At 41.6% G+C, this 141,630-nt stretch overlaps 9 protein-coding genes across 17 annotated transcripts in view; 5 read left to right on the forward strand and 4 right to left on the reverse strand.

Moving 5' to 3' along the window:
* The first annotated feature begins 4,375 nt into the window (after positions 1–4,375).
* On the forward strand, positions 4,376–21,385 carry mfsd2a (major facilitator superfamily domain containing 2A). Its single transcript, XM_023344790.1, has 14 exons — positions 4,376–4,636; positions 8,238–8,363; positions 8,938–9,062; positions 13,055–13,178; positions 14,765–14,843; positions 14,952–15,094; positions 15,252–15,339; positions 15,664–15,782; positions 16,272–16,355; positions 17,732–17,815; positions 17,916–18,028; positions 18,141–18,284; positions 19,393–19,569; positions 19,906–21,385. Exons 1-14 carry the CDS (start codon positions 4,547–4,549, stop codon positions 19,955–19,957), a joined length of 1,548 nt encoding a protein of 515 aa, XP_023200558.1. The 5' UTR covers positions 4,376–4,546; the 3' UTR covers positions 19,958–21,385.
* A 1,257-nt stretch (positions 21,386–22,642) lies between these two features.
* On the forward strand, positions 22,643–23,692 carry LOC102236447 (SOSS complex subunit C-like). The gene has a single exon (XM_005812530.2). The coding sequence runs from the start codon at positions 22,868–22,870 to the stop codon at positions 23,177–23,179; it is 312 nt and encodes a 103-aa protein (XP_005812587.1). The 5' UTR covers positions 22,643–22,867; the 3' UTR covers positions 23,180–23,692.
* Positions 23,693–24,694: 1,002 nt separating this feature from the next.
* Positions 24,695–31,888, forward strand: yars (tyrosyl-tRNA synthetase). Its single transcript, XM_005812525.3, has 14 exons — positions 24,695–24,823; positions 25,205–25,290; positions 25,367–25,513; positions 26,273–26,448; positions 26,540–26,669; positions 27,471–27,551; positions 27,643–27,735; positions 27,811–27,946; positions 28,036–28,121; positions 29,828–29,963; positions 30,044–30,153; positions 30,236–30,429; positions 31,003–31,144; positions 31,233–31,888. Exons 1-14 carry the CDS (start codon positions 24,748–24,750, stop codon positions 31,341–31,343), a joined length of 1,704 nt encoding a protein of 567 aa, XP_005812582.3. The 5' UTR covers positions 24,695–24,747; the 3' UTR covers positions 31,344–31,888.
* A 1,657-nt stretch (positions 31,889–33,545) lies between these two features.
* On the reverse strand, positions 33,546–76,518 carry kiaa1522 (KIAA1522 ortholog). Of its 7 annotated transcripts, none has more exons than XM_023344780.1 (10): positions 76,358–76,518; positions 75,500–75,895; positions 42,274–42,432; positions 42,128–42,171; positions 41,874–42,009; positions 40,585–40,692; positions 40,332–40,489; positions 40,077–40,241; positions 36,638–39,941; positions 33,546–35,675 (listed from the first exon to the last, which is right to left on the reverse strand). In XM_023344780.1, the coding sequence occupies exons 2-10, from the start codon at positions 75,729–75,731 to the stop codon at positions 35,635–35,637; spliced, it is 4,347 nt and encodes a 1,448-aa protein (XP_023200548.1). In that variant the 5' UTR covers positions 75,732–75,895; positions 76,358–76,518; the 3' UTR covers positions 33,546–35,634. The 7 variants fall into 7 exon arrangements, with proteins under 7 accessions (XP_023200548.1, XP_023200552.1, XP_023200547.1 ...); XM_023344784.1 differs by having other exon boundaries at positions 40,332–40,393; positions 42,274–42,435; XM_023344779.1 differs by having other exon boundaries at positions 42,274–42,435.
* An 8,981-nt stretch (positions 76,519–85,499) lies between these two features.
* sync (syncoilin, intermediate filament protein) lies at positions 85,500–94,973 on the forward strand. Of its 3 annotated transcripts, XM_023344788.1 has the most exons (9): positions 85,500–86,936; positions 88,168–88,277; positions 90,127–90,272; positions 91,403–91,521; positions 92,134–93,667; positions 93,760–93,974; positions 94,247–94,454; positions 94,550–94,674; positions 94,747–94,973. In XM_023344788.1, exons 5-9 carry the CDS (start codon positions 92,198–92,200, stop codon positions 94,793–94,795), a joined length of 2,067 nt encoding a protein of 688 aa, XP_023200556.1. In that variant the 5' UTR covers positions 85,500–86,936; positions 88,168–88,277; positions 90,127–90,272; positions 91,403–91,521; positions 92,134–92,197; the 3' UTR covers positions 94,796–94,973. The 3 variants fall into 3 exon arrangements, with proteins under 3 accessions (XP_023200556.1, XP_023200555.1, XP_023200557.1); XM_023344787.1 differs by lacking the exon at positions 91,403–91,521; XM_023344789.1 differs by lacking the exons at positions 85,500–86,936; positions 88,168–88,277; positions 90,127–90,272; positions 91,403–91,521 and having other exon boundaries at positions 92,205–92,297; positions 92,419–93,667.
* A 6,504-nt stretch (positions 94,974–101,477) lies between these two features.
* tert (telomerase reverse transcriptase) lies at positions 101,478–113,907 on the forward strand. Its single transcript, XM_023345252.1, has 16 exons — positions 101,478–101,732; positions 104,407–105,688; positions 105,994–106,183; positions 106,272–106,425; positions 106,492–106,659; positions 106,772–106,933; positions 107,858–107,959; positions 108,053–108,138; positions 108,216–108,332; positions 108,417–108,488; positions 108,587–108,775; positions 109,575–109,701; positions 110,421–110,482; positions 110,791–110,915; positions 110,999–111,136; positions 113,007–113,907. The coding sequence occupies exons 1-16, from the start codon at positions 101,517–101,519 to the stop codon at positions 113,108–113,110; spliced, it is 3,294 nt and encodes a 1,097-aa protein (XP_023201020.1). The 5' UTR covers positions 101,478–101,516; the 3' UTR covers positions 113,111–113,907.
* On the reverse strand, positions 113,706–122,246 carry LOC102235437 (sodium-dependent neutral amino acid transporter B(0)AT3-like). Its single transcript, XM_005812526.3, has 12 exons — positions 121,893–122,246; positions 121,254–121,394; positions 120,037–120,174; positions 119,391–119,572; positions 118,082–118,192; positions 117,870–117,982; positions 117,588–117,716; positions 117,337–117,493; positions 116,986–117,190; positions 116,747–116,906; positions 115,346–115,508; positions 113,706–114,240 (listed from the first exon to the last, which is right to left on the reverse strand). The coding sequence occupies exons 1-12, from the start codon at positions 122,032–122,034 to the stop codon at positions 114,022–114,024; spliced, it is 1,860 nt and encodes a 619-aa protein (XP_005812583.1). The 5' UTR covers positions 122,035–122,246; the 3' UTR covers positions 113,706–114,021.
* An 8,731-nt stretch (positions 122,247–130,977) lies between these two features.
* On the reverse strand, positions 130,978–138,258 carry LOC102235686 (sodium-dependent neutral amino acid transporter B(0)AT1-like). Its single transcript, XM_023344522.1, has 12 exons — positions 137,998–138,258; positions 135,583–135,723; positions 135,366–135,503; positions 135,095–135,276; positions 134,721–134,831; positions 134,092–134,204; positions 133,862–133,990; positions 133,609–133,765; positions 132,384–132,588; positions 132,149–132,308; positions 131,871–132,033; positions 130,978–131,378 (listed from the first exon to the last, which is right to left on the reverse strand). The coding sequence occupies exons 1-12, from the start codon at positions 138,194–138,196 to the stop codon at positions 131,238–131,240; spliced, it is 1,839 nt and encodes a 612-aa protein (XP_023200290.1). The 5' UTR covers positions 138,197–138,258; the 3' UTR covers positions 130,978–131,237.
* A 3,095-nt stretch (positions 138,259–141,353) lies between these two features.
* Positions 141,354–141,630, reverse strand: part of LOC102235935 (sodium-dependent neutral amino acid transporter B(0)AT1-like) — a 9,000-nt gene continuing 8,723 nt past the window's right edge. Inside the window, exon 12 of the mRNA XM_005812528.3 lies at positions 141,354–141,630. This exon is cut by the window's right edge and continues 661 nt beyond it. The gene's annotated coding sequence lies outside the window, so the exon portion shown is untranslated.

Here is a 141,630-nt window from a genome sequence, read left to right on the forward strand (position 1 = left end):
GCGATTTTCCTCTGGGACTCACTGGCTTAAATATAATGACAGTCTCATGGAACACGTACAGTACAGACCAAAAGTTTACACACACCTTTTAATTCAATGAGTTTCCTTTATTTTCATGACTATTGACATTGTAGATTCACACTGAAGGCATCAAAACTATGAATAACACATGTGGAAATATGCACTAAACAAAAAAGTGTAAAACAACTGAAAATACCCCTTATATTCTAGTTTCTTCAAAGTAGCAACCTTTTGCTGTGATTACTGCTTTGCACACACTCTGCATTTTCTTGATGAGCTCCAAGAGGTCGTCACCTGAAATGGTTTTCACTTCATAGGTGTGCCCTGTCAGGTTAATAAGTGGGATTTCTTGCCTTATAAATAGTCATGAAAATAAAGAAAACCCATTAGAAAGGCGTGTCCAAACTTTTGGTCTGTACTGTATAACTTAACAAAAGGATTTGACCTTTTCCCGTCTTTTGTATTCCCGACCTTTACTTCATGGGAAAATTCGGAGCCCCTCCGCTCCTCTTTCATGGTCCTATGTCTTCTCTATCTGTCCCCCTCCCTTCTAACTTTCCACCCCACCTGCAGCTCTGTGTACCCCGCTGCTGCGCTGACGCACACGGCGTCCAGCCCCCCCACCGCGCCATAACGCACGCTGTGTTTGGCAACAGACAGCTCCCCGGTCACGAGGCCCCGTGCCCCCGCGTGCATTATAAACATATATTCACTCATACGGAGCTGAGATCTAGACAGCTGCCGAACAGGTTTGGTATGGCACAAAGTGTACCCACGTGTTCGTCTTTTATTGTGGCCCCGATTGTCCCCTGAGTAAAACGAGTCTCTCTCTCTCTTTGCACTCGTTGGCCCATCTAGACAAGTAAAATCTGTGCCATCATGTGTTCCAAGTCAGGCTCAGAATCGCAACTGTCCCTTCTGGGATTCACGTCTTTTTGCTCTCTGTGTCCCCCTTTCTTTTTTTTTTTTCCGTCAGCGCAGTTCGAAAAGAACCAGGAGAAGTGTGTAAGGTGATCCATGGGAAAGTACAGTGATGGTTCTGGATTAGATCCCCGAGCACAACCTCTGCGTTGTTGCAATAAAAAGAGAAGGGACGCTGATTTGTGCTTGATGTGGAAGGGGTGTCCTTTTGGGTATTGCAAGAGGACAGGAGTTGAATGTTTGCCCTTTGACTTGGACGCTCGGGGTTACCGATGCTCACATGACTGCGGGCGGCGATACATGCCACGTGACACCGTGTTTTTTATCTGAAATTAGCTAAAAGCAGTTACACTTTTGTTGTTTCTTTTGGTTGCACAGATAATGATGTGAGATTGATTTAAGCAACAAGTCCTCCTGCTTTTAAATCCTCTCTTTCGTCATGGGAGCAGACAACTAGAAGATGTACAGGATTGAAAGTACTGCACTTCCGTTACAAAATGTGCGCAAAACTTTGTCAATGTTTTGCACAAAAACAAACAAACAAACAAACACAAAAACATTTTCGCAATTGCGGCGTTTCCATTAAATAAGAAACGAAATTAAAATCACACGTGAATAAGTTTGTCACGGGATATGTCAATAAAAAAAAAACCCCATGACATTCCAGTTACATCCTGTCGTCTTCTTCTTCGCTGTTTCCCCCAGCGGTAACATCCTGTTGTTGATCATGTGACTCGTGTGAAGCGGGAAAACAAGTGTTTTCCTGACAGTTTTGCCAAATAAACCGAGTTCGAAAAACTTTTTTTCTACTCGAAAGTAGAATTTTTTCAAAACTGCGGTGATTCCATTAAGCAAATTTATTTTTGAAAAGTCAAAATTGCGCAATTACATGTCCGATAGAAGCGCAGGTACAAACACATGACAGCCTTCAGAAGTCATCTAATTTAGCTGCTAAGCATCTCCTCGGGTTGCAATCTCGTTATGAATCCAGTCGTTCGGTTGAAGACTTCAAAACGTTTTGGAAAAAAAAAAAGAGGTGCTGCCAACTCAGTAATTTTAGAACGTTGCCACATCTTGGAGGAAATAATTCACCGAATGGTTCACACCACAGACGTTTCACAACGGGCCGCTTCATGTGCAGAGCTAAATACGGCAAAGAGTCTGTGGCAAGGTTTACAGAGAACTTTTGCAAGAACTAAAAGTCAAAGTTGGACACCTAAATAAAAAAAAGAAAGGTGTTTCTACAAGAAATTACTCAGCGAATATCTACAACTTTTTTTTTTTTTTTTTAGATTTTTATAGGTAAAAAAATATTTTTTTTAAAATACAGGAAACCACATTTCACTTTGCACCACTTCATGTCGATCCGTCACATATTACAGAAATGAAGAGACTTGCGGTAAAGTCCAGTCCCCTCCTGCTGCGCTGGCTGAATTTACCTGCCAAACTTGAATGGCTTTATCTAATCTGCAGGGCGTGTTTACTCACATCGATTTATCTGCCACAGATTCACACTGGCCGGGTGCAAGCGGCCTGAACTTGACTGCACGGTTGGCGAGGTCAGGGTTCAACAGTCGGAGATTGAAGTGACACAGATTGGAAATGCTCTTTAAAGGCCTGCAAGCAAACATAGGAATCGGAGATAAAGCTGCGCCGCTGCATGCGCGGCGTGCGAGGTTTTGTTTGCCCGATGAGCTGCTGTGTTTGTGCAGGTCACCGCAAGCAAACATGCGACTGTCTATATGTTTTCAACCCAGCAACGGTTCGTCCTGCAAACACACACAGACCTGTACAGGCATGACGCTGTAGGTTTTTAGGAATGTGTGCTCAGCTAAACCGAGAGGGCAGAAAATACTTCCCCCCAGTGCAAAACTGTGGCCCCAAAACAAATCGACGGGCAGTTAGAGGATAGTCTCCAGACAGGGGGCCTCCACCACGTTTGATGAATCATGTGGGCGTTTCGGTCGGTCCGCCCGGCTGTCGGTGCAACTTTTGGCTTTACTGATGGTCAGAACAGACGGAGGCGGTCACTTCCAGCGGACCCCTGTGTACTTTTTACGGGTGGCCGTCGAGAAAAGACGCAAACAGGCAGACAGACGCACAGATTTGGTCTAAGCTTGTTTTTAAAAGGACACAACATCACTGGGGTTCCTTGAGAAAATCGTCAAAAGTGGAGGCCCGATGTGGGAGTTAAAAGGTGATGTGCTTTGATGTTGCTGACATCACTCGAGGATGTAAAAGCAAAAAAACCCAAATAAACAAAAGAGGCATCTTAAGGTCAATTTCTACCCACATTTTCAATCCCCATGTTGCAGATTTCTCCCTTTTTGTTTCTGTTATGATTTTGGAACCTCGTGTGAACTGTTCCATTCCCCCCTGCGTACCAACTCTCACATACCGGATGTTTCTGGTGAGTTGTTGAGATAAAAATGTGTGGAAAATGACCCACCCCCCCCCCCCCTCAAAAAAGCCATTTTACAATCACATCAGTGCACTTGTTCTGCGCGAAGAAGGAGCGTGAGCTATAGTCGAAGCACAGTTGAAGAATTTGAACATTTCTCTGGTTTTAAAATGTGAAAAGTTCTGTTTTTATTAGAAATAACAGGCTGCAATATTACAAAATGATATGTATGCCATTTTACGCCTGGAAAAGTCGCGCATAAACCAAAACTGCAAATGTGCAAAACACGAAATTTGTTTCTTGAAGACTGGATTCTTCTATTTTTTTGTTCACGCAATTAAACTATATTTTGTTTTAGTAAAGTGCTCAGTAGAGGATCCTTTAAATTTATAGAGGTGCGTGCTAATTGCGATCTGAACAGTTGTGACTGGCTGATGACATTGTGTATGATATACAGTATATGCAACCAGCAGATTTTTCTTTACTAAACAAAAGCTTATTGTCTTTAGACAAAAATCTGTTTGTTTCTGCGTAGGCTAACATAAACCCAGCGAATTCTTTAGACTTTACATGTCCGAGTAAGGAAAAACAGTGACACACTGTACATCTTTTTTTTTTTTTTTTACCACCACATCAAAAACCAGGGGGGGGAAAAAGACTTCAAGCAAACTGGGACTGATCTCAACATGAAAACTCAATCCAAACCTAAGACTATAGAGAATGTTTTTGCTTTCAATTTCCCATAATTGTGTCAAAGCAGTAGAAATAATAATAATAACAATGTTTTTATTTGATTTAAAAAAAAAAAAATCAAACTGAAAATGACAAACTAGGATAATAGAAGATCATTTTACGCATGCATGGTTTACGCAACATTTTGTTTACACTTCTCGATAGAAGAGTTCCTGGAGAAATGAGTAAGTACTCGCCTTATCACCTTGTTGCAGGAGTCTCCGACTGAGTGGGCGGGGCTAGATGTGGGGTGAATAGCGCGTTTCAAACCCGGGGGGCGGGGAGAGAGAGGGAGCGCTCTAACATTACTACCGTACCTTCACCCTCCTCAGTTTGCAAACATTTTGTCGTAGAGGGAGGATACTACAGGCACGGTGGCTCAGACCTTTTTGATTTTTATTTTGGGCCAAGTTCAACGAAGCTACCTGCTGTTTTCATCTCCCCCCTCCCTTCCCCCGTTTTTGTTTTGCGATGGCCAAAGGAGAAGGAGCTGAACAATACTCCAATGCCAGTTTATTAAACAAGTCGGTCAGCTCGGATTCTATCAAGCTCTCAAGAAAGGTAAGAGGAAAAAAAAAATTACCAATCTTGCTTTATATTATTTATATTATTTCGCATTAAAGCGGAATGAGGCACGTTTTCAGGAGTGAGAGTTGAAAGCCGGATTGAATGGAGCACACACCCGGCAAGCTGACGTTTCAAAGGAGTGAATCACTTACGTTAGCCGAGAAGGGGCGCGCGACGCTCACTTTGATCTCTTTTCTACATTGTTTTAGCGAAATATGGCTCACTATTACCCCAGAACTGCATAAAATGAATGAAATTAAAGATATAAGAGGTGTATGGAAGCAAACCTTATCAATTCAATTTTAAAAAGCCCACGCGTGCCTCCCGCCCTGTCTTCTTTTTCTCTCGTCAGCGTGTCTTAATATTTAAAATATGCTAATCTCGTTTAAAGGAATCACGCGCAAATGAAGCTTTAATTTTTTTTTTTTTTTTACATTTGCACGTTATGTCTTTTTTCCCCCTCTGCTCTCAAATAAGCCGTCAAAACTAAATGTAAACCTCGAAAATGTTCACACATTCCGTGTTATTTCATACATTTCACAGCCATCTTAGCAGTTAATTTGTCACGTGCATCAAAATGTGTCGGTAAGAAAATAACATTTTAATTTCAGTAAAATTACCCAGCTGAAAATATGATAAAAATCGGTCGTCGAGCAACATATATGAAGCACTTTATGTTCAGTTCAGGAATAACGCGACAATAATTTTGAATTACTGTGCGAAAATAGGATGAAACTTTGCCTTAGGCTCCAACTCTACTGCCATAGGGGGATAGAAGGGTGTGACTAAAGTCTGTATGGGCTTGTCTGTCTACTTTGCAACATAACCTCAACAACTAATTGAAATTCCATAGTAACCTTGGGGAAAATATTCATATCTTCCATCGCCCTGAACGCAACAGGAAGCGTCCGTCAAGGTGACGTGTCAGAAACAGCTGAGCCAGTCAAAAGTCCCCGACCTTCTCTATCTGTACTCAAACAAAACCGAGAGGCTGGAAATCACAACTAACCTAATTCATAGCGACTTTGTTTGGAAAGCCCCCCTCCTCTTTTCTCCACGTAATTCCTCTTATCAGAGCACAGTAGTAGCATGTAGCAGCAGCACTGATTTGTGTGCTGTTTACAGCCAGTGAGCTGATATCGAGGCTCTGGAAGTAGTGTTATAAAGCTTCTCGTTGTGTCACCCCTTCATCACATTACTCAGTTGATAACTTGTGTATTTCAGATCAAACTAGAACTTGTGAAACGTCAGCTTGTGTTTTACTGCGTCCCAGGAACATCCCAGAGTGCATAAAGAAGATAATAAAGATGGAGGATATATGTTCTGGTGCTTCCGTGGGGAATAATCTTGTAATTCTTCTTCTGTTCAACTTAAAACTGCGGGTTTATAAGGTGGTCAACAGCTGGTATTTACGTCTGCTGTGTGTTCCATTTGTTAAAAGAAAAATATCAGAACTTGTCAAAATCAGAATTGGCATGTCTAAAAAAAACCCAGATATCGGTATCGGCTAGGAAAAACCTGATTGTTGAATGATTGAATAATGTGATGCATATTCCTTTATGCATTGGCTTAGAATTTATCTAGATATAAAACAATTACATCCCTGTTCAATCACCCTGTATGCATCAAAGCAGCTGACGTTTAATCTGATTTGAATAAAAAAAACAAACTTGTCATCGGAAAAATTGTCAGATGCCGATCTCTGGGTGATCGGTTCATTTTTTTTTGTTTGTTTTTTATTTTCATGTATTTGTTTATTCTCCCTCATTGCAACAATGTTGCCATATTAACTAGTGTGGCAGCAAAGCTAAGCGAGGACACCTGAATGAGCACCAGACGTGACACGTGGAGGAACAGGAAGGTGCACAATTCTTTTGCATTCAGATCAAACAGGGTGTGGCCCAATTGAGCAAGGTGAAGGACAGAAAATCAAGTTTTGCTTCTGCCACGGTGAATAAAATCTCACTTGTTGTCGCAGGGATCGCTTTTGTTGAGAAAGAGGGCATTCGAGGCCTAAACAAAGCGCAGTTGAGTGCATCAACAAGGGAGAAGCCCATTTACTCGCTTCGAGACGCAGCGTTGTCATGCTATGTATTGTTTTTATGCCAAGTATTTCGTCCACACTAGTGACACATGTGGAACAAGGAGTGGTGGAAATATACCTGTGTGGTTTAGGAAACATTTTCATACATAGATGCTATCACGCGGGTTCATTTCGACTGGCCCCAGCGGCGGCTTTGTTGATCCCGGCGCTCCAATTGGTCAGGAATAGGGTGTGCTCTCACCTCGCTTACTGTGGTCAAACTGGCAGCGCTGCCCTTCTCCCCGCTTTGGGCTTTTAAGTCAGTCCAGACTGCTGCCAAGGTCCTGATGCCCTGGCAGCTCCTGACATGACCGACAACAGCGACGTTGTCGTGCCCCGGCCGACAACAGTCGCCTCGGTTTGTGTGCTGTCATGAGACAGAGTGTTTACAATCCTGTCTGTTGAAGTATCAATTACGTCGACGGTGGAGAAAATGAAGAAGAATTGGCGCTTGTTGGGGAATCCAAGCTCGGTTGTTTCCTCGCGGCCGGCTGCTCCGTGCTTACTGTTTGTTCTGGCCAGCGGGAACTCTCTTGTTCTTCTAGGACTCCGCGGTGATTAAAGATTTGGGCCAAATTTCTTATGAGACTCTTGCAAACATGTTTCTCCGTCCCAATTCTGAGCGGTGAGAGAGTGGCGACGCTGACGAGTTAAGGAGTTTAGAAAGAAACGGGGGGGAAGCTCAGAAAATGACTCCAGAGGTTTGGGCGTGCTGAAGCTGGACGTTTAAACGAAACCTGGAAGGTTCCTTGAATGTTCATCTTTCATTGACTTTATAAATGAACCTCCATTGACATCATGATACATTTATTTAAGATGCAGCGGTCGGTTGACGGATCAGAGTAGACCAATTATCAAATTGCAAGGGGTGCACCGATAAATCGTCTGTTCGATAAATCGGCCCAGATTTCCTTAGTTTTGGGAGATCGACAATCAGCCAAAATGTACGAGAGAAAGCGATAAGATTGATTTTTCTCATGAAAAATTGTGATCGGTGCAAATACTGGTCAAACCTGAGTTTCTGACATTTTTGGTCTATAGTTGAATCAACTAGCAGCTTGTCAAGCTTTTGATTTAAAATTTTATCATTTTTGCTTTTTTCGGTAATTTAGTAACTTTTCCATTCACGTGCCATAAAAGGAACAAAAACAAACGCACAACGCCGGAAAAAAAGACAAAACTAGTATAGAAATGGATAAACAATATTTACATTTCTGTTAATGGCAGACCAAAAAATAGTAGAAGTAGAAACACCTTCACATTGTTATGCATAAGGAACCATCGAAATCAAAGCAGCAGAATCGTTCCTGTATATTTTTCACAGCTTTAATTTTCTGCTGGATTCAAAACTACCACCTATAAGTCAAAGAATTACAGAGAAAATACTGGAGCCGCTCTTCCCAACTTGTTGCTGCACACAAAGACTCAAATACTTTTTCACAAAAAGTGTTTACTGGGTTAATCAAGCTTCTCTTTTTTTGTTTGTTTGTTTGTTTGTTTTTCCCTCCCCAGCATGAGCAGAGGACCAGGTTGTCGGTCTGCAACAAGATCTGCTATGCAATCGGCGGCGCGCCCTACCAGATTACAGGATGTGCTCTGGGCTTCTTCCTGCAGCTCTACCTACTCGACGTAGCTCAGGTAAGTGACCTAAAACCTCACAGTTTAAAAAGAAAGTCTGTTCGTAATACGACGGGGATTGTAACTAGACGAAAAAGTTTCTAACCTGCTGACATTATTGGCTTTGTGATTAGGCTCTACTGTATCTGAAAGGATTAATGTGTGGGGTGCTTGTTCTATAAATATTTTGGAGGTGGGGAACAAAGCCAGACCAATGAGGAGGGTCTTAGTTTAATGGGCTCTTTCACTCTTTCACTAATCTGATGGCTCGGGCCACAATAAGCCCCCGTTGAGCCCGAGGCGTTGCTGGGTTTTGTCTTTGTCGGCCGTCCAAGGCGGCTCGTTACGGGGGCCCCTTTGGGTGACACGGCGTGGCGCAGATCGTACAGTCAGGAGTCGAAAGGCCTCCTTCTCCTGCTAACTGTTGCCTTATAAAATTTACAGTTATATATATATATATATTTTTTTTTTTTACTGTTTTACTGCTGCTGTTCAACTTTACAGGAGCAGTTTGAGATGTTTTCATCTGACCTGGAACCTTTACAGTACCTGTAAAACATCTACAGTGAAAGTGCTGACAGTTTCTTCCTTGCAGTTGGATCCCTTCTACGCCTCAATCATCCTGTTCGTCGGCCGAGCGTGGGACGCCGTGACGGACCCCACGGTGGGCTTCCTGGTCTCCCGGAGCCCGTGGACTCGTTTCGGACGGATGATGCCCTGGTACGCCTGTTTTTGTTTTTTATACGACACTATGCTTCTCCTGCTGAGACTTTTCGATAGACCTCTGTGGAAGTTGGGACCCTGCCAAATGCGACCCCCTCCTGATGAGGCCCGGTTACATAACTTCACTTGTTATCACATATTTGGTACTGAAGCAGCTTACTGGAGTGGTGGGGCGGCCCAGTAAGTGAATGGAAGATTTCCAGCCAGACTGGACACGTGTCATTGTTTGGGGGCGGGGCTTGAAGTGCCTGAGTCATCGTTAGGAGAGAGGCTACTATGAGGCATAATCTGCCTCTTCCTCATTGCACTGCTTTGCACATTTGTCTTCTCTTTCCTCCTGCTCTATTTTCTCTTTCAATTTATCCAGTGGAGTGATTAACATTTGACTGGAAGAGTCCAGAATAGATTTCGGGAGGTATGAACAACAAACAAAGCAGTTTGGTGTTGAGCCTAAACAAATCGAGCTTCTGCAGAAGTGTTCTCTCGCACTCTTCCAACTGCAAGATCCTTTGCATGATTCTGCCAAATATAACTCCTATGCAGGAACGTGGATAGATGGACACCAGCTACTTTACCTACCTGTATTCATCTGGACAAAAAAATGTGCCCTTCTGAAATTGTTTTTTTTATATATAGATCATTATTATTATTTGTAGCCCAGGTCATCGTGTCTATATTTAAAAACCTACCTTATTTATTGCCCAGCATTTTTTGTAATTTTTGTATTTCTTACCTACCATTTTTCTTCTAGAAAAAAGTGCCCTTTTGAAATAGTTTTTTTTTTTTTTTAGTATTATTAAAAATGTTTTTGGGTGAACTTTATTAAACATCTGCATCAGACAGAATATTGGTAGAAGTACATGATGTTTAAGCTGTGACTTTATAAATTTCATACCACTAAGACAGTCCTCTTTTGTTTGTTTTTTTTCTCCATATGAGCTCCTGCCACCCTCCCAAAAAATATCTGTGCACGCCCCTGCTCCCACCTGATACAGACCTTGCCCTTCTTTTTCTTTCTCTCCTACAAAGTACACAATGTACTTTTCAGAAAGTATCCCTACTGACACACTCCTACTCTAAAGTGTTATCTGACAACATTAATACGTCATGACACCAGTTGGTACCCTTTGTTTCTCACGTTTTGTCTCGTTACAAACTTTGAAACTTTGTTTTTTTTCTGGTGATAAACTATGAAATGTGTAAATAGTATCACACTGAGTCATACGGCATGAGTCTGTTTCAAATTCGGTTGATTTTTTTTTTGTGTGTGTGTATTATAGAAGTCCAAAAGTGTCTCCTGCAAACGTTGGCCTTCATATCTGGTGGCCATATTTGACACACTGGGGGGAAAGGGGTGCAGGGTGTCAGCGAAGGGTCTGATTATAGAAGAGCTGGTCAGTTCCCTGTCAGCACATGGCAGTGTGATTGTTAGGGGGATGGAAACGAGCCAGCTGAGGAAAAGATTAAAAAAGGAAACGTCTCTGTGGTCCCAACTGAACATCTTCAAACGAGCTCTAAAGGGAGATGCATTATTCTCCCTCAGGTGTTCAATACACAAGAGCGTGTGCTTTCATTCAGTAATGACAAAAAGAGATTAAGTGGAGGTTTCCTGCCTGAGCTACAAGGATCAATTCATTCATAAAACATTTAAATCGCATCTAAACTTCCAGCTGCGCTTCACTTTTTATGGAATAAAACAAACCGTCCTCATGATTAGCTGAACCGTAAAGCACGTTTTAAAACCAGGTCACTCAGGATGCTGACGTGACGAGGCGAGACGCGTTTCCTCCACTTTTTATTTCGTCATTGGGGGGCAAAGAGAAGGAGGAGGAGGTGGGTGGGGAAATGTTCTGTGAGTGGGTGGAGGAGGAATGGTCGGCATGTTGGGTCACATTATCCCCCGGTAGTACAGATGAGCGAAGCACGCGAGACACGGGAGGAAGCGGGCTCCATTGTGAAGGCTGTGAGGGAGGCGGGGGGCGGAATGGAGGCAGCTTCTCATTGGTCTAGCTGAGAACACACCACCTGTCTGGGCCAATCGCGTAGCAGCTCACAGACCTGTGGAATTTTTCTTTTTTCTTTTTTTTTTTAAAGATTGGTTGAGGAATCCAGAAGGTTACTCCAGTTCAGATTTCAGAATGAGGCTCTCTGTTGCAGCAGGGTTACAAGTGAGCAAGTTTTAAAATAAATAAAATGTTGTGGAAGGTCAATAAGTGGCTTTTCTGCCTCACCACTGAGGCATTTATGAGCACTTTTAACATTTCTAAAATGTCTTTAAAGCATTAAGTCAACAAGCCGCCGCTTGAGAACCAGAATGTTTGGCCAATTATTGCTACAGTGACACACCCTAAACCAATAATATGAACCTGAATTAAAACAAGTTCAGGCAGTTCTGTGTGGCCAGGTTCTTTTTTTTAGAAAGCTGTCACTTGTTGAGTGGTCTGTCAGTTAAAGTGGCGTTTCCCCCCAATCAGCAAAGCTAATAATATGCTTCCAGCCGCGGCATCAGGTTAGCGCTAATATAGGCTAAGCTGTCGGCTCCGTTCTGCAGGGTCACTGGGTGTGCAAGTGTTGAAAAGTCTGGTATCTGTTGGTAAGATACAAGACAATGTCATTAATACAGTAGTGTTTTCTGCTGAGGACAAAAAAACAAAACTAGACATCAAGCTTGATCCTGTGTGAGATGCATTTATCTTTGATGCCGCAGTGACTTGCCTGTCTCTTCTCACTAGGTTCCAGTTAATGACATCACACAATAAGTAGAGCATAATAAACAAACCCCACCTCTCCCCCCCACTGTGCCTCAGAGCTACATTAGATATAATGAGAGGCAGGATTTGTTTGGATCCTCGCCAGCGACTCCGTGGAAGGAATCGGGGCGTGTCGCTTTGTTTATATACATTAATGACTGATCGTCTTGATATGCACATGACTTCACATCTTGCTTTGGTATTCCCGTCGATATTTTAGACAATCGGAACGACGAGTTCATTTCCTTCTCTGTTACATTCCAGAGAGTGCAAGTGTCGAGAGTGCTGGTTGGCCCACTTTTTTTTCTTTAAACGAGATTTCCTGGATCTTTTTTTTTTCCTGGAAAGAAAGATCCAGGAAATCTTCCGTACAACATGTTGTGTAGCCGCATTCTTCTTTTTTTAACCAAATGTAACCCTGAGATCAGGCCATACCCGAAGGTCACACCACCAGAGACGGACCAGTCGGAGCTTACCAGCTGATGTCCAATCTCTGGTGGTTCTTCCAGTTCAGATTTTACATGAACCTTCTGTAATAGCAGATTTTTTTTCGGGCTTTTTTCCCCCTGCTTGTTTGTTGATGTTTACATAAGTAGCAGAGGTGACGTCACACTGTGTGAGAGAGCACATATCGCAAAACAATATTTTAAATAATAATAAAAGGGTCTGTATCGTCTTTTTCAATGATTGGCCTTGATTAGGGCCTCTAACATCACCATGCATAACTATCGGCGCTGTTGGCACAAATCCATTTTTATTTATTTTTTTAAATCAGATATACTGAAATTCAGCGACGTGTAAAACTCAAAACGCTACCATTTATGTTCACAGTAAGACACTGTCAACTCCCACACAATATTCAAAAAATGTTTAGTGACAGAGAGTGGAGTTATAATTTAAGAGAAGGAAATAAAAAATAAAAAAAAGAGATGTATCAGAACAACCAACAAGAGTGTCTGTATATCAGTGTGTGCGGTAGATCTATGGAAGTGATTAAACTATGAGCTCAAACAAAGTACGAATAGAAGCCAGCTTAAAAAAAAGCTGCACAAAAAGGAAATCACAAGATCTTTGCTTTTCTGCCTGCTCCTTTTCAATTAAAGTGTGTAAAATTCAAGACTATTTAACTTAGTTTTCTGTTCTTACTTTTTATCATCTGTTCGAAATGAATAAATGTGTTTTTCTGCTTCGTCTCATCTTCAGTCTCTGATGTTGTTCTCTCTTTTCGTCCATCTGCAGGATCTTACTGTCCACGCCTTTTGCCGTAATGTCTTATTTCCTCATATGGTACGTCCCCCCCTTTGAACACGGCAAAGTCATCTGGTACATTTTCTTCTACTGCATCTTCCAGACCCTGCAGACAGTAAGTATCAAACCCAGATCAGAGTCCTAAACTTTGTGTGTTTTGAATGTCTTTGTTTATTCTTTTTCTACACTACTTACATGGTCAGAATTACAGACCCTGACCCCAAATATATATGCACACAAACCCCCACTAAAGTATCTGTCAATCTGTCATCACCCCATTGTATTAGGAGGGCATGTTGTTATTTCAGTACAATGACTTTGGAACATATTATGCTTGTGTGTGCGTTTGACTTCATGTCAAAGCTTGGTAAGGCCTCAGGCATTTCTAAGCGAGCAGGATGAGCAGCCCGCTTCCTGTTCCGTAAAGCAGACGTAGAAGACAGGTGTGGCTCAACACGGAGAGGGGCGGGGCTGCAGATTTAGAAGGAAGGAGGAAGGAATTGAGCAATCTACACTCACCTTTTTCTCTCTCCAAATGGAGCAGGAAATGTTCCGTCAATGACCTCGACATTCCAGACGTTTCGTGTCTGGAACGTTTTCCAAGTTTCAACCCTCGTCATTTGAGGGATAGTGTGTCGGCGCATCCTTAAAAAGTCAGTAGTGTATCTAAGGGTAAAGCCTTAAAATGTCTTAAATTCAGTTTTAAAAAGTAAGTTGGCCTTAAATGTATTAATCACGGGTCTTAATATTTGTCATTCTTGTATATTACATGAAGCAGGTTTTTTTGTTGTTGTTGTTTCTTCTGTCAGGCAAAAGTTTGAGTCGTGACCAAACAGCTCGAGGTGGTTGAGGCTAACGCTAACCAGCTGCTAAAAACTTTGCTAACTAAGTCTTTTTGTATGTCTCTCATGGTTAAGTGAAAAAAGGCTTGTCACTAATGGGGTTAGAGAACATTGCAAAATATGCAATTTCTTCTGCAAATTTCTGTCATAATATAGGTCTTAAATTTCACTAGCTGCATTTCCAATGACCATATTACTGCGCAAATTGGAAGTACGAAAATAAATTTCCTTATGGAAACACAGCAGTTTTGGGAAAACAACAACAACAACAAAAAAACTAGCTTTTTTTGATTAAAAACATTTTGCGCTAAGATGAGGTAGTTTTTCGGTTGTATCAAAAAAGTTGAATCACTTTTTTCGCACCTTTGATCAACAGCCAGATGTTACTACTGGTGGAAAATGCAAAGAAGACAGCAGGAAGTGGTAGGAGGAAGATGCCGAGGCGTATTTTTATTTTGACGACTTAACACATCAACAGACTTTTTCACGTATGAGTCTAATTGCTCTTCTTATGTGATTGGAAACGCCGCAATTGCGACATTGTGCGTTTTCGACGTTGGCGTAACATCGACGAAGACTTGTGCACATTTGTAACGGAAACGCAGCTACTCTTAATGGTATAAAAAAAGTCTAATATTTGAATTGATGAAACCTGCAGAAACCCTGAAGGGTTCTAATAACACCTGATTAGTGTTGTTAGAAGGCAACACTAAAGAAGCTGGTAAATAATTTGCTCAGCTCATATTGTAGCCCCCTCCTCAAATTTTGTCCAAAATTTTGTTTCAAAGAAAGTTGAAGTATACTTCTTCTTTTTTTTGAGTCATAAACATTTAATTGATCTTTTTTTTTCTCCCCCCAGTGCTTCCATGTGCCATACTCTGCCCTCACCATGTTCATCACCTCCGAGCAGAAGGAGAGGGACTCCGCTACGGCGTACAGTAAGTCCGACCTCATCACGCGGGAAACGTTTTATTCAACTCTTAAAAAAAACAAAGCAGATTTTCCGTCTGGTGGTCTGACTTGATGCGTTCTGCTGGTCCCATCAGGGATGACGGTGGAGGTTCTGGGCACCGTCCTCGGCACGGCCATCCAGGGTCAGATCGTGGGCAATGCTCACGCCCCCTGCCTGTCCTCCAACTCCTCCATTCCCCCGAGCCACAACATCTCCGACCATTCCCTGCAGCACACGGTAAACAAATACTCTTTACACTTTTTTTTTTTTTTTCTTACGTTTTTTTTTTTAATTTTTTTAATCTTTAACAGAAGGCAAAGTGAAATTTGGGTTGGAAATGACGAATATCCGCAAACATTTTTCTTTATTTCCTCTTCTTCTCTTGCTGGTGCAGAGGAACGCGTACATGATCGCGTCCGCCGTCATCTGCTCCATGTACATCCTGTGCGCCGTCGTCCTGTTCTGCGGCGTGAGGGAACACGGTGAGCGCCGACTCCGTTCACATCAGCTCTCGCTCGGTCACATCAGCTGATTGGCCAATAGGAAGCCTCGAATGTGGCCTGACTCTGTGGGCTGACTCGCACGTGAGAACAAGGGCTCAGCCAGCTGTGGTTTTAAACTGAAAGCCTTGTGAGGCGTAAAGAGCCTCACAAAGCGGGTTTGTCCAGTAAGTGATGAGCTTTGAAGACGGCTTGATGTGGGGGAAAAATGCGTGAAGAATCAGAGAGAGGGTGATTTCTGACGTAGGCATCAGATTTAATTAGTAATGTTTTACTGAATGCTGTTTTACTTTGTGTGTTTTTCAGAGGCTGTGGGGATCAAATCGAAGCCGATGCCCTTTCTACAGGGCATCAAGATGGTGATGGGGTACGGGCCGTACGCCAAGCTGGTCATGGGCTTCCTCTTCACCTCTCTGGCTTTCATGGTGCGTACCGACCCACGTGAAAAACCCAGGGGGTGTAACAAATCATTTCAGAACCTTTTCCACCTCGTCACGTCGCACACAAAAGTAAAAGTCTCCACGCCCGAATGTGGGAATCGATTTGGATCAGGTTGCTGTCACGCTGCAACTTGATTCCTCTTGGTGTAAGAGAAATGTTAGAAATGTTCTCAAGTTTACTACAGCCAGCTGTACATCGCAATTGCCCAAAGTATAATGCTGCCAACACCATGCTTCATGATGTGAGGTTATAGTTGTACTTTTTGGAGTTATAAAACGGTAAATATGGCTCTGAGGAAAAAAGTTCTCGAATGAGTCGACTTGTTGGCATTTTAATACAAGGGGTTTAAACTTTTCATATTATTCTATTACAAACATATTTGGATTTATTCATCATGCTACACGCTATCACAGACACAAGTGTGTTTTTTATAAAAACATGACTTAGCGAGCATTGTTTCTTTTTTTTTTCAGCTCCTGGAGGGAAACTTCGCTCTCTTCTGCAGCGCCACGTTGGGATTCAGGAAGGACTTCCACAACATCCTGCTGGTCATCATGGTGAGCGCTCGCACGCCTTCACACGGACAGGTGGCGTTTTCAGTCGGGACGGACCCCGCGACGGGTCCGTTTCTCGCGGAACAAAAAGCTCTCCCTGCCCGAGGCGAGGACATAAATCGTGTCCGGTACAAGGCCGGCTCTGTGGTCGGACATAAAACAGTTTCTCCTGGCGGGACCTTTCTGTAACTCAAGGCGCCTTTGCCTCTGAATGCCGCGCCGTTCCCACAGACGGTCAGGGAGCCACATTCTTCTCTCGCCTTTGTTCCCCCAGTTTGATATAAACCTGAGAATCGAGTCGGCGGATCCCGACCTTTTAATTTGACATCACAAGCGGCGGGGCCAAACGAGTCCAGGTCAGCGAGGGCGAAAAGATTACTTTAAGCTTTTACTTTATGGAAAGGATTACAAAGCCACTTTAATGTAAGTACATTACATTTAGTGAAGCGATATAAAAAAAACAAAAAAAGAAACTAACCCCACATGAAATTTTCTATAATCAGCACTAAGACGTCCTAATCCCTACCTTCTGTCATTTTAGTGAAAATGTCTGACTAATCCGACGGGATTACAGAGTCGGGATGTTCATGTCTTGGAAAAAATATTCACATCATTCTGGTTGTGATATGACCAGACATTTAAAAAAAAACAAAAAAACAACTCATACTTATTGCCAATTCTTCACTGCAACATTCAGAGTTACTCAAATTGGACGTAGATCTTCTATTCAAAGTTTCACAATGGATTTTCTATAGCACTGGTGTCCAAACTGAGGGCCGAGGGCCGTTTGTGGCCCTTGGAGTCGGTTTATTTGTCTGCAAATTTGACCCACCAGCAAATGGAGTCGATGCCGATAAACACTTCCGTTGATAATTTTTTATATGCATTTTTTTGAGATGAGCTATTCTTGAATGAGTTTCATGACGATAGACTTGTTTAAAATACCAAAAAAATGAAGGCTTTACTATCAAATTATTTAGCATTTTTAATTGGGGGCTTTTTGGATTCCTCTCCAGGAGATTCCACTGTGATTTTCAGCATTTAAAAAAAAAAAAAAGTTTTAATTTAGCTTGAATTGACTTGGGTCGGCTAAGTGTTTTTGATTCCTCTGGAAGAAGCAGATAAAACCCCCAAAAACATGGTGGAAAACTACTCCTGCACAATGACCTATTTTTTTTTTCCTGCTCACTCATGAAGATGTCCAGCTGGGTCAGGAAGCGGCTCATATTTGCTTTCGTTGGAGCCTTATTATATTGGGCGTTTCTGGTAAAATAGCTGCAGGGACACAACTGAAGGCCATCAGTTGGAATGTTGAGCTCTTATTTGCAAATATATTGATGTTTTTCTTTCTTTCATTCTTTCTTTTCCTCCCTGTGCAGGTCTCCGCTACGCTGGCCATCCCGTTCTGGCAGTGGTTCCTGACTCGCTTCGGGAAGAAAACGGCAGCTTACGTCGGATCCTTGGTAAAGCTGCGCTTCCTCTCCAGATCTGGTGTTGCTAGTAAAATTTTGGAATTCTGATTAACCCTGTGATTATTTATTTTTTTCCCCTTCTTCCTCACAGTCTGCCGTTCCCTTCATGATCATGGTGGTGTGCGTACCGAGAAACCTCATCATCACCTACTTCGTGTCTTTTGCCTCCGGCGTGGCGGTGGCTGCAGCCTTCCTGCTGCCCTGGTAAAACCTCCCAACGCTAACCCCTGATCTGGATTTTATTTATTTATTTTTTTTATTCTGGCACTTTGCGGGCAGCTTTTACAAACCGAGTTTTTGTTCTCCTCCTCCTCAGGTCCATGCTGCCCGACGTCGTCGACGATTTCCAGGTCCAGAACCCGGACTCCACGGGACACGAAGCCATCTTTTATTCCTTCTACGTTTTCTTCACTAAGTTCGCCTCTGGCATCTCGCTAGGCGTTTCCACGCTGAGTTTAGAGTAAGAGCTCACACTCAAAAAAATTTAATAACAACTGCACATTCTAAACTATTCTGGACCAGGCACAGGCTTGGATTTACAAAATGCAAACTAAAATATACGGAGTCACTTTTGGGACATTTTTTTCCCCCCCATGTTTTCTTTTTTTTTTTTCCCAACTTGAACCAAACAGTCTAACTCGAAACAGCATGACATAAATGCTTTTAAAACGTCACGGTTCTCCTGCAGTCCTAAAAATAATGGAATATGATTAGATTATTTCTTAATGTGGAAAATTGGAAACTGGAGAACTTCTTTTCGAATGTCTAAAAATGAAACTTAGTCTGACTTGCTTAAGGATATATAGGTTTTTAAGTTGATTTTTACAGTTTGCTGCGTTGAAAAATATGTTTTCTGTGTGTGAAGTGAAGGTGTGATTTAAAGGATTTGGATTAAAGTCCATCCAGATTTTATAAATATTATTACAGAGTACAAGTAGTGGTGCACCGATTGGAGTTTTCTGGCCGATCACCCAACACAGATATTCTTTTTTTTTTTTTTTTCTGGTCTAAAAAGTTGGCAAAAGTGAAGGTGATGATTGTTAACCAGACATGGTTTATGTTCAGACTTTGGAGGTGGATAAGATCAGTTTTTATTTTTATTTTTTTTTTAGTATCCCAAGATGAAGGAAATCTGGGCCGATTCGTCTGTGCACCTCTAATTTTGACGCATCTAAATTTGTCCAGATGCCAAAAAGAGCGAAATATGCCTTTGCGTCCCTGACGATTAAAAAGCACCTCAGTCATTGTCGTTTCTTGATTTGTGGCAATAAAAATAGAGTGAAATCAGGTAATTTTTCAGAAAATGTACAGAAAACACACAGAGTTTTAAAAAAATCCAGAAAATTGAATGTGGGAAAACGATGGCATGGTGAAAGCATAGCGACTCTGCCAGGCCTTCAAGGGAGATGCATCGGTTTCTAATCAAAAGTCTAAATCCAGTCAGATCAGCCAAATCCCAAAGAGCAGCTAACTTTCTGCTCTTCACTTCTCTGATTCAGTTGATTCGCTGCGAAGGTTTGTTTCCGATGCATAACTGTTTTTTTTTTTTTCTTTTTATCTGTTTTTAGCTTTGCTGGATACATCACCAGAGGTTGCTCCCAGCCTAAGGAAGTGGACCTGACCTTGAAGCTGTTGGTTTCGGCCGCCCCCGTCGTCCTCATCTTCATCGGCCTGGGAATCCTGTACACGTACCCCATCACCGAGGAGAGGAGGCAGGGCAACCGCAAGATCCTACAAGAGCTGAGGTAAGATGTCTTGGACAGTTGCCATGGAAACTGTTCTCTTTTTTTTTATCTAAAGATACTAAATAATTTTCCAAGGATGAACAATACGACGACTCTAACACCGTTGTCTGCTGATATTAGTTTTTTTATTATTAACATATCGATATTGGTCTGGTAAATTTTTTTTTATCATGTTGTCGTCTGTTTTTTTGGGGTTTTTTTCCCCTAAAAAGTGTCGAAACTGTATTAAAATATTGGTAGATATCGACGTCAGCCCAAATGTTCACATCAGTGCGTCCCTAAAACGTGTCATCATTTCAACACGTTTGAACGACAACAATTCTCCTCCCGCTGCAGGGACGAGGCGGACTCGGAGTCGGACTCCACGGAGGTGACGGAAATGATCTAACGCGTCTTCTGGAAGCAACGTCCGGACCAATCTGTTGGCCGGCTGACATTTTGCACTGGGCGGGACCAACGGACCAGGACCCGGACCTGTCTGTGCCCGTAGGATCGCACAGAAACCGCATCGTCCGACCAACGCTGCTGCTGCTGCTGCTGCTGCTGCTGCTGCGGATCCAAGTACAAACCGTATGAGCCGCGCTGGCCTTTCCCAAAACATCCCGCTCCTCCATTTTAATTATTTTTTTTTATATCCGCGATGTTTTCCTGGTGTGACTTTCGACGCCTCGCCAAAAGCCTTACCTTTTTGTACGACATGCTACTATCGAGTACAAAGTGTGAAACTTTTTTTTCCTTTTAAAGGTCGGTCTCTAAATGAAATTGCACAAAAAAAAAGTAAAAAAAGGAGGGCGGGAGGGGCGAACTTTGCATTAATGGTGCTTTTGTACGTGCGACACTGAACAGTAACGACCTTTAGCACTGCGCTGGAAATAACGTCACAGTGGACTTTCAAACATCGGAAGAAGCTGCCATTTTGTCATTTTGTGGGGTTTTTTTGCCTGAATTTCACTCATATTGCAGATGCAAAATTTGAAAAAAACAAAAAAAACAAACACAAACCGACGACGAGTGCCAATCGCTCACTGAATATCTCATCGTAGTTTACAAAAACGGATCAAACGTTCGCGTCGCGTGAGCGCAGCGAGTGTGCGCACAAAGAAAAACTGCACAGTTTCTCCGGTCAACAGTTTGTTTTGTTTTTTAATTTATAACAGCTGCTGATGACCGCGCCATTTCTTAACGCTTTAATTCCTGGAAGCCTGGAGCGAAACCTCGACGACAGCTAGCACATATGTTTAAATATTAATTTAAATATTTATTAATGTGATTTTCACAGTCCTCCTCCTCGCAGCATTTAAAACCTATTTAAGGTTCTGTACAGTCGTGCTAACCGAAGCTGCAGAGGTTTTTGTTCAGTTTTTTTATTTTTTTATGTGACCCGTGCATCTTTCAGTGGATGCTGCCATTACTACAATCTTGCAGTAAATACAAAGTTTGTACGCTCCTGTTAAAAGAGCTGTAAAGGAAAAAAGAAAGACAGAAAATATGCCGGAAAAGATTATGAAACGATTCACCTTTACATCGTAAATTCCTGCCGTTACAACAGGAGTGTGTGGACTTTTTTTTTTCTATTACTACTCTTACCTCTTCTACAACACTGTATGTATTAAAAAAAAAGGGAACACACACAGTTTTGATTGGAAAAATGAGTGTAAAGACAGAGCAGTGAGTGTTTCTTTTTTTCCTTGAATCCTTAAATATTGTTTATTGAAACAACCAGGACACTTTGTGATCACCTCAGTTCTCCAAAAGTGGAAGAAAAAAAAAAAACTCGAGGACTGTCATGTTTCATATCTACCGATATGGAAATGTGTATATGTCGTGTCATATGTTATACATACTGTTACATCTTGAACGTGACAACCAAGTTGCCATAGTGATTTTTAAAATTTTTTTTTAAAATGCATTAACCTCTTCCTTCATCTCTTCCGAACGATACTGTACGTGCCATCGTCACTCACTGAAATTGTAGTTATTGTACATCCTGTAAATGTTTGGTTCTGCGTAGTGTTTTGGCAAAATGTGTGCGCTTCGGTCCAACATTGGGGACCAAAGCGCACGGGCGCTTTAGTCCCCAATGTTGGCCTCGGCGACGCCGCCTCCTGTTCATGTGTAAATATTGTACCTAAACATGTAAATAGATCTATTTGTTTGCAAGTGAATGGATTTCTGTACACTGTACTGTAGTTATTTAAGGAAAAAAAAGAATACTGTGATGGAAGAAAATAATAAAACATGATAAAGTGGAATGAAAATGACTACTTTCCCCCCCCCCAATTCATGCAAAATACACTCCATGTAACGCAAGCGTTGCATATTGCATGTGCAATTTTTCACATTGCACATGTAATATGATTTTCTAACACATTTTTAATATTAATAGGAACAAATGCTTAATGTAGTACTGTGATGAATCTGTATAATATGTAGGTTTCACTTACACCTACACATTAGGTATTATGTGCAGGTATAAGATAATGGCGGACTCTTCTTTTATGGGTTAGGGTAATTTACTGTAAACCGATTACAGTAAATTACAGAGAGAATTTACTGTAATAGGTTCAATTTTTGATCAAACTTATTTAGAATCGGCTGGGCTTAATATTCATAAAATATTAGCAGTAAATCCGGTTAAAAGATTTTTTTTTTACGTTAATGAAACCTTGAAATCCTACATTAAAGGGTTGAACTTGATTAATATTTTCAATATTACAAACCGACGACGTCTTCAAGCTAGCGCATACTGCCACCTAGTGTTGGCGCGGTATAAAACATTCAGAACATTGGCAAAAAGAAAATTAAAAAATGATGTTTAGCTAAATTGTGCTAACCTGTTACACTTTTCAAAATGGTAAACACAAATGTGCGCCACACTTTTTAGAGGTTTATCGCAAATAGAAAAATCCGCAACATTTTCCATCTGCTTATTATCCCCTACTTTGCATTGATCTGACATAAAATCTCATACTACACTGTGGCATGTTGTTTGTAATGTCACTAAATATATAATAAAATAAAATAATAAAAATGCGTCAAACAGATAGTAAAAACAGACATAGTTTAAAGCTGTTTTTCAACAATATTGACGATGCGTTTTATTTTATTGTGAAAACCAGCCCTCAAACCGGAAGCGCTTCCGTTCTTGTAATTAACCAACAAAAGGCTATAAAATTTATTTACAAATTTTAACCCACAAAGCGGAAGGTATCCCATCAAAACATATACCCCGAATAAGGACACCTAAAGGCAACTTAATCCTCTCCAGCTCCGTTCGTTGGTTTGTTATTAAGCCGTAATGGCCGCCAACCCTCCCGGACAGGGCTTCCAGAACAAAACCCGAGTGGCCATCCTGGCGGAACTGGACAAGGAGAAGCGGCGGCTGATGCAGGGCCAGTCCATGAACAGCCCCGGAGCCAACATCCCGCTCTCGGGCCGGGGCAGCCTGAAGGAGGCGAGGGACAGCGCGGAGCAGCAGCACATCGCCGCCCAGCAGAAGGCCGCCCTGCAGCACGCTCACGTCCACTCCTCCGGCTTCTTCATCACCCAGGACTCCTCGTTCGGGAACCTCATCCTCCCGGTGCTTCCCCGCCTGGAGCCCGACCTCTGACTGAGCAGTACGGCTGATCCTGGTGCTCCGACTTGAACTCACTAAAAAGCGGAGCTTGTTGGCTGTGAACTGAAGAGTGGCACCATGGTGTTTTCTTGGTCACTTTTTTTTTTTTTAAATTATGAGATAGAAACGTAAGAAAGTTATTTCTGGTTCAAAATGTCGTTCATAAGCTTAAAGTATGAAACCTTCAGCTAAAGAGTTACATATCTATGTCATGTTTACTTTCTGTTTTCATTGCAAGTAGAAGACTAGCAGTACATTTTGTGAGTAAGCTACTGGACCACAGCTTGCTGTCAGAACAGTGTTTACAGTTTACGGCCAGAGTTATGGCTCTCTGCCAGGGTGCCCTTCAGTCAGAGGGCGTACGAACACTTGAAGGAGAAAAAGTGGTCCAACAGATGAATCTCTAAAGACTATTGTTTTTTTTGTCCGTTCTAGTTCATGTAGATTAGATGCCCTCCACCTGCCTTATGTTGTGCAGTGTATGCACTATAAGGAAAAAAATGGCTACAATATTTTTTTTTCCTTTTTTAGTCAACATCTATCTACCCATCTGTCTGTAACACAGCCGTTTGTTCTGTTTCATACTATGTAACATACATTAGTCAGTACTACTCTCTGTATGTCATGTTTATGTTTTGTTCGTTGCATTACAGGTTTTCATCGTTGTAATTTTCATTCAAGTGTGTTTAATTATCCATTTCTTTATTTCTGCCTTTGTACAGTGTACAGAAATGCGACGTGCAGCTAAAAGATGTGTTTATTTCCCTAAAATTAAATTTTTTTTTTCCCCCCCTCTGTTTTGAAAGCAGCGTGTACGTTCTAAGATCTGAACGTCAACGTTCTGGACTTTAAGCTGCCACCTCTAAAGTGTATAAAGGATTTTTCTAAGTCAACAAAAATATGAATTATTTTTTTTCTGTAATTGATTCATTGTGATTTTAAAGATATTTTCCCTCACTTTTTAAGTCTCGAGTTGCAGGCAGTTAGGTTGAGGCTGAGCCAAGGTTTTGGGATCAGAGGATGGGGTTTCTGAATATTAAGTCATATTTTTGAGGTACAAGACAGGACAATAGTTTTTAAATATTTGTTCAGGCCAGCAAAAAAAAATTGCAGACCCCACACATTCTGATCACAAACCATTTAAACTTTTACCATCAGGTTGACTCTATTATGGAGGGATATTTGCAAAAGAAAAAATCAGTCGCCACAGAAGCTGTTTCTTGTCCCATACTGTCTCTTTGATGAACACAATCACCAAAGTAGGCTTTTTTTTTTTTTTTTTTTTTTTGCACTGTCACATCAACACTTCTTTCTTAAATCTATAAAACAAACTAGAAAATTTGGCAAATATATCTACACACCGTTTCTTTATGCCTACTTTATTTAACCTAAAGTTTATATATTTATACTTTTAAGTATGCACGCTGTGAGCGCTTGAAAACCGACGTCGAAAATGTCTGGTTTTTCCCATTTCATCTTGGCCAATAAAGTTATTCTTATTTTGATTCTCTGCTCTCGATTGCTTTCCCCTGGAGCGGATCCCAGAGCCGAGGCTGCCGCTGATGCAACCTGCTGACAGGTCCACTCGGGCGGCGGTTTCTCTTCTCCGAGACTCGTTTTGTGAGCACCAGTTCACAGGTGAGCGGTCAGCTTTCAGGATTGTATCTTAAAAGCAAACTAACACGGATGTATGGCAAGTGAAGCTAACGTTAGCTGAACAGATAGCATCGTCCGGGGCCACCGCCTCGGTAACTTTAGCTGCACATGGTTTTGTTGCTAACTAGATGAAGTCTTAGCTTCCTAATTCATTCATTCACTATTTCACCGACTTGTATTAAACGTGAAAGTTGGAGCTCGCTGATTTATTGAAGCTAATAAAAATGAAATATGAAATAAAAACGAGTGCTTCCGTGAATATGTAGGAGGTCGAGGTTTGTTTAAGGCGCGCGTCATCGTTCCCAGTGTTCCCAGTGCTGTTACTACGCAGTAGTGATAACTCTTGACCATATGAACCGACAGCTTCTTGTGTCACGAGGCCCCCCGGCATCATGGCGGGTCAGCTCGGTCCGGAGGAGAAGTTCAACCTCATCACCAGGAACCTGCAGGTGAGCAACAACCTCACGCGAAGCCTCCCTTCACGCCAGCCGGTGTCGTGATGCCTCTGCTCGGGTCGCGTTGCAGGAGGTCCTCGGTGAGGAGAAGCTGAAGCAGGTTCTCCAGGAGAGGGAGCTGAAGGTGTACTGGGGCACGGCGACCACCGGCAAGCCGCACGTGGCTTACTTTGTTCCCATGTCGAAGATAGCCGACTTCCTGCGGGCCGGCTGCGAGGTGGGGGCAAACCAAAACTTTCACATTCATTTCAGCATCAACTTTATGCACTCGTTGTTTTGTGTTTTACGTCAGGCCTGTCACGACGACGGCTTTTGCGTCATGATAAACATTTCCAAGAAGTAGTGATGCCGGAGCACACTCTCAAAAGATCCATTTAAAATCTAGAGAACATTTAACACTGGCACCGGAAGACGTTTTGAAATATCCAAAATAAATAAACAAATAAAGTGAATTATGAAGAAATTGTCCTTCAAACAAAAAAAGGGGGGGCTTAGTTGAAACCGAAGCGCCGAACTGAAGACTTCTGTCATCCGGTTTGTGGTAGAAAAAGAGAAAAACGATAAATCAAATGGAAACTATTGAGCTCATCTTGATTTATCATGCAACTGATTTATTTCTTACTGCGACAGGCCTATTGAACAGTGAAACAAACTGAAAGTGAAATTGAGAGTTTTAGTTACACCGTCAACAACGTGGCTTTGTTGTTCCCCACAACATCTCCTGATAAGTGAAGCGAGGCAAAAAGATATATATATATATATTTTTTTCTGGATTAACTTCAGTCATTTTATCTCACATTATCTTCAAAAGTACCAAATTTGTCCCATCAGTTGTAACACCTGCCAGGTTGTGCCATTAGAATCCCAGTTAAGCCATTAATCACATGATACATTGAAATGAGCTCAATATAACTTCCATACCGGACGACTAATATTTTTCTCATGTTCACGTTCTGCCGTCTCTTCCGATCCTCAGGTCACGATCCTGTTCGCAGACTTGCACGCTTACCTTGACAACATGAAGGCTCCCTGGGAGCTGCTGGAGCTCCGGGTGAAGTACTACGAGCAGGTGATCAAGGCCATGCTGGAGAGCATCGGCGTTCCTCTGGAGAAGCTGCGCTTCATCAAGGGCACCGATTTCCAGCTGGGCCGGTCAGTTTGACCCAGCAGTGGCATGCCCTCCGCCCAAACTAGCGCTTAGCCTCGTAGCTGAACTTTGTTTCTGTCCTGTGACGTCGGATAGAGAGTACACCCTGGACGTGTACCGCCTGTCCTCCATGGTGACCGAGCACGACGCCAAGAAGGCTGGAGCTGAAGTGGTGAAGCAGGTGGAGCATCCTCTGCTGAGTGGGCTTCTCTATCCTGGACTGCAGGTAATAGCGAAGCGCGACTATCACGATTCAGATAATTAGTGGCGTGAGGGTCGATTGTTGTAAAAGTATTCCGAGCCTTTTCATTTTTGTTCACATGTAGTCCTGTTTCCTCCACAAACTTCAGTTTGTTTCGTCTGGACTTAGTGTGAACAAAATGACAGATGCACCCGATCCGATATTAATATCTTTATCGATCCCGATATTTAAAAACATTTTGGATCGGGTATCTGCGATGATCTAGTCAATCTCATTGCATTCTTTGCGCTCTGAGTGCGTTATCATTTATCTTAATATTTAGAATTCCTAATTGCACTTTCTGAACCATTTGAAAGAATTTTGACTACCGTATTTTTCGAACTATAAGCCGCCACTTTTTTTTTTTTTTTTTTTTTAGCAGATCGGTATCGGAAATGAATAATATAGAATTAACGCTTGGTTCTCAAAAATGGTGGCAAAGAAAATAGTAAGAAGAGTGGAATGCTTTTGTATTCGGCCCCCTTCTTACACCATCTCTATGGTCAAACATGGTGGTGGCAGCACCATGCTGTGGGGGGGGATTTTTACAAATTTTTCTCAGCAGAGAAAATGATGACAATAAAGATGAAAGACAAAATTGGATAAAGTTTCAAGGGTCTGAATACATTTACAAGGCGGGTCGTTCCCATCGGCCCCCATCCTCTGATACAGTTTCTGTATCAGATCGGTATCGGCCGATGCCAAACCTCAGATATTGGCATCGGTACCAATATCTGAGTATTAGCGTCTTTGAGTATTTAGTTAAACTGTTGACAATTTTCTAAGGCTTTAGACGAGGAGTACCTGAAAGTTGACGCCCAGTTCGGAGGAGTTGACCAGAGGAAGATCTTCACTCTGGCTGAGAAGGTAAAACTCAGCTCAACTAGGATGGAATGAATTTATACAAGATGTTAGAATATGTCCAAAAAAGCTCCAATTTTGCTCCTTTTTTCCCCAGTACCTTCCCTCTCTTGGTTATGCAAAACGATCACATCTGATGAACCCAATGGTTCCAGGACTGACGGGGGCTAAAATGAGCTCCTCAGAGGAAGTAAGGCTCTATTCAAACACTCTGTTGAAACGTTTCCTGCCGGCCTTTACGCTGATATCCGACACGTGCGCGTAGGAGTCCAAGATCGACCTGCTGGACTCCAAAGAAGACGTGAAGAAGAAGCTGAAGAAGGCTTTCTGCGAGCCGGGAAACATCCACAACAACGGCGTCCTCTCTTTTGTTAAATACGTCCTCTTTCCTCTCCAAGGAGGTTCGAAAGCTGATTAATTTCTTTCTCTTTTTTGTTTTCAGTGTTGTTGTGAACGTCGTCTTCACAGCCCGACTTGATTTGCTTTTCAGAATTCTCCATCAAGCGGGATCCAAAATGGGGCGGAGACAAAGTTTACGCGGACTTTGAAGAGGTGGAGAAGGATTTTGAAGGCGAGGTAAAGCTACATTTATCTGATCCCGTCTGCTAGTAAGCAGCGGTCTGGAAATCCTGGAAAAGGCTTGAATTTCAATGAGGTGTTTTCAAGGTCTGGGGAGTGCTTGACATTCAAACTACAAGTTCAAACAGGTTTTTTTTTTTAAAGTCTAAATTTGGAAATTGTTATTTACAGTTGAGAAAAAAAATCTTATTGTCTGAAGTTTAATCAGACCAATCACCAAAATGATTTTATGTTAGACAACATGTTGTATTTTAGTTGACCTTGTCCCACCTGATTGAGGTCGTTCCCATCGGCCCCCATCCTCTTCAAATAATAAAACGGCGTCAGTCGTTGGCGCTTTGTTTGAAGGATATTAATAAACGTTACCAGAGGTCACGGAAGGTCGACCAGCCTTTCGCTTTTATGCTTTTGTTTTGAAGCTTAAAGGTCAAAAGGTCAACCCCCGCCTTACCCAAATTAAACAAAATCAGCGTCTTGTCAACTCTGCTATGTTTGTGCAGCAGAAGTTCTGGTTTGTGCCGCTTTCATTTGAAATATTTTAATAAAAGTCTTTCCAGAGGTGAAACCGGCCCCTCCACATTTACAAAATCAAACAAAACTCTGTGACTTCTGCTACGTTTGTGCAGCAAAAAAAATGTACGTTTGTGCTGTGTTTGCTTCGAAGGTATTACTGGAAGTTATTTTGGCCTGCGCTTTTACGAGGATTTTTTTTTGGCGTGGTTTCTCTTTCCCGAAACAGACAGATGTTACGTCTGCCGCGCTTCTGAGCGCCGCTCTCCTTCTGGGTGTAGGAGGGGAATGTCTTCCAGCTCCATTTGTTTAAACCGCAGGATGAGTTGAGTTTAATTCTGCGCAGCGGCAGAGCCGCGTCTGCATTGGTTGTGCAGCGCGCTGTGCATGTTACCGGCTAATTAACTTCTGCACCTTTATTTATTTCCTCAAGATAAACTCCCGGCTCCTCTGTTTACACTATAAAAGGATTAACACAGCGTTGCATTCTCTTTAGTTTTCTCTGTTCTGTATGTAATGGAGACTGGAATGAAACGCGCCGTTTCAACCAAAGGCTTCTACCAAATGCACTTCCTAATCCAGACGCTCCAAAGCGTCCGGTCCATAACCCTTCAACACGCCGTCAGCTCCCGGTCAGAAAGACGCATTTAGTTCAGTGTCCATGAGATGATATTCAAAAAAGATTTTTTTATTGATTGATTTTAGTTGGCTCTGCGATGAAATCTTTGCGTAAAGCCTATAATGTCTGCCCATGTGCACCAATCAGGGGTGTTCATTGTAACCTGTCAAATGACCGACGGGCTTCAAATTTTTCCGTCGTTTAAAAAAAAATCCCCGGTCAAATACAGAAAATATTCCGTTAACGCAGACATCTGGCGGGGAGTGTGGTTGACCTCTGGAACCATTTTTTAACGTCTTTAAAATGACGGCAGGACAAATGAACGCGTTTGCTGCAGAAACGTTTGATTTGACAAAAGATGGGTGGGCCAACTTCACTCATGTCCTCGGCCCTGCTGTAGAACATTATCACAAGACATTATTAATAACAGTAGTAAATGTAATAGTGAATTGAAACTTCTGTAGTTCATTTGTACAGTTTTTATTTGCAAAGTTTGAAAACTTGCCTGGGAAGACCCTGAATTTTCCTGTGGGTAAATTGTACGAGCCCCGATTAACGCTTTCCTCATTTTCAGATGATCCATCCCGGAGACTTGAAGGCCTCGGTGGAAGTCGCCCTGAATCAGCTCCTGGAGCCAATCAGGAAGAAGTTTCAGTCTCCAGAGCTCCGCAAGCTCACCAACTCCGCTTATCCCGATCCGTCCAAGACAAGTCAGCGTTTTAACCGCGACAAAAACAGTCCCATGCGAACGCTTCACGCTAAAACCTTGTTTTATCCGGTTGATTCACAGAAGCAGGAGGAAAAGGCGCTAAGACAGCCGGAGGCGGCGGAGGGGACGACGACGAGCTGGCGCCCTCCAGACTGGACATCAGGGTGGGGAAAATCGTCAGCGTGGAGAAGGTTAGTGGCTTGGATCGTCGCCGCATGCCGTGAAACGAGCCTCGGTTTGCAGCTGTGACGTTGTAACGCGCGCAACCCGCAGCATCCGGACGCCGACTCGCTGTACCTGGAGAAGATCGACGTGGGGGAGCCGGAGCCCAGGACCGTGGTGAGCGGGCTGGTGGCCTACGTTTCCCAGGAGGACCTGCAGGACAGAGCCGTGTTGGTGCTGTGCAACCTGAAGCCGCAGAAGATGCGAGGGATCGAGTCTCAAGCCATGCTGTTGTGCGCCTCCATGTAAGCGAGTCAACTAAAACTGACAGGGCAGGCTAAAAACGCCGTCATGTCCAGGGCTAAAGGAGTTCTGGCCTTTAGTTGTAGTTTTTTTTTTTCTTTTGTGACTTTTTGTCCAATTCAGTTTGTTTTAAGTTAGTTTTTGGAGTGAGTTTGCCAGTTTTTATTAGTTATTGTTTACTTTTTATTAGTTACAGTAGGAGTTTTAGTTTTTTCAGATTTTGATCTTTTTGAATTCTGCACCCAAAAATGAACCAAAGCATTGTATTGCTATTATGCACACATGGATTGGGTGTCAACAGAAGATACCATTCTCATAAAATGGATTCAGTTATTGTTGGAAAACTAAGTTCTGTCAGCATTTTTGCGGACCAAGTGCCACCAGGAGAATTATGTGCCGTAATTTTCCCACAGTTGACGTAAACTGCTTGTGTTGAGTAAAAAATAATGAGTTTCTCATCAGTTTGAAAGGCTAATACATAGATTCTTAATAAACATTAAAACGAAGGGTCGCACGTCTGTAATTCCAGCATGTTTTTGTTTACATCACAACTCCACGGTTTCTCTTGCTTCCAGAGAAGGTGAGCCCAGGAGGGTGGAGCCCCTGGACCCTCCAGAGGGTTCTTCGCCGGGGGATCGGGTCTTCGTGGAGGGCTACGAGTCGGGGAAAGCAGATGAAAAATTGAACCCGAAGAAGAAGGTGTGGGAGAGACTGCAGGTGTGTTCGAGCCCCGTTACTGGTTCAACGTTCGGACACACTGCCCCCTCTCAGAGCACACTGGCTAACGTGGCGTGTCATCCCACAGGCGGACCTGAAGATCTCAGACGAGTGTGTGGCTCAGTGGAAAGACAGAAAGCTGCTGACCAAACTGGGACAGGTCACATGTAAGACGCTAAAAGGAGGCAACATCAGCTAAGTACTCAAACGGACTCCCGTCGATCGCCAACGCTGCTCCACACATCTCCATGACAACACCATGAAGCTTCATCTGGATGGTTTTGGAAGGGTGAAGGGATATTTCTGTCTAAATAGACCAATTGTTTTATCTTGACTGAGGAAAAAGTATGAAGTCATTTGCTATGACCAACTATAACTAATCAAAGTTTGTTACTTAGGCACTTATTGTACTTGTACAACAAATATTTGACTGAGTGGAGGTATGGGATGGTGATCAGTTTGCTCCTTTCTAGGTCTAAGTAATGATATCTCAGGTTTCTGAAGGGGAACTCAACGTTTTGGGTGTTTTTCTGAGTTAAAAGTGTCAAGACAGAGGTCAGTCTGCCAAATCTGATTAAAAGAGATGCTTTCAAACTTTCTATACACCTCGTATGTAAAATCCATATACCTCTAGACGGTTGTACTTTTGGGTAATGCACAAAAATCTCTGTCTGATTGTCTGATTAATGCATCATCCGTAAAATGAAATAAACACTGGCAGAGTCAGAGAGCTGCTGGCAATAACTGTCTTAATGTGACTGATTGAAGGTCTCAGCTTGTTGATGTTAACCCACAAACTAGAGATCATCAAATCCAGGCCTCAAGGACCGGGTGTCCTGCAGGTCTTAGATGTGGCTCCGCTTCACTACACCTGAGTCTTATAATCAGGTCATTAGCAGGATACTGGAGAAGTTGACTGCACTGAGGCGGTAATTCAGCTACGTGACTGAGGTGTGTCGAACCAGGGACGCATCTAAAAGCCGCAGGACACCGAATGTCGAGGCCCGGATTTGAGGCCTCCTGCCAAAGACTTTCTGTGAGGTTCATGTCGGGGTATTTGCTGGTCAGTCGAACAGGCGTTGGAACCTTTAGCAGTTGCTGCCAATTCTGCGGGGAAGTGAAAGCGTCTTCATAAAGCTTGAAAGCAAAAAGGAAACATTAAGATCTCTAAAATGACAATGCAGATGTGCCGCCATGATTTTGGACTTAATAAAACAGCAGACGCCATGGCTCCCTAAATCATCACTGCTTGTGGAAACCTGACAGCAGTGTGTATTCTGTGCCTCTTCAGCCTTCTAGTATCTTTTAGTGTTCTCTTCAGAGATGCACCTGTTAGGACACAAATTGACTGGAGTCTCCAAATATTTGTTTTTCTTTCTGACCACTTTGATCAAGTTAACAACTACTATTGTTTCAGGTACCAAACTGGTCTAAAGAAGACCGCAGGATATCCGTTCATCCTTAAAACAAATGTAAAGCCTTAAATTGATGTATCTAAAATTAAGGTTTAAAATGTTTTAAATTCATTTTTAAAAAGCAAGTTGGTTTTTAATATGCCAATCACAAGTTTTAACTTTTGTCTTTACAGGACTGTTTAATCTCACATTATTCTTTGTATTGTTTTTTCTAGCGGTCCTTTTCTGTCAGGCAAAAGCTTGAGTCAGTGTCGCAAAAAGTGGGCATGCACTGTATGCAGCGCATAGGGGCGCTGCACTGGAGAGGGCGCCAAAACGGGACATTTTGTTTCTATTAGGAATATTCTGTATTTAACAGTTGTTTGTGAATGTATGAAATGATCAATAACAGAGGAACGGCACTGATTAGGGGCCCTCCGCTCCTTCACCTCCCCTCCCACACAGGTTGATTGGGCATGTGCCCCTTCGAGAACGAACTCAGGCTCGTTTTTTTCTTTATTTTAAATTTTAATCGTCTTATATAGGGCACTTGACAAGGTAAAGATGGAGCAGTAGGAAGAAAAAGCTATCAGTGGTACAATAAAACAGAAAATGGAGGAGGGAGGGGAATAGAGATGTTGGAGGGACGAAGAAAAGCTTTTCAAAATGTCCAAACTTTTGGTCTGTACTGTATATATGTGTATATAACAGCTATTAGGCTACTGCTAACTAGCTACCATCTAGCAAGCTTTTTTTGCGTCAAGTGAAAATTTATCACCAGTTGACTGGGCGAATCTGTGGAGAGATGCATCTTAAATTACATTCATAATGGTCTTAAAAGTCTTATATTTGAGTTGGTAAAATCTGCACAAACCCTAGACTAAAACATATTTACCTGTCGTCATAGATGTTTGATGGAGAGAACTTCATGCAAAAAGCATCTGATTCATTTCACTTCCACACATTAGTGAGGGAGCGTATTTTTGAAACAATGAACAAAAGAAACATTTGACACAAGTAGAATTTATTAATAGAAGTAATAACTGTACATGATTCTTTATAATCACCAAAATGGAGATTTTTTTTAAAACACCCTTTATAAAGAGTCAAGAATTGACTTTATATGATTCCCCTGGGGAAGGGGTTTTTGTGCAAACAGTGATGAGCTTAATTCTCCATTCTAAAAGCCTAAGTCAAAGTTTTAGGAACAAAATCTTTTAATAAAAATACCGAACCAGCTCCAGTGTATCAAATTCCCAAGGTAAGTCACCAGATTTGTTACTTCAAAAGTGGTTTTTATTTAATATTTGGTAGGAAAAGGTGACTACCAGTGATGCTAGTGGAAAAAAAAATCAAGTTGTTTTGCTGCTTTATGCAGTGCTGTAAAAAAAAGTATTTGCACCTGTACCAAATTCTTTTGTTTTAAATTGTTGTTTGTCATGCTTACATGTCTAAGCTAATCAGAAATACATCAACAAAGACAACCAAAGTAAAAAAAAAAAAGCTGAAAAACCTTAAAAAGCAAGAAATCACGCCTCAATGAAAATAAATTGATCAACATCAGTCTGAAAGAGGGTAACAGATCTCTAAGAATTTGGGTATTTCAGTGAACCACAGTGAGAACCATCATTTTGACAAGTGAAGTCAAAATGGAACTCAAGAGCATCTAAATCCCTGCAGGCCTCACTTGCTTCAGTGAAGGTCAGTGTTCAAAAGTCAAAAAATAATTGACAGGGCATAAAAATGCATTGATGGGACAGCTTCAAGACCAAAACCCAATCCTGACCGAAAATCCTCCAAAAAAGCTGATATCTGTCTTATATCTGCCGAAATTTGTTAATGATCCCCAAGACTTCCAGGAAAATGTCCTGTGGACTGCTCAGACAGAGAACATCATAATGACAGATGGTGGTAGAGTGGTGGCCTAGAGCTTTTTTACTGCTATATGATATCAAAATGTTTTGCCATAATTGATGGAACTACAAATTTGCTCTCTCCCAGAAAATTCTGATGGAGAATAGAATATATAGAGGATAAGGATCCAACACAAACGGGATTGTCCGCTACTGAATCTCTGTGGAACCGAAGGAAAGTCTTTGGAGTGGCAAGACCAAGATTTGAATCCAATTGAGAAGCTGAGGCATGACCTTAAACCTTAAACAGGCGAATCATACTCAGAAAGCATCTAATACGGGTGGATTAGAACCATTTTGCAATAAAAAGTAGGCCAAAACTTCTCGCATTTGTTGCTGCCGAGGGTCTCAAAACTACTGATTTGGTTTAGGGGCCAACTACTTTTTCACACAGGGCCAAGTTGGCGAGGATAGCTTCTCCTTTATTAAAGAATCCCTTTCTGGAAACTCTGTTTTGTATTTAGTTGGGTTGTCTTTGATAACATTTCTTCAATGATCTGACATGTGCTTCTGTTGGCAGATACTGTATTTAAAGATTTTTGTTGCCTGTTAACAAATTATCACCTGCAGCTTTACAAAAGTCATTTTGTCCTAAACAACAAAACATCCCATAGGATTAATCGTCTTCCCTTTTCTCTTTAATACTTTTACACACAGTGAAAAGCAGGACTAAAACTACGTTGAGTAATTTCTGTACAAGCGTAACCAAGGAGACAATGTTTCATCCTGTCCTTGGTTGGAGACTCTTGTCAGCCCCAGTGAGAATCATTACTATGCATTGCTTTTTACTGCAGCATGGGGTTAAAATGTACAATAAACCCCTTTCTCCAACTTTTCTTCTGAGGATGCACTACCTCGTTCAACCTCTGGGAGGCGATCTTACACAAACCAAGCTGAGATTTCATGTTATGTGCATCAGTCCACCCTGAGGGGTCCTTAGATTAGATTATGTAGAAAAATACTTTAGAATAAAGCTTTCTTTAGAAGTCAAGGGTTTTAACACAATCTTTTCTTTTTTGCATAAATATGTAGGAAGGCCATTACAGGCTAAGGCTTTTGGATAGAACACAACAAGACTGAGTTTATTGTCTCTTAGTAATGTCAATAAATGTTGTGAGTCATCCTTTCACTTGCTTGCCATCTTGTTTTCTTCCTCCTGCGAGTCTGGTCACAGATTACTCGTTCAAAACAACGTTTCAATCGTGTCCGCCGTCACTCTTGTAGCTGTAGGCAGGAGATGAGAGGAGGATATGCGCCATTAGTATAATACAGTTACCGGAACACACCTAATGAATATTCCATCCCAATCTTATTGAATTATTGAAACATGATCATGAGCTTCAGGTTATGGCTGATTAAAGCACGTGCTTGACTAGAAGAAAGCTGCAGGTGAGCCAGCAGTATCTGTACTGTATGCGCACAGACCACAATATAGCTTGTTAGTGAAGTTTCTGACCTGCGGGTATGTTGAGCACGCAGCAATCCTCTTTAAAGGTAAGCTTAAAACTGCTTTGTGGCTCAAAATCAGGATGTTGCAAGAATTAGCATTGTGCTTTCTCATGATAAGAATGCTTTGGTAATTCAAGGATTAATGGAAGCACCGACTCAGGTGTCCACGAGGTTACGGACTGAGCAGCAACATGCAAATGCTTGTAACTTTCACCAAAGTCGCTTTAAGCTCTTCACCCTGCCATAAACCACAGACCGCTCTTTATAGTTCAATTGGTCAGTCACGCCACAAGGTGTGCTTTGTTTGCGTTTGGAGCAAACACGGTTCTGGGATTACAGAACCAAAGGGGTGTTATACAACTCTGTGAGATTCACCTGAGTAACAATGTAAGATGTATAAGAATTTTGTCAGTTCATGATGATTAATTTAGGATTATTCCTGAAGACTCAGTTGGTAACTCAGCTCTGTCTGTAGTCCAAAACTTGGCTGCTGTGTTTGCATTTTATCTCATCTTGCCTCAATTTTGAGGTACCCCAGACAGCCCATAACAGTTATGGGTCTTTGACAACCTCCTGAGATGGATCAGAGGAGTAAGCTTGTAAAATTCACTTCAACCCTCCCCTTTCCATGTTGGAACCACTCTATTGATTGCCAGGCATAAAGAGCAGATGTGGATTGTAGATTCAAAGAATGATCCGAAAGGTGCCAAAGACAATGACAAAGTCAATCCACTTACTTGTTGTAGTTGGTGCCACAGGTTGTGCAGTTCCAGGATCTTTGCTTCCCTCAACCCTGAGCTCCATCTTTGCTGAACAGCTATGGGAGCTCAGCAAGGGACTTGTACTTCCAGGAGTTGGCTTCTTGGCTATCGGCGGAGGAATTCTGTCAGTCTTGACTCTGCCGTTTGAGAGAACACCAGCCTTTGATTGGTCAGAGACCTGCCTGAGCTCTGCTGCTAAGCTTTGCTTCAGACTTGCCTGAGCCTCTGAGGAGGAGGCAGCTACAGGCTCGATGACCACCTTTTTTGTGCTTCTAGAGAAGATAAAGCTAGCTGTAGATGCTGGGGATTTAAGAATATCGCATCCTTCAAGAAGCTTTAGAGAGTGTCCCCCTTGTTCACCAATGGAACTGTAAGTAGGGGATTTAACACCCAGTCTGTGGGGAAGACAGTCTCTGGAAGACATGGCTGCAGTTTTCATTCGGATGGCCTCCTGCAGACGGAGGGAAGGAGAACTCATTGTCACAGTGCACGATTTTACTGTTTGAGGAGGAGATTTTACTGACAAAGACTTCCGAATGGGCTTTGGAGGAGTGTCTTGAGGTCCTTGGCTTGAGACGGAACAATTCTCCTGAGCTGGAGTTGCCTGATGTGCTGTGTCTTCAGATGGAGCTTGCACCTGATCTTCAGTCATGCTGACCGTTCTAAGGCGAACCATCTGCAGCAGCGAGGGGGTTACGAGTGGTATGTTTGCGTCCTCTTTAGGAATTGGTGCACTTTTGTGGCGAGAAAGTAGCTCCTTGCTCCTGGCGTCTCTGTATGTGCCACTGGGTTGCCTTCTGAAATTAACTCCAGGGGTTACATTTTCCATTGGTGGAGGAGGTGCTTTTGGCACTGAAGTTGGAGCTGAAAGCTCAGGACTTACTGGAAGAGTAGAAGGAGACTGCTCTTCAAGTTTTAGGGAGTTTCGCCTAAGATAACTGCTGGAAGGAGACACTTCCCGGGCCGGCATTGGGATCTCTACTCTGGCAATAGGTGGTGAAGGAGGCAAGGGTGGAACTATGTCTGTAGCGCATGAAGTATCTTGGGAAGAAGTCTCAAGAGCAGTGTCAGCTTTTGAAATCTGTTCAACATCAGCGGATTTCTTGTCAGCTGAAAGTGAAACTGGAGCGACTGGGGTTAATTCTGTCATCTCTGTTACATCATCTCTTATGGATGGTGGAGGAGGTGGAGGGAAATCTACTTCATCTCCTCCATCAAAGACAGGTTCCCCTTCTAATGGAGGAGGCGGAGGTGGCCAACAGGAATCTACAACATGTGACATGTCATGTTCCTTCTCAGACTCATGTGGCATTGGAGACACCAATGAAGCAGCAGGTTTCCTTATCGGAGGAGGTGTAGGCTGGTAAGCTGGAGGAGGCGTAAGTGGTGGTGAGAGCTTACTCATTTTGGGGACCTCAACTGTAAGTGTCTGCATAGGCTGAACTTCACTCTTTTCCATGTTGTTCTTATCAGCGGGAACTGTTGCAGCATTTTGGGATGGCGTTGTATGGTCCTCAAGAGACAAGTGAACTTCTTTTGCAGCAGTGGAGCTCAATGTCCTTTCTTGTGTCTCTAATGGATGCCTTATTTCATCTCTGAACGGTATTTTTGTTGGTTTCTTCATGACAGGAGGTGGCTGTTTCTTTGGAGTTGTCTCTTGACTTTCTGGCTTCTTTACAACATTGATTTTACTCTCTACTCTGCTGTTAAAATCTGTGTGATCCTCATTTTTATGCATTTGTTCTTTATCTGAAGATTCTCTAATCTTTAATTCACTTTTGCCATATTCAGGATCTTTTGTCACAGTGTTTTCTGTATGTACAGACATTTCCAAAACAAGATTCTCCTGAGTTGTCTGGTTTTCGACTGTAACTTCACTGTCTTTTCTGGGCTCTCTTTGAGTTTCTACTTGTTTTCCTTTCAGTGGAGTTTTGATGACATTAGGAGCTCCACACAGGAGCTCAACAGTCCGTCTGCTGTGGGCCCATGTCTCCGGAGGCGGTGGGCGAGGGGCTTTCACTTTAGGAGGAGAAGGGATGTTTAACAGTTCTTGTACGTCTGCTCTTAAAGATGAGAGCTTGCCACTCGGAGTAACTTCATTTGTTGGTGAGGAATCCTGCGGAGACAGAATTGTGCTGCATGTGGTAACATCGGCATTTGCAGGCTCAGATGTACCTGATGACAGGGAGGTGAGTGAGGAGGAGGGAGAAGCTGCTGAGGATGAGGCACGGGATGCGGATCTCTCTGGTTTGATGGGTTTCTTTTTCAGTTTGTCTGGAGAATTTGGGGAGATTTCTTTCGGGGAAAGTGTTGGAGTTCCACTCTGGCTAGAATAGCCACTGGAAGGAGACATTGTCCGCTCAAATTTCCCTACATCTGGTGCTGTTTTCTGTAGAGAGGAAGGGTCGGATTCTTGTTGTGATGCTGTCGCTTCTTCAGCCTGGTTAGGGGAATCCTGCAAAGGGGTTAGAAATGTGGAGGACGAGTTTGTTGAGCTTGGCCCAGTAGAGTTTGACAAAGGTTCTGGGCTCAAATTGGCATTTGTAGCAACCAATTTAACTTCATCCTCTGTTACTGTATTTTCTGATGAACTTTTTACTTCTCCTGAGTTTCTAGGATCTTCCAGCTCCACCACAATCATGGTCTCACTTTTTACCTTTTTGCCATGCAGAGAGTTAGTTCTTTGTGGAGGTGCTGGAGGATGTTTGGTCTTGGTAACCGAAAGACTATGTATGCAATTCCGTTTGTTCTTTACTTGATCGCCAGCAGTCAATGACTGTGTTGCTTCATGCCCAGACTCTGCTTCTGTTGTGTTTACTTCTGTTTTGTTCAGGCTGCTAATTGCATTAGCTGGGATACAGAAACTTGTGAGATCTTGGCCGTTACCAGACTCCTGTGTCTGGCTTTCTTGTACATTAAACCCCCCTCTATTAGAAGATGAAACTGAGGAGTCTGAAATAATAGTCTTAGAGGATTGAGACTCACTCCAGTTTGAACCTGAGGCTGACCAGGGCATTAGTGCAGAGTCATAGTTAGAGCTATTTGTTTGGGAACCGTCACCATCTGATCTTCTTGACAACAGAGGACTAACTGCTGATTCCTCAGATGTCAGGCTGCTTTTGCTGACAGCGCAAGCACTGTTGCCATGATTGACACTGCTGCCTCGAGTTCGACTGTTGCTGCGGTCAATCTCAATTACTTCAACTGCAGCCGGTAAAACAGCATTAGGGATGATCGTAGACAAGTAAGTGGCCTGAGGAGAGATGGACATCACCGGACCCTACAAGGAATCAGAAGCAAGTGCTTTACATCCTAATAAAGTGATTGGTCAAATTACAATGAGGAACTGCAGTGTCTCATGTTAGAAAATGAAACGTGTGTAAATCCTCAACTCAAACCCTGATGGTATTCTTACCTGAGGCTCTTGGAGGAAGTGCAACATTGATGGAGAGAGTGAAAAGGATGTTGTCATTCCAGGAAATGCCAGGGACTTGGGTCTGACTGTAGGACAGAGATGGGTCTGCTCATCTTGGTACCCTCCCTGAAGGTGCTTCCTCACCACCTGCTCATCCCTAAAGACCTGCTCCGGCATTAACAGAAGACCACGTTAAGGCGGAAAAAAACAGAAGCAGACGTTTTAATTTAGAACTCAATCTTTGGATCTTCTTACCTCCAGTTCTGAAAGGTGTACCCTTGCTCCCTCTTTTTTTGCTAACGGAGTCCCTCCGTCCACTGTAGGAATGATAACAACACTTGACTGGCTGTCACCATTGTGATTTTCATGATTAGTCGAAACAAGCGGCTGAAAGGTGGAACTTCTGTTCAGAGCTGTAAACAATGTGAGCCACTGTTAATGGCACATTAACTCATAAAGTCACACTAAACACTTTTCTGTTTCATAAGGAATATGGATGGGAACGTACCAAGTTCTTTCTGGACCTGGTTGGGAATGCCCATGATGGTGGTCCTCCTGTTCCTCTTTCTGCTTCTATCGAATCTTTTTACTGGATTCAAAGGCTTGAATGTGGAGCCTGATGGAAAGATGAAAGCGTTTTACTCACCAAGATGGGCCATAAATTCGGTTAGACTTGAGGTGATATTTAGCAGCTTACCCTTCCAAAAGAAAATAACTTGAGCAAACCTGTGCGTGTACACTTACAAGTTTACCATCTTGGTTTAGCATGCTAACATAACACTTTTTAATTAGTGCTGGATAACTGATAATTGTTAAAGTAATTTATTCTTCAGGCCACAATTCTCACTAAATAACATACTTAACCAGATGACACTGTAAATAATCATAAAAATAGCGTTAATGAAACTGAACAATAAAAAACCTACCCCAAATTTGTAAAATCATACAAGCATTTTAGCAAAAGCACAAACTATTGACCAAGCGAATATTTTAGGTTTTCAAAATACTCATAAAGGGCTTCTGAACTGCTACACAGATGTCTGGCTGAAATTCGGTTGAATATGATGAAAAAAATGCTGATCAAATTCTGAATGCTACAGAATGAAATGGTGTATTTCAGTGGCGTGCGGTGTTTGTTTCATTTTGGTCTCATTCAGCAAACCTCTTAGTGTTTTTTAGTGTTTTTCCTACATAGATGATAAAGCTAGTATCAAAGTGATAAAAAGTTGAACAATATAAATACTTACAGGGCACTGTCTCTGAAGATTTATATTTTCCACAGGAGACCATATTGTTGTTTTCACTAAAAACTCAACAAGGCACATTGAGTAAATTCTTTCCTTGAGGTTAAAAAAAACCAAAACAACCTTGATCTGTACGATCAGTATCATATATGATCAGAATACCAATTGCTCTCACTGCGTGGGCACATCCAGCCTCTGTCTCTCTTAGTCTCAGTAGTACTGACAGGCAGACTCAGCCTTCCAGCGGTGATGTGTAGAGAACGCCACAGAGCTGTCTCACATGCTTCCAGGAGTAAAAAACCCTCCTTATCTCTGCATATGAGTGTCAAGTTCTTCAAACCATAACTGCAGAGGCATCGAGCATTGAAGAATGAGTCATGCACTTTTAGTAAGTTTTCCCGGCTATGACTCTTGTTAAAGCAGTGACCTCAGGAATAAACTCAGACCCGCTCCTCTGCTGACATAATTAGCTCCTGTAACTTTAAGATGCAGAAAATATTGATGCAAAGCACCAATAAACACACACACACACACACACACACGCAATGTTTACCTTGGTGAGTAATCCCAGGCCGATTCAACACAGCAGAAGTTGCTGCGGCATCACTGTTAGCGTTGGGTCTCGACCCCAGAGAGCCGCCTCTGTCCTTGGAGCTGATATCTTGCTCCGGGCAGAGGGTATCTGTAGACTGGAGGGGTAAAAACACACACACACACACACACACACACATTTATAAGTTAGAAGGAATTCTTAGAATCTCCAGGAAGTGAATGCTGTATTATCTACAAAGCTATTTGGCGACTTACGATGATGCTTTCATCGTCCGCAAAGTTTACTCCGTTCTTGTCCTCTGCGCGAAACAAATCAACAACAGAAGATAGTCTCAAAGCTGCTGATTTTATTACATCTTTCACATCTGTAGTTTTATAAATGATGCCTTTGAGTGTCGTACCTTCCTGTTGTAGTATCTTGAGCCCCTCCTGAGCTTCGGTGTGTAAGTCTTCCAGGTACTGAGGCCTGCTGCCCTCGATGAACACATTCTCCTGGTAGTGCTGGGAGGCCGTGTAGTGAACCGTCAACCGCTTCTGGTCGTCATTCCCCTTCGGGCCAGCTGCTTGAGGGGGAAACAAAAGAAAGGAAATGTCAGATTCTAAAAAGGGTGTGGCAATAAATGAGTCGTATATCAATCGTGCTGATGAAAATTGATACAGTATGGAACCTTATAGAATTGTTTTAAATACATGTTCTGTTTGTTTACACTGTTAGTCACATCATTGAAACAGAATCTCTGGACCGTTTGAATAGAAAAAGTTGCATTTGATTTAAAAATAGTTTCGGAATGGAATCGTGACCCTAAAAATCGGAATTGAATCGGATCACTAGACGCTGAAAGACTTGCATCTCTACCTAGAGGTGACCATTTCAAATGGGGAACGTTTTTTAAAAGCAGTATTTGTGTTTGTGGGGCTCCGATTGCTGCTTCGCCATGCAGTCACAGCCGTACAGTTACCTTAAAAAAAAAGTAAATTGTTCTTATCGTCACTTTTATCTTTATCACGATAGCATAAAATATCGCGATAAAACTTCATGTCCATATCGCCCACCCCTAGCATACACTACCCCTGCTGTTTCACCTTTCAGCCAAAATCACACACAATCATCTTTTAAACCGTTATGGTGTTGTTTTCAAGTTACTGCCTCCACGCAGCCAGCAGGTGTCTGTGGACTCACACATCTTCCCCGCACTGAATCCTGCACTCCACCTGCCGCGGCGGCTTGTTTACTTGCACCTTTGACGCTCAGGAATTCGGAGGACAGATGTCCCGACCTGGCCGAGGCTTTTAGCTGAACAGCCACGACCTGGCTAATCTCCTGCTGCGTTTTAATGCCTCGCTGCTAGTCCCCGCGGGATAAGATAATCTGGCCCGTCCGCCTGTTAAGATGCTACGCGACCCACAGCGGCGGGACCTCCTGTGTGTGGGAAATGGATCGAGTTCTTCCTGAAGCACCGGCAAACACGACGCGGACGAAACCAAAGCCGAACTTGCCTGACTTTCTCGACCTGATGGAGAATGTGGCCAGATTTTGTGCCAAACCCAGATAGTTTTAACTTGACTAACAGTGTTTGGATTTGCAGGAGGGAAAGAAGAATATAAACGTAGTTTTGGGTTGTTGGGTTTGTAGGAGGCAAACCCGCTCTGGCTTCATTTGCCATTTTGTACCAAAACGTACAGGACATTATGTAGAAATTAGTCCGACTTTATATTTGTTTTCAAATTAGCAGATTTATGCTAATTAGGAGAGGGACATTGCACATTAATTAACAACTCTAACCCAAGAATAATTTTCATAAACTTGTCCCTCAGCAGGTTGATTGAAACAAAACACATAAATTAGTCAAGATATATTTGAAGAACCCATGCAGGTGTGCGCACAAGTCATCAACGTAATTACAGACTTAGCCCAGAATGGCAGCATAAGTGACGACATAGAACATAATTGACTTATGACCAGCATTGCACATATAGAACATATTCTTGCCATTTTGTTACCATTTAGTCCGTTCTGAACCGCATAAACTAAGCATCTGCCACTGCATTATTATTAAATATGGAAGTGGTCACGACAAAAACCAGGAACAAGTCTCAAAGGAGGCGTTCTGAGTTATTTACAGATTCTAAAAGTTTTATAATACAGTAATACCAAACACACAGAAGAGGGAAAAAAAGATATTGCCATTTGATTGTTGGCAATCTGGAAGCAAAATTAGTGAGAATACAGTCAAAAAAATGTTTTAAATGTCCCTATAGGCTGTTCATTTACATCACTGTGCAACAATAATGAATTACGATCCATAATCAAAATAAAGTACCACTTTTCTACTGGTAGATCAACACACTAAGAAAAGTGTCTAGAAAATCATTTAAAATCATCTGCTGTAGCAAAACGGATCAGTAGAGGATGATTCTTGTTTCATACGCGAGAGTCGGGAACAAAACCACCCAAAACACGAAAGAGATGAATTAACCAGGCATGATGGCACAAGAATTTTTACATGTTAAAAAGGAAAGAAAAAAACCCCGAAACGTTTTATTTGTAGAAATGTTTTACAGGGTTGAAAATCCTGCAGAAGATATTTGAAAAATGTGGGGAAATGTTTAGAGCTTTTTGTGGAAACACATGGAAAAGTAGACGAGGAAAATTATTTTGTTTTTGCTGCGCTTCAAGTATTTTCTCTCACTCTTACATCCTCTGTTTTGAGAAGATAAACATGACTCCTCCATTCTCGATGGCCACTGTCCCAAATGTTGAGTTATACTCACTGCAAATATGGTCAATTTTAGGCGAGAAACCAGCTTTTGACTTGTGAAGACCAACATACGTGTTCATGTTCTCTTGTTTTTCCCCAATCTGAGAACCAAAACGTAAATGACTCAAGATGTTGTGGATTTGACTAATGACATGTTTGTAGACGCCTTGATTCGCTGAAGTAAAGGATAAACTTACTTCAGACTGCTCAGGTGCATCGTTAGCGACGCTACAGTGTTCTACTGGCACCTTTGTTATAAATATGTGTATATGTTGAGACTCCCCCCACACCCGTCCCCTTTAATTATTTTTTTCACAAAGTCGGTCTGTGTGTGTGTGTGTGTTCTGTTTTGTCCTCTGTTTGGGGGTTTCCGTTTCCATACATAAATGCAGCAGAAAAGAGCCTAATTGCGTCTCAAGTTGCGAGATTGAGAGGAAGCTAAGTGAAGCGGAGTGGCTAAAAGCTGAGCTAAACAAGGCTCAACGTGAGGTGTCCTCTTTCCCTCCTTTGTCACTTTTCAACACCGACTCTCAGTTGCACCTGATTAGGTAACGCCGTGCATTCACTCTGCATGCGTGTGTGTGTGTGTGTGTGTGTGTGCACACTCTTGCATTCACCAGAACCATCTGAACCGTTCATGTAAGGAGGTGGGAAATCTCGGACTTGGTTGTATAGAATAGTAGAAAACAATACAACTGCAGTCATTTTAGGGCTAATAATGAATAATAATAATAATAATAATAATGTTAAGACGCTCATCGTAGACTCTGCCAGACTCCTGCAGAAGGTTGAGGGATTTTTTTTTTTTGTGGTTGATTAAGATGATCAATGAAAAAGTCAGTAAAGCTCCTTTATCTCATTAAAGAAGACCCCCACAGCCAGCCTGGGGGGGATTAAGACGGTCGCCGGCGAACTGTAACGGTCTTCAGATCCCTACGACATCTCCAACTCCACAAGTCATCCCGAGCCCGAGCCTCGAAACGACCTCCCGTCCGAGTCGGCACTCACCCTTCTTCTTGAAGAGCGACAGCAGAGAGCGGACGCTCTTCCTCAAGTAGACCACCATGCCTGCTCTACATGGCACGCGCTAAAGTCCAAACGTGGCGGTAAATCTGGCGAGCGCAGGAAGTTCTCGAATTCAACTCGCTTCCAGGGTGGAGATGCTCCGGCCCGTTCGGATTCTAGGAAAATGACGAGGACGAGACGGAGATGCAGACTGCAGCTTGGCTCCTGTTTGCCGTAGCGACTCGTGCAGAGTGTTTTTGAGAGAGAGACAAGTGCACAATGAGATCAGCTCCCAGCCAAAGCTGCCCGTCCCAGCTGCCTTATCCTCTGGGTCTGATACCCTCCGCCCCTCCCCTCTCTGATGGTTCCCTTTGAATCTCTCTCTCTCTATTGTCAAGTGACACCCCTTCCCCGCCGCCCCGCTCCTCTCCATCCCCTCTTGCTTTAAACGACTGTCAAACTTTGGCTTTAGGGATTCAGCCGCCCCCACTTTCCCCCAATCTAGACACACGCGTGTGTGGGGTTGTGTGTGTTTACCACTAACACTCTCCGCCTCTCAGTTTAACCCATCTCATACGGATGGATTTGAAGACATTTTAGAGCCTAGAAGTACAAAAATATGTCTCCCCCCCCAAACAATGTGTATTTTGTGTGTCATTTCTTAACTTTTAGAGTGTTTGCGTGATCTAGATTTATCCCACAACAACTCCTGTAATTAAGAGACATGAAGTCTTGTTTGTTCCTGATGGAGGCCTTGAGCGAAGTGCATCTGTCTGACTGTCTCATTATGCAAGGGGCTACAGGGGCTTCCTGTTCAAGGCAGAGGTTGTGTCCTCACAGTCAAGAGCCGAACAACTCTTAACTATAATACCAAATGTTTTCTCCTCTTCTCCATCCCTCTCTTTCTCCTCTCCTTTAGTTTTCTGCCGGTCTGACATCCTTCCTTCCTCCTGTCTAACCCTACACGGAGCCGCATCGCAGACACAGCTGCAGGAGATGCGGCGCCTGGCCACGTGAACCACAACTCCTTTTAACTTTTTCCGCTTTTCTGGTCGCATTAGAACCACCAACTTTACTGGTTTATTTGGTTAGGATTTGACGCGAGAGGCCAACACAAAGTCGCGCGTTCGGACGCATTCATTAAAGGAGAATATTACTGAGAAGCACAGTTATCTGAGGAACTAAGTGAAACACATTAAATGGATTTATGACACGCAGATGGATGTTTCATTGCCCCTATTTCTGTTCATTACGATGATTTCCCACCGACAGTTAATGAAAACGCGGCATTTGAAATTCGAATGTTACCTCAATCTGTTTCTCACAACAGAAATGTGGACTTAATGAAAAATGTTTTTAGTGTGGTCAACTTTTTATCTGTAAAAAAAAAGAAGAAAAACTTAGTTTTCCTTCGACTTCACAGTAATGCACAACATAGTTAGTACGCAAGAAATTCTGACACAACATACTGAAGTTTGTGATTCTAATGTAGACTAAGTGGAAAAAAAGTTCAAGGAGTTCAAATCCTATTGCAAGGAAGTGATTCAAGATGTCGACTTTATTTAGAAATCAGTTATTAACGTCACCAAAATCCTGTGCAGCATTCACAAATCAAATTAAACAGGTCAGGTAGATTACAATATCAAGCCTTATGTAAATGCCAAAGCATAAAAATGAGTATCAAGAAGTGGTTGGAAGTGCTCCAGACTAATCTGTCTAATGTTGAAGGGCAGATGCCCTCTGCTGCACAGATGCAGATTTTCCACAAAACAAACTCTTAATTCTCAGGAATGTTTCTGCGCTGGAGGAGCCGCCCTTTTGATCCACTTGCTCTCTGATTGGATAAGAGTCGCTCCAGCTGGCCGCCGGCACCAGCTGGAGGACAAGGATCTTGGTCCGTTCACCAGACTCCAGGCGTTGGGACGTGTTGGGGATGCTAAGCTTCCCTCCTGGCCCCGGGGTCCGGCGACGGACCGGCAGACCCCGAACGAAAGCTGGTGGGATTGGGGAGGGTTTGGTCTCCAGGTGGATCCTGAGCCTCAGAGCTTTTCCAGCGGATTGACTCCATCACTAGCTACTACCTCATTCTCCTCCTTACTCACACTCCTTCACACCTGATTTGATTCTCTCTCTCTCTCTCTTTTTTTGGCAAAACCAAATCCCCTTCCTCACTCTGTTGCTTTTTGCGGAAGTTTCTTTGGGCAGGATTTCTGGTCCAATCGTGGCTACCCCCCTGTTGTTTACCAAGACCCTTTGTATCAATATTCATAAGAGGGCCAACTGAGACGCCATCTGCTCCTGGGGGAAGAGGGCAGAGAGAGGGGAGCCGCGTGCATGCCTTTGATTCACCGCACAAACCCACCATTCCCTTGCGCGAGCCACCAGCACGTGGCCGCAGAGCGAGGCTTCCTATTGGCCAGATTTGGAGATCGCAGTCCAGCTGTAAAAAAAAAAGAAAGGCTCACACCTTCCCAGCACTGTTAAATCGGCCAAGTGTGGAAGTTATTTTCAATCTTTCCTGTAAAGCAAGAACAAAAAGGAAAAGCTGTAAATCACTTGTTTTTCTTGGCCGATGGCGCTGTTAGGAGGAAACACCTAAAATGCACAAACTCGGTTTAAAACCCCATGAACGCTTAATTACAGAAACGTTTAAAGAAAATGACAAGCACCAGACGCGGGTTTCTGCTTTTATTGATTTCCGTCTTGCGTTGAAAACTCCAGCCAGGTATTTCTGTCGCTTTAAGCTGCTTTATGGCACGTTTTGTAGAGAAGAAGGTCCTGAACCCGGGGGTCTTTCTCAACAGTACATGTGGCCCGCATGGCAAATTCAGTGCAGATTTTCAATCATTTTTTTTTTTTACTGCTCTCACTCTAGTATATGTCACATCTTTCGACCACAACAAGAGATCTTTGCACTTTTGCCCAAGTCTTTGAATCTCTCATTACATCGACCAAACTCTGAAAATACCGACTCTTATGACTTTTAATTAACAGTTTGAGTACAGCGAGGCAGCCCAGTTTCCAACGCAATTATGTGGTTCAAGTAAAGTGTTAAATAAGCAGAGCCCATATCAAATGGAGTGATTGCTTCAGCGTGTTATTTTATTTTCTTTTTTTTTCCTGAAGCGAGCGGCACCAGGAGGCTTCATTTCACTCTCATTTCAAAGAAACGCCACGTGAAAGCCACATAAGTAACTCTTTGAGTTTTTAATGGGCCGAACCGAACAATCGAGGATAGAAGTCGTTTTGCGATCCCCGCGACCGTAGCGCATAGAAACAGTTGGCATGGCAACTGAGAAAACAATAAATAGGGCAGGCCTTTAAAAGCAGCAGCATTAATAATTAACAGTTAACAGCTGAGCTTTTTTTCCCCCTTCTTTCTATTAATCTCTAGAAAATGAGTCTTCCGGCGCCGCCAGAGCAGAAGGTACCAGTTAAAACACAAACCTCTCCTTCGACGAGGCTTCGTAGTTTCTACGGAGTGCTAAATCAGCCCGGACCTGCGCTTAAACCGCCGGTATGAGACTGCAAAAGCAGCAGGACATTTGATGAAGCTGTTTGCTGTGGATTCACATGACCAGTTTGTATTGATGATGAACAGAGAGCTGCCAAATGTGAAACATGACTCCCAGAGGGCTGACGTTGACGCGCACACACACCCACCCACCCACCCACCCACACACACACACACACACACACACAGCTCTGGAAAATGTAATTCCTTGACCACACCGGGTGTGTTAGTTCACGTCATGTCCTCGACTCACCCTCGAGTTTGCTGCTCTTGAGACAAAGACAGGGTGGACTAAAACGGGGGTTCACGCAAACGCTGCCTTTGTGATTGAGAGAATCAAGGTATCAGTCAGCAAAGTTTATCGTGGACAAACAGAGCGCTCTCACTTCATGCCCCCGCCGGAGGTCCAATCAGGTTCGAGGTCAGTCTGAGGCGAGTAGTTACAATCTAATGATAATGAGATTTTAGCTTAAAACTGGTCAACAAACGTGTTCGTAGACTGGAATGCTTTGTGGGATCGGTGGACACATTGACACCGTTTCAGTTCTCATCGGATTTGGACTTTGTTGGATTCCAACATGGACGCCCTGTGTTTCACAGAGGCCACCAGTTTTTAGTGGTGGACACATCGGTCCCGTTGGGTCCCCCTGGTTCTCTGCACAAAATGCCCCTAAAGAGTTTGGAAAACCAGGGTTTGGTTAAAACTTATAACTTTTAGCAGAATGCTAAAAGGACGTGGTCTCCTGGAACATTTTTAAAAGACCTCTCCATAGCCTGGAGACAGAGACTTCTGTCCTGCTTTAGTTGTTGTTGTATCCAACTGGTTTTGTTGAAAATGCTTGATATGTTTGTGTATTTCGGTATAATGTAACAATGCCGCACCTCTCCTCAATGTGGCTAAGTCATATAGCGCTACTTAGTTCCTGTTTTAGTTCAAGTTCAAACTTGAACATCTGCATCTCTTATACTGAAGAAATGAAGCAGTTTTATAATTCAAAGGTTTGAACTTACTGACAACAGTCAGACACTGTTTGTCTGGTAGCATTTTGGCTAGCATAACGAAGCACTGAAAGACAAGATGCAAAGGATTTGTCATTGCTGTCAGAATACCACGAATGGCTAACTATAATGATGTTGAAGTTGGTATCAGTTTCAAAGGTCCCATTTACACTGAAAAAGTTGCTTGCTTTACTGATTTTATCATCAGTTGTGCTACTACAGTTAGCATACTGTATCGATAGGTTTTTCTTTCATTTTTAATCATATGTTTTAGCTTCCTGTGAATGGAAAATTGGCTTAATTTAAACAGCGTTTTTCTTGTTATACATTACACCAGAACGAATTACACCCAATTGCACTCAAATTCATAAACCAGCATTTTCAAAGCTTTGAATCCAAACCAAACCAGAAAATGCATATACAACGTGCGGTCTAGTGCAACATGGACTGAATAATTTAGCTCTTTGTTCCTGAAACAAAGGTTTCTGTGAGGTAATGTTTAAGGCCTTTACATGATTTATGAAAGTATTCTGCTAAAATATCTTGTTCTGTAGATGCCATCATTGGATATCATCTCTACCCACGAGTTTGGATTTTGTTGATGGAAGCATATTGTGTTTATGTGTTAAATATTTGGAAAAGAATACACGCAAGAATAAACTTTTACATAAAGTTTCAACTTATTTGACAAACTATAATTTTTTTCTGAAACAAGATCAGTTCCCCAAATAACTCCGCTGTCTAATTACATAAAGAAATATACATAAAACCACTTTCTGCATAGCTATGGTCAGTTCAAATTGAGTAAATATAAAACCTGACAGTCAAAGAATCTGACCCGTCTATCCGAGCCTCGTTTCTGTTCAGTACTGTTGATTTCAAATCTTTCCTCCTGAAGCTGTCTGCGCCCCACCCAGTGGAAATGAGAGCTTCAGGTGGTTTGCGCGTAGCGACAGTCAGTGTAGGCTGTGATTTGTGCGCCGTCCTCCAGGTTCCCTTTACCTTCCTCGCCTTGTTTCGATTCCGCTCCTCGGCCTCTCTATGGCCCCTTAGCGCAAGTTTTGTGTGTTTTATTCTTCCTCTTTGGCTGTTAACTCAGTGATGAATTGGCTCAATCTAACAACTCAGAGTTCTTTTGGAGCGCGCCTCCCCCTGTTTTACAGGCAGCGTTTCCATCGCTGCGTTCTGCCTGGAGAGGAGAGGAGCGCTGAGTTTAGCTCGCCTTCTCTTTGGTTAATATTAAACCTCTCGGAGTAAGAGACCTCGTAACTCAGCTCCACAACAGCCACTGAATACAAATCAGGGGTGCAGCCATGAACGGAGTAATAACGCCGGTGGTTATGTGTGTGTTTATTGCTGGTCACATTTTAACCCCGTCTTCCTTCGTTCTGGCAGCTTCAGAATAAAATAAGGCGGCCAGACGAGACTGTGGACCACTGGTCACAGTTGGGTTACTCTGAAACGTAATGACGAATTAATCAAACAGAGAGGATTGAGGAGACAAAATGTAAACCTAAAACTGGTTCTCAAACATGTTTTCTTAACTTGACAACAGGAAAAAGCCAAATTAAAGAGGGACAGAAGTGCAGGTTACAGCTTTTGTCCAGTATTTCTACTGAGGTTCTAAGTTTATTCCTTAACCAAGTTCTAAATTCAACTTGAAATACCAGAAAGCCTAGTTCGTTGTTGTGTTGAATGACTTTGGAAGCCATGGCTAATTAGTGATATAGTTCCATGCAAAACTATTCATATCCTTACACTCTGGTGTCTGGTGTGTTTAGTAGGGTAACTTTTATCTAAGCCACTTCCTGGTAGCTCTGGCTGTTGGGTCATTGTCCTATTGGAAGGATGATCCTCCCACCACCATGTCTGAATGTAGGGGTGTGTGATCTATACACCCCCCTACATTCGAAGTGTTTTGTGTGCCGGTTCTCTTACTCTCAGCTTCCCAGAGTATCTACTTCCTCATGTTTTCAGTAGCCGTGTTTCCATTACAAATGTGCGCAAATCTTTGTCACTGTTCTGCTAATGTCAATAAAACACAATTTCTCAATTGCGGTGTTTCAATTACGTAAGAAATGCGATTTAATAAGTCATAATAAATCATTAGAAGTCATGGGAGTGATGGATGTTACTAGAAACATGAGATATATTTAGACTTGAGCCCAGCACCTGTTATCCATCAGGAGACGTCGACGTCTTATTCAGGCGTTGGAATGACAAAAACCCCTTAAACTTTGGAGCGGTTACGTGTGCTGCGTTTTGTGGAAATTGCTGTATGCGACTTTACAGAAGAGCTACGGATTCGGGACAAGGACAAACCATCATCCTCCCGCTACTTCCTGTCATCTTCTTCTACGTTTTCGCCAGTGGTAACGCCCGGTTGTTGGTCTTGTGACTAGTGGGACGCGAAAAAGTGTTTCCGTTGCAGTTTTGCGAAACGCTATAAAAGCACAAAAACTTGAGGTTTTTTTAAAAACTCTTAATTAGTTGTCATCCTTATCAGCCAGTTTAAGTGGACAGCCATGCCTGCATGGGTTTACTGATGTGTCACACTGCCTCCATTTTTACGTAACAAAATCAGCAGAGCTCCTAGAGACGCCAAAAGCTGGGAATAAAACAACAGCTTTAAACATTAAACTGTTCTTGGGTCTCCAAGATGCCGTTTGTTCACGACTGTTTTCCGAAAAACCTCTGAAGGTCTTTAAAGATGGAGATGAAATTACACATCGACTTCTTATAGCATTTGGTTTCCCTGGAATCTGCTTAACTAGATTAAAACGAGGCTTTTCTGACTTTTCATTTCTAAGTATTATTGCAAACTGTGTCTCCTTTTCACTCCAGTTATGTGCTGCTTTACATTGGCCAATCAGATAAAATCCTCGTAAAAATCAATCGGCACTTTTTATGGACAAGTCCAGCTTGGATTCTGTGGCGACAAACCTCGTTTTGTTGGAATGTCTGAGTTTTACTCGGTGGGGAGGAAACGACCAGAATTTCTTTCTGAAATCATTATTCCGACTCATAAACAGATTTGGTCATAGAGATGCAATAAAACTAAACAAGACGGGGTGAAGCTAGTTGTAATGCATCTTTAGGAATATTAAAAGTATTGCCGTTACTGAGACCCAAGACCTCAGAAATTAAGTGCAAATAAATTTAGCTAGCTTTGTTTCATGCAGAGCTGCTTCTAAGCAGAAGAAATAAATAATTTGGAGTCTTTCATCCTGACCTGAATCAATCTGAATCCCAAACTGAGGTGACTGATTGCACCTCAGGTTCCCCCTGTGAGGGTGCAAAGCCGCGGAGCTAAACTTAGCTCCAGCTGCGCATAAAAATAGTGTCACTCTTTTTAAAAATTTTTTTTTAATTATTCCTCTCTGGCTCTGCTCGTCATTTTCTGTCTCTACCTCTGGCGGGTTTGAAAATTGTGGGGATTTTTCCAGGGAAACGTAAGCCGCTCCTATCACTTTTAGTCATTTCAACTAAAACGCTTTTTGAGAGCAAAACTGAAAGCTCTGCAAACATAGTTACACACAACGATGAGTCAGAGCAAAGGCACAGTTCAGCCTGTGTTCGAGGCGGCCGTCCACAGACCCGAAAACAAGATAATAAATCTGTTTGCTTGCTAAGTGGTGGGTGGGAGTGAGTGCAGGAGTCCGCAGGGTGACCCCTGGAAAATTAGAGAATATTAGTGACGCAATATTGTCCAGAAAACCCCACCCTGACAGAAGACAGACAGCAGATTGTCCACTGGTGACGCCGGGACTGAAGCCAATCGATGCAAAATTTGAAAAAACTCAATTCTAGGCAGAAATCATGGAATATAACGCTTCTCAGATTATTTGAGATGCAACAGCCTTTCCAATAATACGTCTGATTCCTCATGTGGAACTAACATCTTCTCAAATGCATCAGTGTCCATAGTCCTATGATTTGGCTAGAAGTCAAAGCCATTTTAAATGTACTTCAAAAGAGGAAACGGCAATATTTATTTATCGCCAGTAATGGCATTAGGTTTGTAAAAACCGACACTAGCAGTTAGCATAGTAGCAAAAACTAACGGAAAGTTAGCATATCAACAAAAACCAACAGAAAAAGTTAGCATACTAGCAAAGAGCAACTGGAAACGTTAGCATACTAGTACCAAGTACCAGAAAATGTTAACATGATAGCAAAAAGTAACAGATAAAGATAGCTTGTTAGCAAAAAGTAACAGATAAGGATAGCTTGTTAGCAAAAAGTAACAGATAAGGATAGCTTGTTAGCAAAAAGTAACAGATAAGGATAGCTTGTTAGCAAAAAGTAACAGATAGGGATAGCTTGTTAGCAAAAGGCAACAGATAGGGATAGCTTGTTAGCAAAAAGTAACAGATAAGGATAGCTTGTTAGCAAAAAGTAACAGATAGGGATAACTTTTTAGCAAAAAGTAACAGATAAGGATAGCATGTTAGCAAAAAGCTACATACATATTTGGAATAGTATCAGAGACCAGATGTTTAGCATATTAAGGAAACCCAAAATAAATAGTTAGCATATGAGCAAATATTTAGTTTTTTATCCTTTTTAAATGAACAAAATAAAATAAAAAGTAATTGAAATAGATTGTAGCTTGAAAATAGAAGTAGTGAGCATATTACATAAAAGTAACAGACATTTGAAATATGTCAACACAGTAACAAATATGTATGTATATATATATATTTTTTTTTTTTGTGTGCAAAAACTACAATAGCTCGTTTTCAAAACCTAACAAATAGTTAGCTTGTTAGCAAAAAGTAACCAAAATTGTTCATAATCAAACAATTGAAACTTCAGACACAGACAACCATAAACGAATGTTTAATAATATAAATTGTATTACAGTTAAATTTAGCAAAGTATGAACTTTGCTAAGCTATTTCAAATGATGTCAGAAAACTGTAAGGCTATTAATAAATAAATCAACTGGTACCTGGAAAAAAGCTCCGGTAGTGGAAACATGTGTTAGGATAAAGTGAACTAAATAATAAGCCTATTAGCAAAAAGTTAACAAATATTTAGTTTTGTCTAATAGTTACTAAATCCCTACTTGTGCCTGTAAACACCAAGGTAAAATTGAAAGTTTTGTTGTAGCTCATCTCTTTTCTTTAAGGAAAACAGACATTATCCACAACCTTCGTTTTAAATGACATACTCTCATGCACAAGGCTTCAGGTCCCTCGTGGGAAAGTCCAACATTTTACCAGTGATGACCTTTAAATTTAGACACACTGTTGCTAATCCCACACTACTCTCACTTTGTTGCGAACACGTTTAGTGCGAGCTCAAGCTGGGAAACCGAGGTTGTCAAACTGCCTGACTGACCTAATCCGTGAAAGGTTTTTCATCTGCTCTGAAGAAAAGATATATCTTATCAGGCTGAAAGCTTTAAATAATAATAATGATTCCACTTCTGTTTTCAGGACAACTAAAAAAAACAAAAACAACAACATTCAACTGCTTTATAAACGGTTCAAATAATGTATCCAAAATCTTGTTTCTCTAGATGAAAAACCAAAAAACCTCTTGTTATGATAAATCCTCTGAAATATTTTCATGTCAGATTTAGGAAAATGTGCTCATGGCTGCAGCTCCTCGTATTCCCAGCCTTCTTAACCTTTTTCTAAATTGCAATAATGACTCAAAGTCCAAATGTCAAAATCTCCAGCAGCTTATTCTTGAACGAAGGAAATGTCAGCTTTTGAACCCAGCTTTCTCTATTAAAACAAAATGAATCAAGTCAATTTTGTAGCTATTAAATAAACAACTTAGCCAAGAGATTGTTGGCAAAAATCTCGCTTATATTCCAATTAGTTTTTTTGCTGACAAACCAGAGGAAATCTAAACCTGAGAACTGTGAGAAAGAAAAATGTGAGCATATTTAGGAGAAACAAAGAGGCCAAGTTTAAACTCCAGACCAAAAACCATCTGCTGTGGGGTGGAAGTGACGAGCCTGACTGTTGTGTGTCGTCTGAATCACGGCAGACACATTAGACCTGAACAGATTGAGTCTGTTCCCAATGTTTTCACATGGCAACACATGCAAGTGTCGCCGTAGCGATAGAGACGCCGTCAATACGCGTGTGTCTGCGAGAGACAGAAGAACAAGTTTTCCTGTGTTGGACCGAGTGGCCAGCAGACGCGCCAAACTGCGAGACTTCACTAATGCTGCTGGAAACAAATTCTTCCTCTTCGCGCTTCGCCCCCTGAAATCCCAACACGCACGGCACACAGAGTAAGTCTCCCTCCTGTAAACAAATCTGAGGGATTTCGATGGAATCGGTCTGTAAATCCATGTGCAAAGGAGTAAATCAGGCGTACAACAAACAAGCCAGGGTTGGCACAGACTAAAATAAGTCAAAACCTTACAATATCTTTCGAGCCCGAGGTTTCTTGGCATCAGGAAAATGATATGAAAAAATATTTGCTCCGGATTTTGCTGGCAAACGCCATCAAATATTAGGTGCCAAAAAGTTAGCGGAGTTTATATATAATTAAACACGCTATAAACGTTACATAACTTCCACATATGCATCTTCAGTCATTTGCATGTCTGTTTGCAGAGGGTTGTAATGAAAGATATAAAATAATTGGAGGTTTTGTAACGGGTAAGATCTGCTTGCTACATTTTTTATCCAGTAGCAATATTTGACAGAATAGGCAATTTATTTATTTCAAGCAAATTAAATTGACTCGGTAAATGCGAAGACATTTACATGAACTTAAGTTGTCATGTCGGATGTAGAATTATTTAAGTCTTTTATTTTTAGCACTCATCTTTTTCGGGGAAAAATGTTTCATCATAATTATGAAACAGGAAACCTTTGCTCCAGGTTTGAGTCCATATTTTCCATAACAAAAAATATTGAAGTAGTTATGCATCTTTCAGGGCTTCCACATTTATACACTCAAGCTAACAGGCCACACTCGGGGCCAGACGTTATTTGCATACTTTATGTTGTGCTTTTCTTACAACAGCCGGGCAGAACATGCTAAGTCACTCACTGGACAATGTAACGTCATAAAAGGCAGTTAATGCAGCTGAAGATGATAAAGTGTATTTAAGCCAAACTGCATCAAATTCTGTTTAACCTCAAAGCCAGAGTGATGACCACTAACTGCATGGGGCTTGTTTTTGTGTGCACTGTGTTTCAAAGCTTGGTATTCAAATTACATTACATGGTAATACAGGAAGCCAGAGGCTGAGGCCTATTACACAGCAATCCTTAGTTCTTCTGTTCAGAAGAGTGAGCTCACTCCACTGTAACATGTTTACAATCTGAGCAGCAACATGGAGTCCAGAGATAAAAGTGAACGGTCGCCGCTTTTCTGGAGTCTTCCACATAGCATGTTGAAAATATTCCTGTGCAGACGCACGTCTTCAACCATTTATCAAGATTTTAGCAAACTTCAAAGTTATCTTTACATGTTAAATGACTTTTTGAAGCTAAGTAGTTTCAGTTTTGTTTTCTCTGATTACTGTAAATATGTCACATCAGTGATTTTGTAGTCAGAGCAGTGGAAGGCTAACAGCTACCGAGCTAACAGGTACTCTGCTAACAGCTAAACAGACGTGACGGCTCTAAGCTGATGTTAGTCATTTATAACAATTAAAACAAAAACATTTTATCTCCTTGGGACATGACACTGATTCAACAGATGTTAAATGCTTGCATCTTCACAGGAGGCAAACTACTGTCATGTTTCCAAGCTAAGTCAAGCTAGTTGATGCTGCTGGTTGCACTCCAAGTCCACCTTAGTGTAACATGGTGCATGTTATTCCATATTTTCAGAGTGAATTCTCTTTTATTTTATTTTATTTTTTTTGCTGATTGTCATGGTCCAAACGACAAATGAAAAACTAGATTTTATGTAAAAAAGATAAATACAGATGGTTTAATTCGTAGCTAACATGCTAGGTTTGAGTGAAAAGAGGATTGAGATGACGATAATAACAAATAATTTCAAGGATTCCCCCCCCCCCTATTATAATTGCAAATAATCTGCACAGTTTAATTGGAAAATAAACAATTTTGCAACAATGATATTGCAATTTATATATATACAGCATGGCACTAAATATATCCATCCACTGAAGCAGGGGAAAAAAAAAACACTGATTAAGAAATGAGTTCAGGGTCTAAATGTCAGCATAACCCTTCATGGGATCAATTGACAGCTGTGTCAATGCATGTCTACAACTATTTCAGTCTAGAGTTTTGGAAACAAAGGTTAAGTGATACATATAGGTAATGTTCTGCTGGGAAACCTTAACTCCAGCCACTCACAGGAATGCTACTTTCACACCTACGTCCTAAACCTAAACATTGCACCTAAGCTACATCTCTCCTACAAAACCGTATTCCCTGAGAAGCTTTATTATTCTACAGTAAGCTACAGCACACTGCAGGGAATTATTTTTCACTGACAAGTTTGAAAGTTTGATTTAGGACAGGCTCTAGGCATGCGAGGGAATGAATGAACAAGCGTAATCCCATGCGGAACTTGATGGCTTTTACACCAGCGATTGGTGGGTCCTTACAGAGAAAGTCAATCCTCTAGGCTTGTACATTAAAACTCCTGAACATTTAATTAAAAAGAAAATCCTGTCAAATTTCTTCCATTTCTCACAACAAGATTATTCTGCCACTGAAGACACATTTAAGCCCAAACTTATTTTTATTCCCACATTATTAAAGTTTTCAACAGGTTTCTTCTTCTTGCAAGTAATATTAAGATTCTGGAGTTCCAGCTTGAATGTGATGTAAAATCTGTGGTAGGAGCTAAAGATTAGGGTGATGGCAGGAATGCCTTCCAACCACAAACACTTGGAGCTCATCACTAATGCTAAATCCCTACAATACCAGTGGAAACAGGCAAACAGATGGATAGCAACTATGCAAAGAGTGTTACTGTTGTAATTCCAACAAAAAGTGTTTGATTGATTAAGAAAGTTATCAACGATTTTTTCCAGTCACCATTTTGAAATAAGATGTAAATACAAACAGAAATACACATACTACTCCGTTTACAATGTTGTATATTTTCTCTCGTTTCTAATGATAAATACTTTTTTGGTTAAATGAGAAAAAAATGTAAATTTGAATCTACAAAACTGACCACAGCAAAAACCTCGGCAAAAGTTATATTCCAACACATTTTGAGGGATTTCTTTCAAAGTTCTTTCAGATTTATTATTATCTACTGACGACTCGCCGGACTAGAGGCTTGCCCCACCTGTGCTCTCTCAACTCAGCCATGACCTGTGCTGAGCAATTTTGCAATTCAAAGGCAGCCGGAGGACTTGACTCCATCGTTACGCCTCCGTCTTTCAGCCACCGCATCAAATTATTGTTATAAGCACCTGATGGTGCCGTCTGAATGACATCGATAGTTACATATCTTACATCACCTGAAGACACACGACTAACGCCGCCTGGTGTAACATCCGTTAGAGAATATAAATCTGGTATATGCCATCTGGTGGAGTCACCTGATGTGACATTGAGAACAGAATATCAACCCAAATTGTACTTTACCCAAAATGTCAGCAACATACAAAACGATGACGGTCAGTAGGAAAGACCTTTGAGATGCTTCTGTAGATCCAAGTCCATAAGAGTTAAATGAGGAGCAAGAGCTCAACTCAGCTTATTAGTGCTGGGGGACAAGATCGTGGGAGGACAAGGCAGAAGAGATGAAAAGTCATCCTCTCCTTATTTTACTGTGTGTTGCCTAAGCTGCTCTGCGGGGAGTCCCTGACTTTGACAGTGACACACATTGAATGGGATCTTCAAAGGGAGGACCACGAAGGGAGCGGAGAGCGTCTTAGCCACGCTCGCAGATATCAAAAGGCTCGGGCGAGCTTTCCCCAGCAAGGAAAACGAAAATGTGGGACATCACGCCTTCCGTACAAGGCAGCTGAAATTAAAATGGCGGGGACGTCAACAGGCGGCTTTATTCCCGAATTAGACAGAAGACTATACGCTGTCTCTTCTCGTCTCCCCGCGCCGTTGTAATCTCTGCTCTTGTTTCCATCGTCCCTCCCTAATTCTGTCAACAGCTTCCTTTTGAATGAGCGCAAGTCTTCGTGCGCTCGCATCCAAATATCTCACCTTTCAAACGCTGGGAGATAAGCCCGTTAGGCAGCGATCGAAGGTCAAGGAGATAGCGTCACTGAGCGAGGCAAGAGGAGGGGAGTGGAAAGGGAGTGAAAAGCCACAGAAGGGATGGTATTTCAAGGATATCCAGTGATAATTCAGCATTGCAGTAGTACTGTTTTATTAGACAGCTTGTTGGAAGTCTTATCTTTGCAAAGAGAAATCATCTCTCTTTTTCTCAGAGAAAAAGGTGGATGGGAAATTGAGTTGAAACAGCTGCATTGTGGGGTCACAAAAAGATGTCAGTCCAGACTGGAAGTAACACTTATGGCATGTCAGATGTTTTCCATTTAAACTTTGAAAGATGAAGATTCCTTTAGTTTTGGGACTCATGTTGCCAAAAACGCTGAAACACAACATGCAGAAGAATCTATATAGAAGATTTGGAGCAATGGGCTGGAGTTAATGGGGAGGGTTATGACTAGGATGAGTCCTAAAGTCTCTAATCTTGTCTAGAATTTTTGCAAAGGAGTTGAAACTGACTCAATAACAGTCCAGGAAATAAATGTTTGAGTTAACCTTTCTATACAACAAAGAGACGATATACCATCAACTAATCCATGTTCAGAGGCTTCAGTCCTTCAGTTTCCATTACCAACAAAATTGAGAAAGCTACGCTTCCGTATGCATCCACTCCACATGTTTCTGTGTAAACTGTAAGTGAAAGAGGAAGTGAACAGAGTGCAACAAGTGGTGATAATCACACACATATCCACAGACATTAACCTGTTATTGTGTTTCTGGGCCCAAGGACACATTGTCTGACTTGCAGAAAGAACCATACATGTGCTTTCCGGGTTTGCCTGGTGATGTCCATATTAGTTTTGTGTAGAGAGTAGCTGATCCATTGCCTTTCTACAATCAACTGGTTTGGGTGCCTGTCCTGCTAGTAGAAATTTTGCACATTTGAAATGTGAATGTTGAGAAAATTTTGCACAAATTCTCACTAATTTGTTACACGTTGGCCTTTTAAAAGGTGTTAAAATTCAGATTTTGGTTTGTAGTGGGTTCGCCTGTTGAGTTTCGGACATTCGTCAGCTGCTTGAAGGTTGCCCTTTCCGTTCCAATATGAGCCAGTCATTTAAATCCACATCGGCTGTGGGCATCAAGGGCAGGAAGAGTTCATGCAAACTGCCAAATATATTATCAGCTAGCAGAGTGCGAATTCAGTAGACCTCACGTATGTCCAGTTAGTAATCTTAACTGTGGAACGCTCTTCAGTCTTGCAATCTTGCTGATAGGTGGTGACTTTGCAGGGTAAGGCTTCACTCACAGTGGGGAAGGAGTGGAAGGTTAAAAGTCAACTGAAATCAGAACAACGTGTTGGGCTTTTGCTTTGTGTTCTGTGAAACCTCGATTAAATAACCTCTTTCTTGAGGACTCGTCATAATAGTAGCCTCCGGAATACGGCAATACTCCAAACACTACAATATGCAGCACATATTGAGAGGACAACAGCATTTCTACATGAGACACATCTATGTCGTTAGGTGTGCTGTTTGAAGGATGCAGTAAAAACATGCCAAACCCCTGACAGCCCCAAATAAAACGACCAACGTCCACCTCCTACAAACTGAGAAGCGAGAAATGGAAATCTACTTCTGAGAAACTGGTTACGTCAGCAGAACCTGAGTGCAAAAACAATTCACATCCGCTGAGCATTATCTCACAATCTCTGCATGCCTGTCAATGTGCGATTGTGTTGAACCAGTTCCTCAGGTGGTGTTTTTTTTTTTTTGTCGCTTCGGGAACAATTAACAGAGAGACAAGGATCAGTTTTCCATAGCAGGTACGGCATTCCACACAGTCAGGGGAAAAAAAGATTCCCATTATTTGCGCTGAGATCGAGTCCAGCAGACTGTGTTAGCACCAGGAAGGAAGAGGATGTGGTCGGACTCGGCCTGCAAAATGCTTGACTAGTTATTTGTCAGCAAGAAGTCCAAACCAGTGGACCAAAACACAGGGAAAGAAGAGGGAGGGGAAACAATCCACTTTTGCTAACACACACATTCTTTTGTACGCCTGTGCAATAAGCAGGGACGCTTGAAGCTGACTAAGATAGAGTCAGCATGGGAATGAAGTCACCAAAAAGAGCTTACAGCAGGTCTTCACATGACCACACAAACACCAACAGACACAACAAACTACATAAGATGACTTCACTCTTATCTTTTTTTGTTTTTTTGAAAAGCTGTTTTGTAGATGACTAACTCCTCCTTCCTTCCTGCTGTCCTCCTACCTGGACTCTGTCTGTCCACATGTCCCGGCAGACGAAAGCTTGCAGCTTTTTGCCGCTTGGGACTCGGGGTCACCGACGGAGAGCCCTCTTCGGTCAACGTGCTCTTCTTCTTCTTCTTCGTCTGGATGCTGTTCCCCATACTGGGGCCGTTCCTAAAGTGCGTCTACAGCATCTTGACTCCTTGGTAACTTTACGTCCGCGTTCACCAGCTTGAGTGGACGTCGGCAAGGCATTCCTCAATCCCGCCGGTCAAACCATTCCTGACGATCCCACCCTTCCAAACACACCGGGTTGTTGAGTGTTTGAGCTACAGACCTACTGACATCATTCCTACAAGAGCTCTTATTAAACATGCGGATCCAGAAAAGAAAGCAGAGGAAAAACACACACACACCCACACACACAAGCGCATTCAAATCAGTCGAGCGTCTCGAAGCTGACACCCAGCTGCTCGTGTGCATCCAGCCGCTGACGGAATGGCAACATCCAATGCTGAGACGCACAAGTGTGTTGCACGCATGTGTGTGTTGTATATGTGTGTGTGTGTGTGTGCCACTCCCACTCCTCCTCAGCCTCTCTGCGCTCTCAAACCGCGCCATCACACATCTGAGCACTCTCTCACGCTGAGCTCCATCGTACGGATCATTCAATAATTCACACGCTCCTCTTCCTCCCACCATCCCGGCGTCAGAGGCGATCGGTTGTTTGTGCTGCCAAACATTGCAAGCGCAGCCGGCAGGTCATGTCCACATAACTTGGAGGAACCCAGATTCCTCTGTGTGTGTGTCTCTCTCTCTCTGACACACACACACACACAGAACAGGGAAGGTGAACCGGTGGGAAGAGAGCGGCACATCAAACGTGCTTGTCCGACGGAAACGTGAAACCCATAAACAGCCACGACGTGCTTAATAATGCGCTGTGATTTTTCTGAACGCACACATGCAGACTCTGGTTGAGGAGACGCAGGCCAGAGAGCCAGTCCCACCGATCAAAGCTGGCTTTGAGATGAGAGCATTCCGACTACGTTTGGAGAAAATACAGACCCGGAGCCAGATGGTCTACACGAAAAAGATAATGGGGAATTTTGGAACCTGAGGTTGTTTTTTTGTTTCTTTAAAGAGACCCACCATCACATCAGTGTCTTTTCTTTTTTAAAGCTGAACTCCTTCGGTGGCTTTCAGAAACGTTCAACCCGTTTGGACCTTCTCGCATTTGTCAAGTTGGGACTGTGGATGGAAGTCCCAACTTGACCAAAATTAGCATTTTTGCTAAATCCGACATATTTACGACAACAATGTGCGTTTATTGATGTGCACAATATGTCCCATTTAAGTAAAACCAATCTTGTTAGCAACCGCTTTATATAAAATGGATTTTGTGGAATTTTCCGCCGTATACCAACGCAACATAGTCGATGTTGGTAAACAGAAAAGGCAATTAGGTGTGATTTTTGGCAGATAAAAAAGAAAACCTGGAAGCGGTTTTGTTTGTGTCTAATTGCCAGAGATGGGAAATAAATTCAGGAGCAGTTTGTCGTTACGACAAAAAAGCTTTCAGGTTATGTAAAACTCGCTGCGACTTAAGTTTCTTGTTAAAATTAGATGAATTTGATATCTATTCTCATTACAAATAAAAGTAACTTATGTCTTGTTAGTGTTAACAAGACATAAGCACACGCTTCTCTGAGATTATGACTTTTTAAAAAGGCATAAATCTCCTCCCTCGGATTCTGCTTCTTCTCGCCTGCTTTCTTGCAGACGACACACAAAAATCCCAAGAGGCGTTGCTGGTTTTAATGCTGCTCCCTTTCTTATTTAAAAGAGAAGATATTTTGGTTTTAATGAGATATAAATGTTTTAAGTCGTTTTTTCAAAAAAAATCTCATTAAATTGAGAATTTCTCATCTTGACGGGTTTTACATCGCGTTATGACGGAAGCATCTTCTCATTTGAACGAGATGCTGCTCCTGAATTTATTTCAAGGCTTTTGAAATTAAGCACTTCGGGGAGCAGGACATGTGTCTAACGGTACTAAAGTCCAGCCAGAACGTCTCGATTGGATTTAAGCGTAAACTTTGGCTGGGTGCTCTGTCCATCTGTCCATACTTGAAACCAGGTTTTTAATAGGATTGTTCAAACATCTAAGAACAGGAATAAAGGTACTTTACTTTGAAGGGGAAGCATTATGTGTTTTCAGAGCACAATCAAGAAACTATTTTACCTTTAGTTGTGATAAATAAAAGAAATTTCACTTTGTAATTTAATGCCTTGAAATTGGGTCTCTGTCTCTTTAAGGAAACCATGCTCTTTCCAGTACAGCAGTGGTTCCCAAAGATTTTCTGGAACCCCCCTTTGGATTACAATAAAATCCCCCCCAAAAAAGAAAAAAAAAAATCAACTGGGCACACACATCGTTCAACCAGACATAAACCTGTACACATATTTTGTTTTCAAACTCCACTGAAGTTTATTTCACACTTCAGGTTGCAACAAAACAACCTGTTACAGTGAAACACAGTTGTGTAACTGTTTTTTTTCCCCATTCATCCATACCGCTTCCCAATGGCACTGCACCCCCCCCTAGGGGGCGCGCCCCACACTTTAGGAACCACTGCAATACAGGAAGTGGTTACAACTTTGCTCCTCTGTTAACTGTTTAACGACGTTTTACCAGTGCTGCAGCACATGCAGCAGTTCCACCAGGTGGTTGCTAATTGCTGCTGGCTAGTCTGAAGGAGCTGATTGGGGGAGTCGCAGGGGCGGGCCGCTCTGTGAGGCGAAAGCTTGGAAACTGCGGCTGTGAGGAGGAGCTGTGTCTTCAAGGCAGAGCTAGATCCACAGAGGTGTTTCACACAGCTGAGTGGTTGCCGCAGGAGACTTCAGGATTTCTCAAACACGCATGAAAGAATCAAGGCAAAACCCCAGGCATGTTTTTGATGAATAATAATATTCTAACATGATGTAGATCTCAATGTTACATAATACTGACCCTCTAAGTTACTTTGGAGTTTGTGATATTCAGACAATCCAGTGAACAAGATGTAGTTGAACACACCAACAAAAAAAAAGCAAAAAAACGTCAAAAGGTGCAATGGTTAAGAGGCTCCGCAAATGCAAATATAGCAGTTCCTGTAATTCGCAGATATTTTTTTTTGACACTCGCAGCCGGTGCAGCCATTCAGTCGCCATGACCTTCATTCTGGAGCTTCTGAATCGACACCATTCACCCAGAATCACGTCGGAGAGCGAAGATGACACGCGCGCCGTTCCGGACGGAAGTCGCAGCTTCTGACCTCCATGTGTAACGCGAGATTTCTCCCAGGAGCCGGAGGCAGGGAGAGAAAATGAAGCCGCGCGCTCATCAGAGTGGACGCCATGTTCATGTTTTTTCTCCCAGACGTCTCTGATGTGCTGAGAACAACAAGAGGAGATGAAATTGAGAAGTAAAGCGGATTCGCAGTGATGGCGGACCGCGTTGTTCACTGAAAAACTGATGTGTCAGATTCACATTTAAAAATAAAAAAAACCTCACACAGTTTGCACTGCAAACTGAATATAAACACCATGAATGCAAGTGTATTAAAAAAAACCCAAACATCTATATCTTGTAAATTATGCTAAGCAGAAAGCTAAATAGGTTTGAATAAATTAAGTAAATTTTACGTTTTGTTACATGTACTTAATAAAAAAAGTAAAATGAATAAATTTTTCTTCACAAAAGGTAGATTACATGAAAAAGTTGAGTAGCTTCACATTTTTGTGACTTAAATTTACTTATTTGCGTTCACAGATCGGTGAATCTTACTCACTTTGAAATAAATCCTACCAGATGATACAACTACGATAAATCACTTTCCAAGCACACCAGAATATTTAAGTAAAAATGAGAAGGAACTACTTAATATATTTAATTACCATTAAAAGTTTGTTTAGTCAGTGTGGGGCAAGAATACATTTCCAGTGCCTTGTTTTTTTCTGGTATCGATTGTTAATCCGAGAAGCGGGAAGAGTTTTTCTGACGGTGAAACATGGCTGCTTAGAGAGAAAGAGGGGGATGTATCTGTGCAGGACGTTACTCAGCGTTGGTGTTGGGCTGTAAAGTGATCTGCTATCATGCGGCCTCTTAATGCAGAACCGCGCCCAGTACATTTGTGATGGTAGAGAACCGCCTCAGAGAGAGAGAGAGAGAGAGAGCACTCAGACACCCCGAGCTGCAAAGCGCCATGCAAAACATGCCCCAGATCCATTTCAATGGGAAAACCATCAAAGTCTGTGACACATGTCACCATTAGACAGGTGCAAGAAACTCGCAGGTGAACAACAGTGTGTGTGTGTGTGTGTGTGTGTGGGTGTGTGTGTGTGTGTGTGCGTGTGTGTGTGTGTGTGTGTGTGTGTGTGTGTGTGTGCGTGTGTGTGTGTGTGGACACATTAAAGGACTCCGGTGTGGAGACAGGTTGCTGTCAGGGAAAGTGGTTGTCAGGGTTACCGTTAGAAGCGTGAAAAGTCGTGAATGCTTCCCTCTGTTTCTGCGCCTTTCCAACACGGTCGACGTAAACGGCGCGGGAAGACTTGTTGAAAGAAAAAGCAAGCATCTTTCTATCCGTCATTCTGCTGCCTTTGCTAACGTTTGACCTTGATTCATGTCTTTACGGACGAGTTCTGAAAGCCAACAAGTCAACTCAGTACTCCCATCTAGTGGCAAAGCGCCGCCATCGCCATTGCAGTTCAGGTTGCTGTTGAACCAGAAGAGGAGTGGAATATGTTTGATTCATGAACAGATTACAAGAAATATGTGGACTGTACATTCTCTTCATGCAAGAACCACAACTTTGAATGTATCTTAGTTTATGATGTTATGTAATGGAGGATAACAGCAAACATGTTTTGCTCTGGTTAACCTTTTGAACGACCATTCCTCACATTACTTAAGTGGATGCATACAGTACTTGGCAACAAAAAGTATTTATCTTTTGTTGACTGGTGATATTGTTTTTTTTTCTTTTCCTCCCAGTACAAAATAATTTATTGCTTATTTATTTTATTTCTTTCCAGATTACAAAATATTCTTGCCTTCCTCTAAAACCAAATAAATATAAAAAGCTGACAGTAGTGGGAGAACTCCCATTGTGTTGCATTCATAAGTAAAACTGCTTCCGATGCAGAATCCTGAACGTTTTTGCATGGATGAAAAATAGCTTACACATTTCCCTTTGGTATCTCGTAGGAAAGAAAGTTTCAAGGAAAGTTATTGCGTTTTTCTTTACGTTTCAGGTGGATTCCTGACTTCTAGTCCTCCGAAGCAGCAGTGCAAACCTCAGCGTTGCGTCTGGACTTACTGCCTAAGCTGGGCTCGAACATGAAGATGTGAATATAAGGTATCACTTAATCCCCTCGACACGCTGCGGCACAAACAGGCGACTGGCGCCGGTGTTGACGAAGACGTCGGTCTAATCTCAACACAGAGCATTTTCAGTGAACCTCAAAGGGGATGAAACCCAAAAGGCTAATCATCTCCAGCAGCAGAGAGAATCATCCGCCCAGTCAAAGCTTCTGCAAAGCGTGCCTTTTTTGCACACCCTCTAAGGCAGGGGTCTCAAACTCCAGTCCTCGAGGGCCGCAGTCCTGCAACTTTTAGATGTGCCTCTGCTGCACCACACCTGAACAGAATAATTAGGTCATTAGCAAGGCTCTGGAGAACTGATCTACACAAGGAGGAGGTAATTAAGCCATTTCATTCCAGTGTTTTGTACCTGTGGCACATCTAAAGACTGTAGGTCTGCGGCCCTGGAGGACTGGAGTTTGAGACCCCTGCTCTAAGGTGTGCGCTTCAAACACACACGCACTACCACCGCGAGCCCAGCAGGGGGCAACGGGAGGCGCCCAGGTACATCACCACTGCTAAATTTACTGCCAATTGTCGATGTTGCGACAATTCCCGTAAGGCGCCCTGAGCCGCATGAGATAAACATCAGAGTTCGCGCGTTTGTGAAGACACAAGAGACCCAGAGACGCAGACGATTAAGCAGCACTTCTTTGAGTTCGAACATGCAGAAATCATCAGAGGATTGACGATTACTTTGCTAAAGACGGATTGAATTCCCAGGTTGTTCTGTCATTGTGTCGCCTACCCTTTCCACACAGAGAGACTCAGTGGGAAGGAATAAGCAGAGTTCAACAGGTGTATTTGTTAATCCGTGTTACATAAGAGCCTCCCCCCCACACACACACACACTCGGACTGTCCTGAGGGGAAATTAACTGTGTATCTCAGTTTAAACAGAGACCCACTCCCTCAGTCCAGGCTGATGTGTTCCAGCTGCTCTTCCACCACTTCAAACATCCTGCATGTCCAATGAAACAAAACATTATCACTAACCCTATAAAGAAAAAGCTGCAGGAATTTGGTGAACTGCCCATGATGTCTATTTGGTTTGCATCTGGGGTTCTGTTTGGTAAAAGTGGACAAAGATCGGTTTAAATGTGCTTTTATGAAACAGGCTTATCTGCAGTGAATTAAAAAGTAGGGCTAACAAAAAGTAGGAGACAAACATGGTCAAAATATTTCAAGGAGATGAAGTACGCTGTTGTCATTAGGATGACTTAGTGTGATAAAGCAGGTGTTAGCTATTTAATTGGACGGCCTTGAAACCATATGTCTGAGACTCTTATTTTGAAGTGTGAAAGGAAGTAGTTCTCGAGTTGCCATGTTTTGTTGACAAATTTGACATCTTGGCATTCTGAGTGGAAAATGCAAAAGAATGAAACGAAGAGAGAATCCCGACTCGGAAAGTCTAAAGTCTCCAAGTTTATTTTTCAATATGGCTGCCGAGAATATAAAGTGTAAACTGTTTATCAACTCTTCTGACAGTATGTCTTTCATGAAATCAATCACATGTGCTTTCAGTGGTTAAATTCATAAAACTGGGAGAAATGGCTACACATTTACAGTCTTGAATTGGTAGTAGTAACTAGTACCACAACTAGCTGGCTAACTGTTAGCTGCTAGCAATGCTAAGGCCTATAATCTGGAGTTTCCTTTTGGCGCTAAACTAAAAGGCTACTTCACAGTTCTTTATGGCTATGGAGCCTATTCAATCAACACAATATTTAGCCTCTGACAATTTGATTACCCACAAATTATTTTAAAAAAATTTAAATAAATAAAATGTAAAAAAGTGCCGTCATAGAAACTACAGTGATGCTACGAGACGTTTTAGAATGTTTTGCCCAGCACTGATTTAGCCCGGCTAAGGCATCTGCATTTTTATGTGGTTTATAATGATGGCACCACCTACTGGTATGGAGTAAATATTACATAACATTTTCAATGAGTCCCACAGACAAATTTAATTGAAAAAAAAATATTGGTTCTATCTAGACTTCATAAAAGTGTGGTAACCAATAGTGAATTTGTAGAACTTTCGGCTAAATGTGAACCGGATTTAAGAACTAAAAAAAACAAACAAATTTTAGGACAGATTCTCCAAAGCTGAATAAATAAAGACAAACTTTCAACCATATCTTCAAAAGATATGATTGAAAGTTTGTACATGCAGACTCTTTCTTTAAAAGCCATTGCCACAGTAAATGTGATCAGAGTTTGAAACGTGTATTTTATTTGCGAAAGCACATTCCAAAAAAAAAAAAAAAAAATCATTGTTTTTTTTAATGCCGCTAGGCCACTGTTAGAAGTAGACAACCATCAAAATGGCTCTAACCATTTTTCAGTATGTTTTGACATTTGCCGTGCCACACCCTGATGAGGGCGTGTTTTAGATTTACTCCAATCCAATACACAACCTTCACCGTCTTGGCCTTTAAGGACGATGAATGTCTCGGTTTTTATTGTTGCCTTGCTGTATTCCTGCCACAGTAACGCGTTGCTGGGAGACATTTACCTAAGAGCTGCACCTTCAGGTCTGCGGTGATGGATGAGGGTCGGCGGTATCTGCTTACCCAGGTAAAATTACCTCTCTCATTGGCTTGCCGCTGTGTGTGTGTGTGTGTGTGTGTGTGTGGTGAATGATGGTTGCACAGGGACATCATGGCGGGGTTGCATTAAACTTGTATACGCCGGCACACTTTCGGTCGCTGCCCTTAGCCTGCCAAACTGTATTAAAGCCGCTCTGAGTTGTGGCCTGTAATAGAACTAAAAGCTATATACAACGTTGTCTGCGTAATGAGACGTTGGCAGCTCCGTTGCTCCGCCAGGCCCTGTAATCTGCATTACAGTTTGTAAATCTACACACCCCGGCCGTGTTTTGTGATGTGGCAGCCACACACATGCACGTAAGGAAAACCCAAGCAAAAAGGAATGGCATGCATTACCAGCACGGTTTTACAAGGCCTGCGTCTGTGACACACAGAGCAGAGCCCTACGCGTGCAGGAGACCATGTCTGAGCACACGGACGCGCACGCGGGAATGGGAAAGTGACATCAGGATCCGAACAGCGCCATGCGTCACGTAGCAGACAGTCGCAGCGCTTTCTGTGAAAGGCCTTATGCTCGGAGAGGTGATGTAATGAATGCGGGCGCCGCCCTGAAGCCCCGGCAATATGCGGCTGACACACAAACACAGATACACCCGCTGATACAAGGGTTGCACCCGTCCACGCGGGGACATCCGCGCTCGCGCCCGTAGCTGTCAACGTGAAGTGCAGAACAAAACACTTTCAGGTGCAAATTGTTTAAAAAAAAAAAAAAAGTAATAAGTTTGATGAAAACGTGAAGACTGCGAGACTTGTAGGCGTGTGTGTGTGTGTGTGTGTGTGTTTGCTCTGGGAAGTTTCTCTAATTAAAAAAGCATTGAGAGAGTGCTTCCCTAAGAGTCCTCTTTAGGCTGAATAGGGCTTTGTGATTCGTTGTAATCTCTCCCCTGCATCGCATAACTCTGGGCCCAATCTGGCATCCCGGCCGCCGTGCATGCGCGCGCGCGCACACACACGCACGCTGACGCGTTCTGCCGCACGGCTCAGAGGAATTCAGCACGTAAAAACAGACCGGACAAACTGAACAGGACCTTCGCCGTCTAACTGATGGATCAAAGCCGGACTGCAGAGCGGGCGCATCTGAGGCAGACGCGAATCAAGACGTCCAGCGTTGACAGGAGGAGCAGCAAGTTGGCTTCACTGAGATTCAGGGAGAAACGAATGTCTGATCCGATTTGAAAAAGTAGAAAATCAGCAACACAAACACAATTAAGTTGACCATTTTAGTTAGTTCATGTAACAACATGGCAAGAAAAATCTAATGTCCTGCAAACATATTGGACACTCAAAAGGGAGCCTGAAAGAGTTCAAATCTCTAAAGTACAAACTTCACCAGAGTGCACACTTACGCAAACTCTAAGACATTCTGGTGAAAGGGAACATGTCACTGCGGCATTGTTGATGGCTGCTACCACACTGTACATGTGTCCAATTTTCCAAAACGCCAGTTGGGACTGAGCCACTTTTTGCCATCTCTATGTGTTTTGTGAAGAGGTCAATCTACTGAGGCGAAGGAAAAGTCAGCCAACCTCTTTAATATCCCTGTCTTGCTAAGAAATGTAGCAACCACCCTGCATCAGAAGTAGGGGTACACCATCCCTCCTTAATTTCGGGTGATCGGCAATCGGCCGATACTGAAATGTGAAGGTGATCTAATCCATTGATCTTATCTATTTCCACAAAGGTCTGAACATTAGCCACTGTCCTCTTATTGCTCTGCCATAAGAGAAGACTGACTGGCCACAAGTTCTGTGGGCTTTATTTTTGAAAAATCACATCTGTGTGGCGTATTGCTGTCTCCCCTTGTGATTATGAATGGTCAAAAGCAGCTCGGAGTCTGGACGTCTTTGTAGTGATAATGTACAGCTTGCATGAGGAGGCCATTCTAAAAGGCTCACACACCGATGACCTGACATTCCTGGGTTTCGTTTTCTGCTGGAGAGCAGAATTCAGAGTTTGACCAATTATGGCAAGTCACCCAGATCCTGAAGAGTAAAGGCAACCTGACACTATACTATCACCATGTCTAAACGCTAGCATGGTGGGGGTTTTTTTATTTACTCAAATGCTGTTTGTTTTAGACCAGCTGCAATTGCAAAAAAGTTCTCCCTCCGTCTCATCAGTCCATGTAATTTTTTCCTAAAAGTCTTAGGAAACACGTTGTGTTCTTTTTGGCTAGAGGGAGTTTTGGCCTCAGAAGTTTCCCTTGGATACTTTGGGTTAGAAGTTACTTTTGGTCGCCGACGTACTCTTGGAGTAACTTCGGAAGGATTTCCACACCCGGGAATGTTCTCCACTGTTACAGTTTTCACCATTTATGTGTTTTGGCTCTTACTGTGGGCTCGTTAGAGTCCCCAACTCTTGGAAATGACTTGGTAACTTTTACCAGACCAGTAGATAGATGTCAATAACTTTGCTCCTCATCTGTTCTTGTATCGAATGGCGTGTCTCTGTATGACATTGTTTAGCCTACGTTATGTTGTCGGTGAAGTTCTATTAAAGCAATTTCTTGAATTTGCAAGTCAAATATTAAACCATTTCAGCACTGATTCTTTTATTACAAACAAAAACAGACACGAGAGTCAGAGAGTCTGACGTTCTCCAAAATGCAGTGCTATTTTCCGTGTGCCATTTTCACTGCAGTCAAGAGTTGCTTTTGTTCTCGCTGGAATCCAACCCTCAGAAGACCTCCAGGTCTGCAGCGTTGTAGACCACAGGCTCGTAAACTAAACCAGAAAAACGTGTTTAATTGCCTTATTTTCTGATTCGCCAAGTGTGGGGTAGTGACATTGGTATGGGTAGATAGGTCGCCTAAAACCACAAAGAAGAGGAAGCGATACAGATCGGTCCTCTATGTACAAGCTCAGCTAAGTTGGACAGGAAAGCAGTGAACGAATTCTGGGGTTCATTGAGTTGAACCAAGTATTTTAATGCAATGTTTCTTCACCTAAATCTAAAAATGACTTCAGGGAACAAGCTGGAAGTCCTACATACAATTTGTCCTATTTGACTTTGGCCTCTTCAGTCTGTTGCCTGTCATGCCTCTTGACGTGTTCTCAGGCTCACGCTGGAAAAATCCCTGACACAAAATGCCAAAAAAACATGGTTCCCACACATTTTCAGCATCAGCCTTTGACCTCTGCTAAGGATTTATTAGCACTATTAAGTTATTAAACTATTAACTAGTTCAACTTTGGCTTCTAAAGGAGACGCTGTCTGTTATCCATCCAGAAGGTTGAGGATACTGATGAATCACGGAAGCCCGTCGTTTTGGTTGGACAAGTCAATAAAAGTCCTGAATTCATGACAATGACACAAACACACACACACACACACACACACAGGCACACAGGCACACGCAGAACGACAAGAGAGAAAGGGAATACTACAGGGATGGAACAAAAACAGGAAATGGCGAGTGTGGGTAATCTCTTTGCTGCCGAAAAAGCAAACGCACCAGTAAACAGAAAAAAGGGGATTAGACCCCTGAGTCGCATCAGTGAGTCACTGGCCAAAATACAGATGTGTAGACTGATGTCTTGACCAAGAATAAATCCCTCTTTACATTTTACCAACACATTCCTCAGATATAAATCATCACCGAGAGGGCTGCGATTAAAAGAAAAGCCACAACAAAGTTGCCAGAGAAACGAGAAAGACTTAAAATAGCTGATCTACAAAAGAAAAAAAGTAACTGCTACAGGAACATCAATGACGAGCTGCGACAGACCATCAGTGAATGGAGAAAACCTCCACAGGCGTACTTCCTGTCAGCCAGTAACAGTGATAAGATTCAAACGTAACAGTTCCCTTTGTGTCTAACCATTTAAGAAAGAGATAAATTGTGTGTGTGTGTTTTTAAGCAAAATCTTTTTGTGAATTGTGAAACTTTCACTAACATAAAAAAAGACAAAACAAACAGGTGTAATCGTGGATGTGCCCAAAAAAAGCACATTTTCTCCATCTTATTTATCTCACCGAAGCCTATACACCTATATACTTCATAAGAGTCACTTACTAAAGTTATTATAATAATAATCAATGGAAATGAGGGAAAAAGTAAAAGTATGTCATTACCTAACAGATTATTTATGAAATGAGAGTAGAAACAGACAAAATGACAAAGTTTCGGTCTGGAATAAAAGTGTAAAATGGCAAAAGGGGCCTTAAAAAATAAATATACAGGCATCTTTCAATAAATTTGACATGCGTTCTGATGCAGCTGTCTGACTTGAAGTACCTTAGTAAGCATTTAATGATGCTAAATGTTATGCTTTCATGAGCTCTAAGTGGAAAATCGACATAATTTACAGATCTAATGGCCTGACAACATCAGTCTACATAATTAACCTATAATCTATACAACAATGCGTTTCAATAGGTGAACTGACGTACTGAAACAGATTAACTTTTGGTATTGATTGACCTGTAGAGAAGTATCATAAGACCAAACACGATGACCTTGAAAATAATTTTTTTCCCCCTCTTGGAATCATTTATGTGCAAGTGTTTCCCTCCATCCATCCGTTATCTTACACCCTTAACCCTAGTGGGGTTGGGAGGGGTGCTGGTGCCCATCTCCAGTGGTTAACAGGTGAGAGGAGGGGTACACCATGGACAGGTCACCAGTCCATCACAGGGCAATGTGCAAGTTTTTCTAGTACAAAACATAAAAACAAACCGTTTTACCCCTATGAGAAGAAAGATTTGGATTTGCTTTTTTCACCTTCATGCTGAAAATCTGCTCCGTAACTTTAACGGCAGGAAGAGTCCGTGTTGAAGTTTGCCCTGTGTGTGTGTTAGCCGATGGGGAACTTTCTTAATTTTTTTAATGTTTCCAACATTCAAAATCGTCGCAGGTTTACAACACCATCATGACACCGAAGCTGCAGTGAAGTGAAGCATTTACAGAGAAGCGACGGCATGAGAGGGACACTAACCCTTCGCGGCGTCGTGGTTGAGAAGTCCCGGTTTATTATCCGCCACCCCGGTGGGAGTACGGCTCACCCCGTTGCCGAGGTTCTTCTTCCTCCGGCTCTTCCTCAACCAGCTGAAGGCCTGTCCCAGGGAGCCTCCCGACTTCTTCTGTCCACGCTGAGCCCTCGCCTCCTTGGCTAAGATCTCAGAGATGTCCCTGGGCACCAGGTCACCTGTAGACCTCCTCCGGGACATTGTGAGGTTGGTCCCAGTGGGTAGATATCTTCCCCCCCACAACACTCCCTTCAGTTGTCTCCGCTTGGAACGATTCACCGGGTGCGAAATTTCTCTCCAGGATTCGATGAGAGTCACTCTCTGGCCTCTCCCCTGGTGTCAGTTCTTCCTGACCGTCCAACCACCTGGGATAACAGTGAGATCAGCAGGATGAGACACACAAAGTGGAGCCGGAGATGGAAGGCGTAGGGAAGGGGTGAGCGAGTGAGACGTCAAGAAGAAGAGCTAGAAAATAACCCAGGCTGAGGGGGAAAAAACAGACACCAGACTCCAGCTGCACTGCGTTGAGCATGCTCCCGTTGTCCAGCTGAAGTTTTCACATCCCTCCCACACCCATCCTGCACAGGCAAGCCAGATCTTTGTACCGTCGCATTTGCGAGCGCACATGCGGCTCAAACAAGCAGAAAAGTAACTGAGGATGAGCTGGAAGAGCAGAAAGAGAGCGAGGAAAAGCCTGCCGTTTGACTAAAGCAGAATCAAAAAGGGTCAGAGTCGACTGTGTGCTTCCTCTACCTGTCGTTGCAATCCAAACATGTTTGCTTTTGCTGCATGACAATCTGCAAAAGACACTATCTTAAGCAACTTACTCAGCGAAGCGTTCTGTCCTCTCCTTCTGCTGCTCCTTGCTTTTTTTCCCCCCTCGGCCAGAGAACAGCTTTCCAAGGGATAGGCGAGTGTGCGTGTGTGTTTTTTAGCAGAGTGAATGAAGCTGCATGCTCTGTGAAACAGCCTGTCCCACCCCTCTGCCCGAGAGCCAGCCTCTCCTCCACCCTCTCGCGTTGCTGTTTGCAGTCGGCCCCGCAGCTCCGGCGCTGCCTGCTTCCCTCCACATTCCAAACTGACTTTTTAGCTTTTCGGTGGGTTTTTCCTTCTGCGCTTTTTGCACGTTTTTGCGCCTTCGCCTTTTGAATTCTTTCCAGTTACGGTGCCAGGCGGCGGTGTTTGCTGATTTGAGATTGAGTTGTGCATTTATTTTGTGGGAGAAAAAGAAAAGTCTGAATCAAATATATCAAGAAAACTACTAGATTACAATTGAGATGTTTAGTTTTCCTGACGCTGTCCCCTGACCCCATGCAGCCCAGAGGAAACCTGACACCTCTTGTTAAATGTGACACACACACGTAATTAGGGAGACAGGTAGGGTGAGTCACAAGGGGCCAGTTACCTGTGAGTCTGTCATGTTTTGCTTGCATTCATGTTTAAAGCGAACTTTGTGGAAGAAATCTGTCATGAATTACAGATTGCTCTGTGGAATGGGGCTGGGTGGGTGGGCTGGTGGGCAACGACACCAGAGATGAGGGGGCTGGAGGCAAGTGGTTACTGAAGCAACATGGCTGGTTTGATTACAATAGATAGATAGATAGATAGATAGATAGATAGATAGATAGATAGATAGATAGAAACCAGAGTACCTTCTTCGACCGGTTTGTAGTAGTTGCATTTCCATTGGCCGTATCATTGCACAATTTGACATTTTGAATGGAATCAAAACAATTTCTACAAAAAGCTTTGGCTCTAGGTTGAGCTGTTTTCTGTGGGCAAGTATCGAAATTGGTTAACTTCACTAAACTCTAATGGAAACACTTTTTTTCCGCCACGTCGCACGAGTCACATGATCAACAACCGGATGTTGCCGCTGGCGCTAAACCACGAAGAAGACGACGACGACGACGACGACAGGAAGTAGTTGGAAAGGGCGGGAAGTGAGGGAGATCGTGGCGGCGCGTGTTGTTTAATGACTTGTCGCGTGAGTAAACTAATTGCGTTTCTTATGTAATGGAAACACAGCGATTGAGAAATTGTGTTTTCCAACATTAGCGGAATACCAACAAAGTTTTGCACGCTTTTGCAATGGAAACGTGGCTTGTAGAGTTTCCTGCATGGAAGTCAGAATCCCAATAGCTTGTCAATTCTTAATGTGCCAACTTTTTGGCTGGAGTGAATTCCACCTTTAAGCCAATGGCTATTGGAGATAGGCACCGGACCTTGTAAGTACAATTGGCTATAGACAATGGATGGTTGAATTCCTGCTGTAACACACCAAACACTTCCTATTTTTTGTAAAAGCAGCGTTTGCTAAGGTGAAAACTCCAGCAACACTTAAAGTCCTAAAAAAAAACCTACTTTATTGGGATACCAACGTGTTTCGATTTGTGGCTTTCGTCAAGTTGTGTGTTGGCCCTTCAAGTGTTGCTTGAGTTGTCACCTCAGCAGATCTGTGACCTTCTCCATGCACCGTGGGACTGGGTGAAGTTGTGCCAGAAACATTTTGAAAAGCTGAACTTGGTCAAAGACTAATTGGCTCCGTCTGCGCCATCTTTAGCCGCCGACTTGTGGGTCAATGTCTTCATTTAGCTGCTGGGATGAGGCTGCAGATTACCTGTCCGTCGGGATTCCTGGGCTATTTCTGACACATCGCCTCAACCCATTACTGTCAGTCCACCTTCGAGGCAAAAAAGAAATCTTCCAACACATGGATCTCATATGGTTCAGGTCGCCTCCTCTCTATCCGATTTTTTTTCTTCTTTTTACTCAGCATTAGCCAGAAGCGGTTTTTGTCCTGTTCCATTGGCAAACAATGGAAAACTCTGAGGAAGATTTTCGGCCAAGAGAGAATGAATGCACTCTGTGTCCATTATGTCCCTGTTAGATTGGGGTGACGGATCGCCATTCTGCTTCCATTTAAAGTAATTAAAACTTAATTAACTCCCCCCATGTATCAGACCTGTTGGCAGGTTATGAAAGTGAGATGATTAATGACATGTGAGGATTCTGACGTGAGTTTTTTTGTTTTGCTTTTTTGGTCCCAGTGTGTGTGGGAGAGCGTGGGGCGGGACGACAGCGGGCTCGGTACTGTAAGCGGCCGAGCTGGGGAGGGGTTAAAATGAGTCATAGCTCCGTCGACTTGTGTTTAACAGACTGAAATGTTTAACGTTTCCATGGCAATAGAGAAGAAAACAGTCATCCTCAGTGTGTCTGCTAAAGGTCCCTCTGGGAATGTGTGTGTGTGGAGAGAGAGGCACAAAATCATTAACCCATAGAACACCGTGAGCCTACTGGGGAATGTATCGCCAGTCACTCCTTAGGTAATCGGCTCCTCTTTGCTACAATCACAGGGGATGCCTCTTTACAAGCCTCCTTCCTGTTGGTGGAGGATTACAAGGTTGTACGTCATGCCATTTGGTCAAACAATAGCGATCGCGGCGCGTCGCCCGAACAGCTTTTCAAGTTTTTCAAGCTGATTTTAAGGTATTTCATTGGAATTCACAGTTCTGGAACAAACAGATTTCTCCATGATCACAAATTCTAATGGAAGATGTGGGTTACATCAAGACTGACCCTCTCACCCTGCATTTTGCTCCATGCATCTTCTCATCATCTCTAATAAGTTTCTGCAGTGCTCAAAAAAGTGGTTCCACAGCGTGATTCTGCCATTACGTTCAACTTTTGCACGTTTTTGTACTTCCCATTTGGGTCTCTACTACTTGGTTTCTTTCTTTGTTTTTTGGCAATAAATCCACGTATTTTGGTGTAGAGAAAATGAGCCATTTCAAAAACGTTGCAAATGTAACGTCACAAATCAGCAGACACTACCCTTCGCCTAGCAACCCCAGTGGTGCTCCAAAACATTTAGTCGGCTGGTTTTACCACTGTATGCGCTGCACAATGGCTGCTGGAAAACATAAGCGTTTTGTCCTTGACTTTAACGTCCAGAAGCCACTTGCTGCGTTCTTGCTGATTGTGCACGAGGCTGCACTTCTGCTTTTCAAACATGTACGATTGTATAATTGAGCATCTGTTTGCAGCCATTTCCATATGCGAGTTAAACCGTTTGGGTTGGGAGGAGAGGAGGCGTGGCCAAGCAGCGTTTTTTTTCGGATTTAAAGTGACAAGAGGCCCTAAAACGGCTCGTTCTGAAAGGAGCTCAAAATAGGCAGAGCTGAAAAAACTAAAATCTTGTCTAAGGATAATTTTCCATAGGTAAAATAAAAAAATAAAAAAAAGGTAAGGAACATGTCTTGTATAGCCCATAGACCTAACTGTTCAAGGAAGCATAACAACTTTTAAAAAGTTTAAAGTTTTTTAGAACTTTTTCTGTAAAGGTTAAAAAACAACTTTACAGAAAAGCTGTTTTGGTAACACTTTATTTGACGGGTTGTGAATAAGACGGTCATGACACCGTCATAAACATGACATAACACCTGACATGAACACAAGTAAGTCTTCATGAATATTTATGACTGTTGTCATAAAGTGTCATTCGGTCAATCATGACACTTTTAATACAAAGTTGACATTATTCGTTTACTTTTATAACACTATCTGTTATAAAAGTATTACCGATTAAACTGTAGCTTTAATAACATAAAGCTACATAATTTTTAAAGTCTAATCAGTAACACGTTTATAACAAATTCATGTCGGATCGTGATTTCTTGGTTAATGTCAAGTTGTCGTAACAAAGACATTTTGAATAATGTCAACTTTGTATTAAAAGTGTCATGATTGACCGAATGACACTTTATGACAACAGTCATAAATATTCATGAAGACTTACTCATGTTCATGTCAGGTTGTTACGTCATGTTTATGACCGTCTTATTCACAACCCGTCAAATAAAGTGTTAAAGCTGTTTTCATATTTTTGTCCCATTAGTGTTTATTTTGGTTTTGTATGATGGATCAACACAAGTATTTCATGATTGTAAGCTGAAGGGAAAATTACAAAGTGGAACAAATAGTAGCTCAACAAAATATTCTAATATTTAAGTTAAAAAAACCCATAAAACAACAGACATCTGGGATGGCAGAATCTGCAAAAACTTAAGTGAATTTTGGAACCTGATCTGGTTTGACTGACTCGGTTGAAAGAGAGCGACCCAAACCCTTCAGGAAGGGACCTGTGTGTGAGACCATGTGTGTTTGATGGGACTCAAAAGCAGACTGCAGGCAGGAAATCCACGCTGCCGGCCGGGATAAGCCCCGCTCTCTCAGAGCAGCATTGTCATTCCCGGCCTGCTTTTGTCCCGCGACCGACCCAAACAATTCCCCCCTGTGCTCGCCTCGACAAACACCACGGCGCCGCGTCCAAACCGAAACACCAGCATCTGTTTCGGCTGCGCTAATTAAACGCTGGTGTTCAGTGTTTTACCTCCAGTAAAAGCGGGCAGTGTGTTATTTATAGCGCGGAGCAGCAGAGAGGACGGGAGGGGTGGAGAGGAAGGTGAGAGGAGAAATGAGGGTACAGCAGGAGAATTATGGCTGTAATAACAGTTTTACGAAACAGGGAGAGGTCCATGCTGAGCGGTGGGAAAGGAGAGGGGATTCCTGTTCGTCTGACCAAACCCACCGGAGATGACGGCGGGTGCAGAGACGTTTAAACCACGTTAAGAGCAGATACAACTGCCGAGTAAACCGAGAAAGACAAAAATGTGTCAGAATTTCTTTGTTTGACATCTTAATTCACTAGAGCAGAGCTTTGTGAGAAGGAGTTGGAGGAAAGTACGTCAAAAATCAGCATTTAAAACTGAAGTTTCAGAACAGCAATGACAACAACGACTTTTACAACACGTGACTCCGGTGGAACGTCACGGAGTCACGAGACTCATCTACCTCCTCCGGAGTGGTCGACCCACAGTAATCACCATCCAATACTGAGCCCTGAAGAGTGCAGACGTGACCTCCAGCGTGTCCTCTGTGACCACGGGCCTCCATCTGGACCAGACACGCTGACTGTTTTCCCTGGGATGAGTTCATCTGAGATTCCCCCTCCAGTCCCTCCACTCTCCTCTTCTCCTCCATACTTTGTTTTTTAAATTTTCCCCTGTAAAACAAGTTCTAAAGAACTATTAAAAGCCAACATAAATAAATTTGACGGTTTAAATTAAGATGGATAGACATGTATCAAATATCTAAACACATTTTTTTCAATTTACTTTAATGGTCGAAATTTATTATTCAGTGAAACAATTAAATGGGAGAGTATAATAAAAGTTTGAATCAATGTGTTTATGTGTTTTCCAGGCACATGGTGTCATTTTATAGCGTAATCAAGTATCTATGTTTATTTCAGTTGGTATAAAAATGATATATGTACCAAATAGGAACTTGAAAGAAGCTCTGCTTTCTAATTTGATGCCTTGAAATTGGGCCTCTGTCTCTTTAAAAACTCCAGCTCTTTCTGAAACCCCCTTCAGGAAGTCATCACAGCAGCGCTCCTCTATTAACCCTTTAGGAACATTTTTAACAGCGTTTCACTGACAGAACATCGTAAGCTCAGCTGATCACTGAGGCTAACCAGCAGCAGTTAGCAAACGCCGCCAGGCGCTTGCTAACTGCCGCTGGCTAGTCTGAAGGAGCTGAGCGGTCAACACTGCCCAACACACCGTACCGCCGGTGTGTTGGAAGTTTACTGAAAATGAAAAACAAAAACAATTGAAATAACGTCAAAAATTTTGGAAAACTGGGATATGAAAGTCACATGTTTTGTTGTGCTTCATGGGAGTAGTTTGGCTCAGCATCCAGGCAACAGAGACAGTTTGTTCATTTAATATCTTAATATATATACAGTACAGACCTAACGTTTGGACACACAGTTGTGTCCAAACCTTTGGTCTGTACTGTATATATAAAAGAAAGAACTTCATTTGTGTTTTTTGGGCACTATAACTTCAATCTGATCAATCATCTCGACTGTTGATGGCAAGGATTTGACCATGAAGTCCTTCTTTCTCCAGCTGTTGTTCCCAGACAATCTGAAGGGTAGAGCTGATCCTCTACGTTCCCCGCTTCCAAGTTTTCCCTCTCGCCGATAGAGGAGGAGCTGGTGAGTAGGACTCAGCCTGCGATGTGTTAAAGCATCAGCCGCTGGACCCCCACAAGATGTATGTCAAATTTTTTTATCTCTTTCCAGCTGCAGGAACAAGTTAATTCTAGTCGGTGCAAGTTCACGGGGCCCCTGCCGAGCTAATAAGCTACGCGACAAGAGATGTAAAGAGCTGGATAAAGTCAGAACTCCATGTTTTGGAGCTGAAATCCATCAGTTGTTTCAAATTGAACTGAGAAGTATTTCCCAGAATTTGGAAAGCAGTCTGAGCCAAACCCGGCCAGCTGCCTGGAGCGCCATCTGCTCAGCGACTCGCACACAGAGGTTTAAATCCACACCTTTGTGCAGAGTTCGCCACAAAAATCAGAAAATTCCCAATCCAATGCATAAAAGTCAATTTGCTGGGCATTGCAGAAGTTGTTTTGTTTCTTTTTTTTTCCAGCCCCTCTTTACTGGGGTTTCTAAAAAAAAAAAAAAAAAAAAAAAAAAAAGTGTAACCAACTTCCTTCAGTGAAAATCCAGCTGATGTGCCAAAGGGTTTTGAAGTTTGCTAGAGAACATTAGGGAACATGTATGGAGCTAAATTGGGGTCAGGAGAAAATTTAACTGAAAGAAAAATGTTTTGAAACTGAAACAAATGTTCAAAACTACTTTTCAGATTCAAGTCTTGTTTTAAGTCTCAAACATATTTTCCACTTTCAGATCTTGTCTTTTTTTTATTTTCAAACTTTTTCTTCAGTGAGTTTGCTGGTTAAAGTACTCTAACGCTGAAGTTGAATTAATTTTGCCAACAAACTTGTATAATGGACAGACGTTTTTTACATTTACTCCATATTTGTGTCGTATGTTTCTGGACTCATCTGTTCTCTTTTTAACAGTCACATCAGTCTTTATACAAAATAAGTGAAACTGAACTGTTTGCCTGTTATTTTCTTGTTAACTAGATTGTGCCCCGACTTGATCATTTTGATGTAAATTACTAGTTTTGCTAATAATTACCCTAAGCAATTATCTACACCAAAACCAGATGTGATGTTGCACAACACTGAACTCGATACAATTCTTCTGAAAACATGGGAAAATATTCAAATGTCCCTTTCAAGGCCCTGTAGAGGCAAAGACAAGACATTTTCTGACATGAGTGCGGGGGGAACTTACATGTTTTCCTAACAGCGCTGCTAAAAAAGTCAAAGTATTTTTGCAGCAGGAATTTCTGAGAGGGTGTGGTCGCCGCGGGGCTGTTTGGGGGCTGGACAAAAACAAAGCCACTGCCGCTTTCCAACCCTCCCACCCAGACTGCCCCTCTATTTGTCTCCCTCTGCCTCCGTCTCTCCTGCTTTCCCCTGTTCAGCGACCTGTTTTCGCTCTCTGCAGCGGGTCGCCCGGTGATGTCACCATCAGGAAGCCTGAGGTGACCTCCCGCCGTTCCTGTAGCGCGAAAACGGGGGCCGGGACTCGCCGCGCCGTCTCATTAAGGTTGTTAAAAACAGAGCGCCGATCCTCTCCGGTCAAAAACCGCTTTCAAATAAGGACGCCGGCACACTCAAAGTCTGAGGTTGTTTGTCTTTTTTTTTCCCCGGAACATTCTTGGCCGCTCCGCAAATGTCATAAAACCCACTTCATTAAAAGATAGCAGTCACAATATCTACTTAAGTATTTTAAGCAGCATTTACAGCACGCCATTAGGTATCCCGCTCCGGCGAACTGTACTTTCAGAGACGCATCGGGTTGTGTTTCTGCGCCCACGCTAGACGATGACTCATTACACTAACAGGCCGACTCAAAATGTAAGCTTTATGTGTTTAGATTTGAGGCGAGTGTCTCGGGAGAATTTTAAAGCTGCAGATGAAACACGGGAGAAAATGAAAATAGTATCAAGTATGAGAGTCAGATCGTTCGGGAAAGACAATATTGTTTTGATTGATTGAATGAATCCAAAACTGTTGAGACGTTTGCCTCAACATACATACACTTGGCAGCTGTAACAAGTTACATTTTTTTTTTTTTTAGGTTTACCATCATTTTTAGGGATGTGTTTGTGAGTATTTCTTCCAGAAATCCATTTGGGTGGTCAGGCACTGACGAGCAGCAAGGATCCGTACGAAGCGAGAGGCAGGAAGAGCTGGAAACTGACTCGGATGAAATGGAAGCGATATGTGTAAGTGAGAGTGATTGCTGGCATGGGAAACAAGTGATACTGATTAAGTGTACTTAAAACAGCTGTAGAGGGAGCTTAAATGGAGGAGCTGGAAAACACCAGGAGAACATGAGGTTCAGAGGAAGAACACCAAAACAAAACCAAGCGTGACTGAGCACCAAACGAAGGTCTGAGGCTGAGAGCTAGAAAGCAACAGGTGCTGCTAGAAAAGCAAAACGGTATGTAGAGAAGTGCAAAGCATAAAGAGACTACACTTGAAAACCAACACAAAGAACATAAAGTACAAAACAAAGGTTTCAGAATGAGCCCAATGTTCATGACAGACCAGGATAAGCATCTCTACATGGACCTTTTTGCATTGTAACAGGAGCTGCGTCTCCATTACAAACGTCCACAAAACTTTGTCGATATCCCGCTAATGTCGAAAACACACAATTGCGCAATTGCAATTAAAACCACACAATAAGTCCTGCCATGCCATCATCCTCCTACCACTTCCTGTTGTCGTCTTCGTCTTTCCACCAGCAGTAACGACTGCTTGTTGATCACATGACTCATGTGATGCGCGGAAAAATGTTTCCATCGCATTTATTTCGAAACAGCTGAAAAGATCACCTCGTCCTCGTGCATAAACCTTTTATTAAAAACCTTGACTCCCCGTCCATGTTTTTTTTTTTTTTAAATTGGTGTGTTTCCATTAATCAAAATTAGTTTCGTAATTCCAATTTCCACAATTATTCGGTCAATGGAAACGCATCTAGAGTCATGTTGGAACAGGAAAGTGTAATCCGCAAACGGGTTCCACGCAAAAAAAAACCCTCCAACCAAACAACATAATGGTCTCCGCCCACCTAACTTTACACTGGGCACAATGCCGTCACCAAGCAAGGTTTATCTGGCAACCGGCAGACTCATCCATCAAATTTAGCCAGATAGTGGAGCGCGATTTATCATACCAGGGAATATGTCTTCATGCTTCACGCCATTATATTGGACACTTTGTACTGGACTTGGCAGTGTAATGCTTGGATGGTCGAGGAAACCTATTCCACGGATCTCTCTAGACTTCTGTCCCCTTCAGTGTTCTGTTGTTTTAGGTGGCCTACCACTCAGTGGCTGAGTTGCTGCTGTTTGCAGAGGCAGTCTGCAAACCTACGTGAATTTAAACACTGGTTGCCATGGTGTTGACTGACACAGGTAGACTTCATTCCTAATGTTGCAGTTCATGCAAAGTGAGGTGCAGGTACAGCACCTGATTGACCAGCATTCCGCAACACTGTTGCTGCTTTCCCCGCAGCCACAAGTGTTGCTTAAAATGTCAAAACAAGCCTGTCAAACTTTCCTGTATTTTAGTATCACAAACATCTTCTCGAACACATGATTTACGGTTTGTCTCTCATGACTGAACAAAGGAGATGTAATCTTTTCCAGTTTTCCCATCTCCTATTATCAGCCGTTTTCATCAGCTTGTGCAACGTCTTAAAGGTGACATGCTGAACGAAACGATTGTTACAAAAGATTCATGTGATGAAAGAAAAAAAGAGTCAATCAACATCTTAGGATAAAGGCCGCTACTAAAAAGGGATTCCTGCCAGAAACATCCCCACATTTTGAAATGAAAATGAAAGCAAGCTTCTGGTGAAAGAGTTGGGATCATTAGGAAAATCAGTGCATATCCGTCAGAGGAAAAACAAAGGGTCGGCACCATTTCAGCAAATTAATAAGTGATCCCTTTGGACTCATAAGCTCAACATGTCCAAACAATGGGCACCTAATTTCAAAACGACGAGTGCGGCTGATAGTTACGTAACAGAAACTCTCTTATCGAAATAAACACCAGACAAGCTCTCTGTCATTATGTTTCTCTAGGCTGTAGAGTTACACTGCTGCAGAAATTAGGCTGGACGTTATGAGGTTGGCTTTTTGGTTCTGTCTTTAAAACAGAAAACCAGCTAGCTTTAAGGGAAAGCTGCATAGAGACACTTAAGGAAGCAATGTTCTTCTGTTGCTCCTCAAGTAGTCATTGGTTTGCCGATAAGTAACAAAGGCTGCATTTCAGTGAAGAACTTAATTGTGAAAATAGGATTACAAAACATGACTGTGAATCAAAATGCTAACGCTTTTGGCCAGTGACTGCTGGAGATTGGCACCAGCTCTGAGGAAACACCACAAGGATGGGCAGGTACAGACGGATGGATGGATGGATGGATGGATGGATGGATGGATGGGTAATTATTACTGCTTAAATTGACTAGTATAATACAGTGAGATCACCTTTCAACATTTGTAAACCGATAGTGTAGTAGTAATAATAATGCTAATAATAATGCTACCACTACTAAAAATAGGAAGAACAGCAGTGGTGTTTTAATAATGCTTTACATAGAAAAAATAAAGAAAAACACAACAACAAATAAAATTCAACAGCATCCAATTTAACTGGTACACCTAAGGGTTAAAAGGACAGGGCTCAGTATTGAGCCTGGGGGGTCTCCGTAGGTAATAGGAAAGTGTTCTTCCTGAAGCAAAACTATCAAGTTTGGTTAGGAGTGTCTTAAATCAGTGATTTACCTAAACAGTGAAACTGGCTCTGTAGCCTGTTCAGCAAGATTTCACACAGATTTTAAGCAGCGGTTAAATCCAACAGCCCAAGAGAAGTGAGATTACAAGAATCTTGATTTATTGTTAAATCAATCAGCAGTTTCAAAAGAGCTGTCTCCACGCAGCGTTTGACCCTAATGCCAGATTGAAATAGTTGATGAAAATTGTTTTTATAAAGATAATTGTTTAACAAATTCTTCATTATTTTACATTTAAAATTAGCCTGTACTTACTAAGGTTACTGTTATTTTTTTTGTGTGTTTTTTTTAAAGGAAGCTTTGGGGAAAAAATGTCACGAATGGGGGAAAAATTCCTCATTGTAATGACTTTTTCAACAATTCCACAAACATGAATTTAAATTTTACCAAAATTTTTGATGTATGTTTAAAAGATTTGAAATATATATATATTTTTTAAAACAAAGAGACGTAATTATTCTTGTGAGCTCCACATGTTGAGACCACATACAACCTAAATAAAGCAGGAATCAAAAAAGGCTTCATGCATTTGAACAGTTCAAAGAGCAAACTATTTATGGACAAGCTTTAGAAGACATCTGGGGGAAAAAAAACAACCTTGTTTGCTTTGAAGTTTTGCTCCAAAAAAAAAAAAAAAAGTGGGGCGTGTTGAATAAAAGCACACAAAAATGTATCTCTTATCTCTGATCCCATGCCTGGATTGCAGCCACTGATGCCCAGCATGGTGACCTGTATAGGTGGTCCTCCGCTGAGCCAATTAGCTGGGCGGCTCCAAAAATCACAAGAGCTTTGAAACGATAACAAAGTCACCTTTTGTGCTCTCCATCTTTGTAGTAAAGGAAACAGGAGTTCAGCGATATGTTACGGCTCTTTGTGTAGCAGCGACGGGGTGGGAGGAGAGGAGCAGCAGAAGGCGGAGGAGGACACACTGACAGGACGCTCTGGTGAGTTTGGACAAAACTGTAGATTGGAGCAGAAAGTAACAGAGCAGTCCAAAAGAAAGTCCAGCATATGGCCTGTCTCAGCGGGACACTTCGTCCTGAACCACAACTCCCCCTTAAATCTGTGGTTTTCCCAGTTTTCTCGGAACACACATGCGCTCCCTGCATCCTTTGCTCAGGAAATGAACAGGACAGAGTCAAAAAGAAACTAAAGAGACTTTGCTTTTTGGTGGCAAACATGACAGGGAGCAATCCTGAAATCCCTAAATCCCAGCGGCTGTGTGGGTGTGCATCATTACATATGTGACGTGTTGTCCATTACATCATGTAAATTACAGTCTCCCGAAGCCCAGACTTACTAAATCACCAAGGTGATTTGGTCAAGAGGGTTGAATCAACATTACATCTCGTCCTATGCCTACAGGGAGCAAAAATGTTTTCATAGAAACCCTGAGTCTGTATCTCCAAAGGATAACGGACGTTTATTTACAGGCTCTTGACAGCAGAGAAAGTACATTTTTAAAATAGGGTCAGTAATTTGTTACTGAAAACATGCAGGAGAAATCTACCTGCATGTTTTTTGGGAAGCAGAGGTTTGTTTTCCAATAAAATTCAACACCAACTAGTGCTGAAATTTACTGTTCAGTCGTGAGTTCGATACATTTTAGAAGCAGTGAGTGTTTTCGAGGATTAGATTATTCCCTGCTATGGGAAACAAGTTTGTTTCCCACAGCAGGTGAGATTAAAGTTTGCACTAGTGTGCCATCTAGTGGTCTTTGAATGTATTGTCTTATGCAATCAAGCAACAAATTCACACACCAAATTAAGAAGAAATAAATCCTACTGAAAGCATGTCCAGATAGTGTACTGTGTGTAAACTCAGTACTTGAGGCCGTTGAGGCTCCTTTTTGTGTTTGTACCTGCTGGAGCACAGCTGCCTTCGTCTCCTCTGTGTTTTAAAATGTCCTGGTTGACGACTAATAAAGAACAATGAAGAATACAAGAAAAGCAGTGGTCAGACACCAGCGTGACGTGGCTCCCCAGATGATCACTGAGTATGGAAATTTCACACTGGACTTCCAGCAACTTGGGTTTTGTGCCAACCCACTTCCCAGAGTCTGAAACTTTGATTTTCCAAACGGAATGCAAGATGTACTTTTATATGACCGGACTTTGGACCACTGGACTGAAACCACTGTTTCGTCCTTCTATGTATTATATACAATATATGCCTATAGCTATAATATATAGAAATTCAGTGAAGTTAGACAGACCAAAGTTTATTCATATTTCTTTTGATATTCCAAATATTTTGGATGCATCTGTAGATCTGCCCTGTCTCAGTGTAGCTGAACTTATTACCCTCTGCATCATCTCCAAGGGTCATTTTTCACCATCTCTACTGCGTACTTCCTTGTATTTCCTGTCTTGTCTGGCGAATTTGTGAGGTCAGAAGTTTAGGTGAAAACCAATCCTCCCTCGGGAAGTACTGTAGTCACAAAAGTACAGGCAGCTATTTAAAAACTCCTCGATAATGACGAGGCACGGCTGGAATCCTGGACCGACGCTCTTTCGTTGGAAACGTGCCTCCATTGCTCACATGTGTAAATTTACACAACCACTGAACAACTTACAAAAAGACAAATTTAATCCTTTAAAGAATATATTCTGTTCAATTATTTTCCTCTGTCAGGTTGAAACAATGTGCTCCTGTGTGTCTTTCTCCAAATCCAGTGTTTATTAATAAACCTAAACATGTCTGGGGTCGTCATGGTCACACATAGCAGCACGGTGAGTGTGAGGGAAGAAGGAGGTCGGCTCAGCTGTCTTTTTCACCCTCCCCTCCTCTTAGAGTTCATCCGCACCCCATTCTCCCGCTCATTCCCCAACCGCTCAGCTCTCTTTTGTCGTCTCAACTACAAACTGTCCAACTCCTTCCACACATTCACCATCAGGAGACGCCACACTGAAAAAGGACCTGGGATATATATGCTAATTGTAAGTACAGTTAAATTACAATTGACATTTTGTGGTTTGACCAGGTTTGAATTTTGATGCTGACAATGTTCTACTGCTGCAAAGACAGAGGACAAGCAAAAAAACATCATATTTTACAACTTTATAAACATCAGATGAGGGACTTTTACTGGAAAAGTTTACATTTATGTTTACATCAGATGTAGGTCACTAGTCCCTCTGGGTGCGACGCAGCCTCTTGTCCACATCTGTGCTGCAGCAAGACAGACGGTCGCTTTCTTATCCTGCTCAGAGTTTTCTTTTTGTAAAACTTAAATGTGATGCTAACCAAGAGAACAGATGTTCTGAACAGACTAGAATCAACTTGAATGTATCCAAATAGCATCGTGCCCATTCTGCCCCACTAACTTCTGCCTTAAAGACATCATTGACTCAATCTAGTCAGTTTCCTCTTAGACTTCTAGACAGTCTTAAATCTACAAAAACCACTACAATATTTAAAACTGGAAAACAAACATACTCGTCTATAGATAGACACAATGACATGTTATGGTAACGCTCTTGGACGCATGCAATGCCACTTGCTGGAGTTTCACAGCTTCAAATCCATCAGGCTGGCTTTAGTACCCATGGCATTACAGTGTTTATATGTGAAATCATGAATAGGCCTGCCGAGGCATGTCCAAACATTCCAAAAAGCTTTGACGCCTGGACACCTGCCCCCTGACGAGACAGCTGTCAGTAGCCTGCCATTTTCAAAACTGCTCTCCTCCACGGACCCAGAAGTCCCCATGGCATCACAGCTTTCAGCGTCTCGCCATATTAGCCTAACCCCTCCGTTAACAGGTCATCAGTGTCAGCGAGGTATATCACTGGCATGATAGAAACATCTTCATAAAATAAGTACAGCTGTTTTCAGTTTGAACGTAATAAACAGAATGTTCTGGCACTTGTCTAAAACACGAGTCAGTGCAAGATCATACGAGTAACAGCATTTACTTTGTAAAAATAAAAATCAAAGAGTGTGAAAACCAAAGAGTTTGAAGTCCATGTTCCTCAGAATTGGATCTTAGATGCTTTCTGGACATCTCTGTGTTACTTCCAAAAAGAACCAAGACAGATGGTATGGAGTCAATCTGTCACTGTTGCAGTTATGAGACACCAAGCAAGGCACTGACAGCAGAGGAAGACATATTGAGGGTAACCTGGCTTCACAACTCAATGGAGCGATGCAGCGTTGACAGGCACTGATGTGACCACAGGACTTAAGGTAAAAAAGAAATGGCAAACTTTTAATGGATTAGCGTTCAGAATTCATCCAAATAGGTTTCACTTCATACTGCCTGTAGGTCTGTCAATTGCTTAACTTATGAGAGCTCACATGTGCATGGGATATGGTCAGCTGGATTAGGTCCACCATTGGCTACGCACTGGCAACTGTCTTAAATATTTTACCTTCTTTCTTGCCATAGAAAATAGGCAACAAACTGTTCTGAAATTACCTCGTCTTTGATAAGGATTGATAAGGATTAAAAGTCACCTGAATGATCCAGAGAAGCAAAAGAGCCAAAACGTCTGCTCATACAGAGGCGTTCCTGCTTGCTGACTAGGTTGATGTCTTTGATTGTCAGTGTTTGGCCCACTGCAATCATATGAAAGTACTAGTCAAAGAATATTTCTCTGATTTGGCTCATATTTTCACAAAAAAACAAACACGTCGGTCCATAATAGTGTCTCTTACCTTTCAGCTGAGGTGTTATTTACCAAATATTAAGACTTGCTGATGACCAGGTGATTTGCTGACCAGGCAAAACCTTAAAAACTGGAACCTTTTATTGTGATTTTTGTTGTGTGCCTGACATAGTCCTTACTTCTTGTCAAGGGTTGTTGCAGGACCTAAAGGAGAGCACTTCACCAGAACAGAGTAAAAGAATTTGGCTAACCCAATGGAAGACCAAGAGGAGGACTTATCTACTGGATTTGGGCCACTCTTTATCAGAGAAGAACAGGGGGATACAGATGGAAGCATCGTGGAACAGAGTGATGGTAAGCAAAACCCCAAAGGGCAAAACTTCACTGGAAAACCGGGTAACCAGCCAATGCCGTACCTACAGGAAATGGACGTCTTACTGAAAAGTTGTGAAAAGCTTACAGGTATTCCTTTTAGATCACGCCACATTGAGGGTTACTCCGAAGCAAGTCTGAGTAAGTCCAGTTGGAATCGAGGCAAAGAGGAGATCCGAACAGAAACCCATGTCGAAGCAAGCAGTTCTCCTCAAGATAGCAGTTCCTCCTGCTACATTGACACACATATGGACCAGACTGAAACAAAAGCCGAACGGGCAGAAATCCAAAACTTAGGCACAATAATCCACAGGCATGGGACGTCTTATCACTCAGAGATGCCTCTATCCTCAGTTGGCAACAACCTGAGTGCCAGCATGTTGGAGTGTGAGGGCCAGCTGTTGGGGATCTTGGCCATGCTTGAAAGTTGCATGGAGGAGGCTGGCATGGAGTTTGAGCCACAAGATCGGGCAGCAGACGCAGGCCAAGACTATGTGCACATCAGAAAGGATCCACAACATCCTACTGGTACAGCCCAGACCGAGGATCAGCCAGAGAGCCAAACACTGTTGCCAGTGAATGCTGATTCTTTTGGCAAAGGCAATAATGCTTCAGAGGCTGGTGAGATTGGAGAAGCAATAAATTCAGCAAGAAAAGGAAGCCCACATGATCATTTGGTTGATTGCTCAAAGGAGAGACCAGAGAGGCAAAGTAATCTTGTAGTAGATCAGAGGCCTGACTTCTTGTTTTCAGATCTGCAAGTGCCTCTGGAGCAAGCAAACCAAGATCCAAAGGTCTGTGGGGAAACAAGCACTGGACAAAGGTTCAATGAAGAGATTGAGACTATAGAAGACATTGCCAAAGCAGGAATAGATGACAACACGACTGAAGAGAGACATAAAACTGATCTTGAGTCGGACATGAATAGATTGAGGTCTCAGATGGAGGACTGCATAGAGGAGGTGCAGCGGTTGGAGAAACGGAGGAAGGAGTTACTGTTGGAGGTGCTGCTGCTGAGAGGGCCCAGAGACAAAGAGGATGTGGAAAGGGGAAGTAGGGACGAAGAGGAGACCGAGGAGTCGATTGACAGAAAAGCTGTGGAGCTGTTCACTATTCTCAGGGCAGAAGAGGAGGGAAGGCGAGATGAGAGAAAAAGGGAGATTCAAGGCCTCAGGGAAGAGAGGGCAGAGGAAGAGAGGAAGACATGGAAGGTGAATCTGGAGAGACAGGGACTGCAAGACGAACTCAGGAGGCTGAGGAGGAAGCTGTTTACTGTGGCAAGGGACTGTGCCCAGAGTCAGGCAACACTAAACAATCAGCGCTGTGATGTGGAGTTACTGAAGACGGAGGAGGTAATACCACCACCACCAGCAGCTGTAGATGCATCGCATCTTTTAGGAAACACTGGGTAAAAAATGTTTAATCCCTCTCTTCCTTTTCCCAGGAAAAGTTGAACTCTTTGGTGTTGCAGCTGACAGAGGAGACTTGTCAACTCAGATCAGACCAGCAGGAACAAGTGTTGGAGCTAGAAGCAGAGCTTCAGCGCAGAAGCTCCGGACAGACCTCCAACCCTCAGGAGGACCTGACTGAGTGCAGGAGGAATTCCTGTGAGGACGTCCAGCAGTACGTCCAGGGTGGGCTGAAAGCACTGGAAGACAGGTGCTGTCACGGTCATTGAATGCTTTGAGTGCATGAAAATACTCCATTCAAAAATATCCATTCCTGATTTTTCTTAAATTACCGCATCTGAGTCAATAAAATCCTTATCAAATATGGACATCAAGGGCAGTGAAAGTTCTTGATCCTTAAGCAACTGTTATTTAAATTATGCAAACCTCTCAAATATTGTATTTATTCACTCTTATGCCATTCATGTTCTGTGTACATTGACACTGTGATGACAAATTGGAGTTGATATATTGCTCGCCTAGATACGAGCCCATTTTGGAGGCACTGCTGAAGAGAAAAGAGGCAGCGGCTGGTGCCCTGGTGAAAGCCAAAGAGCAGTCCCAGGAGCTGAGGGTCCAGGCCAAACCTCTGAGGGAGGAGATTCAGAAACTGGAGCTGGAGAGGACCTGTTTGGAGGAGAGACTCAAACTGACCGACATGCAGAGGCAGGAGGATGCAGGTCGCCACAAGGTAGGCAAACTGTGCTTTTTGAGCATCTCTGAAAACTGGCGCCGGCATTCCCTTCAATGGATTGTCTAATCACTGCCCTCTGACCCCCTCTTTAGGAAGCTGTGCGTTTTCTGGAGGAGAGAATCCGAGAGCTGAGGACAGAGCTGGAGATTCAGAAGAGAAAAACAAAGGACCTGGAGGAGTTGAGAGAAAACCTCACCAAGCAGCTCCTGCTTTACAGGTTCTTCATTGTGTTTCTGTCAGTTTAATATTAAGGATTCAAGGATCTAACCTGGTTGTTGTCTTTCTGTAGGACACCAACCGAGGTCCACCACAGCTGTGATCAGCAAGGAAGAACATGATCATGCTTTTCTTTTTGGTTGGAAAACAGCCTTGTCATTTGTGTTGTGATTTTGAATTTGCAAAAGAGAGTGAGCTTCATAGATTTCAAGTACGCACTTTACCCAAATTGTTTGCCTGTAAAGTAGGACGCGCCATGCAGGAAGGTTTCTGTTTCGAATAAAGGCCTGGTGTTTCTAACAGTGTGAGTCTGGCTGATGACTTAATGTCTCTCTAAAGAACAGAGAGTGCTTCTTAGGCTTATAAGGGCAAGATTTTTGAAGAACTAAACAGTGCGGACCAAATTAATAGAGTGAGTGTGCTCAGGAAACAGGAGAGCGCCGATGTGCCAGGACAGGCACTCATCTCAACACCGCAGAGACGAAGCTGTAGCTCTTTAGTGTTAGATTAAAGACTTGTGAGCATACCTGCTGGGTTAGTAAGGTACTAGTACAGCTCATAGTGGAAATGTAGACAAGTAGGTTCACTGGCTGCTTAAGGAAATTCAGTAAAATGTGGACTATGTGCAACATTAAAATGCTGAACATAAAAATGGAAAATAAAAACCTAAGTGGGTACCTGGACTGCTTTAAAACTGAATTTCAAGGGGAAAAAAATCTTTTCACAAAAATGTTTTTCGCTCAAAGAATGTAGGTGAGCAAGTAGGTAAATAAGAACGAGGCAATGTTTGAATCTTAAAAGAATAATGCATGCAAAGTTTTGGTGTAAAACTGAGCAGTAAACAAACATTATATATAATAACTGCAAAGATACATTGGATAACTACGGAAGAGAATTAGGGCCGGATTAGGCCTCTGAAAAAGACCCCAACTGAATTGTGACTTTAATCTCAGAAATCTGACTTCAGTGGCCCTGATCCCCTTCTGTAGATAACCTAGAATATTGTAATCTGATGCAGTATAATGTCAACCACATTTTCTTCTCATTTAAATTCCACCAAACTGTTGAATTTATAGTGTTGTATTATGTTTTTGTAGGAACAAAAACATATTGAAGGTTGGTAGCAGCAAGACACAAGAACTGTTTGGACGAGAAAGGGGAAGAAAAGAGCGCAGGTGTGTATGGAGAAGTGTTGTAGGATATTTACAACATTAGGAGACAAACGGGGAGATTGTAGATCACTGAGCGGATTTGCCATTTACGTTTTACAAAGGAATTTTAAAAAGCCTTACCTGGCTGTTAATACAACGTGCAGCTCAGCTGCTGCCGAGTTACAGAGATGCAGGAACATGAAGAAAAAAAAGTGCAGGAAATATTGGGACATGTCCACAGCAGTCCTTCAGGAAGTCACACGCCTCAGCTTTTTGAGGACAACTTACATTGGTCAATCACCCCAATTTACATCATTTTTTTAATCTGGGGGGAACCGGAGCACCCGGAGAAAACCCCCCACTAACACGGGGAGACCAGACAAACTCCCACAGAAAGAGGCGCCCGGTTGAGAACCAAGACGTCTTTTCTGTGAAGATGCAGCGCTATCCACTGCATCACCGTGTCGCCCTTTTTTTTTTTTTTTGGTCTAAAATATGAGATGTAATTTGGGGTTTTGAAAATGGTTCAGGACTGACCTGGACCTGGACTGACCTCTAAAACAAGCTTCTTGCTTTTCTCACAACAAATGACTTCTCTTTCTTTTTGTTGTTCTTTCCAAAATCTGAACCGTTTGCAAATTCAATTTTCTAGAAATCAATGCTACTGGTTTTTTTAGGACGATTTACATTGGTCAATCACCAAAAGTTACATCATTTTTTTTTTTTAAATCTGTGGGGAACCGGAGCACCCGGAGAAAACCCCACACTTAACACGGAGAGAAAAGACACACTCCCACAGAAAGAGGCGCCCGGTTGAGAACCAAGACGTCTTTTCTGTGAAGATGCCGTGTTAACCACGGCATCACCGTGCTGACCTTTTTTTTTTCTGGTCTAAAATACGAAATGCATTTGTGCAAAAGCACACGGTTCAGAAATTAACTGGACATATTTTCTGAGTCGCTTGATTCTGAGGTTTTCTTGCTTTTCTTCCACTTTTGTGGTTTTCTGAGCCCCAAACTGTGTCGAATCCTTTTCCAAAGCGATTTCTTTTTGTCAACTGCCTCCCCTGATTCATCTGACAGATTTTCCACACGGCGCTCTGTCACTTCCCTGGGTTCCATGTCACTCAGCCTGTCTACCACAAAGTCACTTCCGTCCTTGGGAACATGAGGAACATCACGGTCTTCTGATAGGGTTTGCTCTAAGAGAAGGCCCACACTCAAGGACGCAGGGTCAGAAATGTTATTTACAGAGGTCGTGTCTTTCTCATCTGGATCTTGCCACTTTGCCACTTTTCGTCCGTCTCTGTGTTGACGCCCAGTTTTCATTTTTTCCTTCTTGGCTTTGTAATGAAGCCCACAGCCGGAGTGCCGTCGTCGGAAGGCAGTCAGTTGTTTTTCTAGATTGTCCTTCTGAGTTTGAAGCTCGTTGATAATCTTCTGGTCATTTGTCACCTTCTCCGAATAAACCCTCATCTCTTTATCTACACTCTGGTTGAATATTTCTGTCTGATCTATTAGAGCAGAAACATTACTCTCATATTTAGTTTTAAGTTTCTGGTAAGTAACTAAAGCAAACTCCAGAGTACTTTGAAGATGTTTTATTATCTTATTTGATTCATAACGCAGGAAAGAAAACTCTATTGCCTTTCTCTGATCCAGATTGTACTTTTCTGCTTTTAGTGTATTGATCAGTTTAACAAGGTCATCCTTTGCTTTTTCCAAATGAGTTTCATTCTCATGACTCATTTCATCTGGATAATTCTCCTTTTCCTGTCTAGCATCTGATTCATATCTCTGCTTTAGCTTTTGGTAGGAACCCTTCATCTGCTCCAGCTCTCCCTGCAGACATTTCTCTCTTTCCTTGCAGTCGTCGATCTCCTTTGACATTTTCTCTAGCAGATTTTGGTCCTGCATGATTTTGTCTTCATAGGCCTGCTGCTTGTCAACCTGCGGTTTTCTCTCAGTAATCTCTGCTTCGGATTTTAATCGAAGCTCCTCGTAGCAGGCCTTGATGTGATCCAGCTCTTCCTGGAGGGCGTTATTCTTTTCTTTCTCTGCCTTAATCTGTGAATTGAACTCTTCCTGTTTGACAATAAGAGCAGGGCTGAGAGTAGCTTGACTGTTTAACTTTTCTACTGCCTGCAGTTCTCTCTCCAACTCTATCGTCCTGTTGATAAAAAACTTCTTAATAGTTTTCTGCCTCTGTAACTCATTTTGTGTCTCCTCCAGTTGTCTTCGGGTAGAGGCCATCTTTTGGTTCTCGTCAAATATTCTCTCTCTCTCCATTTCTAAAAGAGTTCCAAGCCTTTGGAACTCTCTCTGGATATCAATCGGAGGAGGTCTGTTCTCTACGCAGCCTTGCTGTTGTTCATCTATCGAATTTGACTGCTGGGGTCTCATCCCACCGTTGGCGTAATCTTGCCTTTGATATGACATGTTTTTGCAAAACAATCAGTCTTTATCCGCAAATATTCTCCCTCTGAAAGCGCTTTGTCTACGTCCGAACTCGTCAGTAGTGCAGCAAGCAATGACAACAAGGGAGAAGTTTGTTACAGACATACAGTGCCGATGACATCACAAGCATGACTCTAGTTGTGACATCACAGAGTTTTCCTTCAGCTTTGGAATGACGATGATGATGCCAGTGTTTGAGAAATCTACCACACTGACCAACCAGCCTCCTCCCCTCCCCCACTATTGAAATTGGGCTGGGTGGAGCTTTGTGGGGGGTTGTACAGTGTTAGGGTGACTGATTATTTCTATAGTCTTTGGTTCATGGTTATTTGTTGTTGAGGCATTGCGCCTTAGGACATTGTCCCGTCTTTTTTGGAATCTGTTTTTAGGAATTAATCTTGTTGTTTTTCCATGTAATGTAATTTACTTTAAGGTAACAGGAAGAGTAAGAGTGTGCAAATGTCTTGGAAAACTGTAACTTCAATTAGCTGTATTGGCTTTCCTGGAGATGTTTCGTTGTTCTGTAACCAACGAACAACGAAACAGTCAAAGTTTTAAGTTTTGATCGCAGAAACCTATTATGCACTAAATCATCAAGAACTTAATATCTATTCACGGACATCGCAAAACTATATACTACACGATCAAGATTATGCTAACTGGGCATTAACCTTTTTTTTCCCTACTTTTTATTGGAATAATATTCTTTCTGCTTTGACTGATGTAATCATTTATTTGCATATTAACGGATGTCTGGGAAGGCAAGTGAATATATCTGAGAAATGGCAATAAAATCAAAAATGATATAGCTTCACTCCTCTTTTTATTTCTGTTCAATACCTCTCTCACGTACAAAAAACAAACAGGTTCCTGGCTTTTTTCCCTTTTGCAACACAAAGTCATCAGGCGGATGGACGTCATCCACCTCAGAAACAGTAGAAGGTTGACAGGACACAGTATCCACAACAAACACCGTTTTAATGTAATGCTGTAATATTCCTCTCTGTCATTCCAAACCATGGATTCAGGATTGTCTATGGACCATGAAAACATGAGCCTGGACATTAACTTCTTATGCAATTGCACTTTTAACACTGTTGCTAATATTGCTACTCCCTCTTGTGGTCATTTAGAAATTTACAGATGACAACTATCAAACTGTTAATCATACTGTATGTACATCTGGAACATTAATGTCACTTCCTACTTATCTCTACCAATGAAATGACAAAATCTTCCTTCAAAGTAATTTCATTCAAGAAAACTGAACAAGTTTTCCTTCAGTTTGACAGTTGACATGGCAACTGAGAGTCCGGTGGACATCAGAGGTGATATGTGGAAATGTTTATTACTATATGTAAAGGTCATTTTTATATATGTGGTTATGTTTATTCAGTTAAAAATGTTAACTACGAACAAACATAACTCACCTCCCAATCATAGTGCAGCAAATAGAGCGGCTGCTCCGCCATCTTTTATCAAACGCCTTTTCTTTTTACGTCTTTTATCGCTTAAAATGAGCCACAAACTATCACTGCTGCTTCTACATCGTCATTCCGTGTTTGATTATTCTAAATTCATGTTTGGTATGTTGGGGGTTTTACTGGATTTTCTTCTGGGATGTTCGTGAGTGGAATCGGTTCTGTGGTGTGTTGCTCCTGCCGTGTTGCTGGACACACGAACCGACCGAACCTGTTGGACTTTTATCGGTTCTGTGATCACAGAGGTTTGGAAAATCGGCCGATAATCTTTAAATCCTGCTGTGTGAACCAGACTTAAGACTCACAAGCTTTACTCATCTCGTCTTGACCACTGCCATAACGCTCTCTGGCTCTGGTCTCTATGGTAACGTTTATACATTCCTTCAAAATAAGATACAGATGCGCCACAAAAACAAACATTTTACGTTTATGAAAATTTTAACTCACGATAACAACTAATAGGAGCCCTGAGCTTGTTTCTCTGCAACCAGACGGTCCATCTGGGAGTGAAGAGAGACAATGACACCAGAAGTGTTGGTTATGCACAGGGTGCCTGGTCTCATTGTCTCATTAACATCCGGTCACCATATCATGCAGAGTTTGGACTGTGGGAATCACCTACCGGGATAAATCCATTCTCCTGTCTCTTGTCTGGGCCTTTTCCCTTCATAAAGAAACTTTCCAAAGAATCTGATCTGTTTCTGACTCATTTTGCTGCTTGTGGCTCAATGTTCGAGCAAGACGGAACTGAGAGAATCCGATTAAAGGACTTTCAAAATAAAAGAACCTCCAGACTCAAATAATACATAAAATGGAAATATTTAATAATTTCTTGCGCGGCCCGGTACCGATTGGTCCACGGACCGGTACCGGTCCGCGGCCGGGGGGTTGGGGACCACTGGTTTAGGTCACACCACACAGAGAACCGCAACTTTAAGGCGCCACTAGATGTGTGCTCTGGATTTTAGCTTGTTGTCCTAAACTATAGTTTTTTGCAGTGAATGTTATTGTTTCTGCCTCATCAGAAGACTACCCTAGTTTTAGCAGCCTTTATATGGAACTAAAACAGTTTTATAATTCACAAATGCACAGAATCCTTACGTCATGTCTACCTACTTGTCCTTGCAGAGTTGCGAGATGTGTTTGCTACCACCTTTCTACCATGCAGCTTTTTCAGTAAATAGTAATTTTATGTCTTTCAGTGATGTCTGTTTAAAAAACTGTGACAATAGAAATTTTTTAATCTTAATAACATTAAGTACTTAAATTTATTTTTAATCATGTAAAGCACTTTAAACTGCTTTAAAGCAGTTAAATTAATTTACTTAATTTAAGTAATTAATTTAAGTAATTAATTGCTTAAATTAATTACTTAATTTAAGTAAATTAATTTACTTAATTTAAATTAATTTACTTAATTTAAGTAAATTAATTTACTTAATTTAAATTTATTTAAATTAATTTATTTTAATTAAATTAATTTAAATTAATTTATTTTAATTTACTTTCACGTGCAACTATTCATCATAACGGCGATCTACGACAACAAACATTTTCTTGTTAGCGATTGGTGAACGCCGGATTCACCGTTGAAGTATGAGGCTTTCTGATTGGACGAATCTGGAAACCCAATCCTCATTGGCTAACGGCAAGGCGGGCGGGTGAACTCAATACCTCAAGGCAGGAAGTAGTTTGTTTGCTTAGCCAACAGAACGGGGTCCGTGTCTACCGTGAGTTGGGGGGCTTTAAGTCATTATGTCTGCGGCTGATATGTCCGCCGTGTTGAACATTCTCCGGTCTCTGTATCGGCACATACAGACGCTGGAGGAGTTCGCTGACAGCATCGAGTTCAAGGAAGGAAAGAAGCCGGTTCTGGTTGAGCAGTCGGACCCGAACCGCTTCAAAACGTTTGTCAGAGGTGTGTTTGTGTGCTTTGATAAGGAGCTACAGCAGAGTCCCAGCTGCAGCGAGGTGAGATGAACTCAGCAGCTTTATGAAGAGGGCACAAAACTATGAGGGGCCGTTTAGGACAAAATTTACGTTTTGTCTCTCACACACTACCAAAAAGTCTCGCATACTCCAAAAAAGTAGCCACGCACACTCCAAAAAATTACGTTTTGTCTCTCACACACTACCAAAAACTCTCGCATACTCCAAAAAAGTAGCCACGCACACTCCAAAAAATTACGTTTTGTCCCTCACACACTACCAAAAACTCACGCATACTCAAAAAAATTACATTTTGTCTCTCACACACTACCAAAAACTCTCGCATACTCAAAAAAATTACATTTTGTCTCTCACACACTACCAAAAACTCACGCATACTCAAAAAAATAGCCACGCACACTCAAAAATTACTCACGCACATTCAAAAAATACTCAAATTGCGTATACACACACTACTAAAATGTCACACACACACACACAAACGTTAACTTTGTCGCTCACATACACTACTATCAGCTCGCGCACATACACACAAACGTTAACTTTCTCGCTCACATACACTGCTAACAGCTCGCACACACACAGACGTTTATCTCTCACATACACAAGACTAAAGTTGAACACACACACAGTACTAAGACTCGTTTTATGTATGTGTGAGAGCGAGACTTTTTTTGAATGTGTGAGAGCGAAACTCTTTTTGAATGTGTGAGAGTTGTCACGGAAGAGGCGGGGCATAATTTTTGGATCAAACTGCGCATGCGTAGATCCTAAACTATAAGTTTCGATTGTTGACTCACTGTATGTTCTATTACTTAGTATATTTGTGCTTTTAAATATATATAGAACGTTTAACTTTCTTGTAGATTAAATGTGCTATAGAAATAAATGAATCTGATTGATTGATTAAAAAGAGCAAAATTGCTGTAGTACAATCTGTCCACTGGGTGCCAGTATTACAGGAATTATTAACCGGCGCCAACTAGTGCCGAAGAAGAAAGAGTTTGCTATACCGAACATGGCTAACTCTAATTCGAAACGAGAGAGAATTGGTCAGGCAGCTGCCATTTTAAACACCGCTCCGGAACGGAACAGAGATGAGAGTTCTGAATCTACTGTAGCACTGCGGGCAGTCGTTGAATCGTTTAATGCGCCTGTCAAAGTGCTGGTTGCCTCCGGAGAAGATAGAATGGTGTTTAAAATGGCAGCTGCCTGACCAATTCTCTCTCGTTTCGAATTAGAGTTAGCCATGTTCGGTATAGCAAACTCTTTCTTCTTCGGCACTAGTTGGCGCCGGTTAATAATTCCTGTAATACTGGCACCCAGTGGACAGATTGTACTACAGCAATTTTGCTCTTTTTAATCAATCAATCAGATTCATTTATTTCTATAGCACATTTAATCTACAAGAAAGTTAAACGTTCTATATATATTTAAAAGCACAAATATACTAAGTAATAGAACATACAGTGAGTCAACAATCGAAACTTATAGTTTAGGATCTACGCATGCGCAGTTTGATCCAAAAATTATGCCCCGCCTCTTCCGTGACAACTCTCACACATTCAAAAAGAGTTTCGCTCTCACACATTCATAAAACGAGTCTTAGTACTGTGTGTGTGTTCAACTTTAGTCTTGTGTATGTGAGAGATAAACGTCTGTGTGTGTGCGAGCTGTTAGCAGTGTATGTGAGCGAGAAAATTAACGTTTGTGTGTATGTGCGCGAGCTGGTAGTAGTGTATGTGAGCGAGCTGGTAGTAGTGTATGTGAGCGAGCTGGTAGTAGTGTATGTGAGCGAGAAAGTTAACGTTTGTGTGTGTGTGTGTGACATTTTAGTAGTGTGTGTATACGCAATTTGAGTATTTTTTGAATGTGCGTGAGTAATTTTTGAGTGTGCGTGGCTATTTTTTTGAGTATGCGTGAGTTTTTGGTAGTGTGTGAGAGACAAAATGTAATTTTTTTGAGTATGCGTGAGTTTTTGGTAGTGTGTGAGGGACAAAACGTAATTTTTTGGAGTGTGCGTGGCTACTTTTTTGGAGTATGCGAGACTTTTTGGTAGTGTGTGAGAGACAAAACGTAAATTTTGTCCTAAACGGCCCCTCATACAAAACCCCTCTTCATTATCGACACATTCTAAATATTGACTACTGGTGGAAAATAATACAGTGTCTCCCAAAAATATTCATACAGTTTGACCTTTTTCTCCATGTAACAAGTGCATGTTTTAATGCTTTTTATGTAATGGCACAAAGTAGTGCATAACTCAAAAAACATTGGGTACTTCTAAATTCATTTAGTTGTCCTGAATTTTATTGACTGCTATAATAAGGAGGCTCAAATTCACACTTTTCAGATTTTTATTAACTAAATTTATACATTTTATAATAAAATGTATTTTATAATATAGCTTATTTATTATATGTTTTAGAATAAAAAACTCTAACTCCTAATCCTAAAAGTGTGATTTTGAGCCTCTTTAATATACCAGCCAATAACACAGTTATATACAGAGTTGCAAAGTTGCACAGTAACAGGATGTTATATAACTTGTGAAAATAAGCTGTACTTTGAGAAAGTATTTATATTCCTTTTCAAAGTGGAATATAAATATGTCATGTTTTTGATGCAAAAACAACCTCAATCATATTGAGAGGTTTGGTTTTCCTAATAATGAGTTATTTTATATTGTTGCTAGATTTGCACTCTACCAGAACTCCTGGCTTTTGTTCTCAACACCATGAAAAGGAAAAGAAGAAGAAACGTCCTGGCGCATGGCTACAACCTGCTGGCCCTGCCGCAGGAGGATCGGGATGCAGACCACTTCAAATTCCAAGGAGACGTGACCCAAAGTGCCGCCTATGTCCATGGCAGTGACTTGTGGAAGAAAGTCACCTTGCGCCTGGGCACAGACATCACACGCTACCTGCTGGAGAGCTGCTCCGTATTCGTGGCAGTGCCACCTTCGTGCGTTTTCCAGGTGTGCGGCGTCCCGGTGTATGACAGGGTGTCCACGGGCCCACCCTCGAGTGGGTTTCATCTTCAGCCTCGACTTAGGGGGCGCAGTTTGCCTCAGTTTGGAAGAGATCAAAGGTCACGGCGCTTTAGGAGAAGACAGGAGGTTGAGAATCTGGCTCAATGCCAGATTAGGAGAAGAAGAAAGGAAAAAGGGAAAAAGAGAAGAAGAAAGAGGGGACTCGATCAGCTGGAGGAGGAGACGGGGACTTCCTCAGGAAAGAGGAGACGGTTAGCAAACACAGAAAGCAATCAGGAGCAAACGGTTGAGGAAAGACAGGCTAGGTTTGTGGAACCAGCAACGTCTAGGAGGAATGTGGAAAATGGGACGACTGGTTTCAAACAGACAATTGAGTTGCCATCAACTGAGGGCGGTCCCAGTTGGCGGTCAGGAGCTTTTCCTCCTTTGCCGCCCTCACAATGTTTTATCCGCACGCTGGGATTCCTGTACGGCGGCAGAGGCCTGCACAGCTTCCTTCTCAACAGGAAGAAAAAGAGCACCGATGGATCCAGAAGGTTACAAGGGAAAGACTTGATACGAGTCGTCTTCTTCGAGGGCTTGATGTATTTGAACGGTTTAGAGAGGAAACCGAAAAAGCTTCCCCAGAGGTTCTTCAACATGGTTCCCCTCTTTAGTCGGCTGTTACGACAACACAAGAAATGCCCTTACAGCAAGATCCTTCAGAGAATTTGCCCTTTGGTCGAAGAGTGTAACACTGGACCCGGAGAGCTAAACTCCCTATTACCTAAACACTGTGCCCCCCATCGGGTCTTCCTGTTCGTCAGAGAATGCCTCTCTACTGTGATTCCGCGAGAGATGTGGGGCTCGGACCACAACCGGGTCCATTTCTTCGCCAAAGCCAGGGTTTTTCTCCACAGCGGCAAGTTTGAGAGGCTGTCTCTGGCTGAGCTGATGTGGAACATGAAGGTGAATGACTGCGACTGGTTGAAGATCAGTAAAACCGGTAAGTCAGATATGCTCTCAGATATGCTATTTTTTTTTGTTATTGAAAGGTTGAGAGATGTCTGCAGTTCATGCAAGCAAAGGTTCTGTTACACACACCGTTTAGTCCTTAGAAGGTCCGGTTCATTTGGGGAGGTCTGAATGCGCAATTGAACTCTGATGAGAACCTAAACACCAAACTCCGGTTTGCCTAAAAGCCGAGGTCTTGGTTTGGTTGAAGTGAACTTTGCCATAGAACTCTGATTGGTGCGGTTTTAGTTGCGCTTCGTGGTTTTGACGTTCTGAACTGGCTCGCCTTACTTTCAGGCCGAATCCCACCCAGCGAGCTTGCGTACCGGACTCAAATCCTGGGTCACTTCCTGACCTGGCTGCTGGACGGCTTTGTCGTGGGTCTCGTCCGCGCTTGTTTCTATGCCACGGAGAGCGTGGGGCAGAAGAACGCCATCAGGTTCTACCGACAGGAAGTCTGGACCAAACTTCAGGACTTGGCTTTCAAGTATGTACTGAGGTGGTTCTCTGATTACACCCGAGTTTGGGATACAGAACAGACAGCTTCATTTAAAAATAAAAATTTGTTCTCACAGAGGTCACCTCTCCAAAGGTCAGATGGAGGAGTTGTCTCCTGCTCAGGCAGCGTCTCTCCCCAAAGGCACCGTCATCTCCCGACTTCGTTTCATTCCCAAGTCAGACGGCATGAGGCCCATCACACGAGTTATAGGAACGGATCCCAAAACGAGGGTACGCCGGGACTTTTAGATACCTTATCTTATGGAAGTTACAGCTGTAACTTAATTCCTCGTGCAGTTGTTCCAGGCACGGGTGCGGGACTTGCTGGACATGCTGAGGGCCTGCGTGCGCTCCACTCCATCCCTCCTCGGCGCCACGGTGTGGGGGATGACGGATATTCACAAGGTGCTGAGCTCTCTGGCACCAGCCCAGAAAGACCGACCGCAACCGCTCTACTTTGTCAAAGTGAGCCACAACATCTGATAGTTTGGTTTTTCTCTCAAGCCATTGCGAAATACCTGTTTTTGTAAAATGACAACCGAGGAAGATTTGTATCAGTGTCTTATTTGTCTAACAGGTGGATGTGAGTGGAGCCTACGAGAGCCTGCCGCATGACAAACTCATAGAGGTGATTGGCCAGGCCTTGTGCCCCGTCCAGGATGAGCTCTTCACCATCCGCCGCTATGCCAAGATCTGGGCAGATTCCCACGAGGGCCTGAAAAAGGCCTTTGTTAGACAGGTGCTGTTATTTAACTTCATGGATAACTATGCTATGTGACTAGTGTAGTGCTAGAATCTTAAATGATCCTTCTAGCAGCTAGAAGGATCATTTTATGGTATAGAAGGATATATACCATATATGCACAGTTACTTTATGTAGTTGGTTTACACCCAATGCTCAATATAATATCATAAGTATGAAATGAACATACTCTTGTCTCATTTTGCTGATTTTAATCAACTATTAATCCTTGCAGTAAAAAAATCTTACCAATTATGTTTGTTTCATCGATCTGTTTTTATCTATTTTTATAAAACACGTTGACCATGCTGGAGAAAACAATTCATTGTTGGTACAATATTTATGCTATTTGCATCCCTAGAACTCTATCGCATTTTGTCACAGCCTCTAACTTTAACACACCTAATAGGGGTTTTAGGTGATAGACACATTGTTTTTAAATTTTATTTTACAAAAAAAAATGTCTTTCTTTTTTTTGGGCTATTCTCTCGTCTGGTTTCAGATTCCTAACTTGATAAACTTTGGCTAAGTCAATCTAATACATGTGAATGTGTTGATGTAAGCTATGCTATTGTAGCTGCTGAAGAAAAGCAGCCCTGATGCTGCTTGCCACCATGTTTCACACTGGGTGCAGCTTTTTACATATAGACTAGCATTCTCTGTTCCTTACGTTTGTGGCAAAGTGCAAACAGAACTTTTTATATATACTTTTTTTTTCTTCTTGCCACAACTTTAGATTAAATCACACACAGTTGGTCTCTAATTTCTAACTGAGTGACTTTTGAAGCACTGCATCTGTATTTCTTTAGCGGCGTTCGGGGAAAGCAGAGCCCACTACAAAAGTGTGTCTCACATTTCACTTTTCTTCTTTGGGGAAAGAAAATGCCTGTTTTTCTCTGCTGTTATTTTTTGTTGCCATAGGCAGACTTTCTGGAGGACAACATGGGATCCACCAACATGAAGGGATTTTTAATGTCGTTGCAGAAGAGTGCAAAACTCCACCATGCCATCCTAGTAGAACAAGTGAGACTTGGATTACAATTTGACGCTCTTTTATGTTGGGATTTAAATAAATTTTCCCACAACATTAATCTAAATTTTTCTCCGTTTTTGCAGCATTTCTGCTCTGATCTCCGAGGCAAAGAAGCTTCACAGTTCTTTATCCAAATGCTAACAGGCAGCGTAGTTCAGTATGGAAAGAAGTAAGTCATGCTTATCTTACTAAACATCCTGGTTTGTTTAATACACTTGTTCCAAATCACGACCCCGCGCGTTGCAGGACGTACCACCAGTGCCGAGGGATTCCTCAGGGATCGGTCGTGTCCTGTCTGCTCTGTTGTTTGTGTTACGGCCACATGGAGAACGTTCTATTCAAAGACATCACTAAAAGCAAAGGGTAGGGCAGAAACTTCCTGTTGTGGTCCATCTTCTCCAGAAGGGGGCAGTGTTTTTGGATCTCATTTGTCTCTTTGGTTCTCAGGTGTTTGATGAGATTGGTGGACGACTTCCTCCTTATTACTCCAGACCAACATCAAGCACAAACCTTTCTGAAGTATGGCTCATACATGAGAAACCTCATTTTCATGATCTGTTTTTAGATAAACACTCGTATGAATTTAAATGAGTCTGAACTCGGAACACTGGGTGCAGGACCTTGCTGGCTGGAGTACCACAGTATGGTCTAATGGTCAATCCACAAAAGGTGGCGGTCAACTTCCAGCTACCGGGAAGTGTGGGCTCCTGTACGGACATTCGCATGTTGCCTCCTCACAGTCTCTTCCCGTGGTGTGGGCTCCTGCTGGACACCCACTCCCTGGACGTCTATAAAGACTATTCAAGGTGAAACCTGTCGTCAGCTGAGCCATTACCTGCAGTCTGTTTGGTTCAAGTTATTGCACTTTTTGCCTTTCCTTTATGGTTTCTTGTAAACTGTGTGACCTCTTCCTCCATGCACTTTGCGCCAAGTCGTAAATGACTCCCATGCTAGTATGGAGGATGTTTTTCCTGGCATTCAGTGCTTTGCCAAGGTTTTTGTCTTTTTTTAGATGACAATGAAATGCAGCACTTGTGATGTGACACTGAATTTCGTCGCAGGGTTTTTGCAGGTTTCAACAACTCGGATTTAAGACTTTTTAAGGTTGCTTTAAGACTGTTGTTAATGAAATTCAAAACCTGTGTCACAACAGAAATGTCAAAAAAAAAAAAAATCACAAATAAATAAGTTGTATGGCTTGAACATTGTTTAGTCAACTGGCAATAAAATTCCACTTACCCATCATGGATGTAACAAAAACACATCCATCAGCTAGAGGGAAATAAACATGCTAGCTGCATAGCTTTTTTTTACTATGCAATTTAGTCAGCTATCTAGCAAGGGTATATTAACAGATAGCCAAATTTGCACTTACCCATGATGGTTGTAAGAAAAGTAGCCAGATAGCTAGACGTATAGCTTCTTCTTTTACATCCATCATATATTTACAATATACAAAAATGTACATTGTAAAAAATGTATCTTTTACAATATACATTTTATATCCATATATATATATATATATATATATATATATATATATACATATATATATATATATATATATATATATATATATGTATAATTCTTTTTTATCTCTTACAGCTATGCTGGCCTGTCTCTACGATACTCCCTCTCTCTGGGGTCTTTCCATTCAGCTGGACACCAAATGAAGAGGAAGCTGATGGCCATCCTTAGGCTCAAATGTCATCCTCTCTTCTTGGACTTGAAGGTTGGAGTTGAAAGGACCTCGTAAAATTTTAGAAATGTTAAAACTCAAATTGGGTTTCTACTCTGATAGATGCTAGAAAAATGTACAGCCAGTGAAAGGCTTGGATCTTTTTTTGTCACAGCTGGTTGCAGCTTTAACAATCACACTAGGCTGGATAGATGTGGAGAAATCGGTATTAATTTCCTTGATTTTGGGAGATCTGCGATTGGCTGATACTCAATATCGGCTTGTCAGATTGGTTTCTTCTCTACCTCTGCCATTGCCGGAATGCAAGTATTGACCGAGCTCCCAAAATGCCTCATAGGTCGACCTTATCTAAGTCCACTAAACACCAGTGAAATGAACGGCCAAACTCTAATGACCAGATTCATCCCACAGTTTCACATCTAAGGCGAAAGCCGCCGTTCTCCCCTTCAGACTGCGGTCCGACAATAAGTCGAAGCTTATCCACACCCACCATATCGAACTATGGCGAGGTTTGAGTTTTTACTGAGCGTTGGACTGGTTTTGCTGTAACCAGGCCAACATAAATGCTGCAGGTTGGCCAGCAACTGTCATGAATTTAAACCAACAGGTTTGACTCTCGGCACATTGTTGAGAACTAGACGTACAGTACTGCACGGTACAGGAAATGTACAACATACAACAGAAATACTCACAGATGACAAAATATTTCTCTCTCTTTGCTTTCATGCTTCGAAACAATCACGTCGTTTTAGACTAACTCCCTTGAAGCGGTCTACAGGAACATCTACAAGCTGGTGGTGCTGCATGCATGCAGGTAAAAACAACCGAGTTGCGACTCTTTCTGCATTCCTTGTGTTTTTGTTTAAAGCCCCACAAGATATCTTCGGCCATCTCCTGCCGGCATCGTCAGGATTTCCGCATGTTAAACATGTCAGGGAGGACATGCCTTCCCCATGTAAACTCACCAACCTCGACCTAATAACCTCATTAAGATAATACCGATACCAAACTAAACTGCTGTTACTCAATATCTGCTCTGACCTGGAACTTAATTGTTCAGCCTGTCAATCCCAGAACACACTTATCTAAAGGTAATGTTAGTTTTATCGTTATTTTTTCCAGGTTTCATGTGTGTGCACAGAGTTTGCCCTTTGGTCAAACAGTTGCGAAGAATCCGCTTTACTTCCTGCAGATGATCTGGGACATGGCTCAGTATGCCAATAAGCTCCTCAGGTCCAGCAACAAGGGTAACATTTCCACAAAAGAGTTAAGAAAAGCACCGTATTTAGATCTTCTCTGCATAGTTTCGTGTTTTTTTTCTTTTCTTCAGGGCTAATTTTAGGCAGTAAAGCCCAGACAGGCATCGTGCAATACGAGGCGGTGGAGCTGCTTTTCTGTCTCAGCTTCCTGCTGGTGCTCTCTCAACACCGTCAGCTCTACAGGGACCTGCTGACGCATCTACACAAACGTTTGTATCCACAGAGAATCATTTTCCAAGAAAATGATTGTAGTTACTGTTTAAGCAATGGCGTGAGGTAGAGTTTAGTTCAGGCCTAAAAAAAATCCAACTTAACCCGACTATAGGCCCGAACCCGAAACAAACCCAACATGTTATTTTGATAAAAATTTTACTGCTTTTATTTTTAGAGCATCATCTGAGTAAGCAGTGTAACGTCTCTGTGTTGAAGTCGAGCAGAAAGGGCCAAGAATTTCACATGTCGTTAAAAGTCTATTTTTAGTTGCAAATGAATCCTTTGCTACAAATGATCAAGCATATACTAAAGAAATACCATAATTTCTCATTTTAGGATATAAAATGTTTGATTTCTTATTTTAAAAAAGGAATTTAATTATTTATTTCTAATTTTTATATTGCACGAAATAAACCAAAGTGTTTTAATGAATAATGAAATGAAATCTGACTTTTTTTAAAAGTCCGATTAATCGCCAAAATAACTTATGAAGCAATTAATTAATTAATGGTTGCAGCCCTAAATTTAATGCAGCCAAATCAACTTATTTGGAAATCTGTGGCAACAGTTGAGTCTGATAATTTTAGTCATGAGTGTCCTAGTAAAAGTAAAAACAAACCAAACCCCCAATCAGACAAGATATTTAAGATATTTTACATTTTCATAGAACACTTTCCCTCAAAATTATACCTAATAAAATATTTTAATAGAGTGGGAGTGTTTAGTGATTATCAGCTGATGAAGATGAATCTGATCAACTTTAATCAAACTTCACAATTGAGAAAAGCTTTTTCTCATTTCTCACATCCTGAACATTGCAGTGTTTTCCTTTCAAGTGTCAACAGGCAATAAAATTTCATATTTATCAAAACATGTCAACATTCGCAAGCGGTCATAAAAACATCCATCTGTTTCCCTGAGAGTTGGAATCAAACATTACACATTTAGTATCGGGCAGATGAAATGTTGCCATCAGTGTTGTGACAGTTCAACCTTAATGACAACTAGCTCTACATTCAGTTTAACCGGGTTTGAATGAATGAATTTGTAGATCAATACCTAAATGCTTTGAAGTAAGTTTGAGCTTTAGCTTCCACTAGTTCATCATATCATCACATGACGTCATTTCCAAATTAGCGTATTTTAATACTTGTTTGTAATTGCTACCACACTCTTCCTTCTTATAAAATCCTGACCGTTTTCTAACTTGTTGGCTAACAAAGTCTTCAATTGGATAAGTAAATAAATAGCCACTTTTTCTCTTCATGTGTCTGATGGTCTAAGAGGAAAACTAGAGCGCAGCAGGATCTTCTCTGCTCGTCTTTGCTGGATTATCTGCCCATCAATAATAAATCGCTGTTTTATTTGTTAATTCTGAGGATTTGAGTTTGAACCCTGAGTTAATATTCTTACTTGTATAGTGAAGCTAAAGATGGCATAATAAAGTTATAAGTGAGTGGACCTATGTCGGCCAAATGTGAGTTTTTACAACAACTTCTCGCATGCTAACACACACTGTTCATCTCCAAACAAAGGCACCACTACTGCTTACCATAATGTGCTTTTTTGCCCCACTCTGTGATAAATATGTAGAATTAGAACTTTGCTTCTCATGTTGTTGCCAAAGAAAGCAATCCATAAATTGCATGAAAGCAGTTATTGCCGTTAAAAGAAAGCCCATTGTTTGAAGTGTGAACTACGTTACGGGTGTTATTCCAAGGTAAAATATCAAAATACGACTTTCGATGAAAACCTGAGTTGCTTTTTATTGCCAGCTTTTATCTGATTTTACTGGATGGATTGTTTAATTGTATTGTTATAGAATTGAAAAAGCCGCCTCATCCGCCGCTCTCCTCTTCCTGACAGGGAAGCGCAGGCTGGAGCGACGGCTGGGGGATTTGAGGCTGGCCAGGGTTCGTCAGGCCTCAAACCCCAGGACCCCCGTGGACTTCTTGGCCATCCGAATGTAATCGGCAGCCCTCTGCGGGAACTTTTTCACCCTGTGCGCAGTCCCAGCAGAAACCTACTGACCCTGTGTGCGCTTTTGCGTTTTTTCTTCTTCCTTTTTTCTGTGCGTTTTCGGAAACTGACGGGCTAACGCAACACTGCCATCCCTTCCCCGTTGACGGCTGCGGCTCTTTTCCTGAGCGTCGAGCTGGGACAGAGGGAGGGTTATGGTTTCCCCAAATGTCACTGGATATAAAGGTCAAAACGAAAACGCAAGGGTTTCTTCTGGTGTTGACAGAGAGGACCTCTGGTGTTTTACTGCCCTGTCACCATGCCAAAGAATTGACGTTTTTATTCCCAGCGCATGGAGGAAAACAGTCTTTAGTCATATGGTGTAAAACATTTAGGAGATAAACCTGCGTCATAAACATGCCCTGTTAAACAACAGGAAATCTTGTAAAGATGAATATTTAAACATCGCCCAGCTACCAAGGTTTTATCCCTGAACTGTTTGTCTGTGGACTTTGGTTTAATCGTGGTGGTAGTTTTCCACATAGAAAGCGTGATGTCAGTGAAGAAAATATTCAAATACAGCATGCAACAGGATGTTCTACTTATTTTTTTTTATGCCAATTTCATAAACTCATCCAAATCCAATTTAAAAAAAAAGAAAAATCTGACATTTGGAATTACAGAATCTTTGAAATCTCTTTTTCAAATAAAAGAATCGAGTCTTTGTTTCAGAATATGTTCAACAAACATGCAAAGTATATGAAGGAATTCACTGTTAAATAAAAGTCTTTTCAAGTGTGAAAATTGATTGAAGTGTAGAAATATGTCTCTTATTATCTCACATGTCCAGTTCAAATGTATCTTCATAATCAAATTAATGGGAGTATAATGGGCGACTTCGGATGGAAATGCTGTTCATCCTTTAAATGCTTTGTTTCCTCCGTTCCTGTGTTTCGATCTCAAAGGCTTCGTTGTTGTAGGGGTTGGGGGAAACATTGGCAGAAGACCTCTTAATTCCACAGCAGATCAGGTTGTAGACGGCCACCACAGGGATAGAAAGGACGGGGACAACGATGAGGAGGACGATTATGCCGAACACCCACTTTGGGTATTCCTTCGGCTCAGTTTGAGGAAATTTGTCCTAAGGAAAAAGAAATACAGAAGCTCAGAAAAATGGAGTATACTTTGAAAATAAATGCAGTGAAAGAACTTTTGATCCGAATGAACCATATTTCTATCTTTTTGATCATAACTAATAGCCTTTAACTGGGTTGGGCTGAAATATAAATGTCCATCCATCCATCTATCTTCTTCCGCTTATCCGAGGTCGGGTCGCGGGGGTAGCAGCTTCAGAAGGGAGGCCCAGACTTCCCTCTCCCCGGCCACTTCTTCCAGCTCTTCCGGGGGAATCCCGAGGCGTTCCCAGGCCAGCCGAGAGACATAGTCCCTCCAGCGGGTCCTGGGTCTTCCCCGGGGCCTCCTCCCAGTGGGACGTGCCCGGAACACCTCACCAGGGAGGCGTCCAGGAGGCATCCTGACCAGATGCCCAAGCCACCTCAACTGGCTCCTCTCGATGTGAAGGAGCAGCGGCTCTACTCTGAGTCCCTCCCGGATGACTGAGCTTCTCACCCTATCTCTAAGGGAGAGCCCAGCCACCCTACGGAGAAAACCCATTTCGGCCGCTTGTATCCGCGATCTCGTTCTTTCGGTCATGACCGAAATGAAATATAAATGTGACATTGCAAATTACATTTTTTTTTCTACGCTAAGCTAAATTTCTTCTTACAGTAGGACATGTGTTGCTCATTACGGTTAGGTTAAACGGATACGTACAATATTACCTTTCGAGTCTGTACATTAGTTAAAACTAAAAAAGAATATTTCGCTCTTGAAAATTTGGGCTGTTCAGAAATCGGCAAGTTATTTTATTTTCAAAAGAATGAGCGCAGAACTAGCATAGCATAAACCTGACGCACACTGTACCTTTAAAGCTTAAAGCCAGCTACCTTGGTGATGTCACTTTTTTGAGACAAGTGATAAATAGATTTCACTTCGTTTTAGCTGAAAGAAAATGTTTCTATTTTGTTGATTAAGGAATTTTTTTTCTATTAACAATTTGTTAAGTTGAGTCTGTTGAGGTTTTAATTTTGTGTGTGTGTGTGTGTGTGTGTGTATGCCGTTTTAAAGTCATTAATTAAAAACTTCCAACTGTAAGTATGATGTCATGCAAAAGTTGACTTGCTTACATAATCTGGGTTCCATGCAGGATATGTTGGATATGCATTAGCCTGGAGAGCCACGTAAGCAACAAAAACCACCAGGAGCAGCAATGGACTAATCACCATCCAGCATGCCTTCCAGTAGATGTTGAGCTTCCTCCCGGTCATGAAGTAAATGTCTTCACTAAATCTGTCAGAGGAAATGGAGTTGTATGGAAGATAGGATTATGTCATTTGCACAAAAAGGTAAGCAACTTTATGTTTGGTTGATTTTTCGTCCTTAAAGAATTATTCTCTGTAATAATTATTTAAGCAAAGTCTCTTTATTGCCCCTTCAATGTCACTTCCTAAGGACGATGTAATGAAAACTTGCCATATCCTGTCTGTCAATGTCAAAAAATCTTTTTGTGGAGGCAATGTCAATGCAGCGAGACATGAAAATATTCCATATCTTCCCCTTTTAGGGACCAAACTCGAACCTCCGAGATGTCGGCGCCTTCTCCAAGCAAAGCCGGGATTTCCAGAGACCACCTTCAGAATTTAGAGTGGAGCATAAGGTCGGCTCATATTCTATACCTCAACTCCATTGAACGCATTTTTCAATTGCGTGTTGCTTTTCATGCCAGCGGAATCACTAGAACTACATTGGATGACTTGTGGGAAATTTGAATCCAAGAATAGGATGCCATCCCACAATGACCAAGCTGGTGACTATAAGGAGGAGATGCCAGACTTTGGTGATAGTGTAAGGACATGCCATTGCTTGTCAAAATCATAAACTGTAAAATTTTCATTTTATCTTTTTATTTGACCTTTGACCTTTAATCATCCTATCCAATGGATCATAACTAATCCACTATGGAATAATCTTTTTATTTAAACCTTTTATAGAAAAAAGTTGTTTCAATGAGAAAAAAAACAACTTTGATAGTTATTAAGATTATCAGATCTTCTCGTGACCACTGATGTTGATGTATTACAAGATTAGGTCTTTTCTTTGACTTTATTCTCGTATTACTCCTACTTCATTGTCTTATTTTAATCTCGTTATCACTTTATTCTATTTATGCTATTAAGGTATTAGTTTGACTTCATCGTCATTCTACTTTACTCTTGTAATTCTTGTAACACTATGACTTTGTTCTCACAATATTCTGACTTTATTCCTGTAATATTGTGACTCTTTTCTTGTAGTTTAAAATGTTTTTGTCTTAACTTGGCTCTAATACTTTGTCGATATAGAAATGAATTTTCCTTGCCAATGTGATGTCGTTTAAAAGCCGATAAACAGGCTTTCCATTGGTATGACATTTATCACAAAGAAGCATTGTTGCAATACAGAAATAATTAACCAAACTCAATTTTTTTTAATTGTATAGTTGTGTAAGATTGTAAGAGGGGCCATGGGGAACATGGAGAAATCCTTACGTTTTCATTCCGTGGACATAAGCGACCCCGATAATCTCACAAAATGCGATGATGAGTAGCGGTACGGATCCCACATAGCTGTTGAAGACCTCCACCCAATAGTTACCGGAGCCCAGGGTGAAGATGAGGCCAACCAAAAACGAGACCAAACAGACGATCGCTAAAGAAGTGAGGGAAATGTTAATTCAGAGAGGGAGTTCAGTTCCTCCATGAATAAGACCGGATACAAGCTGAATCACCTGTCAAAACTTCATGGGAGAGACACTTTGGGACCAGTTTGAGCTCCTTGAGAGGCGTGAGGATTCCCTCTATGTTGCCAAACATGGAGGACAGTCCCAGACTGAAGAGCATAACGAAGAACAATATGGCCCAGACCTGGGACCCAGGCATCTCTAAGACTGCCTCTGTGAATACAATGAAGGCCAGGCCTGTTCCAGAAGCACTCTTGGAGAGGGAGATTAAAGTCAGGCAGGAGAAAATGCTTCATCATGTACAAAAAGAATGTTTAGTCTTTTACAGGACAAGGAGCAACACAAAGGATCATAGTGTGTGGCATGATTGAACAAGAGGAGTGCAGAAAACAAGAGTACCTGATCAAGAAACTCCTGTAGATCACAGACCCTTAAGGGTAAAGAAGATATTTCTCCTGGATGTGTCAGATTTAAGTAATCAAACCACTGGTCGTAGTTTTCCAGTGTCATATTTCGCTCTGCGATGTCAAAGTGGTTAGTCAGAGTCAGGATGTTCCTGTAGACGAGATTAGAGACGTTATTTCTACAAATTTCGCTGGACCACACTTCATTCTCCGTAGAAGCAACCACAGATATCCATGCAGACGTACTCTTCTAGACAGGTGTTGAAGCCAGTCCTAGCTTTGAACCCCAGGATGGAAAAAATGGGAATGGATGCATAGAGGGATGTGGCACTGTTTGTTATTCCCACAACAAGAGCATCTCTCTCACAGTCATTCCTAAAAGTCAAGAAAAAAAAAATAAAGCTGAGGGCACTGGGGGTGCGCCCCCCACTAACTTGATCTGCCTCAAGTTGCCTCTCAACTTGAGGCAGATCAAGTTGAGAGGCAACTGACCTGCCTCTCAACTTGATCAGTTGTTTGATGCCTCACCTCTCTGGATTATAGCTGGAGAATGCTATTAGACCTCCGAAAGCCACAGAAAGAGAGAAGAAGATCTGGGTTGCAGCGTCTAACCAAACCTGGGGGCTCTTAAGTATTTCCCACTGCAGTAAGGAGAACAACATATCAATTACACCTGTTTTTTTGGTTTTGTTTTGTTTTTGTCTAGGGTACAAAACATGTTATGTCACGGGCAAACCCACGTCAGGAGTGAAGAGGTACTGCAGCCCATCAGTAGCTCCAGGCAGAGTGAGGGCACGGACCAGGAATATGGTCAGAACCAGGTAAGGGAATGTGGCCGTCACATACACAGCCTGAAAAGGTTCAAAACATCTCGATGAGAGATTCTGGTTTTCATTTAAATCAAAGGTGTAGTTGTTTATTCATCTGCAGTAGGCACGGAACGCTATCAGATGACCTTTAGTCAATTACCATCATTTCATTGTTTCAGGAAAAGAAAGGTTACATAACATTTACTAACTGATTTTACAGTGATCTAAAAAATATTGCAGATCACTGTCAATATCTTGCCAAAAAGATGTTGGCAGGATCTACTGTTGAAGCTCTACATTCAGCAATGTTGAAATCCAACGCGTCACAATGAGAATGTGAGGGTGCTCTCAATCTAATTCATATAGGTGAATGTTTTCATGTATTTCATTAACACTCCTGGTTGTTTATGGTAGTGTTGAGTTATTCTGTATCTCGTTCGTTCGTTCATTTGTTGTATATTTGCAATTTTCTCAGTTTTCTGGAAAAAATAAATAAATTAAAAGCGAAACTCATGAGCATAGCTTTCACCCACTTAAAAATAAGAACGAGTGTAAATGTCTGCAACTAGAAGAAATTTTTTACGGCCTATGACCAAAACTTCAACACAGATTTCAAGCATTATTCAACAGAAAGTTCACAAAATAGCAGAATAAATCAGAATTTAGTTGTATAAAACAAGCAAGAGGAAGCTAGCTGCACTAAATGTTCTCAAAATTAGCAAAAACTGCTAACGCACAAAATTAGCTCCACAGTTAGCCCATTAGCCGATTAGCGAACGTGTGCCCACCACTGGAAAATGACCAAAACTATGAAGGTACAAATTGGTGAAGGGGTAAAAATACCTAGCATGTAGTGTGGTAGTACTTCTCTGTTTTTTACTGTGATATCACTGAGTATCACAGTATCTCAGTGATACTCCCAGAGTATCACTGAGATACTGTGATATCACTGAGTAGTACTCAGAGTATCACTGAGAGTATAAAAACTGGTACTTAGTTGAGGAAACAGCTCAAGTAACTTGCCTGCAAGTGGCACACTGCTCGTAGTTTCCTCACTGTATTTTTAAACCAGAGTTACATTAACAGGATTAATTCAACTGTTTTCATGAAACGATGGAAAAATATTTCGACAGGTTCTCTAGAATCTCACAAAATTGTGAAACCTTGACTTTTTAAAACCTGGTCTACGCCTTGGTACCAGCCAGCAGCCCATGCCAAATCACAGATTTTGCGTGCTGACCTTTCCCACGGAGTCGATGCCTTTGATGAAGCAGATGTAGATGACGGACCAGGCCGTGGCCAGACAGATGACCATCCACCACTGCAGCGAGCCGCTGATCTCGATGTCTTCGGTGATGTTCAGCGTCTCGCGGTACCAGAAGTAATTCACCGGAGTGCTCTTCTCACACTCGAGGCTGTAGCCTATGGGAACACACCACACCCATAAGACAATAACTGGGATATTAAAAAAAAAAAAAAAAAAAAAAAAAGAAAGAACAACTTTAGGTGATGTTTTTACTTAAAATTACTTCTGATTTCCTTACAGGACAGGTTTAAAAGAAAACACATTTAAATCAATAACTCTTGGTGTCATAAAGCAGTTCACATGCCAGTATAATAAATCCATCAGAAATAATTCCCGCTCAAAGATTGATGGTTAACCCGGCTGTTAAGTGGTAATCCCTAACTGTAGTTTTCAGCTTATACGATCTTCTCAAAGCAAATTCCCCCACCCTCTCGGACAACTTCCACTGGCACCACTGTGCTTTAAACTTCCTAGTGAATCGTTATTCTTTTATTATTATTACACTGCGTTCAATAAAAGGTATCGAAAGCAACAACACGACACCAACGTGGACGTTGTTGTTGTTGTTATTTTTCCTCACCTGTTAGGTTATCATTCAAAGGACACTGGCTCCATGGCAGCGGGTTTTGAAAAGAGTGAAAGAAGTACCAGAGCACCCAGGCTATGATGGTGTTGTAGAACATGGAGACCAGGAATGACACCACCATGGAGGCGATGCCTGGACACAAGGAAGAAAAACAGTCAGTCGGAAGGGGTTTTTCCAAAGAAGCCTGAGGAAACAGTGTAGCCGAACTCGAAACGGGCTTTCATACCACAAGTAAACAACTTCTTATCAAACTTATTGTAATTTTTCAAAGAGCTGCTATCAAATTGCGCAACGTTTGCCTTGAAAACTGGGATTTTAGTAGTTGGCTCAAACAAGCAATAAGCATTTTCAGGCTTATTTTGTAATGTATTTAATATTAGTTAGCCTAAAGGTTTATCAGAACCAGAGGCCATTGCTAGAGCCGCAATGGACATAGAATTATATCTAACTTGCTTTAATTATTAACTGAAATATAACCTATTAGACAGGTAAGGTATTAGGTCAAGGTGTTTTTGTACTTTACATTGGGCTCAAGTTTCAGTCATAATCATCTTAATCATTTCAATCATTTATAAGCTTCTTCCCCGCGAGGGAAAAAAAAAACAAACAAAAAAAACCTTTTGGCAGAATTTAAAATAAAATAAAAAAATCACGTCTATTTTCCGGGATAAGAATATAGTTTGGTTCACTCTTTCAAATTATGAAAGTAATATTTTCATAATAAAAATAACTTTATAACTGTATAAAATACAGTCAAATCCTGTATTTGACTGTATCGATATAGGCTGTAATTTGACTGATTACAGTTTGTATTACTGTTTTTGACCGACCTCAATAAATTCATTAAAATCCTATTTGAGTGCATTACAGTCTGCCATTGAGTAAAAGTCACTTATTCGCTGAATGCAAAAGGAGTGATAAATACTTTGCATCGTAAGTTATTCTTACTGTGTCCAAAAAAAAAAAAAGGACATTTTTGGGTAAAAAGTTTTGCCTTAATTTAAAGACTAAAAAGTTTCCGTCGGCATCGGCCACCTGATGGCAAATTTGGCTCATTTTCAAATTGCTGCCACACAAAATCAGAAGAGTGGCCCCCGGCTCACACTTTGGACAAACCTGTCTTAAATCGTTCTAAAATGTTAACTCCACGAAACGAACAAATGCTAAGCACGGATGCATCCCGCAGGATTAGGAGCTGAACTTCCACCCACCGACTCCACCCAGCAGCGGAGAGATGTTGTTCCAAACGCCGATGCTGCCCATGCGGAGCCTCTGTCCGATCGCCAGCTCCAGGTACAGCAGGGGGAGGCCCTCGAACACCAGCGCAACCAGGTACGGGATGAGGAATGCACCTGATAACACCATGAAAACTGAGACCTCAAGGCTGGGAGGCTTTATCGTTATACAATAAATCATAACAATTCTGATATGTTTTAACTAAAGTATGAAGTGAATGTTTGTGCCAATAAACTGACTTTTTTTTTTTTTTTTTAAAGAGATTCTCTGAGAAAACTGTAGATTTGTAACCAAGAACCCAAGAACACTTCAATGCCTTTGTGACCGGCTAATCATTCTGAGGCAGTTACACAAAAACCCAAGATCCTCCCCGTGCGAGTCTAAATCTCAGAGTCAATATGTAAAGTTGATAGAGGCTGAGCACCTTTTACTGGAAATGCCTGCTTGCACAACTTCACCTGTTCTCTGGAACTCTTTAGCTTTTGACATACCACCCTGGGAACTATGAGGAAGTAAACACAGAAGTTGGGCGCATTGATCCGAACACCTGTCCTCCTGATGTCAGAAATCCAGACACACATGAGATACGAGGAACTCAAAGGCAGCATCCTCACCCCCTCCATAGATCTGGCACAAGTAGGGAAACCGCCACACGTTGCCAAGCCCAACCGCAAAGCCAATGCATGTCAGCAGGTACTGGACCTTGTTGTCCCATTTGGGTCTCTCCTCCGTAGCAGAATTCTTTTCTTCCCCCATCCTTGGATAATGCAAATAAACCTCCCTCCCAAAGAAAGAAGGCTCAACAAGGTCGCAGTTGTTGTATTAACCCAGGTCTTATTCCCTCATGCAGGTAGTTCTGATTTGGTCCAGATTTCACAGTCCGGAGCGGTCTTGTCAGAGTGATGCCCGGAGCTCCTCTCCCTGTCCTTTATCGGACTCTCCTCCAATGGAACTACAGCTTCTGACTCAAGAGCAGCAGCTTTTTATTGGATTTTCTTTTTTTTTTTTTATGGTGAAATCAGGTCGCAAACAGGGAGTGAGAGCACACAGCACGAGTGATTTAGTGGTTAAACCTCCCTCCGTGTTCAAAATGGGAGTGTTCCCAGCTAATTAATGGATAACCTGGTGATGCTGCGCGCTGCAGTGAACGACATCTGCGTGAGGAAGAACCGATCGCACAGAGGCATCGTGACCACAGCTCTCCCCGACAGCGAGCCAGGTCCGTGCTCGGTCGGGAATGTCGGGCACATTCCGACCGAGTCGGAACGTAACAAAAAGGAAAAAAAAAAAAAAAAAAGACTTTACACAAATGATGTAATTTTTTCTATATATTTTTAAAGCTTTTCTTTCTTTACTTTTCCCACTTACAGCTAATCTGTTCAGCAGCTGCAAGTGCAGGACAAGTTGTAATTGCGTATTGTGGTTCGGCTGCTCAGAACAGACCACAGATCAGAATGTCCAATCCAGTGAAGCAGCTGTTGCTACTTTATATACATGTAACAAAGCAGGAGAAACAAAAAAGCTGGCATCTTGTGTCACTTTATGGGGAGTGGGAATTTCGATATCCGTTTTCAGGTTAGAGATAAAAGTGTCACTTTTTAAACTTTTAACTCGTGTGTGTGATTTTTTTTTTTTTTAGTTCCTGTGTAATAGTTTAAAACAAACAAAGCATAATTCTTGCCTAGACGATAAAACTGCTCAGTTTTTAGTAGTGCAATAAAATGCAGGATACACAAAGCTGTAAAATGCTTTATGTGTTGCATAAAATGGTGGAGTGATCAGTTGTGGTCTGCCCTCAATTAGTCCTTGCAAACATTGGCAGATCTTGCATGAATGCAGATGATCAAACATCCACTTATCGGCCTTTGGATTTAGCTTTGAATCAAGAGCTTCACTAAAACACCAACATTATAATCAGTGGTTAGCAGTGCTTGTGGCGCCTCCCCAGGTTATTCTACCCTGGGAGGTGAGCCATATCCACAACCACTACTGTCTGCAACTCTCCCATAGTAGCACAGCAGTTAGATTTAAACAAAGAATGGGTTTTAAATCAGTAAATTAGAACAAAAATAAGGAGTTAGTAAAGCCTAATCAATGAATCAAGAAGGGAAAAAAAAAAGATGAAGGTTTACCACAAAAGTTCCACCAGGAACTATTTTAGCTATCTTTTAATTGCGCCTATGAGACTCGACAGCCTCTACTGTTTTGTAATCAAAATCGGAACGACATCAAAAGCTAATTAATCAGTAACCTCCACATTTGGCACTCGATGTCTGATTTTTTTTTACTGTCTGTAGCTCGGCTGGAATAAATGTCAGGCTGTCACAACAAGCTGTTCTATGTCAAAATTGTGCAAATGGCTTGTAATTTTCCATGCCCTGGTTGTCATGGTGTCTCATCTGGGTGAGTCCTTCTTTTGTTCGCATTGCCTCGTATTTTATTGCAGACCAGTGTGAAAATGTTTAACCATGGCTGTGTTTGTTTTCTTTTCTCTATCTATCTATCTATTTTTTTTTTTTTTTTTTTTTTACTTTCAAACAACCAGAACCTTTTGTCAGCCAACAACCGTGCGCAACACATCGAGAAAATTGTTTTTCACTTTCATCCCCTGAACTCTTGGTTCTTTTCTCCCTGCGTGACTTTCTGCAAATAATGTTGCAAAATCTGTGGCTAAAATGGTGTCGCAAAAATAACCACAACTTTTTCTCAGAATGGAGAGGAGACAGAAAACATCTTCTGCTGATGCATTCTTCAGTTCGAATGTGTTTAATCACTGGGGGGGGGAAATAATCCAACATTGATAGACAATAATTTTTTTCCCCACACAATTACATGTACAATGTTCAGACAATTTTATGTAATTGAAATAACTTTATTTTAAATTTTTAAATTGTTCATACTGTGTAGGAATATTTTTGAAATAATCCAAAACTTTCTCAGTCCCCGGGGCGTTAACAAGGCGTAGCGCAGGGGCCCATCTTGTTCAGCCAAATTTCCAGAAGTGTGTTCATCTCTAAAACTGAGAAAATGCCTACAAGAAAATAACTTCTTTCCCACGTTGCCATATTTAATTAAATTGAAGGACCCAACCGCAGACAGGAAGTAGGCAATGTCACGAGGAAGTAGGAAGGAAGAGCTTACCAAACAGTAGGAAGAACGCAGAACCAGAAACACGGGGGGGGGGGGGGACCCTCCAGTGAGGAGAGATGGAAAATTTGAGGATGAGAAATTCAAGAGCAATGATTACCAAAGCGAGGAAGGGGGAAGTTGAATGAACTCAATGAGTAACAGCTGTGTGGGGAGCATGAATACGGGGAGCAGAGGGAAAATGATTAAAATGTAAACACTTCAGAGCAGGACAGATACTGGGAATCGCTCACGCAACGTGACTGGGACAACAAAAACAGAAAGCGACAAGCAGAACTTAAACTCCAAGGGATCATAAGATAAACCTGCAAATATGAACAGTCGAGATCCTGAGCATTTCCTTACACCACACATCTGGGCAGGATGGCAAAGGAGGTGGAAAAAGACATCTGTAGAGCTGCCATATGTATTTATTATTAATATATTCATGTGATGAAATATTTTTATTACAAAATCTGTGCAAACCTCTATGGAGGCTGTTTGTGTGTGCACGTTGCCGAAGATCAGGTTTGAGCAGCGCTTTTCGTTTTGCAGGGGGAACGTGAAGGAGGGAGTTCTGCTCAGACAGAGGCCAAGAACAAAAAGAACAAAACACGATGTTTCGCGGGTTACTTGTGTGTGCAACCGTTGACAGAAATCCTTAGAGTGACGCCAAACAGCTGACAGCACAAAGGAGCAATTAGAGCTGGATGTAAGCTTTAATGCATGAGTAGTAAATTTCTAACATTGGCAAACTTTTCTTTGTACTTTTTCGTAGAGCCTGTAAGTTTGGTTTCTCAAAATGTGAAAACCTTCACATCACAATGCCCACTGTTTTAATTACATTGTGTCACATCACAACCAGAAACCTGGTGTGAGGTTGTGAGTGGAGCAGTTGGAGAAGCGTCATGTACGTGAAGGAATGAGGAGAATCAAAGCCCTGAACACTTTGAAGTTTTGTAAAGTTCTTCAGTTTTTTTAATTTTATCCTTCACTTTTGTCTCCTATATCTTGGTCAAGGGGGACAGCTGAGGCAATTGCTTGTTTAGTTGCACAAGTTCTATGTTGACGCTCCAGATATATTTAATGAATGTGAGTGACATATTTAGCATTTCTTCATAGTGCCTCACTGATAGACACACAAAGGTTGTTCTTCTTCTACGCATTGAAGACTGAAAACAGTCGAGGAAAAGAAACAAATAAGAGTCGTCACAGAACCGTTCAAGGCCACGCTCTCTGGCTGCAAGATTTTTAGAATTGAAAGGAAAATAGGAGAGAATGACGTTTTGCTTCTTATTTTTATTACAGAGTGACATTTTCATGGAGAGGGATAGGTACACGGACTTCATATCAAAATCAAGGTAAGATCATATACGATTTTTTTTTCTATTTTAATTAGAAGAGAGAGGGATCAGCCAAATAAACATTCAAATAAAAAGTGACTTTATATAAAATATTTCATTTTTCTCTCTATTATATTGCTGAATTGATTAAGGCATACTCAACCGATTTAATTAGTTATGGCCAACTTTAAACTATAAACTTCAATATTGAATTTCGGATTTGTACATCTGACTCTTGAGGAGCTTGTCCCTCACCAGTCATGAACTTCACCACATGTCACTGATTTTTAGTGAGCTGTTGTTGACTTCAGTGTTTTGGTCTATAGATGTTACATCTCTGTCATTTGGGGTGCATCTCTTAACAGCTTTTCATATCTAAGGTATTTTTTCCAGTACTTTCTAAGAAATGTCATCGAGGTCGATGATCGTCACGTCTGTGAAGATCAGTTTACAATAAGTCTTGCCACAGGTCCTCAGTTGAATAAGGGTCTGGTTTTTAACTTAGATCAAAAACCTTCACGTTTTTGATCTAAACCAGTGGCATTAACAAGTCAGTTAGTTGATTGCCTGTTTCAACACACCTGAATTAAAGGAATTGGTAGTTGGAGCAGGAACACATCACATAATTACTTAGCCAATCAATCTCAAGACTCCAATTGACCAAGCTGGTTTTCTTAGCAATATATATATACTGTATACATATATGTATATGTGGTGATCACATAAACCCAAGCTAGTAGGACTAATCTAAAGTATGGGTAAATGATTTATTTGATCCCTGAGACACGTTTTGTTCTAAATTTGAACAAACCACATAAAGGCAAACATTAGTCTTGCTTGCACTTACTCTGAGACACAAGTGTAGTATTTCTCAGTGGCCCTAAAGCCAGTGATGGGGTACGTGACCGAGGCGGCGTAGACTGAAGTGAGACCCGTTATTGCGGTCAGCATTACACGATCTTGCCTGCAGTTGTTGCTGGGAGGGAAGAAAGCGACAGAATACTTAACCTTTTGTCTTCAAAATCATTTTTGACAATGAAGTGAGTCCGGAACACTGAAAGCTTCTTACTGAACAGTAGCTTGTAGCTTGAGAAGGAGATGAGGCCGCCCCACGCTATGCTAAAGGCGTAAAACACCTGGGCACCTGCATCCAACCAGGTTGTTGGATTGATCAACTCATTTACCTGGAACGTAAAGACTTACATTGAAGACTCATATGGATTTGTAGTACAAAGTGTATGCTGCTTATTTGACATAGACTTTTAACACACACATCCGGGGTGAAGAGGTACCGTATCCCGTTCAGGATGTGGTGATACTCATCTGATTTCTCACTGAAGAAGAAGCCAGTTGTGTTTTCATTCCCTTACTCACCAGCTCCAGTCAGATAGGGGCTGGTGGTCTTCCACACACCAACGCTGCCTTTCCTGAGACGTTGACCAATGGCGAACTCCATCAGTAAGAGAGGCATTCCTTCCAGCACCAGCAGGATTAGGTAGGGAATCAGAAAGGCACCTGGAATATTTCAGAGGTTGGAAAAATGAAGACTGCTTCCCCACTCACTCTTAAAGCTCTCCCGTTCTTCATCCAAAGGAAATCGGCTCTCATTGACTTAGACTTGTGACGGAAATTGTGTCATCTTGTTCACAAGGAGGCTTCCTCCTTCCCTTCCCAACACCAGGCTCTGTTCGAGCAGAACTCTGTGCGATGTGTTGTGCCATTAGTCAGAAGTTCATGGGCATATTCTATGTGGTAATGGACAGCATGTTGATATTTTGCTTCAACTAGTTTGCTGCAGCTGTTGAGTTTTTGTGTCTGCAGGAGACATGAATACTTTTGAGGAACGTTTATCAGACATGGTGTGGAATTAAGTACATTTATACGATTCTTCACAAAATACCTACAAAGATAGTCAATCGTCTGAAACCTTCTGGTTGCAAATTGCAATGTCAATTGTGAAAGCACGGTGCCCTCTCTGTTTCATTTGCTTATATGATTAGGGTATGACGTATACTGAAGTGGTAGTGGTATCCACCGGTGATCTGCGTCTTGTGTGAAAGCTGTGTGCAAATACAACCACACAGCCACCAATTGACTGTTCGCCTTCAGGTGAAAGCATGGGAGAGAGTAAATGGTTACGAGAAATAAATCTCTATCACATTTATAAACCTGAGATCATGACGTACATGGAATGTCCCCAAAACCAATAAATATACTGAAGTTGGTGATGAATTTATTTTTAGAGGCTTTGCATATCTTTACCAGGGATACCAATAAATGTAGCCGCCATTGAATTTCTGAGGTTTAACTGCTGAAATTGTGTCATTATGCTGGCACTGTTGCTTTAACCTGCCCATAAATGGTAATAAAATGCTAAGAAAAGGACTAAGCAAGTAGGCACGTCAGAAATAAAGAGTTCCTTCTTTGTTTTTTAACTTCATGATTTTTCTCAGAGTTATAATTGTACACACATTAATTGGAAGCTAAGATTGATCAACTTTGTTTAGATTATGCTCAGAGAATGACAATAATACCTGCCAAGTGTGTAGCTATTTTAGTGTGGGTGAATGACTCTGTGGACCTGCGAAGGGTCGGGGTCAGTTCTAACCTGGAACTACAGCTCTTCTCTTCCCAAATCTGATCATATATATGTAAAAAATAAAGTACTGTATTAGGAGCATAAAACACCCTAATTCAAACATGAAAAGTCAGCACTGAACTTTTATGCAACTCTTGATAATAATTAATTATAATTGTTTCAAATGCAAGGTAATGTGGGAATTATTATTCTAATAACTGGAAAAAAGAATCCTCTCTTGCAAAGCTCTCGTAAAGTCATCTTAGCAACAATGAGCTTTATGGCTCATTTTGCAAAATTTCACAAACACTCGACTCAGTTATGGCCACCCAAGCTCATCTCCTCCATGAGTTTGGCACAGATAAGGAAATCACCACGCGTTGCCAATTCCAATGCCAATTCTAATTCCTGCACACGCAGGTGAGGATGTACTGAGCTTTGTTGTCCCACCTGGGCCTGTCGCTCACCTCCTCCGTCTCCATCCTCTCCAGCTACTGGTGGCTCTGGATCCGCAGATCCAGCCCCAGGTTGGGAATTACCAACCTCATGGTAGCTCCCCTGAAGGCAAAGTCAAAGTGAGGGCTTTGACTGGGGCTGACACGACTTTATGATCTTTTACAGTTTTCAGTTCACAGATTAACAGGGTCACACGCCATCATATGGTGGCTAGAGCCAAACACTGAACATAGAAAAGGTATGGTGGGGTTGGTTTCTATTGTAGGCACCGGTATTACTGAGCAAAAACTGTAAAAATGCCCAGAACCAATTGTTGCTATAGTTACTGTATATAGACATACCGGCTGTGTCTTACCAACTTTAGTTTAGAAACAATGCTCCCTTAAAAAGATGACTGTTTAGTTTTCACACCAAGACTGGGAAACTTTAGACAAACTAAAATGTCATAAGAACAGAATGACAGAAAATTATAGTGGCTTTGAAACCACAACTTTTGAAAGACTTTTGATAGAGATAACCAGGTTATGCTTGTCTGGGACCCATATAGGAAGACAGGCATAACCCTGTTATGCCTGTCTCATACTCATACCCACAGCTCTCCTGTGGATATGAGTTCTAGATGTGCTGTGCAATTTGAAGCAATTCTCTCAACACCATTTAAAGCCCCAGCGTAGACCTAGGTTGACCAAACGGTTTTGTCATTATGTATTGCATTGAATCAACCAAACCCTCACACAAAAACTCTGTTGTTGACCCAGGTTGACTTTCTACCCATCCAACTGAGCAAAACCCATAAGGTGGGCCCACATACATATGTTAGTTGAATGAAAAAGGATAGCCTGTAAGTCTTTGCCCTGAAAAACACACAGCTTGGCTCAGGGGTGTCCGGCCACTTTTAGATGTTTCCCTGCTCTAATACTGCTGATTGAATCGCTCTAACTAGCACGTCATAATGTTCTGGAGAGGTCAGCTAACGAGCCATCATTTGTCTCAGTTGTGTTGAACCAGGAAAAGAACTAAAACATCTACCAGTCCTTGAGGACTGAATTTGGACACCACTGGCTTAGACGAATCATTCACAGTTAAGGAAACCAGCTTGCTAGCAAGTTTGACGTTAGCCTTTACTGTACCCAAGTCAGCTGAGGTTGGATACAAACTTAAATTCAGGTTCCACAAAGAAAACTGCTCACCCACAAGTCATGTGGAACTTCTCGTTCTTTACTGAGTTGATTGACATATCAGCCTTACTGTTATCACACGACATTTTCAAACTAGTGCGCTTGAAAGAACAGCTAATATTTAATACTCTCCGAAGTTCCAGTTTACATATAGTCTGGAGCCAGGTTATGTAAGTCCCACCTCATCCTCAGGCTTTGAGTTCTCACGGTCCTTACAGTCATAATAATAAGTCACTCAGTGATGAAGGAAGCTTTTTTCTACGCAGCATGCCAGTGTATGAACATGCATGTCAAGTGTGTCAGTTTATCTAGCGTTTATCTTTAAGTGTGTGAATCATTACCAGGATGTTGGACTGACAAATTCAGGTTCTCTTCAGTGTGGCTCACACAACGTTTCATTGTGACTTTCTATTGGTTATTGTATGTACGAAACAGTAGGCCATTATAAGTGAAGCCCTGCGTTTGCTGTTGAGATTGAATTAAATGACTTCCATGTTGTTTGTGCTTAAATCTGTTAATATTTTAGTCAAAGACGCCGATCGAACGCCGGTTTAACTGAAGGTATTTATTTAGCAGCCATTTGTAACAAATGTCATGTTAAGGCACTTTACATGACAAACAGGTGTTATTCACCATGTACACTCTTTCTTCCATTCCACAAAAATGTGCTGCTTCTATGAGTATAAACCTTTTAATCTTTATTTATTTAAATGTTTTTCATTGTTTATTTTAATGCTGGGTATGTTTTTAAAAGGCTAGGGAATTTTCTGCAAAAAAAAAAAAAATCACAGCTTTCTTCTGTGTGTTGCTCTGACCTCATTATTAATGTTCATTCAACATTAGGGCACCATCTTTTGGCGTAGATTATGCACTACATCTTCTGGCTGTTTTGTGTGAATATTTGCATAATAAGAGTTGATTATTGTTGTTGTAATCTCAGGTCTTACGACACACCGAGCTCGCCGTACATTTCATGCATTTTTCTGCTGTTGCGGTAACAAAATAAGTCAAACAGCAATTAGAATTGCCATCATTTATTTCACAAAATGAATCAGCAGAAAATTGAAATCAACGTATTTTTTTTTTTTTACTGAAAACCATAAACTATAAAACAAAATGTCAGTAAGGTTGTGACGAACGTTGAAATGGAGTTAACAGTGTCTGCACTGTACGAATATTAATCTGTTGACCAAAGCAGCACACGGGTATGAGGTGAAATGTATAACGTTATAAGAAAAAAAACAAAAAAACAACATAGCTGGATTTAAGACCTTGAAGTTAGTTTTTTCTACATGAAACATAAATCCATCTGCATAACGCGTACGCAGGCACAGCCAGGCAGGGGACTCCCGCCACCAGGAAGATCGCTGCGTTGATCCACGAGGGGTACTCCACTGCTGCCAGAGCCGGAAACGCATCCTGTAAGCACAAAGCTTTATCATTCAGCGCATACTTCGGTGCCATGTCGATAATACAGATTATTATAATAGTTTACTGAAAGGACGAGACATAGAGATAAAACTGCTCCAAATTCAAAACTTCTAAAACAATCACAAACTTTTAAACAAGATGGAAACAACTGTCCCACTTAAAAATAACAGAAAGTGAAACAACTTAATATGATTGTTTTTGTCAAGCTACTGCTAAAGATGTTAGTAGCATTTTAGATGATATTAATTTGCAATTGAACAGACAGCGTTCAGAGTAGCTTGCAGTTTGACATCCTCACTAGAACATCGCCTTGATTCTCCAAGAGCTCTGACTGCTTTTTACCCCTGGTGAGGTACAGACCACTGAAAACTAGTCCAAATAACCCAACGTCAGAAGAACCCAGCATCAAAAGATGCGCCACTTCCACAAAATGCATCAAGTTGACGAGATATAACTTGGCCACAAAGTTTCATATCTTACCGAGTTTGGGTCCCAGACTAAATAGGTGAGCTTCTGTTGTACTTGAGTAACCAGATAGAAAATGAGGATGACCAAGACAATCAGCGGACTGACGACTCTCCACGTAACCTGCCAGAAGATTGACGGCTTGCGTCCAACCATGAACTCTATGTCCTTGTTGAACCTGTTTTAAAAGAGAATGTAAAGCATATCATCTTTTTTTTTTAACAACAACTGGGACACTTGGAAGAATTTTAAAGTTAATGTCTTGACTGGATAGTTCGGAAAGGTCAACTCACCTGTCCACGCCATAAATGTAGACAACAGCTATCATCTCAAACAATCCGATGGTCAGCAGGGGAACTGATCCAGCAAAATTATCGAAGAAAGAGACCCAATAAAGGCCTGAATTCTGCGTAAACAGCAGGCAGATGATGAAGGAAACGACACACGTCAGCCCTGAAACAGACGTACAGTAAACCAGTGGAGGTCGCGTTCAAAGACAACGAATGCTTCTGGAAATAGTCGGGTTACCAGTGAGTGCTTCGTGGGGCCAGTTTTTAGGAAATATTTGCAAGTCTTTCAAGGGAACCACCACTCCCTCGATGTTGCCGAAGAGCGTGGAGAGTCCCAGGCAGAGGAGCATGACGAAAAAGAGGACGGACCAGACCGGAGAGCCGGGCATCTTGGTGATGGCCTCAGTGAAGACGATGAAGGCCAGACCTGTTCCCTCCACTCCCTGAACGAGTAAGCACACCTTGATCATCACTTTAATCATTTATGGCATTGAAAAAAATCTCGTGATTGTTTTTTAAAGATGAACTGATTGTACTTGTGGATTGGACTCCGGTTTTTATCAAATTTTGGCCTACTAATACAAATTTATGCCATTTTCAAATTTTCTGTAAAAGCTGTAATTAATTAATTCTGTTTGAATTAAAGTAATTTTATGAGTTAAAAAGCAATATCTTAATGAATTTTATACTGTATATATACTGTATATATATATATATATATATATATATATATATATATTAAAGAAAACAAATATAGAAGTTATTGTAGATCCAAAACACAACAAGGTTTTTTTTTGCACACGTGGCTCTTTGGAAACAAGATGCAATATTTATGCTAAGTTTATTCGGGAAAAGTGTTCCTAAAAATGTTTTAGTCTCATCAACAAGAACATAGGATCCACAGGGGTTTGTGTTTTAGTTTTCGTTTGTGTTCTGATCATTTCGTGGATTTTGTTACGGCTTTTCATGTTCAGTTCCTTATTGTCGTCAAAGTCTAGTCATATTAGTTAACTCCTTGTCGTTTAGCTTCTTACTTCCTTCTTGTGTTTTGTTTGTGTTCTTTTCAGGGTTCTGTGTTCAGCTCCCTCTGTATTATCTGTGTTTATTAGACTAACCAGCGCCTTACTGTTGTAGAAGCTTAAATCAGAAAATGCCGTTTCTTTCAAATAGATTTTGTGCGTCCTCTGGTGTCGATTTTAAACACCTTGATGACATTTTGAAGAAGATATCTTCAAGTCTTCTTCCCTCAGTTCCCTCTTCTTCCACACAGAAGAGGGTTACTTTTAGCACAAACTATTAACAATTTGTTGCATTTACTGATCAGGAAAAAAATTCAGATTTTAAAATATTTGACTTGTCAAGCTCCGAATCATGTAAAAAAAAAAAGAAAATCATCCGATGGTGATTCCTGGGTGAATCTGTAACGGTCTTTCTTTTATTTTATTATTTTTTTAAGAGTTTACCTCACTGAGGAGTTTCTGCATGTCACAGGTTTGGAGAGTCAGTCCGAGCATGACATCAGGATAGGAGCTGTTTAGGTGATTGAAGGCTACGTCGTAGTTGCTTGACGTGATGTTGTCTTCAGGGAGGTCAAACGTATTTAATAACCTCACAATGTTTCTAAAACGAAAAGCAGAAGAGAATTTGGAATCACTTTAGAAGCGATTCAAGCGTGGGTGATTGTTTTGTATTGTATACAAAATGTACCGTACTTACTCACTGATACAGGTGTCGTATTTCTCAGTGGCTCTGAAGCCAATGATGGAGTAGGTCACCAGGGCGGCATAGACCGACGTGAGTCCAGTTACGACAGACAGGATCACAGCATCTTGCACACAGTTGTTGCTGGAGGGGGAAAGAAATGTACAGAAAAGGGAAGAGACTCAGAAACTGCACTGTGTTGGGGAGAAAAGATGCGCCGCTTCCGCAAAGTGTCCGCGTCTTACTGAACAGGGTTGTAACTTGAGAAGGAGATGAGGCCTCCCCATGCCAAACCAAAGGCGTAAAACACCTGAGCTCCTGCATCCAACCAAGTAGTTGGTTTAATCAACTCCTCCGCCTTAGAGAGAGAGAAACGGTGAGGAGATGTGGCGTAGTCCAGAAGCAGAGAGCGTATGCTTTTTCCTGATGGGTTTTCTCGAGATAAGGAGTCAGTTTCCAGATTTCATTTGAAAGACGGAATCGGGTTTAACGCACACACCAATCATTTTGTGATCTCACAAACAAACTAAAGGCCTTGTCATGACTTTGACAAAAGTTTGTTCAGGTTTTTCGCGAGAAAACTCGCGAGCTTGAGAAAATCATCTGGAAACTAACTCGTTATCTTAAGTTAATTTCCTGATGGTTTTCTTATCTTGAGAAAACCTTTGGGAAATTAACTCGTTACTTTGATGAAAGCTTTGGAAAACTAACTTGAGAAAACGGAAAATTAACTTGCTGTCTTGAGAAAACCGCCCTGGAACCAACTTGTTATATCAAGGGGAAAAAAGTATCTTCTCCCGCCTCCTGTAGCATTGACTTGTGACATCACAAAATAATGTTTGGTTTGTTAAAAAAGAAAATGCATAAAACTCACATCTGGTGTGAAGAGGAATTTTATCCCGCTCACGGCACCTTTCAGGGTCGCTCCTCGGATCAGGAAGATCGCCAGCACTATGTAAGGCAGGATTGCTGTGACGTAAACCGCCTGAGGTCATGATGAGAGAAAAAAACCTGGGATAAGTGGTAATTAGAGCGCATGTTTGGCCCAAGGCAGAAACAAACAATAACGGCTGCTACGATGAATTTGAACCTCCACACCAGCAGGGGGAAGTGTCACAAAAGTTAACATTTGTACAAAAGAAGCTTTCTACTGGTTTTGATCAGACTCATCTCATCTACTGTTCCCTCATTCTCTATGACAAATGAAAATTTGCCATGTTTGTTTTTGCTTTTTTTAAATGAACTAACCTTCCCTGAAGTGCTTATCCCTCTAATGCAGCAGATCGCAACAATTGTCCAGGCTGCCAGCAGACAAAGCACCATTGGCCACTGGATTCCCTCAGACTCCGATATGGAGGCAGAACTATTCAGAGTCTCTCTGTAAAAGAAATAATCCACAGTGGAGCTCCGCTGGCATTCCGATATAAATTCTGAATAAGATAAAAAAAAAAACATAAAGATAGTCAGTCATGATGTCTTGATGTGGACAGGTGTTGTCTGGAAAGGTGGAACTGAATACCTGTCCCGTTTTCATTCAGTGGACATTGAGCCCATGGCAGAGGCTGCTGAAAAGAGTTGAGGAGATACCAGAGGATCCAGGCTATCAGGGTGTTGTAGTACAACGCAACCAAGAAAGACACCAGCATGGAGGCGATACCTTTGTGCGGACATCATGACAGATGTAACACAAAGTCAAGATACTGAAATGTAATGTATATATATCTTTTTGTACCCACCAATACCAGTCAGATAGGGGCTGATGGTCCTCCACACCCCAACGCTGCCTTTCCTCAGACGTTGACCGATGGCGAACTCCAGCAGTAGGAGAGGCATTCCTTCCAGCCCCAGCAGGATCAGGTAGGGAATCAGAAAGGCACCTGGAAAAGGTAGCAATCCATGCTAGTTGTCACTTTTCCTTCACAATAACTTGGAATTTTGAGGTGAAAGATGATTATGTTTAAACTTTTCTCAGTGGAATGCTTAATGGATGTTAGTTGAAACGGCATGCACTTTTCACACTGATCCGCTTTTTCCAGTTCTGATACCGATACAGATATCTGAGGTTTAGCATCGGCCGATACCGATCCGATACACAAAATGGTGCTGAATTGACTTAAGTGCAATTAGAAGTATAAGAGTCAATGTAAATAAATACTAAAGAAACTGAAACTGAGTGTCTTGGTCAAATGTAAAAAAACAAACTGCAACAAACTTTATTTCAAATGGTTCATAAAGTGAAAATAGGAGTTCCAAATATAATGTAAAACAAATAATAAGGCATGACTTCATTCAGAGTGCAAAGCATAGAATTAGGCTGCCCTTATCGACCGGCCACATTGTCACCAATTTAAACCAGATCACACATCTCATGTTTTTTGCTTTTGTATCATTTTAGCCGTCTCTCAAATACCGGCTCTAAAATGTTCCTTTGACATCCAAGCGAACCAAAAGCCCAGTCATTTGCCCGATTGTTGTGTCGCCTTATAAAATCGAATCAGCTTGGACGAGGCTGGAGTTCAACCACCGTGGATATTCGCCGTTTGAACCTTAAAAACAATTACCGTTTCCTGTTCACACTGATTCACCTTGTAAACATTATTGCCACTGAAGGTACTTTTCCCCCGTTCAAACATCGAAACATTGGTTTCCGATGTTTTATAGTGAAAAAAAAATATGATTGGGAAATATGTGGTTTTTTCCTACCTGAATACCTTAATTTTTTTGAAGTGGTGTAATGGTTTATTTTTAATCTTAGTCTTTAAAATACAGAATTTGCACACATATTATTTTACATCATTTGCGCAAAACAATCAAACATTGAGTCAGTAATTACGCATACAATTCTCTTTACTTTTACTACAATGATTTGTAGGATAGCTACTTTTTAATTCTCCTTAATAATATGTTGAAGTGGTTCTACTGTTATTTTGAGATAAATATTTTTTTTTACCCAATTCCGTCGTTTTGCATTATTATTAATACAAAGTAAATCCCTGATCTCTGTTGTACGTGCAACTTTATTTGCACTTAAATTCAACATTTCACAAATATTACTTATTCTCTTGCAGATTCTTAAAGGAAGAGTGAAAAGATTTGTTGTGTTTCTTATTTAGGACTAGAAAATAATCTATAATGATTCATGTTGGCATACGTTCTTTCATCCACTGAATTTAATTGGAACCTATCCCTAACCAAAATACAAAATATATAAAAACATGGTAAGAAAGCATAAAAATGTTGAGCCTCAATCAAACTCTGAACAACTGGAGAGTGATTGTTTGTAATGTCAATATTCGTATTGACCCCCTGGTGTTACCTTCATATATCTGTTTGATAATGAGACAGCGTGGCAAAGGTAATCCCAGGCCATTGTTCAGGTTTATGCAGTGTAAAGTGAGGAATGAGGCATTTATTGTTTAGATATGATACTGCCGACAGGAAGCCGCCATCACCTCGCAGGTACAAGCAGCTTTTATTGAGGACGTGTCTGTTTGAACAAAAGAACACATCAGATATCGGTAATCAGCCACAGCTAATCGTGAACAACTGTAAAGATTAGCCGTTGTGCAGAACATATTCTTAGAAAGTGCTCCCTTTATGCGCGACATATTTACTTGTTTAATCTCTAAGTTAAGGCTATTTGTCAGTGTTTTAGACATCAGTTACAGAAGAATTGGACTAATAAACCCAGACGAAACTCAGTCCAGCTAAGAATAATGTATATGATAGAGACTGCTTTTAAAACAGCTTCCTAATTCCTGTGGCTCAGTGTGCAGCGTCAATATTAATTTCTCACCTAAATCATATGCAATGGGAACACAACCACGTAGATGAACTTTATTCTTTAAGCAAAGGCATCTAAAGCATGAGAATAATTAAAATAACCTCATGGCACATTCATGAGCAGAGTGCTTTGTACTCGTACATAAGTGATTCATTAACTCTCTGCTTGGCTGTAGATTCACTGGAGCAGTCTTTTTTTTTTTTTTACAGAAAGAAAATTCCAGCTAATTTTTTATTGATTTTTTTTTAATTTTTTTATCAGCATTTTGGCCTTTTAGATTAAAAAAAAAAGAAAAACAAAAAAAAACACTACAATTAGTGTGCATCATCATGCGTTAAGATTTCAGTCCGTTATTCTCATCACTCACCTCCTCCATGACTCTGACACAGGTAAGGAAAGCGCCACACGTTCCCCAGACCGATGCAGAAGCCCACACAGGTCAGAATGTACTGGGCCTTGTTGTCCCACTGGGGCCGCCCCTCCGCATCCTCCTTCTCCATCCTCTCCAGGTCGTCGTAGTCGGGGATCCGGAGCTCTAGGCCCGGGTTGGGGAGCGCCAGCCTCATGGTGAAGCCGCGTGTAAAACCGGAGCGCGGACTGCGCGTGTGTGGAGTGTGCGCAAGTCGCTATTTACACAGCAGCCTTCAGCGGCCACGACGCAAGTTTATGGTCTTTTACTACTTTGCTCCATGAATAGATAAACTAATAGCAAAGCTTTGCATTTATTTTTGAGCACTCAGTGGTTTTTCATGCAAAGGGGGACAGTGGCTTTCACTGGAGCTAAGAATAAAGTCCTGGATTAAGCATAAACTTTAGAAAAAAGAAAAAAAACACATGTTAAGAGCAAAAAGAGCCTGATTTTAATTAGTCAAAAGGTAATTATTGATCAAATCTTTAAATAATTCATTAACAGTCCTGTCTATTGTCTTCACATATTTAATATACACATGTGTGCATATGTTTCGTATTGAGCGCTAAAAGCGCAAAGATACAGAAATAACATTTCATATAATAACTTACATAAACTAATGATAATACATAAAATATACACCAAAAAAACTTATCTGTCAATGAGTGTCATTAGATTCTTTAAAAGTGCAAATAATTGTACATTTACATATCTTTATTTGAAATCTGTATCCAAATGTTTTCATACGCTATGTTCTTATTTTGGCATGCATGTTTTGTTTTGTTTTTAGTTAACATATATTTTTTTGAACTGTTCATCGCAGTCATTTTTAACCTGCACACAAACTCAACTGTAGACTCACTTATCTTCCAAAGCAGAAGCAAAAATCCGTTAAAAATACTTTAGAAAATACAAATACTTAATTTATAAATACATCTAACGTCCGATGATTGGGAATTTTAACGAATTTCTTTTGCAGGCAATTATTTAATTTAATAGATTTTAAATCATATTTAAATATGCATTTCTTTCAGGCCTGTTTCCAGTTTCGTCAAAATGATCAGATATGCAAATATTACATAATAATATTATTGTGTAAGTTACTGATGCTGTTATTGGTGCCACTAATAGAGTAGCAGCACATCATAAATGTATTTTCAGTTTTCCTCATCAAAAGTCGTCGCTGCTATAAATCATGTCCATCATTATTGGTCTTTCATGATGAGCCATACTGACACATGAAGGAAATTAGTTTTTTTATTTGAAATTTTGTGTACAAAATATTAATAAAAACATATATTTGTTCATTTTTGGCCCCTATTTAAATGTTGTAATTCTTCCCTCCCCCCCCCTAAATGTTTTCCTTTTAGGCGTAAGGAATTTATGTTTATTCCGTTCAATTTCTACAACTGCAACATATGCTTAAGAAGCACAACCACTATTTCATTGTGTTCTGCGTATTTTTTATTTTTGATTTATATCTGAGCAAATGAGCACATACATGTCACATCAACTGTAAATGTGGAGCGGCAATATACGTGCCACCTGAAATAAATTAACACGGGGACTAATTTTTGTCAAGCAGTGCCTAAAAAAAGTAAACCCCTTCGACAAAGTAATATTACATTTTTCCAATCACAGAAATGTAAAACATTAGGTAGTGTTCAAACGTGTGAACAGAAACTATCCATCTAAAATGCTTATGTACAATATTAAAACCATCATTTTGAACATATTAGAAAAAAACAATTTAAACACAATATCAAAAGAATAGCAAGACATAGAAATAAGGTTATTTTATGTCTGTATTGCATTTTTGCATTGAAGCTCATAAACCGCAAGCTAGCTTAATGTTTCTGAACTACAAGCAGCTGAATTAGCTTAAAAACAAACTGTGATTTTTATTAGCTTAAAATATTTACTCCAAAAACTGTTTTAAAATTCTGGCATTTCAAGTCTTGAACTTAAGAGACGTTTAATAAACCTAGCTTAACTATCAGGTTGAGCTAAGCTATGTTGTACATTATTGGAAAAACACTTGAAGCATTTAGGGTTAGCGCGCAACCTCCAAAATGTTGGCTGTGCAAACAAAGATGATGCCAGTTTTGATATAACAAGATGAGTTTCCTTTTTTTTTTTGTTGTTTAGTACAGAATACAATACGCAGAAAGTGGAGAACACCTGGACAAATCCAACATGTAATGTTACTTTTAATGGTAAGTAAAACGAAACTGCAAAGATTTGTCGAAGTAGTTTAAAGTAAAAAATAGACATTGGTGTTTCTTAAGCAATAATTTCAAGGGGTACAGTTAAAAGAGAATTTCCCGCACTAGAGCAATACTTGGTGTATTTAAAGGATCAAACTACAAGCTACATCTCTGGAAATTATTTGTGAAATGAGCTGGTAACCTACAGTAAACTGATGTGACTCAAAAATATTGTAAATGATTTTTGACCAAACATTCAAAGTGTCTCAATTTTTAGTACCCTAAGCAACATTACCAAACAAATCACATATTACTTTCTCCCAAAATATTTTTTAAAATAAAGGATCTACAGAGCTCAGTGTCTCATTTCAATGTTTATTCTGTACTAGCATACAGACATATAACTAGTTTGTCTTTAAGTACCGTATTTTCCGCACTATAAGGCGCACCTAAAAACCTTCAATTTTCTCAAAAGCCGACAGTGCGCCTTATAATCTGATGCGCCTTATATATGGACCAATATTGAGCCACAACGGGTCTCAAAACTACGGTAAGCAGCCGCCAACTTCATTTTCCCCCGTAGAAAAAGAAGCGCGCGGTGCACACTGGGTTTTGTGTAAAGACCCCAAAATGGCTCCTATTAAGAGACACGCTTACGACGCAGAGTTTAAGCTCAAGGCGATCAGTGACGCAGTAGAACATGGGAATAGAGCAGCAGCCAGAGAATTTAACATGAAGGAATCAATGGTGCGGAAGTGGATATACTGTATATTGTGATTGCACTAACGTTTGATTTACCGTAACAGTATCAGACTGTTTTTTACGTTTATTGAATCGAGGAAAAGTTCCCCTCCACTGTATGTTATACCTTGCTGTTGTTAAAAGATAAACTGTGTCACGAAAATACCACGTCACTTACTTTATCTTGGGGAAAATAATAAAACAGCTGTTTATTCATTTTGGGAATGAACGGAGTTTTCAGAACGCTGGTTTGTAATCTATTAATAAAGTTTGACTGACCTATCTGACTATTTTGTTGACATTCCCTTTAGCTTAGCTCCATCTAATGGATGCATAACGTAACCCCAGCCTCTACTGTAGCGTTTATTCTATGCGCCTTATATATGAAAAAAGTTTTAAAATAGGCCATTCATTGAAGGTGCGCCTTATAGTGCGGAAAATATGGTACATGTTTATGTACAAGCCTGTGCCGCTGATGCTGTTTGTATTGCCAATGTTGTACACCCAGTGCGACAAGTTTTCATACTACACAAGTGTATTATTCACAATCCCTTTATACCTTAACCTAGTCAATAATATCTTTACTGCTGTCATTGCATGGCATAATTGGATGTTTTCTTTAGTAAAAACACTAAAACGTAAG

Source organism: Xiphophorus maculatus, chromosome 13 (assembly GCF_002775205.1).
Source record: "Xiphophorus maculatus strain JP 163 A chromosome 13, X_maculatus-5.0-male, whole genome shotgun sequence".
In the NCBI taxonomy this organism is placed as follows: Eukaryota; Metazoa; Chordata; class Actinopteri; order Cyprinodontiformes; family Poeciliidae; genus Xiphophorus; species Xiphophorus maculatus.

Bases quoted from the DNA above. Each gene is read 5' to 3' on its own strand.
- mfsd2a (XM_023344790.1), top strand. From the start codon at position 4,547: ATGGCCAAAGGAGAAGGAGCTGAACAATACTCCAATGCCAGTTTATTA. The intron at 8,364-8,937 runs GTAAGTGACCTA...TCTTCCTTGCAG, and splicing joins ACCTACTCGACGTAGCTCAG to TTGGATCCCTTCTACGCCTC. The intron at 15,340-15,663 runs GTGAGCGCCGAC...TGTGTTTTTCAG, and splicing joins CTGCGGCGTGAGGGAACACG to AGGCTGTGGGGATCAAATCG.
- LOC102236447 (XM_005812530.2), top strand. From the start codon at position 22,868: ATGGCCGCCAACCCTCCCGGACAGGGCTTCCAGAACAAAACCCGAGTG.
- yars (XM_005812525.3), top strand. From the start codon at position 24,748: ATGCAACCTGCTGACAGGTCCACTCGGGCGGCGGTTTCTCTTCTCCGA. The intron at 25,291-25,366 runs GTGAGCAACAAC...GTCGCGTTGCAG, and splicing joins TCATCACCAGGAACCTGCAG to GAGGTCCTCGGTGAGGAGAA. The intron at 27,947-28,035 runs GTTCGAAAGCTG...TTTGCTTTTCAG, and splicing joins CCTCTTTCCTCTCCAAGGAG to AATTCTCCATCAAGCGGGAT.
- kiaa1522 (XM_023344779.1), bottom strand. From the start codon at position 75,731: ATGTCCCGGAGGAGGTCTACAGGTGACCTGGTGCCCAGGGACATCTCT. The intron at 40,490-40,584 runs GTACGTTCCCAT...CATTGTTTACAG, and splicing joins CCAGGTCCAGAAAGAACTTG to CTCTGAACAGAAGTTCCACC. The intron at 35,676-36,637 runs GTAAGTGGATTG...TCCTGCCTACAG, and splicing joins TGTGGCACCAACTACAACAA to CTACAAGAGTGACGGCGGAC.
- sync (XM_023344788.1), top strand. From the start codon at position 92,198: ATGGAAGACCAAGAGGAGGACTTATCTACTGGATTTGGGCCACTCTTT. The intron at 93,975-94,246 runs GTGCTGTCACGG...TTGCTCGCCTAG, and splicing joins CTGAAAGCACTGGAAGACAG to ATACGAGCCCATTTTGGAGG. The intron at 94,675-94,746 runs GTTCTTCATTGT...GTCTTTCTGTAG, and splicing joins AAGCAGCTCCTGCTTTACAG to GACACCAACCGAGGTCCACC.
- tert (XM_023345252.1), top strand. From the start codon at position 101,517: ATGTCTGCGGCTGATATGTCCGCCGTGTTGAACATTCTCCGGTCTCTG. The intron at 107,960-108,052 runs GTGAGACTTGGA...CCGTTTTTGCAG, and splicing joins ATGCCATCCTAGTAGAACAA to CATTTCTGCTCTGATCTCCG. The intron at 110,916-110,998 runs GTAACATTTCCA...TCTTTTCTTCAG, and splicing joins CCTCAGGTCCAGCAACAAGG to GGCTAATTTTAGGCAGTAAA.
- LOC102235437 (XM_005812526.3), bottom strand. From the start codon at position 122,034: ATGGGGGAAGAAAAGAATTCTGCTACGGAGGAGAGACCCAAATGGGAC. The intron at 118,193-119,390 runs GTCAGCACGCAA...GAACCTTTTCAG, and splicing joins GCATCGACTCCGTGGGAAAG to GCTGTGTATGTGACGGCCAC. The intron at 115,509-116,746 runs GTAAGGATTTCT...TTCCTCTGACAG, and splicing joins TATGTCCACGGAATGAAAAC to ATTTAGTGAAGACATTTACT.
- LOC102235686 (XM_023344522.1), bottom strand. From the start codon at position 138,196: ATGAGGCTGGCGCTCCCCAACCCGGGCCTAGAGCTCCGGATCCCCGAC. The intron at 133,991-134,091 runs GTAAGACGCGGA...TTCCCCCTCCAG, and splicing joins TCAAGTTACAACCCTGTTCA to CAACAACTGTGTGCAAGATG. The intron at 131,379-131,870 runs GTAAGATATGAA...TTGTGCTTACAG, and splicing joins TAGTCTGGGACCCAAACTCG to GATGCGTTTCCGGCTCTGGC.